The sequence below is a fragment of the Balaenoptera ricei genome, chromosome 7 (assembly GCF_028023285.1).
Source record: "Balaenoptera ricei isolate mBalRic1 chromosome 7, mBalRic1.hap2, whole genome shotgun sequence".
Lineage (NCBI taxonomy): Eukaryota > Metazoa > Chordata > Mammalia > Artiodactyla > Balaenopteridae > Balaenoptera > Balaenoptera ricei.
Genome location: NC_082645.1, coordinates 93630615 through 93774793, shown reverse-complemented (window position 1 = coordinate 93774793; position 144179 = coordinate 93630615). Strand labels below are relative to the sequence as shown.

At 38.3% G+C, this 144179-nt stretch overlaps 2 protein-coding genes and 1 long non-coding RNA gene across 15 annotated transcripts; 1 reads left to right on the top strand and 2 right to left on the bottom strand.

The window, feature by feature from the left end:
- Positions 1 to 29445: 29445 nt before the first annotated feature.
- PIKFYVE (phosphoinositide kinase, FYVE-type zinc finger containing) lies at positions 29446 to 103800 on the bottom strand. 9 transcript variants are annotated; one of them, XM_059928572.1, is made up of 43 exons: positions 103772 to 103800; positions 99929 to 100109; positions 98194 to 98343; positions 97908 to 97940; positions 95027 to 95145; positions 93989 to 94160; positions 88176 to 88383; positions 86282 to 86371; positions 79502 to 79640; positions 78202 to 78359; positions 76953 to 77064; positions 75840 to 75987; positions 75131 to 75298; positions 69655 to 69714; positions 67906 to 68035; positions 67297 to 67477; positions 66611 to 66685; positions 63376 to 63483; positions 60058 to 60198; positions 59264 to 59390; positions 57868 to 59027; positions 56009 to 56109; positions 54748 to 54819; positions 53906 to 54077; positions 51707 to 51885; positions 49637 to 49750; positions 49139 to 49247; positions 48880 to 49034; positions 47893 to 47983; positions 44629 to 44689; positions 43613 to 43750; positions 42673 to 42793; positions 41789 to 41884; positions 40164 to 40247; positions 38960 to 39057; positions 37151 to 37315; positions 35694 to 35753; positions 34835 to 35011; positions 33943 to 34046; positions 32897 to 33025; positions 31538 to 31799; positions 31041 to 31115; positions 29446 to 30488 (listed from the first exon to the last, which is right to left on the bottom strand). In XM_059928572.1, the coding sequence occupies exons 2-43, from the start codon at positions 100098 to 100100 to the stop codon at positions 30373 to 30375; spliced, it is 6330 nt and encodes a 2109-aa protein (XP_059784555.1). In that variant the 5' UTR covers positions 100101 to 100109; positions 103772 to 103800; the 3' UTR covers positions 29446 to 30372. The 9 variants fall into 9 exon arrangements, with proteins under 9 accessions (XP_059784555.1, XP_059784554.1, XP_059784556.1 ...); XM_059928571.1 differs by lacking the exon at positions 103772 to 103800 and adding an exon at positions 103629 to 103764; XM_059928573.1 differs by lacking the exon at positions 103772 to 103800 and adding an exon at positions 103201 to 103256.
- Positions 103801 to 105106: 1306 nt separating this feature from the next.
- On the bottom strand, positions 105107 to 108542 carry LOC132369183 (uncharacterized). Of its 3 annotated transcripts, XR_009504290.1 has the most exons (5): positions 108100 to 108542; positions 107199 to 107957; positions 106417 to 106524; positions 105411 to 105997; positions 105107 to 105325 (listed from the first exon to the last, which is right to left on the bottom strand). It is a non-coding gene; the product is annotated as an uncharacterized LOC132369183 (long non-coding RNA). The 3 variants fall into 3 exon arrangements; XR_009504288.1 differs by having other exon boundaries at positions 105107 to 105997; XR_009504289.1 differs by having other exon boundaries at positions 105107 to 105548; positions 108100 to 108541.
- Positions 107715 to 126772, top strand: IDH1 (isocitrate dehydrogenase (NADP(+)) 1). Of its 3 annotated transcripts, none has more exons than XM_059928567.1 (10): positions 107715 to 107894; positions 108913 to 108978; positions 111317 to 111454; positions 114856 to 115147; positions 117310 to 117415; positions 118696 to 118873; positions 119998 to 120149; positions 123189 to 123329; positions 124032 to 124194; positions 125838 to 126772. In XM_059928567.1, the coding sequence occupies exons 3-10, from the start codon at positions 111333 to 111335 to the stop codon at positions 125926 to 125928; spliced, it is 1245 nt and encodes a 414-aa protein (XP_059784550.1). In that variant the 5' UTR covers positions 107715 to 107894; positions 108913 to 108978; positions 111317 to 111332; the 3' UTR covers positions 125929 to 126772. The 3 variants fall into 3 exon arrangements, with proteins under 3 accessions (XP_059784550.1, XP_059784551.1, XP_059784553.1); XM_059928568.1 differs by lacking the exon at positions 107715 to 107894 and adding an exon at positions 107974 to 108051; XM_059928570.1 differs by lacking the exon at positions 107715 to 107894 and adding an exon at positions 108579 to 108747.
- Positions 126773 to 144179: the final 17407 nt, after the last annotated feature.

Sequence of the window (144179 nt, the reverse complement as noted above, 5' to 3'; positions counted from 1 at the left end):
TTATTGAAGTATGGTTGATTTACAATGTTGTGTTAATTTCTGCTGTACAGCAAAGTGACTCAGTTATATATATATATTCTTTTTCATATTCTTTTCCATTATGGTTTATCACAGGATATTGAATATAGTTCCCTGTGCTGTACAGTAAGACCTTGTTGTTTATCTGTCCTATATATAATAGTCTGCATCTGCTAATCCGAAGCTCCCAGTCCTTCCCTCCCCAACCCCCTCCCCCTTGGCAACCACCAGTCTGTTCTCTATACCTGTGAGTCTGTTTTTGCTTCGTAGATATGTTGATTTATGTCATATTTTAGATTCCACAGATAAGAGATCAGAATGGCCATCGTTAAAAAGTCTACAAATAACAAATGCTGGAGAGAGTGTGGAGAAAAGAGAACCCTCTTACACTGTTGGTGGGAATGTAAATTTGTGCAACCACTATGGAAAAATAGTATGGATTTTTCTCAAAAAACTAAGAATAGAGTTGCCATATGATCCAGCAATCCTACTGCTGTGTATATATCCAGACAAAACCCTAATTTGAAAAGATATATGCACCCCTATGTTCATAGCAGCACTATTTACAATAGCCAAGACATAGAAACAACCTAAATGTCCATTGACAGATGAGTGGATAAAGAAGATATGGTACATATATATAATGGAATATTACTCAGCCATCAAAAAGAATGAAATAATGCCCTTTGCAGCAACATGCGTGGACCTAGAGATGATCATACTAAGCAAAGTAAGTCAGAAAGAGACAGACAAATACCACTTCTTCTCTGTTAAATCTACATTTGCCCTGGCTTGTTAAATACCCAATATTTTTCTTTCATTTCTTGAATAATTAGATGAGAATGTCTTTCCCAATAGCTAACTAACGGCTCAACTCAACCTTCCCTCCAAGACTTCTGCCCTCTGTTCCCTCTTTGTATTCTCTATTTATAGAGGTTTTAAAACTTGTCCCCAAAATTCTTTGAAACTCTTCCCTTCTTGGGGGAAGTGGGGGATGGTCTCTGTCTCCTCCCCTTGATTCTGTGACTGCTCAACCTATAAAATACAGTGGAAGTAAACCCTAGCTTTAAGAAACTGGCAGCTTCCACTTCTAAGGACTCAATTTCACTCTTGGAATTTAGCCTCCATGCTCTGTGGAAATCCAAGAAGCCCACAGAGAAACTCACATGGAGACAACTAAGGATTTTAGCTCTCAACCCTAACTGATATTCCAGGCAACAGCCAATGCCAAGGCAGCCATATGAGTGAGTCATGTCAGAAATGGATCCTCTAGCCCAAGTTGAGCTTCCTCAGCTAATGCTGTGGGGAGTAGAGATGAGCCCTGCCCAAGTTACAGATTTCTGAGCTAATGAATGGTTATAGTTACTTTAAGTCATTACGTTTTGGGTTGGCAGGTTATGCCGTAGTCATAACCGAACACTACCATGCCATCTAACTGCTACTCCTGTGGCCTCATGAGCTCACCTACCAACGTTTATATGGAAGGCAAAAGACCCAGAATAGCCTACACAATATTGAAGGAGGAGAAAAGCTCGAGGACCGGTGCTATCTTACTTTAAAACTTACTAAAAAGCTATAATCAAGACAGTGTGGTAATGGTGAAAGAACAGACAAATATATCAACGGAACAGAATAGAGAGCCCAGAAACAGACCCACATAAATCCAGTCAACTGATCTTTGACAAAGGAGTAAAGGCAATACAATAGAGCAGAGACAGTGTCTTCAACAAATGATGCTGAAACAATGAGACATCCACACGCAGAAAAAAAATGAATCTAGACACAGGCTTTACACCCTTTACAAAAATTAACTCAAAATGGATTACAGGCCTAAATGTAAAATGCAAAACTATAGAACTCCTAGAAGATAACATAGGAGAAAACCTGATGACCTTGGGTATGGTGATATCTTTTTAGATACAACACCAAACATCCATCAAAGAAATAATTGATAAGCTGGCCTTTAATAAAATTTTAAAACTCTGCTCTGCAAAAGACAATATCAAGAGAATTAGAAGAGGGAAAAAATATTTCAAAAGACACATTTGATGAAGGACTGTTATCCAAAATATACAAAGAAGTCTTAAAACTCAGCAATAAAGGACAAACAACCCAATTTAAAAATGGGCCAAAGACCTTGACAGTTACCTCACAATGGCAAGTAAGCATATGAGAAGATGCCCCACAGCATCATTAAGGAAATGCAAATTAAAGCAACAGTGAGATGCCACTACATACCTCTAGAATGGCCAAAATCTGGAACACAGAATTGAAGCCATGCATGTGTGGGGGTAGGAGGTATAAGAGAAATCTCCATACCTTTTTCTCCAGTTTGTTGTATACCTAAAACTACTCTTTAAAAAATTAAATCTTGAAAAAAAATCTTATCTAGCTGATGGCATAGGATATGAGAATAATTTGGTTTCATTGTTAGTTCACTCGTGACCAGGATTCAATCCTGACCAGCTGTTGACTGGACAGGTGACCTCCTCTGTCCTTTTAACTCTATTTTTGTCTTTCCAAAATCTACTGGCTTTCTCAGAGTTGACTTATTCTTCTGTCCAGAATTTCTAAGAACTATGATTCTTCTCTAGAAATGACACAGAATACTGGAATTTGAAATTTTCAAACTTTCAACTTCTTCCCAATACTTAAATTGCCCCTACAAATCTAAAGCGATATTTCCTCAATAAAAATAATTCAAGTGATGAAAATCTTACTAATTCAGTAGGTAGTGAGATATACATGGAAAACAACTGATTGGACTAGCCAATACCATAGATTAAATGGCTACAGCTGGCTGACTATAACAATAACTCATATTTTATAGTGTATAAAATTTTTACAAACTTTACAAATTCCCTTCAAAAATTCATACCTTGCAAAATATTTGTGTCAGCAAAATATCCTGGTCCTTCAAACAAGCAAATAGTTAGGTAAGCTAAGGTGCCCATTTTAATGATGGTACCCATTTAGATGAGGAAACTGCAACTCGAAAGAAGCTAAGTGACTTGCAGAAGAATACACAGCAGGAAGTAGGAACTTAAGCTTTGGTCTTCTGTTTTCACATTTATCACTTTTCCTACTATCCTATCCTACCTTTATACGACGCACCATTTAGCATTCGTATAGAACTTCACAGATCTATTAAGTGCCTTCTCCTTCATTTTCTCATTTCTCCCACAAAGATAATTTCCTAGTAGAATCACATTTTTAAAGATATTCTTCTTAAACTACAGGATTAGTCACATCTCAGACAGTATGACATATCTCTGACTGATTTATTTTGAGTCTTTCAACACAGGGAGCCATATGCTCCCAAGAATGTACCAAATAACACTAAAAAGAGAAATTTAACCTAGATAAGCAAAGCAATGATCCTTTAACTTGGGGATGGATTAGGAAAGAACATTGAAATTTTTGAACTAGTTATTCCTCTATTTCTTAAAAAAAAAAAAAAAAGGTGCAAGAACCCTTGAAAAAGATAATTTGGCTAAGGCTTTTAAGACTTATGGAGCATAACAGTTTGTTAGTTTATACTCAGTACTTTCTAGACACAGAAGCTCACTGTAAGAAGTAAATGTTGATAAAAACAAAGAAGGAGAACATATTGTTTGTGTCCTAAAGAATTTATATGACAAAGCGAAGTATCAACACAGACAAAATAAGGTATTATAAAAGTAGCTACAGGCTGCGGAGTGAGGGAATGATCACTCTGGGGCTGAGGTTACTTTAAAGGTTCTAGGAGGTGGGAAGATATGCAAAGCTCCTCAGGTGATATGACGGAGGGAGAAGGTGTTTTATGTGTTTTGTGTGGCATGAGCTTACCAAGAAGATGGATGTTTTACAAATTATATATTATAATTTTCTAATCTGTATAAGAAACCACGAAGAAAACTGCCTTGTTGGTAAGAATGGGAAGGTGAGAAGCAGCAGGGGCTGGGAGTCCCTCCTTCCGGGCTAAGAAATGGACTGTGGAATGGCATGGCAGCGAGTCATACACCACTGGAAAGTTGAGATATGAAAATGTCTTTATAGGAAAAGCATTCTGTTCGCTCGTGTAGAGCAGTGAGGAGGAGCCAGGGTATTGTGTAAGAGGTCCACGTGCAATAATAACACACCAAGCATTGTGTTAGGTACTAGAGCTTCAGACAGGACAGTCTCGTCCTGTCTCTGATGTGATCCCAAGAGAGAGCAGCGGACGCAGTGGAAGCCCACTGCACCCTGTGTGGGTGAGAGAAGATTTCTAGGGGAAACGTGGGAACTGAGTGTGAAGAGCGGCTACGTGGGAGTCAACACAGGGGAGGGACGCTGAAGAGGACATTCAAGGTGGGGAGCAAAGTCTGCGCAAAGGGAAGGAGATCGGGGAGAGCGTGATGGAACATCAGTGTGAGAAGGAAGGGGGAAGTGCAGCTGCAAGTCCTGAGGATGACAATGACAAGCAGGAAAACACAGAAGAAAGGGCAGAGCTGAGAGAAAACTTGAAAGCAAATATTAACAGGACTTGGTCACCGACTGGCACGGGAAGATAAAAGGGATGATGAGGTTTTAGAAAGTCCCACGTTTTGCAGGTCTTGGGGACGAAAAGAATGGGAATAGTGTTGGCTGTAATGGAAAGGCAGGAAGGGTACTGTTTTGAGAGGGAAGAGAAGCTAATCTTGACTTTCCTCGTATTAAATTTCAGGGAATATTAGAACATAGAGGTGGCAGGTGGGGAAGAATTTGGGGATTGAAGAGAATGTGAAATTGGAGAGTGGGGCTAAGATGAGCGCTAGAGCCAGATTTAGGAATCGTCCAGATACAGGTGGAAGCCGAGACCACCTGTGCAGGAATTACTTGAAGAAACTCAAAGTAATGAGAATATAAATTATTTTCTCATAGAACTTGTACACACACATCTAATATATAGAGTATAGCATTATCCTGTTGTATGCCTCCTTCAGACGTTTGGAGTATAATTAACAAATGAGCAGGATGTTGGTAAACTAGCTCTACTGACCCTCACGTATCAATATCCAGTTGGTTTCTAATCTGGAACTATGAGGTCAACACTTGTCAAACATTTATTAAGATACACTATGAAATGTGCGTTTATTCTCTCCACAAAACTTTTTTGCTTGCACGGAAAAGTTCAAGAGATACAAATATCTGTGCAGACGTCAAATATCTTTTGATAAAAGACTATCTTGATTAGTTGAATTATAACACACATACACTGTATTTCCAATAAGACATAAATGGGCTTTAGAAATTAAAGAAACTTAATAGAGCCATTATGTATTGAACTCTAGCTGACCTGATTTGAAAAACGTTTAGATAAAGTTAAGTTATTGTCTAATTTTTTCAGATCTAATAATTTTCCCTAAATTAAAATAAATCATTGGGATCTGTATAAAAAGTTATAGATAATGTAATAAACCTAATACCAAAGTAACCACTAACATAATTTATTCTGAACCATCCATTAGTGACCTGGGTAATGCTATTTTTACTAGGTTACCAGGTTAAACTAGACATCTAAAAAAAAAGAGGCTTTAATGAGAAATTCAAATTGCTCTTGCCATTCCTGAAAATAAAAGAATATCCCTTCACAGAGTAAATAGCCATAGCCCTTCATTTCAGGTGGTCCCAAGGATAGGTGCTGATGACTAGCTCAATAACTGGGCAGATTTTTTTGGCAGGTACTTCTCAGGATATTACAATATTACAAAAGAGAGACGTCTACTAAAGTCAATTCTACCACTTACCTTTTAATGAATTTGGACCTCACTAGTTAGAATTCATATTTTGTTTTATTTGCAATAAACAAGTACTGTACTAGCCTCTGGACATATAACTACTATAATACAATATTTATTTTCATAAGCTATAAAAAGCAGCATTATCTGCAAAGACAAAATAGGTCAAATAACTCAAGGAAGTAGTCTGAGATTTAGAAAGAGAAGATTTAATTTTCCAGGTGATTTAACTGAAGACCTGTTGAAATAAAGTTTTATTTTCTATGAGGTAATTAATGAAGGTTTAAGGCTCCAGAAAAAATGAGTGTCATTATAAAGGGCTGGAGGAATACTAACATAGAAGTTTGCATCTCTACTTCAGATGCTGGAAAGGAAAAGGTAAGCAGCAAGCCTGCGAACTTTTCTCTATCAGAGGGAGAAAAAACCCTCAAATCTCTTTGTGAACATGCTGTATTGGTGGGGGAGGGCGGGGAATCCCACAATCTTCACTCTGGATGAATTGCTAGAAGGACTCCTAGGACACAGAAACTATTATATGCGTGGTTACAGTTCCTTACAAAGAAAGCATACAGATTAAATTCAACATAGGGAAAAGGCACATGGGGCAAAATTCAGGAGAAACCAAGCACAAGCTTCCAGGTGTCTTCTCCCAGTGGAGTTGCACAGACTTTAATTCTCTCAGCAATGATGCATGCAAAGCACTGCCAACCAGGGAAGCTCACCCAAGCGTTAGTGTCCAGGGTTTTTACTGACCTCACCTACTCCAGCCTCCCCCTACCTCAAGCCAAAACAGATGCTCAAACATAGATCCCTTTTTTAGCATAAACTATCTGGTCAAGTCAGCAAGGTCTCAGGCATACAAAAATACTTTCATCCAGCAGAATATTGCCGGGGCTCAGAGCTTATCTCTCAGGAGTCACCCAAGGGCCAATCCTGAAGACTTGGCCTTTTGCAGGAATGTGCAGGAGGAGATCCACCCAGGCCTGCTGAGCTAACCGCCTTCTGCACACACGTTAATGACCAGACTTCCCAGTAAAGATACAAATGGTTTTACTAGGAATGGAAAGATAATGGCGAGAGATCTATATGTGTAAAATGTTGTTAGGAGGATATATCTTGACTATGTATGCTGTTTATTATAAATAAACTTAGAATTTACAGACTTATGGGTGATATAGTTTGCTACAAAATGAGATGACCATGCAAAGTTAATCAACAGGGTGTGAAGAAGAGATGTTTCATAACCAGAATTACACCCTTTGTTTGAACAATGTCTCTGCCTACATTGCTTAGAAAGAAACCCGTCTGTTTAATCTAAAACCAAAGCTCATTCTACTGCAGGAGAATAGGGACATTTTCAGAGGGACATTTGCTGAGAGGTATCAGACTTCTCCACGAAAAGACTGTCTTATTTGTGCCTGGTGTTTGCTTGATCTTTTGAATCATTAGTCAAGTTTGGTGCTGGTTAAGAGCTAGAATTCAAGAGAGTCTAATTTGAAAATTCAAGCCTCTGCTGTGTTATCACAAGGACATAGGTCAATGAGACAACTATTCTCTGCTTTAAGACACATTGTTCTAGGTATGAATCAAATGGCACAAGATCAAAATAGCAAATAAATTGGTAATATAACAACTTTGGGAAAGACAGAAGTCCCTTTAAATATTGTTAGCGGAATGTTCTAATCGCATTCCCAAATCACATCCATACACCCAATGTATGGGCTCTAAAATGACTCTCTCTAAATAAATATATGTCCCTAAAGAAGCTTTTCCTTTGAACCCAAGAGTGTGATTGTCTTCCTTCTCCCTTTTTCTATGTCTAAGATTCTGTGCCTAAGATTCTATATCTAAGAACACACATTTAACTCCTCCACTAAATCACAATGGTAACTGGAAATGGGTGAAGCACTGATGGCAGCTGCTACAAAAAATAAACACTTCCAACCAACGATCACTATAAGTCCACGGTGAGTTTGCTGTTCCATTTCTTGCATAAAACATGTGTGTGCCTTTCACGGCCATTCTGGCATCAGATCCTTGAAGAGAATTCCAAGGAGTACTAAGTGTGACATGGACTCTGTATATTGAAAATTAAGAAACATCACTATTTCATTATAGATAATGAAGATATATCTGTTATGGGACTTAAAATATTTCATTCTGAGAGAAAAAGAAACTAATATTTTTGAACAAAATGCCTAGGGTAGTAGATTCATTTTTGTCCATGATTTCTGTGGCTTACAGAACATTAAAAATCCAAAAAACTAATTTTCTATTCTTTGACTTTATTTTTAGGCTGGATGATAAATTGCTTTCTAGTAATAAATCACATGTATTATTACTACTATTATTCATTGAATAATAAATACTTTCAATTAATATCTTCTGATATGTGGTATTTGGAAACCAAGAAAAATATGACTATGCTCTCAAAGGCAGAACTAAAAGCAACTTGTTTATCTTTCCAAAAAATATTTATTGAACACCTACTGTGTGCCAGATGCTTTTAGGTTGCGGTAATACCATAGTTTTTTGTTTTTTTTAACATCATTATTGGAGTATAATTGCTTTACAATGGTGTGTTAGTTTCTGCTGTATAACAAAGTGAATCAGCTATATGTATACATATATTCCCACGTCCCCTCCCTCTTGAGCCTCCCTCCCACCCTCCCTATCCCACTTCTCTAGGTGGTCACAAAGCACCAAGCTGATCTCCCTGTGCTATGCAGCTGCTTCCCACTAGCTATCTATTTTACATTTGGTAGTGCATATATGTCCATGCCACCCATAGTTTTTTAGAATCAGGAAAAAATCTTTCTTCAAGGATCTTAAAATTTTGCTCATCGATAGTCTGTAATAAAACATCAGTGTTTGGCACACTGTGTTAGAGGTAATAGCAGAGCCAGTTTAACCGTGATTCACGACTTCCCCTTCTGGGTCATGTACAGCCTAGACTTGGCAAGAAGGTGCTATTCCAGGTCTACATACCCACAGCAACCTGCAAACTAACAGGAGCTAAATCCTATTTGTTAGCTAGAAATTAAAAGATGCGTTTCATTATCAGTCCTCCAGTGCTTCTGTTATCTTTTGACATTTATGAGAGTTAATAAACTGCCATGGTTTCTGCAATTACAACTGGCAGTAATCCACAATTGATTGAGTTAATTAAGCAGAACAGTTGTCAAGAGCTAAAAATAATGTGAAGGAAGAATTTTAATGAAATGGTGCATAATTCTATAGAGCTGCACAAAAGAGTGTAGACAGTTTATTTGCAGATTTTCCCTAATAAACCGTGTGTGTGTGTGTGTGTGTGTGTGTGTGTGTGCTTGTTTTTAATGTATCATTCTATAAAGTATTAGCATATTCCTAACATTCAGAGTAATGGAAAATAAATTTTTAGAAATTCAGTCTTTTCCAATAGCTTGACTGTATAATACTTTCTGATGTTTAAATTCTGATATAATGAAAGCATCTTCTCATTATGAACGCCCATTTATTATTAATCATAATCTTGTTAAAATTTATTTATTTAGTTATTTATTTTTGGCTGCATTGGGTCTTCGTTGCTATGTGCAGGCTTTCTCTAGCTGCGGCGAGTGGGGGACTACTCTTCATTGCAGTGCACCTGCTTCTTGTTGCGGTGACTTCTCTTGTTGCGGAGCACAGGCTCTAAGCGTGTGGGCTTCAGTAGTTGTGGCACGCGGTCTCAGTAGTTGTGGCTCGCGGGCTCAATAGTTGTGGCTCGCAGGCTCTAGAGCGCAGGCTCAGTAGTTGTGGCACACAGGCTTAGTTGCTCCACGGCATGTGGGATCATCCTGGACCAGGGCTCGAACCCGTGTCCCCTGCATTGGCAGGTGGATTCTTAACCACTGCATCACCAGGGAAGTCCATAATCATAATCTTTTGATTCTGAGATGAAGAGGGCAAAGATGTTGATGCTAAGGTTACTTTATTCAATTCAACATATTCATTAAAAAGGTTCAAATATTCTTTCATTGCTTTCTTATTATGTGTGTGCTATGCTGCAAGGAACCTGGGCTACAGGATATTCACTGCTTACATCCATGAGTTCTTACCAGGTATCAGACCCTGGGTGAGTAGAATGATAACCAAACACGAGAAGAAGCAGAGTTTCAGGGATTTGGGCAGTGAATTGGTGTGTGTCATATCCTAATAGTTTGGCCATCATCTTTGACAGTTTTCTTTCTAAAGTCATGTTTATTTCACCACTTCTACTTTGTCTATTCCAGAGCAGTTACTCTTATTTGATATTTCAAATCACACAATCTGTAAACATGTATTTCATGCAAAGACAGAGGATTTCAGGAGTTACAGTAGCTAGATACCAACACAGAGTAGGTAGATAGATAAATATGACCTAACAGTTTATCCCAAGTCTTGATGGAATGGGACTCATGAGTGGACACAACAGAAGAAAGAGATCTCATGGCAGTGTTGAGGGGTGGCATGAAATGTTACCCAAGATGAGACCTTCCTGAAAGTATGTGTGAAATTCTAACTTTAGTGGTGTTAGGTCCAATGCAATTGGTCTTAAGCTGTTGCAAGTTCATCCTGACCTCGTCTACTACTATGTAGCCTAACTCCCCAAGGAGTTTGTGAACTGGCTTTGAGTGCGAGAGCCCTGCACCCAAATCCAGGTTCTGTCAGTGCCAGAATCATCTGTGATCCTAGAATAAGTTATTTAACCCTTAAGCACCAGTTTCCTGCTTTTTGTAAAGCAAAGCAGAGGAGAACGATACCTATATCAGAGATTTGTTGCAATGATGGAATCCGTGACTGAGACAGATGTGGTCACTCCCCTTCAGAGAATAGTCAAGTAAAAAGATTACAATACCTCTAAGTATACTAGTATGATGGTAGAATAACAAAGCAAAATCTCCCCAATGTCATTTTGACTCAGTCATTTTCATTATGGAAAATGATCTAATTGCAAAGAACAGAGCCACACTTTTAAGAGGGGATAAAATTCTCATATGATTAAGTGGCTCTTCATTTCTGAAGCCCCAGGAATTTGTCCTACAGGAATCAAAGCAGCGGAGTCAGGAGTTCCAGCGATTGGGAAGGCAGGGACAGAGAATGTACTGGAGGGAGACTTTTAGGAGGGTGCGTAGTGTTGTAAGTCAGGAACTGCCTGTTGGATTAACGTTTTAACTTAAAATTCTACCAATTATTAATTATGTTTTAAATATAGAATATAAATTCTTGAAATTTTTACCTTACCTGTTATGGGCTGAATGTTTGTGTACCCCCAAAATTCATATGTTGAAGCCCTAACCCCCAATGTGATGGTATTTGGAGGTGGAGTTTGGAGCTCTCTTTCTGCCATGTGAGGGTACTGCAAGAACCCTAACCTTGAACTTCCCAGCCTCCAGAACTGTGAGAAATAAATGTCTGTTATGTAAGCAACCCAGTCTATGGTATTTTGTTACAGCAGCCTGAACTAAAACATTATACAAATAAATTGTTATGCTTCTTAGCAGGTTCTCTTTTTCTGTGACTCTCTCTGCTTGTCTCTCCAACTCTCTCACTAATTATTGATTGATGGCAGTTTGCCAAGTGCTCAGAGCTTCACGAGTATCAATTTACTTAAGCCTCACAACTCATTATTGTATTGATGTAGATACAGTCCAGATGTATATGAAATATAGATGTAATTATACAGTTGTCTGTATCTATGTCAATACTGTATCTACAGCCATCTGTAGCATCTGGGTGTATCTACATTTAAATCCATGGATCACAACACAGACACAATGTGTTACACATACACAATGTATACACACATTCATGTGAGTTATATGAGCACAACTCCTCAGGGATTAACCTGTGATGTCCAGAAGATGAATACGATGAAGGATATAAGTCTAAATCTCACTTTCTCTGAAATAAGGTAACTGGGATACCTTCTTTGTCAGACATATGAAACAAATGAAAGATCTGATGATTCAGATCTTTTCAAGGATTCTGTATTTGAAGAGACATAGTAAAATCAAGAGTGGAGAACAGTAATCTAGCTACTTAAAATGATTACTAACAGAACATGGTAGAAATGAATGCCCAGATTTCTGGGTCTCTGAGTCAGTGTAGGCGTGGTGAGTTTTTTCATATGTGTGTTTCAGGAGGGAAGAGCTGCTTGGTTTAATATGAAAAAAACTTCTTTTTCTTATAAAAGAACTTTTTTCTCAGTTTAATTCTATTGTCCTGGTAGTTGGTAATTTTGGCAATAAGTTATCTGTCAAATTTGTTTCTTTATCTTCCGGGTCTAGGTCTTCATAGGTCTTTTACTATGAAGTTGGGAGAAGTCACATCAAGGCTGAAAGCCTGATTCCATTTCAAATCCAGAGCCCTACAAATAAATTTGACCCAGGAGATTGATTGGTGATATGTGGTTGAAAATTAGAGAATGAACCACTGCAAAAAAAGACTACAGCCCAGGAGAGGATTGCAGCATTTCCCAATCTTTACATTACTCTGACACCTCTAAACCTCACCAGGGTTTCTTCCATTGACCACAGAGCTTTACGTAGCAAAGCCTAGAAGTGGAAATGCTGGGTCAAAACATAAAAATATTTTTAAAGTTTCTATTATGTGCATCAATTTACTCTCCCAAAATGTGTGTTGATTTGCAACCCTATCCATAAAATTTATGCAACAATTTTAAAAGTATTAATTTGAGAGGCAAAATCGCATCCCATCATTTTAACTTGCATTTCTTTGAATATTAGTGAGGCAACATTTTTGACGTGTTTATTAACCACTTTTACTGCTTGCTTTTTAAATGACCTGTTCATGTCCTTTACCTAACAGGCCATCTGAAAATAATCATAGCACATGTCCAATTAAAGAACACGGTTTCTTGGAACAGACTGTTCCTCTGTATTTTTTAAAGAAAGGTACTAAATGAAAGTATTATTATCACTATCAGGTTAACAATTGTAACTTGGAGAATGACAAGTACACATAAAATTTCCCTATCCAATATTTTAAAGCAAAGGCTTTTATTTCTGTTCTAAGAAGGGAGTGCAGGATGGGATGATTCCCTGAGTCTCAGCACAAAATTGATAGTGAACTGTTTTCATTGTGGATCATTACCACCATCCCTCACACCCAGACTTTAAGTTCAGCTATTAGCAATTGACATGTTCCCCATTCATTACTTCAACCAAATGTTGTATTTCTAGATTGTTTTCCTGGGACCGTTTATAGTCTAGAAGAAATTTAGATAAAGAGGCTAAAAATAACCACATTTTTCTATGCTGCACAATATGGCCAGAATATATGAAATTTTAGAGAGTCGTTAGGGTTGTCACTGAATGTTGTCTGAATTTCACAAGGACATTTCAACATTTAAGCAATTCTACCTTTTGCAACAATTCTACCAGGAAATTTAAGGAATTCCTTACATCTTCTAAAGTGCCTTGGGGCCCGTGACAATGTTATTATTTCTCCTTGGCCGTGTATACCGCTCCCCTTGTAAACCTCTGCCTTGTAGCTACACGAGAGCAGTTAAGCAGAGATGCCCGATTGTTGGAGGAGGTCATCAAGAGGACGTGACCGACACCTGACACATAAGCTGTACCTGGACAATTGGAGGCTCCCCACCCTCTCCCCTGTCCTTGGAATGTACATTCTGCCCACCGTTCCCACAGCCGGAGCCATTTTCAAGGATGCAACCTTGAGAGAGCAATGTATTATTGAGACCATCTGGACACTGAACTCAGATAAAACCTCTATATCAACTTTTAAGATTCTGGCAGGCAGGTGCAGAGATCTACTTCTTGTGGCCGCCCAAGACAAGCTTCATATGTAAGTTCCTTTGCTAATTAAACTGGCCACCTACCAATCTTTGGTCTCTCGTTGCCATCCATGTCCAGGGGCCAGCTTCAGATTTCACCCAGGGAGCGCCTAAGGTTCTGAAGCAACACAGATACACCCTTACTTCATATCCATGATCTTTAAAAAATTTCTGCCCAAAGTTTAAGAATCAATTGGTATATGCTGTACAAATAATAAAAGGAAAATTGTCCTTGCTTTATATCCAAATTACACTTAAAAAGAAAGAAAAATATTTAGCACCTTACAATCTCTAACTACTTTCCTTGGAGTAGTTTTCTCACTGATGAATTCTAGAGAACATAACAGTGTGACTGTAAAACAGTCTTGGCACAAAAATTAAGGGTTTGGGCCAGCCCTAGATCTACCCATTAGCGTGAAATAGAAAGAGTAAACTGGTTAGTGCCCAGGTGCAGTTCTTAGGTAGACTAGACTAATAACAATGATAAGCCAGAGCCCCAGGTCTCCCAAGGGGACAGAAATGGGAAGGCAGAGCAAGGAGCTTAGAGTGGAATCAATGCTGAAGGCCCAGCTTTATGACCCAGGGCACACTAACAGCACAAAATGAACCTCAGAGAATAACAGAGCGTACTGGTCAATGCTGGGCTGATAAACCCCAGGTTGAGTTGGCAGCTGGGGGTGACCTGTATGGCCAACCAGGGATCCATAAGTACAGAGTAATATCAAAATTTCCTTGAAATAGCTTAAGTTCTTCCTGCCTCTGTCTGATGGTTCAGTAACTAGAGCAGAAAAGGGCCTAAAGCCTGAAGACTACCTCTAAAGGTGAGGGGTTCAGGAGATCAGACTCAGCAGTGAGATGCGATGGGCAGTTCTCCAAGCCAAGTTTCCCATGTACCTGCTCCATCCACATTCTCTGTGTATTACTTGGACAATTCCTACATTGATGGGGAAGCTTTTTGATTCTCTAAGCTGGTGTATATATAGCATCCAAAGAGCTAGCCTATTTCTTCTTTTAAAAATCAAGTATGATAAAACCATTTTGGAAAACAGTTTGGCAATTTCTTATCCTCTTAAACATATGCTTATCATAGGACCTAGCAATTCCACGACTATGTATTTAGTTAATAAGGTAGCTATTATCACCCCCATTTTATAAACAAGCCTCCATGAAGGGTAAGTGATTTGCCCAAGGCACAGAGTTAATGAGTGATGGGAGCTGAAATTGATATTTAGGGGCATGTCCCCTCTACCAAACCTGGCATTCCATTATACATGGCACCTCCTCAAAAAAAAAAAAGAAAGAAAGAAAGATTTTTATTCCAAGTTTGGTTTAGGAAAAAAGTAGTCAAAAAATGAAACACTTTTTAAAAAATAACTCATTATTAAGAAAACTGTATTTTTCTGAATATTTCCATCATAGTGATTTTAATAATATCATTCACATGTTTCTTGTTTTATTAAAATATATGAATATTTAATATGTCCAATCAATTGTTTATGGTGCTGATTTCATAAAAATGGGGCCTGTATGATTATTACTAAAAATAGTTTGCTAGAGTTTTTATGGAAATCAGTTTCTCATTTCAAGGCTGATTTGGGAAAGAATGAAACATGCCCACTTGGTTAAATGTCAGGAGTTAAACAACCTATTTTTTTCCTGGAAAACAATTTTACATTCATTTCCAATTTATTTACTAGCATAGAATATAGGTCTGTAAAACTTATCTTTAGTAACTTCTCTATTCTCTGGATATAAACATAAACCTGATTAGAGAATAAAGAAATTACTAAAGATAGGTTCTATGGATCTATAATATTATGCAGCAAACAAATTGGAAATGAATATAAAATTTGTTTTTCTGGGGGAAAAAACAAAACAATTATACACTTTGATTAATATAAATAGACCAGAATTTTACCTCTAATGTAAGACGGAACCACACAGGGCTTGTGAGGGCTGGCAGTGTATCAGAAAAAAAATCATGGGCTTCCCTGGTGGTGCAGCAGTTGAGAATCTGCCTGCCAATGCAGGGGACATGGGTTCGAGCCCTGGTCCGGGAAGATCCCACATGCCGCGGAGCAACTGGGCCCGTGAGCCACAACGACTGAGCCTGCGCGTCTGGAGCCTGTGCTCCGCAACAAGAGAGGCCGCGATAGTGAGAGGCCCGCGCACCGCGATGAAGAGTGGCCCCCGCTCGCCACAACTAGAGAAAGCCCTCGCACAGAAACGAAGACCCAACACAGCCAAAAATAAATTTAAAAAAAAGAAAGAAAGAATAAAAATCATGACTGCACCAAAGAAACTTTTTACATCCTTTGTAGTAACAACTAGTTAGACTCCAAAGAGCATAGCTGAGAACAGGTATCTCTGTAAGGTAATGCTGGCAATACTCCTGTTTGAGAGGAAGTAGCTATTATTGAATTTTATTGAAACAGAAATAACTTTTCACCAGAATAAAGGGTATTCTTTATATGTGAGTCATTGTTTTCAGTAAGTGAAGATCTGCCAGCAAAATGAGTCAAAAAAGAAAACTAACAAACAAACAAACAAAGAAAAACTACCAAAATTTATAGAATCATAGATCAGGCTCTGTTTAGAACTTCCATGATCTTAATTTAGCAATAAATGCTTGCCTGTGAATTCAGGCTTAAATTAAATTCATAGGAGCCTAATACAAATCCAGCAACAATCCTTAAATAATTTGGCTACTTTCTTGCCTTCCTGTATTTTTCCATGTCCTTATGAAATTCTTGAGCTTTCATGAAGAGGCCATTATATTTCCCACATGTATACTTATAGTTTTTTACTAGTTATAACATTTATTCATATGAAAGGTCTGGGTTAATCATTTTAAAATATTTGCTAAATGCTTTTAAATACACAGAGCGGTAGGAACTGGGAGAAACCCCATACTGTCAGGTGCCCTGTAAAGTCAGTGCCACCTGGAAACTCCTGAATGGCCCACTGAGTTGGCTTGATAACTTAATTAAATTAAACCAAAACAGATCTGAATTCTGTTAAGAGCTCAAGTCAGTCTTAGGCACTAAGGAAGGATACCAGCTATGCCTATGAGACCAAACATGTCTGAATAACAGTTTTTCCCCCATTTGAATCTGAATTCCTGATTTTATGTGTACAGACAGCCCATTTTAGAAAAAAGAAAAGAAAAGCACATGTTCTCAAGCCCCTGAGGAAAGGAAACGGGAGGCATTAGGTGCTGAAGACAATCATCTGTCAAATGTACCTTAGATACCTGAAAGAGAAAATTTCCATTACAGGGGTGGGAGTGGGAGCACATAATAAGGAAAGATGGAAGGGAGACTGGGTACCGCAGAGAATAGAGCTCATATATGTGAATATGACCAAGGCATGTGCTAAATATTATGAATGAAGAAATAAAATGCTACTTCATTGGGTGGAACCTAGATTTTAATTGATGATTCAGATTTCTTTTTTCTTATTCTTACTTAATTGCCTGTGTGGGCTGGGGAGCAAGTCCAAAAATAATAGCAAAACCCTGTGGGTCCTCTTACGAATCAATTTACAGATTGTAAATGAGCTTCTGCTGATCAATTCTTGTGGTAACATGAAATTTCGACTTCAAACAAGGACAAGTTTTACAACCATATTTAGTCTTCAATCAAACAAAACCTATCTGATGAAAATCACATATTTGGAGTCCTAATTTTATTTGTATGTACAAAATACGTTAAAATATAACAGCAGGTATTTGGATTTAAATAAGAACTAGTCTAAAATAATATGGATAATAAAATTTCTTCTCAAGCTTGCCTGGTTGGTTTTCTTTGTACTACTTTTTAAAGTGCTCATTTACATTAAAAAGCATAGTATTTCAAGTTATGCCATTTAACACTATATTATTTTGGCAAAAATGCAAGCATTACTGACTGAAAAACATAAAACAACATGGTGAATTTGGCATGCTGCTACAACGTGTGATATGGCAATGGAAGTATTAATAATTCCTTCTAGAATTATTAGCGCCTAATAATTAGGCGCTAGACTCTCACAAGCTGTAAGAAGCAGGCTACTCCCAGGCCACCCAATAGGCACTTGTTACATATGCACAGGAAAAAAGTAGCAAACCCTCGGACCTATTTGGGTTTCACGGAGAGCTAGAAAAGTCATTCTTATCCACGAGGAAGTGTCAACTCTCGCAACTCCAAGGTGTGCCGGAGACATGAACGTCTAGTCATCCCATCAGAAGCCAGCTCTCTCTAACTCCTTCTACTGAGCCCACAACACTCACTACTCACCTTCCCTCTCAGTTTCTCCCTCTGACGTCCCATCCCGGCTGACACACACAGTCCCAGCTTCTACTGCCTTCCCCGGGACATCAAAACGACCAAGGGAGAGAATTTGACTGGATCTATTAGGCACTATCCAACATGGAGCATCTCTATTGGACTGAGTCCTCAAACCAGATCACCTCATTGGCTGGTGGGCTCTATGCTTCTAACCTATGTGGAGAGTTGCTTTGGGCATAGAGGAGGGTTCATCCATCAGTAAGGGTCATGATAACCAAGTCACATGACAAAAAAACTGAAGAAACTACAGCTAAAAGTAGTAGCACTCTGTCGCTAGAGTGCCATGGCCTTGTTTCTAGTTCAACTATGCAAAGAACTGTTACCGAGGACACAAAAGTGAGTAAGGAGAGGTCCCTGCCTTCCTAGAGCAGTTTCAAACTATTAATATGTTTTTAGGTGGGATTTCATGTAATTGTCTCACAAGGGTTTTGAGTTATCCTTCTGCCTTAACTTAGAGAAGCCCCCTCCCTGAGGCATTCAGCATGCTCCATGAGAGATGCTTTAAAATTAGGTGCTTAACTTAAACTTTCCTGATGTTCACAGCGGGGATGTATCACTTTACAAAGAAGACTACATAAGGTTTGCACCTTAAAAATGAATAAATAAAAGATTTTTGCAACTAACATGATTCTCTAAAATTAAAAAAGTAAAAAACAAATCTCTTTTCTTAATTCACTTAAACAGCATTCTTCCAATCAGCAAAATTGTCATGATGCTAATTGAATAAACATTCTCAACAGAGAATGTTTGCCTCCGTCAACAAAATAGATGTTTATCAGTCTCTACTCACATCTTATGGTTATTTGTTTTAAATCCATTGCCATCACTGAATTGTAAGCTCCTTGAGGCTGGGAGTAGTGTCTTTCATCTGAGCAGCACCAGGACCTAGCCAACAGTCCATGTTCCAGACATGTTTGTTGATAGAATGAGTGAAGTAGTGCCTGGATTTAGTTGTTTTTAAAAATAAATGTCTTTTCAATTCTAAATGGTAATCAACATGTAGTTAGGCCCTTAGATTTCACAAGTATGCTAACTAAACCAATGACCTTCAAAGGAGAGATCAGTGGAGTAGAAAGCAGACCGCAGAGGGTGAGGTGAAATTAGTATTAGGTAGCAGTGAATGTGGCATGTGCTTTCTCAAATTCTGTAATAGGAAGAAGAGGAAGGAGAGGATTACAGCATTAGGGAAGGTTGAGAGAGAAGCCTGTGACTGATTGGAGCTTCAACAGACCAGCATATGGAAAGGAAAGAGTAAATACAACAGAAGAAGCTAAAGGCATAGGAGAAATAAGGGCTAATTTTTGAGAAAGATCCAGCAGGAGACAGGCGAGTAAAGGATTAAGAATAAGAGGAGAGAGGAGGTCATCTTTGAGAGGAGAAGACACTCTTCCTCCTTCAGGATGAGGTTGAGAGGAATACAGGAGAATTGAGAAATGAATTCATCTAATTCACACAAGAGACTTAAAATACTGTATAAATGTAAATAGATGATACGTAATACTGAGTAATCTGAGGAGCCATGAAATTTCACATGAACTGTAAAACTAACATTTGCATGGATTTCGGGTTCATCTTATTCTAAAAATGATATGTTGTTGCTGCCCTGAGAACAATAAAATTCTTCATTTATCCATATGTACGTATTGTTCTGGAACGATAGCTTTTAGTTGGCAATTTTTTAAATCAGCAAGTGTTGTAGCAGATATAATTGCCAAAATTAAAAGTTGTAAGTCTCATTTATATGATTATTTAAGCATAAAAATTTCAAAATCATCAGTTTATTCTTCCATTGCTGCATCAGTTAATATATTAAAAAATACCTTCTACTATACACAACTTAGGTTTTCTCTGGTTAATTAAACTTGGCTGAAAGCAAAGCAAGGACAAAAGAAAAAGTGCCTTAGAAACACCCAGCTGTTGATCATTTCCCCTGTGAATTGGAGTATACATACACACAGCAATTTGGGAAAATGTTGCAAAATCAAACAAGAATTGAGAAACAAAATAACATGAATCAAAATAGCCATGGGCTGATTTATTCCAGGGAAACCCTCTATTCACTCAGTGGTTTATTACCACCAGGATAGAGCATAAAGTGTTGCTGATATAGTATGAATAACAGCACATGCCATGTTGCTGAGAAGTAGCAGACAAAAATCCCACTCCTGTGGCAGCCAGACTGAATGTGCCAGATAGCATCTTCCCAACTTGGATTAAGGCAGTGAGTATCCACCTTCCAACATAACCAAAGAGCTTGGATTTCTCAGTCATCTCATCCAGTTTCTTCAGTGTCACCGATAATTATATTTACTTCTAATGGACAGAAGGAAAGCACAATCCTCTTAAAGTAAGAATAATCCTTGTAATTTCCACCTCTGGGCATTTATAGATGAACACAGAAAAGAAACAACAGGAGCCCTGTACAGTAGAGATGAGACCAGTCAAAATATAGAATTTACTAAAGGAATCATTTCCAGGATGCTGAGGTGTACGCTTCTGGAAGCAGCTTGAACTGCATTCCCCTAAGGAGTAGCTCTTTAGTGATATCATGTTGTCGTTTGGCCCTTTAAGTGATATTACTGGAGGGGATGATGACCTCAGTCTGGGGGACTGGAGCTGCCAGATGGGTTTTTCCTGGATGAAGTGGCAAGTTAGCAGCAGAAATGACAATCAAATTCTATGTGGAAAAATCTAGAAGAAGCTACCAAGTTCTGCTGCCAATAAACTAAAGGGCAATTAATTATACCCAGACATTCTTGAGCAATCTCGATGTTCAGCAGCACTTTCAAGATGAGAAGCTAAAAGGCAAAGATGGTGGCAACATCAGGAGTCTGGCTCAGGTGTTGTATCTCCCTGGAGTGTGCTCTGTCCAGGAGATGACATGTATCTGTGGATAGGGGCGCAAGTATGCTCAAGGCATATTTTCCCATGTTGAGCTAATTAAAAATTTCTCTTCCTGTTATGCTATTGTCTATTCTAATTTGTTGCAGATAACAGGACTTCAGTTAGAAGAAGAGACTGGATTTTTTGAAAACATTTTTAAAACAGTAATGAATAGAGAACTACCTTTTACTTTGGACAGAGAAAACATTGTATCAATGATCCAACACAGCATTTAAATATAATCGTTATAAAATTTCGTCTGACTTGGCCTTCTGCTTCTGGGCAAGGTGAGATAATAGGGACCAGATTTACCCTCCTGCTTGAAACAATCAAGAAAACCAGGCAAAATACACAAAACGGCAGTTTTCGAGACAGCAGCAGATATTAGCCAATAAAGGACAGTAATCCTGGAGAGAGAGGAAACAAGTCAGGTGAGCCCTGTTTGTCCCCAGTTATGCCTGGAAGGATCCTGTTCTACTCCCTGGGGTCAGGAGACAGAGCTGAGAATCCAGGGAGACCAAGACCCTGAGTTTGAAGAGCAGAGTACTAGAGAGGAGAGAGCTGCACAGAGAGAGAGCCCCAGAGATCTGCAGAGGATGGGTATCCAGCAGGGCACTGATCCGACATACGTGAAGAAACTACCCAAGGCCAGGGAGCAAGCCATCAGAAATGGCTCTACAGTCATCCCTCATTAACTGTGAGGAGTTGGTTGCAGGCCCCCAACAGATACCAAAATCCACAGTTGCTCAAGTCCCTTGCAGTTGGCCATCCATATCCACAGGTGCAGAACCCAACTGTGTATCTTCATTTCACTTGCTTAGCTTCAAAATGTAGAGCAATTGGTTCTTTGGATTGGGGAAAGAAAAAATATTTTAATAGGACAGTAAGAACAAAAAAGACCTTCTAACAATCTCACTAAAATCAACGTCTCTAAGGTAGGGCTCTTCCTATCCACTGTAGAATCACTCATTTTGTTGTTTTTGTTTGTTGGTTTCAGAATAGCAGAGATAGTATAGACAGTTTCCATCTACTACAATTGCTGTACCCTGTTTCTCCTGTACCCTGTTTCTCCTACTATTGATGTCTTACATTTAGTAAAGTACAATTGTCACAATTAATGAATCAATGTTGAAACATTATTATTAATTCAAGTCCACACTTTATTGAGATTTCTCTAGTTTTTCCTAATGTCCTTTTTCTGATAGTCATTCATTTGTACAGCCTTGACTCTACTATTTCAGGGATGTATGGACAACAAATGTATCAAGCATGTGCTCTGTCAAATGAAAAGCTTTTAGTGTTACCTTCATCTGAAAAAAGAATTACACTCAGTAAAAAATATTAAGCTATTTCCAACTTAAACCTCCATATGAAAACTACATATTCTAAGATTTAACGCACTCTTATAAAAGAATAACTTAGGACTCTGGCAAAGATTTGGGGGACTTGGGTTCCCCCAGTCCCACTGGTCCCTCTAACGGCTTCATACTGCTCTGCCAAGCAGATGTGTAAATCTTAAGATCAAGTAGTGATACTTCAGAGCCCTCCACTGGCCACTGCTCACTACTGCAACCTCATTTTTGACCATTCTTGACCCTAGCAATCTCCCTGAAAATATCTTCCTGCACCAACATGAGCGAGGTCAGCTTTTATGGCACCTTGCTAAAAGCCACATAAGTGCAAACAATGTCTTAAAGGTGAAAATTTATACAGTTAAAAGTTTACACCCCGCCACACATATTGTGGCAAATTTGAAAATTTTTAAAGTAATAGTCAGCAAACAACAACCAATCAGGGCCAAATTCAAGACACCTAACTCCAAAGATGCATTAAAGGACATTTACTACAGTAAAATTATCTTTTCATAAATTTTATTTTCAATTTAACAAATCAGGAGAAGATATAAACTTAAAAAAATTTTCTTAATTAAAAAAAAATTTTAACTTCTTTCAGTAAGGTGAAGACATCAGAAAAAATTCCTAGGGCAGCAACTGGTGACTTGCTCATATATCTCACTCATGACTATCAGTTTCAAAACACTTTTCTTTGATCTCTGCCTCATCTTTCTTCTCTTTTGTTTTGGCCTAAGACATCAGTATACATGTTCTGGAACAAAAATTTTCTTCGGGGGCATAAATTGTTCACAAGAATGAAATCATACCAAGTATCTTTACCAACCACAATGGAATGAAATGACAAATCAATAACAGTAGGAAAACTAGAAATTTCACAAATATGTGAAAATTAAACAACACATTCTTGACCAACCAAAAGATCAAGGAAGAAATCACAAGAGATTAGAAAAAAATCTCAAGATAAGTGAAAATGTAAACACAACATACCAAAACTTAAGGGATGCAGTGAAAGAAGAACTAAGAGGGAAGTTCATAGGTGTAAATATGTACATTAAAAAAGAAAGAGCTCAAATCAATAACCTAACTTTATACCTCAAGGAACTAGAAAAAGAACAAACTAAACCCAAAGTTAGCAGATGGAATAAAATAATAAAGATTAGAGCAGAGATAAACAAAATAGATAATAGAAACACAATAGGAAAAAAAATCCAAGAAACTAACAGTTGGTTTTTTGGAAAGATCAACAAAATTAACAATCCCTTAGCTAGATTAACTAAGAAAAAGAAAAGAGAAGACTCAAATAAGTAAAATCACAAATGAAAGAGGGGACATTACAACTGATGCCACAGAAATAAAAAAGATCATAAGAGAATACTACGAACAACTATAGGCCAACAAATTGGATAACCTGGAAGAAATGGATAAATTCCTAGAAACATACAACCTACCAAGACTGAATCATGAAGTAATAGAAAGTCTGAACAGATCTATAACTAGTAAGGAGATTGAGTCAGTAATTGAAAACCTCCCAACAAAGAAAAATCAGGACCAGATGGCTTAACTGGTGAATTCTACCAAACGTTTAAGGAAGAATTAATGCCAATCCCGCCAAAAAATTGAAGAGATGGAAATACTCCCAAACTCATTTTATGAAGGCAGTATTACCCTGATCTCAAAGCCAGAGAAAGACACTACAAGAAAAGAAAATTATAGGCCAATATTCCTAACGTATATAGATGAAAAAATCCACAGCAAAATACTAGCAAACTGAATTTAACAGCATGTTAAAAGGATCAGACAACCATGATGAAGTGGGATTTATCCCTGGGATGCAAGGATGGTTCAACATATGAAAATCAATCAATGTAATATACTACATTAACTGAAGTACAAAAAACACTTGATCATCTCAATCAATGCAGAAAAAGCACCTGACAATAGTGAATACAGCTTCATGATAAAAATACTCAATAAACTGGGAATACATGAAAACTACTTCAACGTAATAAAGGTCATATATGAAAAGTCCACAGCTAACATCAGTCTCAATGGTGAAAACAGAGCTTTTCCTCTAAAGTCAGGAACAAGGCAAGAATGCCCACACTTGTCACTTCCATTCAAAATAGTATTAAAAGTCCTAGCCAGAACAATTAGGCAAGAAAATAAAAGGCACAAAAATTGAAAAGGAAGAAGTAAAATGATCTCTGTTTGCAAATGAAATGTATACAAAAAGCCCTAAAGAGTACACACAAAAAAGTTAGAAGTAATAAATTCAGCAAAGTTGCAGATACAGAATCAACACAGAAAAATCAGTTGTGTTTCTACACACTAACAATGAACAATCCAAAAAGAAAATTAACAAAACAATTCAATTTATAATAGCATCAAAAAAAATAAAATACTTAGGAATAAACCTAACCAAAAGGTGAAAGACTTATACTCTGAAAACTACAAAACATTGCTGAAAGAAATTACAGAAGGAGCAAAAATGGAAAAGCATCTTGTGTTCATGAATGGGAAAATTTAATACTGTTAACATGTCCGTATTACTCAACACAATCTACCGATTAAACACAATCCCTATCAAAATGCCAAAGGCATTTTTTGCAGAGATAGAAAAATTCACCCTATAACACCTCTAGAATCTCAAAGGACCCAAAATAGCCAAAACAATTTTGGAAAAGAAAAATGAAGTTGGAGAGAGATCTCACACTTCCTTATTTTAAAACATACTACAAAGCTATAATAATCAAAATAGCATGGTACTGGCATAAAGACAGACACACAGACCAATGGGATAGAATAGAGAGCTCAGAAATAAACCCTTGTTTGTACAGTCAAATGATCTTTGATAAGGACCACTCAATTGGGAAAGGACAGTATCTTTACCAAATGGTGTTAGGAAAACTGGATATCCATGTGCCAAAGAATGAAGTTGGACCCTTATTTTACACCACATACAAAAATTAGCTCAAAATGGGATAAAGACCTAAATGTAAGACCTAAAACTATAAAATTCCTAGAAGAAAACAGGGGGAAAGTTTCAAGACATGAGATTTGGCAATGATTTCTGGATATGACACCAAAAGCACAGGCAACAAAAATAAAAGTAGACCAATGGCACTACATCAAACTTAAAAACGTTTGTGCATCAGAGGATACAATCAATAGAATCAAAAGGCAACCAATGGAATGAGAGAAAAATATCAGCAAATCATATACCTGATAAGGTATTAATATCAAGAATATATAAAGAACTCCTACAATTCAACCACAAAAAAATCAAGTAACCCGATTAAAAAATGGCCAAAACATTTGGACATTTCTCCAAAGATAATATTTAAATGACCAACAAGCATATGAAAATACACTCAACATCACTAGTCATCAGAGAAATGCAAATCAATACCACAATATTATGTCACGCTCATCAGGATGCCTACCATCAAAATAAATAAATAAATAAGCATTGGAGAGGATGTGGAGAAATTGGAACACTTGTGCACTGTTGATGGGATTGTAAAATAGTGCAACTACTGTGGAAAACAGTATGAAGTTTCCTCAAAACATTAAAAAATAGAACCACCATATTATCCAGCAATCCCACTTCTATTTACCCAAAAGAATTTTTAAAGGAATTTGAAGACATATTTGCACTACCATGTTCATAGAAGCATTATTCATAATAGCCAGGAGGTGGAAGTAATCTAAATGTCCATTGATGAATAAATAAATGTAGCAACATACACACAATGGAATACCTTTCAACCTTAAAAAAAAGTAAGGAAATGCTACAACATGGATGAACGTTGAGGACATTATGCTAAGTGACAAAAGTCAGTTACAAAAAGACAAATACTGCATGATTTCACTTATAAGGACGAATCTAAAGTAGTCAAATTCATGGTAATGGAAAGTAGACTGTGGTGGTTACCACGAGCTAGGGTGAGGGGGAAAAAAGTTAATGGGTATAGTTTCAGTGTTTGCCAGAAGAAAAAGTTCTGGAGATGTATTGTGCAATGTAACACTTCTGAACTTTATGCTTAAAAACAATTAAGATGATAATTTTTAACTTCTTTTCCGTAATTTAAAAAAATAGGTTTAGGGACTTCCCTGGTGGCACAGTGGTTAAGAATCCACCTGCCAATGCAGGGGACGTTCAAGCCCTGGTTCGGGAAGATCCCACATGCCGCGGAGCAACTAAGCCCGTGAGCCACAACTACTGAGCCCGCATGCCACAACTACTGAGCCCGCGCACCTAGAGCCCATGCTCCGCAACGAGAAGCCACTGCAATGAGAAGCCTGAGCAACGCAACGAAGAGTAGCCCCCACTTGCCGCAACTAGAGAAAGCCCGCGTGCAGCAATGAAGACCCAACGCAGCCAAAAATAAATAAATTAAAAAAAAAATAGGTTTAAAAAGTCTCTTTCAGCGTTAACCCAGGAATTTTATAAGTAATTAAATTTCTGACACAAGAGATGTCAAGATAGTGGGGACAGAAAACTGGTACTATGCATACGCCTTTTCCACCACTGTTGGGGGTTGAGAGGGAGCAGAGACAGGCCGCCTGGGCATCCCTGGGCACAGGGGCCATCCCCTCTGTCCAGCAGTTCTCACTTTCGCCCTGTGAGTCTGGGCATGGTGAGTGGGAGTCGCTGTGCTTACAGCTGCGGGTTGCAGCACAATGGATCCACTTCAGGGATCCTGTAAAGGGTGGGAACAACTAATAGTGGAGGCTGCCCTCCAGGTGGTCTCAGCCATTCCCCAATGGGCAAGGCCAAGCTTTCTAGAGCGCCCCATAAGGAAAGCAGAAACACAGAATTGAAGAGAGGCGGGAGGACAGAAAAAGCCAGGCCCATACTGGGCAAAGTGAACCCAAGGATTTTAGCACCCTCTTTCTGAGACCTAAAGAGGAGGGTTATTTACTGGAGAAAGACTTCAATTCTCCCATCGGAAAGGGGAGAGAATGAACAGAAGACAACACTGCTGGGCCACGGGCACCAACTCCATCTCCTCTTAACTTCCTCAAACAGATTCAAAACAAAGTGAAGTTGATTCTCAGTTTATTGTAAGTCCTCTTTTTACAGTATAAGTCTCCAAAAGGTCAATGCAGTTTTATCTCATAAATAACATGTCAATCATATAAAACAGCTGGAACCAAAGTAGAGAAATATATACAATATAATACATTAAGTATTTTCAATATTGTTAATTGAATTTTTCATATTAAATTAAAAGAGGCTATTCTGATTTACATTTGTCATTTCTCTAGTTAAAATTAAACCTGTCAAAGACGTAATATACATTTTTTACAAAACAAGCACAGCAGCATTAATAAAACTGCTCATGATTTTAATTTTTATTTTTCTATAATACAACTGCACCCGTGTTACAAAAACAAACAAAAAAGGCATTGCACTAGATGGTTTGAATACTGCTTAAGTCAGTATGTTAACACTTGAGGAATAATGAACGGCCTGATCTGTTTCACCACCAGGCTCATTCGCAAGGGTTTTCACTCTGCCAGCTAAGCAAACTTTCTATACAGGTAGATTACTTTCCTCAGCAGTTTTATACAAGCCCACCACACTAATGGGTAAAAAGCCAAGGAGAAGCTAATGCCACAAAAAACAATACAACCCTACTATTTACAATACCCAATAAAGGCCAAAGCTAGAAAACTGCTCACTGCTGGATCAAGGAAAAAATTATAAGTAGGACATTCTGTAGGAAAATTTGAGTTATCTATAAATTTAAAATATTCAATAGACTACAAAAGGGCTTGCAACAGCTTATTCCCCTTATTTTTCTTAGGCTTGGGTAAGAAAAAAGTGAATCCTTTTCATTTTTAAATAAAGTTTTGATGGCATCAAAACACTTCACATTTATAAATAAGATTTTTATACAATGCAACATGTTCACATAGCTTTCTTGTGCTACTATCAATTATTCTCAGAATTCATTTTTTTATTCTAAAGAAGAAAGTATTAAGATTTCTTCCTCGTTCTTAACTTATCATCATCAAGGTTCTCCAGGCCTCAAAGGGGAATTCAAGAGAGGTAAACAGCCATTCAGTGCCTGACACTGAGTACACAGTATTTGAAAAGCCTTATGTATCTGGTAGTGGCCTAAACAAGAGCAGCAAGAGGCCGGGTATATAGTTCTACCACTCAAAACAAATTAAATTTTATATTTCCCCTTCATTAAGACAGTTTTAAAAGGACAGATCACCCTTGCAAGGCAACAAGTACTGTTTCAGATTATATCATATTGGAATTTTTTTTAGCCACAAAATTACCTAAGCAGCAGCAGTACTTTAAAAAAAAATTGGTTCTTCAAGTCATGGGCAAGGAAAACAAAATCAACATGACACATTATTGTCAAGAGCTATTCCAATGGCGCATTCAAGCTATACACTGAGACTAAAACAAAGAAACAACCTGATTACAGCTGGGGGAAGACACCTGCTCCTGGAAGTGCTCCTGACTGGGGTGAGGGAAATGGACACGATAAATAACCCTAAGTCTCCTGACAGAAAAAATAAACAGATGCAAAATATGTTTGCATTCAAAATGAGATGCAAAATCCATGTTCCTGACACATGAGAAGTGAATAATGTTCCACATCTTTCAGCCCTGTACAACTCCTTTACTGGCCTTTGAAATCAAAACTAAAATCGCCATTGTTTTGTACGTTTTCAAAAGGCACATCACATGTTAAAAAAAAAAAAAAAGAAGAAAGTGCTTATCATCAGATCAGTCATAAGTCCTTGGTCAGTTTGTTTCTAGTACAGAACAAACCATGTTTCTAATAAGCACCAAACACCAAACTAATGCTTTCATTTTCTCGAGCAAACTTTCCAAAATGTTCCTATTTTACATACTTAGTCTCTGTAATTGGAATGTAACCAGATTTTTTTCTTATTATGTGAAAGTTGCAATAGAAACGTGCTACTATAGGAAGCCTGAAAAGAGTGGAACCCTTAAAACTTTACAAACCCCAAATTATCCTTATTATGGAAAAGAAACCAAGAAAATATTCAGGGTTGTGTTATTTCCTCAAAGACAGTTTAGTATACTTCTGATCACTTTTTAAATAAACAAAAACTCTATTAAACAATAAGTTTCTCACTAAGAATATCTTACCTGTTAACATTTCTCAATAGTCAGAACTGGCCTAGAAACTGGTACAGAAAGTTAGAAAACAGGGATGTCCATACTGGAAACTTCTTAATTTTTATAGATGTCACATAAATTGCTAGTTATATTGAAAAGGATACTTTACGTTTATAAAAAATAAAGCAAGTGCTTCCTTCACCCAATTTATTGGATCAGGCCTAATTTATTTTTTATATTAAAAAAAACCCTTCATTAATAATTATCCCTTTGGGGATTTAGTCATTGTAGACTAATTTACTAATGTTTCCCTGAAAGTGGGAGAAAACCTAGAGTATGAGCATGGGTAGACAAGTGCAGTTCAGCATACTACTTGCACAAAAGCTGTAAACAAGCTTAAAAAACAGGTCCAGAAAAAGGCTTAAAGTTAATGGCTGTAGCCTCCTGTCACCCACAGACAAGTAGAGACAGAACTTGAAAAATATCAAACACACCTGAAAACAGGGCAAGATGCAGAACATGACTGGATTCTCAATTTAAGTCAAATTCCTCAGTAAAACAAGAATAGATTGTACCAATCTGTTTGTTTAACTGGCCATTAATAAAACAATTCAGAATTTTTTTAAGGTTTCAGAAATTCTGCTAAGAGGTAACATTAAATTGTTACATAAGAAACACAAAACAAATTCACCAGCTCTACAAATGCTTTCTAGGTAAAGAATCTGTCCAATATGATGCCGGGAGAGTCATAATCTATGAGACACTGTTTTCTTAACAGGATTGTTAGCAAATATGACAACCCATTTTTTCACCCTGTCTCATCTCTAACCATACATTTGTCCTCAGCCCTTCAAAATGTGCCTAGATTTCAGCTTAAGTGAACAAAATGTTCATGCAACGTCCCAGCCTATGGATAGCTCATTTGTAGGTATCAAAAACCAAAGTGCAAATCCATGGAGTTTTAACCCTTCAGGCTACAGATGGCCTCCACAGCCGCAGAACTAAAAGGGCTTTGCATACAGTGGTGAATGTGATGAAGGAATAAAACATGTAGCTTATTTTTGGTCCTTGGTTCCAGGTCCCTTTTCTCCCTGGTCCATTTCAAAATATGTGCTTCGTTTCAGCAGTTCAGACCCAAGCCTGTCCAGTGGTCTGGTACCATCAGGAAATACTTGTCCATTGCTTCACAAAATCTGGTCCTATACAACTCTGGAGAGACAACAGTCGGCATTTTACCTAGGATTATGAAAGAGAAGAGGGAAAAGGAAGCTGTTACATAATTGATAAGACAACTGACTTCAACGGCTATGTTCTTTCATGTAAACAGACATAAAATGCCATGGTCTGTAAACAAACACACCACGGCGGGCTCAGAAAGGAGGGAGGGTGTTCACTGTGCCACATGACAAGGGACAGGTCCTTCTCGGTAGGAGCTGACGCTCTTGCTTACAGATGAGAGATGTCTAAAAGCACAAATGGCGCTGGCAGCTCTCAGAGAACTTAGAGGATTTCAAGTGTTAATTCAGGACAACCTCCTGTTCAGAACTTCTGGCCTTTTTAACTTATCATTTTGAGAACCTCTGGCATCTTAACACAAATTTAAAACCCCATATTTCCCCACCTAAACAATTCCCCTTATTATTTGATCACCTTGGAAATGATGATAAAATCAAAGATAACCACTTACGTTTTAGAATTTTTTTTAAAGTATCCATTTAGTATATGTTAACTGATGAGGAAGATAATGAGAACAGTTTAAAGAGTAAACAGAACAAAAATTCTGCTCACCTTGTCCTCCTAAAATTCCTGTTGATTTCACAACCATCTCAAGCTTTTTGTCCCATGTAAATGTTCGGATATAATCTGTTGCAGGGGGCGAGATTAGCAGTAAAGGTTCTCTTAATAAATATAAGCAGATGACAACCGCAATTACCATTACTATTACTTCTACAACAGTTATTAAGTGCTGGCAATACTGCAGGTGCGGACAATATGCCAGGGACTCTCCTAAGGGTTTTTACCATATTAATTCATTTAATGCTCATAACAACCTCATAGGGCTTCATCTTCAAGTGACTTTTGAATACAGATATTTTTGGTAAAAATAATGAAAATGGAAATGAGGAACCTGAATAAAAGGTACCAGAATAGAAAAACTATTATTTTTAAAATTTCAAATGAAAGTTTGTGAAATTATTCAATACGCTATTACTAGACCAGATAGTCTTCAAATTTTACTCTGGCTTCAGTCATGAACTATACATAAGGCATGCGCATCAACTTACCTATAATTCCAACTACCAGCTCACTGCTGGTATCATCTCGCCCAACCAGCAAAGAATAATCTATAATGAGGTGGCTAGAAAGGAACTGGGAGTCGCTACGGATTGAGGCTCTCAGCACAGCTTTGGAATGAGAACGGATATACAGAGGGTTGTCTCGAACCATCTTTAAGAGATTTTCATCCAGCAGGACTACATCACAACTCTCTTTCCCGGTATCGGTTTTTACGTTTCGATTCCGAAGTGAACCCTTCAAATCAAAAACCTAGCAGAAAGAAAACTCTGTCATTTATGTGTGAGTTGTTACAAATGGTTAATTAAATTAAAAAGGCAGAAAGCTTCCTTGTAGCCACTACTGTTATAAACACTTTAAAATTTAATTTTAAAACCTAATAACTTACATAAGTCATTAAATGCATACATTGTAATTGTACAATAGATAAAACACATGGTCATGTAATTGTATCATATGAAATTAATAGCTAGGTACTCATTTATTGAAATATTTCAGAAATATACTGACCCATTTAATCAACTCTAAGAAACATTAACAAGTAACTCCAAAAATATATTGTTGAATCATAACGCAGTTTAAAAAACAGATGCAAACATTCAGAGGAAACTTTAAGTATCGATACCAAAACTGTGCAATTACTTAGGACAATGTAGAAGCAACAGCATATCTCTAGGAATTTCTGGGCATTAGGAAAAGCAATGCACTCAAAGGTCAGAGACTTGGGTACTAGACCAGTGCGACCTGAAGTGTTATTCGACAGACCACTGCTAGACAGGCTTTCCTGGCTCATGATGACAGAGAGGTTAGTGCCAGAATGTAAATCAATTACATCATTAAACCCACAATTTAGTTCAGCAGATGCTTTTTCCATAGCAAGACATTCTTGATGAAGAAAGCAGTGTATTAAATTACATTCTATTGATTAGTACAAGCTCTCATCGCACCACGGACTGGAAACAGTTCAAGGACCAGCACAGTGAAGAGTACTGTTCTAGAATCTAGACCAACCTGAGTTCTAGGCATAGCTGTGTGACTTTGATAAAGTACTCAATGTCTCTGAGCCTCAGTTTCTTCATCTTTAAAACGGTTATGTTGCATCTGCCTTCTTTTTCTATAATTCTGTGTTTCTAGGATATTGGATATGTTAAATTTTAGGACCAGTCCACAATATTCCTCTTTATTCTTTCCTACAGGGTTCAATAACTCAAAAGTTAAATTTTGCCTAGTAACCAAAGTTTAGTATTTACTATCAAATATCATGTTACTCTCTGATTCATTATGTTCAGGAACCAGAAATACAAAGGGTAAATGCTAGCTAAACGCTTTGCATAGTCCAGTATCCTTACCTGTGCCATCTTTCTCCCATAGAAAAGATTTTCCATGACAAGGAGATCTAGCTTCTTCTCAGTGTTGTTCTGGGAATTCTTATAACCAATTCTGTAAACTCCAAGAATCTTGGCCAATGCAGTGGGCCTCTAATCAAGAAAAAAGTAAACTCTTATCAAAAAGGGTTATTTATGAATATTATGCTTAGTGAAATAAGTCAGTGAAAGATAAATACTGTATGATATCACTTATATGTGGAATCTAAAAGTAATACAAATGAATGTACACGCAAAACAGAAACAGACTTAGATACAGAAAACAAGCTTGTGGTTATTACCAAAAGGGAAAGGGAATGGGGGAGGGACAAATTTTTTGTATGAGATTAATAAACTACTCTGTATCAAACAGATAAGCAATAAGAATATATTATATACACAGGGAATTATAGCCATTATCTTGTAGCAACTTACAATGAAGTATAATCTGCAAAAATACCAAATCACTGTGCTGTACACTTGAAACTAATACAATACTATAAATCAACTATACTTCAATTTTTCAAAAGGATTTTAATTTAATACCAATATCTGGACTATTCATGTATTACCCAAACATGATTTTCTATTAATATGATCAGTCACAGGACCTTAAAACAAACTCAAACTTTTGAATCTATGAAGCAAGTAAAGCAGCAATGCCAATAAAATTATTAGATCTTTAACATTCTCCCAAGGGGTAATCGTTCTCAATTTCTCAAACTCACTAATTTTATTATGACATAATTGCTCCAATAATAGGCAATAAACCCATAAATGGAAAAAAAATCTATGTGACTCTTTCATATTCACGGAAGGGTCACTGCTTCATGACAAGTGGGTAATCTATATCTCTCTATATATATATGTAGGAAAAAGAGTTTGAAATCCATGCATTCTACCACACCTCAATAGCATAGCAGAGATCTAGCCAGGTTCTGTTCACATATTACCATGGAGAAAACTGCCATTAGGACTCTCAGGATGTGAAAAAGCCCAGTAAACTTACAGATCAAGGTTTGGGTTTCTACCTTTTGTTGAACAGCATTTGTAATATAATTGAAGTAGTGTGGTGCAAAGTCAAGGAAAGACTGGACTTCCAGACGAGGCATTTGCTTCAAAATGAATCTATCATCTAAAAGGCAAAAATTTCATGTTTATTCAATTGCAATATTTACTGAGGTAATCTAAAATAAATCATTCTAAAAATCCCAAATGATTTGTTTGCTTCACATTTTTAAGGGATATTTTCTGACACCACTGAGAAGATTTTGATCAGAACACAGCTCTCAAGTAATTGAAGGTTTGGAAGGGCTTCTGAGGATTTACATAGTCAAGAAACCTCTACTTTCGACAGTACCACACCTAAAGTCATCGCTAAATGATCTATTTTTTTTTAACTACCAAGTAAAATGTTATAAATTCCTTTGTTTACAATCCAATAAGTGACAGTTATGAAAGTTCTTATCTAGCACATCTTTCCTGATCCATTTTCTCAAATAATTTCGCTTTCAGTGAGTATGGAAAATGGAATGTGAAATAAAAATGGTCACGATCTTCTGCAAAACTTTGTAGGTTAAGAACTTGGCCTTCTGGTTTTCAGGTCAAATGTTTCTATTTTTATCTTTCTCTCATGAGCTCTGAGGTACCTTTTGAGTCTTCTAGAAGTTCTCTGTTATTATTTACATTTGGAAAACTCAGGACTAGAAAGAATTTAGTAAGGATTTGATCAATATTTGTCTCTCATTACACACCATACATCATATATTCTTTTAAATATGCTTCTTTCATCCTCTCAAGCATAAAAAGAAAAACATGTTTGCAAAAAGGCAGTATCGTATTACCTCAGTTCAAGGGATTCATAAATTATCCGAGGGAAAAAGATGGATACCGCTTAATTAGTAAATGATTAAAAAGACTTACCTTCAGTTGCGTAAAAGGCAGCTCCTGATTTGCCTCCTCGGGCCTGCCACGGAGAAGAGTGAGAAAGGGAACGAATGAAATCTTCTTCACTGCTGCCCAGAATCACTTCTCGCATCTTATGAAACTCTCCCGCATAGTAGAGCCGACAGTAAAACTTGGCGTTGGCATCGGAAAATTCTATAAACAGAAGTGTTTTTTTAAAAAAAAGCTCTTCTGGATCAGAAATACCTTGTCCTTTTCCTTCTTGCTCACTCCCCACCCCCACCAAATGCAATCATTTAAGTTTCTCCATGATAGCATTTTTCACATTAAGTCTACTACATCCCCGTTTATCACAATTCAGTTAAAGTTATCTTCAGGAAGGATTAAAGAGCATCTTATGACCACCCTTCATATTTCTAGAAAAATCAAACAGAAAATAAGACCCATTTCTAATTTTATGCTGGTTACTGTATTTTCATCATTGCACTTTTACATCTTAAATTTTTCTATAGTGTTATAATTCTGGATAATAAATTTTTGGCACTCACATGTACACACACAATTCTAGATGCCTTATTAAGGCTCTGTGGCTCTAGATTATACAAATAGTAATTATTTAAAGATCAGACATTGCATTAAATTATAATTTATAAATTAAATTTTAATTTTAATTAAATTTATAAATAAATTTCCTTCTAAAATAATGTATATTTTATAATCTAAATTTAGACTAAACAAATGTTCATCAGTACACAGACTTAATATTCATTTCAAGGAGTAGAATATTTATCTAGTGAGAAGCTGGAAGCTTCAAATAATGGAGTTTGCTCAATTATAGTCCTGGTCCCCAAACCAAAGGTATTTATCTCATACTTACGGAGCTCCACATGAGGATTTGTGAGTTGCTTCTTCTGTGTATCTCCTCCATCTACTTCATCTGAAAGATTTAACATCATTAGTAAAGCCAAAGTTTTAGATAGTTATCAGGTCATTTTGTCTCTTCTTTTTCCCCTGATATAACACTAAAAACAAGTCAATTCATGTTATCCTAGTCAAGTCACTCTCAAGCAAGCATCATGTATACAATTAACTGTGTAAATTACAATAAAAATCTATGTACCTTTTAAAAGATCAATTTTTAGATTAAAAATCAGAGAATTCAGATTGAAGAATAATTTTTCTTATAGTTAAGTAATCTCTATGATAGCAATAATATAACTCAGCTCTAACATCACGACTTTCTGTGTGGCTTCTTTACCAGAGTTTATGACCAGTTTTCCCTGTGTATGGAATAATGCTTCCCCAATAGTCTGAGATGCTTTCTTTATCATATACTAAGATATATGTACAATATAGAAAATATACTAGTGTCTACTTCAGAGCTATTTTTTTTATTTGACTGATTTGTCTGGCAAACCTACTGCCAGATCCACTCTAATTATTGTAGAGTTGTAATACATTTTAATATCTAGAAGAACAAGTCATCCACTAAGTTTCACATTTCAAAATTTTTTTTTTCAAAGCACCAATGCCTTCCAAGGATCAGAGCCCAATAGCAGCCTATAGAATACTTAACGCATATCTTAATTACTGATGAAAGCTTATCATGCAGTTCCTATTTTTTAAACAAATAATTCATGATCTAACCCAGGGGTTGCCAAACTATTCCTGTAAAGGACCAGATGGTAAGTATTCTACTCAGTTGCAACTACTCAACTTGCCGATATAATGCGAAAACAGCCAGACAGTAAGTACACGAAAGGGTGTGCCTGTGTTCCAACACAACTTTATTTACAAAGACAGGTCAGCATAGTTTGCCAACTCCTGGTCTAACAACCCTGTATTCAAACACAATCAGGTAGATATATTTTTTAAATATCCAAATGAAGGTGGGTATCAACAACTTCCACCTTACAGAGACTGGAAAAGAAAGGAAACGTCCAAGGGGGTAGTGGGATGAAAACATTTGAATATATACTGTGAGCTACGTAGTGAGACAGATATTTTACATGTATAATGTCACTTAGTCCTCAGTAAACCTTAGTCCTCAGTAAACCCAGTAAACCTTGGAAGACACTGCTTTTCCAGTTCATGAGTACAGAAAGTAAGGATTTCTGATTCCACCACACAGTAAGTGATAGCAATGACATCTGAAACCAGTTGGATTCTCCAAGCGCCATGGTTTTCCCACTCTACCCCCACCAAGGCGTGAGAAGAGAGGAAACGCCCTGGTCTCAGCAATAGAAGCATCTACTTCAAGCTACAAGGAACATAAGCAACTAAAATAAGTAAATCGAAACCTAGAATAAGCATATTTGGTCTCCTTTAACACACCTTGAGGCTCAATGCCTTGATTCTCCGTTCCCTCCTTGCCCGTCTGCCCAACCTGGTAGTAAGCACTATCTGCTCCACGTAAGGTCTCTCTCTTCTGGGAAGAGAGATCAGGGCTTTTCCCTGCTGTCCCTCGGAAGAAGGACAACATTCCAGAAGCCTTTTTGGCTAAAAATAAGAGGTAACATATTAAGTACAGGTCACTGCAGGTAGAAAAATAAAAATTTTCAACTCATTCCTTTGTTAGCAGTAACCATTATATGAGAGTAATAAATATGAGTAACACTGATAGTTTTACTTGCACAGATTATTATTCCACATGTTTTATGGGATCTTTAGGGGGCAGTCAAGTACTCTTATCATCAGAAACATAAAAGAAGAGCAATGTTCAGATAGTTATATATCAAAATGTGAGAAATTATATAGAAGGCCTTTTAAAAATATCTTTCCAAGGCTGTCAGAATATCTTCAGCAACAAGATTAAGTTATGGCTGGGTTCTTACAGTATCGCAGTATAGTTAAATAAACTAATACAAAACAGTATTCCAAGCTACAATGCGTCAAAGTTAAAGGTTTTTATATCATCTGTCTTCCTACATTTCAACAGAGCAAAATATACAGTTTTAGTTTTAGCATTTTTCAAAAATAAGTAGTACAGGATGACCAAAAATATCACTAAAGCTTGCTCTATACTTTTATTCTTAGTTTTGAGCTTCATCATATCACTAATACATATGATCCTAATCTTGTACATTTACCATTAACAAAACCCACATCAAATGTCGATCATGAAGTGCTTACGTAGGGCAGCAGACACCATTATGGCCTCCTTAATATCCAATCCCACCTTGTTCCTTGCTAACAGAACTCCAATTTTGTTTGAGGCAGCAATGTGTAGAGTCCCAGGAAATGAATCATGATTTATTTAAGCCAACCAGGACAATGCTGCTTACCACTTTCTCAGTCTGCTTTGCAGGAAAGGGTGGCCATGAGACTCACTTCTAACCAATGAGATTGAAGGGGGAAGGGAATTTCCCAATAAAAGAGAACAGTTGCAGCTTGTACGTCCCTTCCTTCTGCCTCAAGTGCAGAGGTTAAGTGGGACATTTTTGACCATGAGTAAAACTTAAGAGAATCAAAGAGAAACTACCCCTATGTTGTCATGACAATGCTGAGTAGCTGAACCAATGCTAGCAACTGTCTACCTGCAGTTGCTATCTTAGAAAAATAAACTGTCATTCAAGACCCAATAGTCACTTGAGTTTTCTGCTACTTGTACTGAATATTCCTAACTGACAAAGTCAAAGAGATCCAAGTTCAAATCCCAGCTCCCCATTACTTGTGTAACCTTCAGCAAATTGCATTATCTAAGTCTTAACTTACTTTCTGAAAAATGGAGATATGTCAAATAACTCTTATGGGGTTATTATGGGAATTAAAGGAGACAATACATGAAAAGTTCTTTTCACAATGCCAACAATGCTGCAAAAACAAACAAGCAAAAACTGCTGTTATATTTCTTCAGTTATATGCTTTAAACTGAAAGCTCTAGCCAGGAAGGCAGATTCTCCTTCTTTTTGCATAGACCTATGAGTTTCTAGGAGTTTCAAATTCAATAAACTTAAGGTAAGAATCAAAGAAAAGTGAAATATGTACAAAACAAGATATACAAAAAATTTTACATCCATATTGCATTTCAAAGACCAGAAGTAATATATCCTTGCCAGATGGCATTTCTTATTTAATGTGTTTTCTTCTTCAAACCACAATTACAAACAAAACTATGAATTACTTCTCTATTTGTAATCTTACTTGGTTGTGGTTCTACTTCTGCTGTACGGTTTGTCTGTCCTCCACTGATCTCAGGTAATCTAATAGGGCTGCTACTCTTTGGTCTGCTGTCTAAAGTGCTAAAATGAAAAACAAAAGAAAAGTTGGTTTTATATGATTCAGACACAAAATAGCAAGTACTCTAATTCCTGTATTAATCTACCCCCCACCTAACCCCACCTACAATATCAGAAATCTGCTTCATAATTTATATAAACACAGGTTAGCATGGAAGAAAAAGGCTTGAAAAGTCTACTGGGCTTAAGAAAAAGCAAAATGTAAAGCTATAAAAGCGTATGGAAAAATATATGAAAGTATAGGCTCTTATAATATTTTTCACAAGTCTATCAGAGCTATATTAGCATCCATAAGTCCAACAATTATGACAATTTCTGTCTCAAATGTCTAAAATACTGAACACACTTAAAAGAACTGGTTTGGTGGGGGGCTGTTTTATTTTTTAACTGTTAAGATCTTTAATTATTATGGAAAATTCATAAATACTTTAAATTACAAAATCAAGCAGTAGTTTACTAATTTCAAAGTTACTATTTTTTAAATGAAAACGATAAAGAGAACTTAAAATGTTAAAAGTTTAGGGCTTCCCTGGTGGCGCAGTGGTTGAGAATCTGCCTGCCAATGCAGGGGACACGGGTTCGAGCCCTGGTCTGGGAAGATCCCACATGCCACGGAGCAACTGGGCCCGTGAGCCACAATTACTGAGCCTGCGCATCTGGAGCCTGTGCTCCGCAACAAGAGAGGCCACGATAGTGAGAGGCCTGCGCAACGCGATGAAGAGTGGTCCCCGCTTGCCACAACTAGAGAAAGCCCTCGCACAGAAACGAAGACCCAACACAGCAATCAATCAATCAATCAATCAATCAATAAGAACGTGAATTTCTTAAAAAAAAAAAAATGTTCTAAAAAAAAAAAAAAAAGTTTAAATCTGCAATACACAATGAACTTCTATGACAAATTATCAGAAAACTGTATCCTAAGAGACTTCTTAAGGTCTTTTGCTATACCTGAATTTTGTTCTATCAACTATTGGCTAAAGGATGAGTGCCACTGACTATATTCTAGAAACTTTTATATTGACAATAAGCTAAAATAAAATTGGAGTTGGAGCACCTAGAAAATGATGACGTAGCTCAATGAAAATAGATTTTACTCAATAGCAAATCACCTGTTTGTTGGAAGCCCTTCTTCAGCACTGTTCCGCAGAGTCACTTTGGACAATTCCTCTAAGGCATTCCGGTATTCTTTACAACTTAGGGTAGAAATAGGTTGAAAAATGTTAAACATTATGGTCTTCTTTTAAAGTAAATCATATGCTTTAGAATAAGCTTTGCATTGTAGAAACACAATCATTGTAAGCATCCATAATTAAACAAACACGAGTTAACTAACAAAAGTTATCAAGTACAAGCTTCATGAAGAAGGTCAATGTCTTCACAAAAAATAATACAAAATACGACCCGACACACCAACCAGGCTCAATATCCTAAACTATGATTGTCAAGGCCTCCACACTAACATTTAGATCAAATGCCTTCAGGGGTTGAACAACTAACTGAAAAGCATGAAACTTCACCATTTAGTATAATAGAGAGGAAAGGAACTTAGAGTACTTTTCAACTTAAAGGTACTGAACTTTAAGAAAAAGCATATTTTTTTAGTTTGCACTGGCCAAAAAAATCCAACTCTTGGACTAGCAGTCTGGAAGCCCTCATTTAGATAAATCAGATGTTAGGGAACAAGGGAAGCATCTTAGGATTATTTTTCCAAAACATTAGAAAAAGGTGACCTCAACTAGAAAACTTGCTTCCTCATAGTACAAAATATATGTTTTTCTTGGTTGACTTTCTTGCCTTTCTTATCTATTAATGTAGTATGTCTAACCAATAAAAGGAGAAGCAAATACTGTCTTCATAAACGTCAAAAGGCAAAGATAAAAAATTTATCATATGGAATCTTCTAAAGGAAAAAAATTCCTCATTATCCAAATAGTAACTCTAAACTACATAAATGCTGAAGCCTATAAATCTATCTTGTTTACCCCTGTATACCCAGTACCTAGTATACCACACATTGCAGACATTCAAATATTTATTGATAAATGGACAACTTGTAACCAATATTAAAAATAAAATTTTAATTTCAATGTCTTCCAAGAGGAAAAAAAATGTTTTTTATTAAACATCTTAGATTCTACTTAAACTAGGTTCTACCACTGCCAAGATACCATTAAGATTAAAAAGCTTTGTTCTTTTAGACATGATATATAAATATTTTTAACGAGGGGTCCTTCTTTAAGACACATGATAACTGTGGGCATGTAAATGGGTTAAGGCATAGGAACAGCATTACTCTAAGTAAGGAAACTTTACCTGCTATGTGTGGGAAGCAGGAAGGAAATGAATGAAGAATACAAAAACAACATTCAGATGATATAAGGCAGATATGTGCCAAGTATTATGCCAATAAATAAAGCAAAGGAAAGGATACAATGGATACATAATACAGAGAATGGTTAAAGGATATAAGGATTAGTAAATAACTTGCCTAGTTAATTTAATTATTAGAAGCTTAAGAATCATCCTGTTATTATTTGGGTAAAGAGTACATTATCAGATACAAAAAGAATAAGCTGTCACACCCAAAGAATATATTCTTTTACTTATATTTAATATTTTACATTTACTTATATTTTGCTCTACTCTATGTAACAGAATTCAAAATACAGCAATTAATAAATACACATAAAATATAAAGATATAACCATAGGTGAAAAAGCCCCATGAATAATACCTGAGAGCAAAAGCAATGATGGAGCTGGGCTCCTTCTCACAGACTGCAATGGGCACTCGTTCATGTTCATACATTAAGTAGTGTTTATCTGGATCACTGTTCAAAATTTTTAAATACATAAATCAGAACAAAATTAGCAGAAAATCACACATACAAACCATTAGCACTATTACAAGTAAATCTCAGGACAATTTTAAGTTAACTAAATAATGTACAATTACAAGAATATAATTAAGCCAAAATGTATGCAGAACTTGAACAAACAGCCAAGGAAAATACATCAACAGAAAGATTTTGAAGACAACTGAAAATTATCAGAATTGTTTTTCAAATCAGAGGGTTCTGGAATCATCACTCCAAACAAAGCTTTCCACACTGGCAGTGTAGAAAGCCAGCCTATGTTTTTCCCCACTCTTGAGTGAGTCCAGTACAAACAAGATAACACGAAAACTTGTATAGCCATTGCAATTCATCATCACTATTAAAAAAGCATCACGTCCCAGTAAACTACTGGGTCAGTAATAGCCTCATATACAATCAGCAATATGTTTTTATGATTATGAGATCAATAGATGTAGCAGTATATCTTAATAATATATATATATAAGCAATTCTTTTCAGAATCAGTACTCTTAAGCATTAAGTAATATTAGTTAATGCTTTTTTATCCACTCATTTACTATATAATGATTACATGTTCTACAAATCATATTATACCAAAAGACATCTCTTTTACTATGATGAAGTATAATTTTGGATTGAGAAATACATATATACAGTTAAATAAACATATTTAAATATGTAGAGAGTATATCTATAGAGAGATTTTTTAAATGAAGTAAAAATAAAACCACCCAACAGCCACTGGCTTTTATAATACTTACAAAGGAAACGGAATAGGGTTATAGCTGTTTCCTGGAAGCAAATTTGCAAAGATGGCTTTCATGGTTGATTTTTCCTTCACCTGGCTGTCTGCGGATCCCAGCAAATGTCCATCAAATACATCTAGAATGAAAAATACTCTATTTATACGTTAATATTCAGAAAGAGTACAAGAAAGTATAAAGCGTCAACTATATTTCATTTCCTTTTTGGAACACAGACATGTGCACACCATAATTACCAATTATGGTGTAAGATTTTTGATCTAGGAATAATGACTATCAAACAGGAAGCAACAGTGAAGCATACATAGCACTGACCCCAAGTGGCTCGTTTTTTTTTTTTTACATTTCAACATGTTTGAAGTTGAGATCATCCTGCAACCGATGGCCTCTTACCGTCACAGGGCCAGGCGGCAGCCATGGCGTAATTACTGGCCGAGCATGCGTGAACTCAGTCACAGCTGTTCCTGTTGCCACTTCAACTCAGTTATGCACACTGTGGCTATTACATCTGAGCTTAACTGCAATTTAAAAGTTATTTTTAAAGTTTACGCTACAATTAAGTAGTTGGTGCTTAAACAGAAAGCAAGGAAAGCAAGAAAAAAGGTATAAATTTGTTATTAGTGAAACAAATATTTGTTGTTAGACAAATGGCTGCAATTTCTCTTTCTTTCTTACAAGGCAAAAATCATGTGCTTTAATGAGACTTAAGAAAGTAATAGCCCCAGAAAGTAGATGAAGCTGAATAACATTTTGTTACTGAGATATTTACATGTCAAGCAGTGCAACTGAAGAAGGGATATGGTAAAAAGCTACATCTAAAAGAGCCCTTTCAATAGTAAAAACTTTAAATCATAAGGGCTAAGAAAGCACTGTGTCACAGCACTTAGCGTGTTTGTCTCTACTGGATGAAGTGCAGTAAAAGTGACTTGACCTGTACCTTCGGAACTGCTGGCGGTATCAAGTTCTGGAGGCCCTCCCACGGCCTGCTCAGGCACGCCTTCGGGAGGAGTGGGCAGCTGGAGGTGGGGGGAATTGGTGGAGCTCTGACTGGACAGGGTAGCTAAGAAGCGGTCCTCTAAAGAAAAACAGAGTGCAAATGAGTCACTTTAAAACATTATGTCCATTTCTATCTAACAGCAATGTTTTTAAAATGCCAACTCCTATTTCTACTTCATAAACCAAAGAATTTTAGCTTCTTAAAAGTTACGTAGGCCATTTCAGTGCATATTTTAGAAATGGATACAAAAATCCAGACAGGTTATATGATTTGACCCCAATCAGATCTTAGTGACAGCACTGTGACTGGCAACCAATTCCGGCTCCTATGCCATATTCTTTGCACTAGACCATAATGCCTACCTAAATATTAGTTCATTCAATTTAATAGAGAATGCAATTATGACACTACTGGGGGGAAAAAATCACATGCTTATTCTCAGGGGGGAAATTCACTTACTTATGATAGAAAAATGCCAAGAATTCTGAGTTGAGCTCTTGTTCTACAAAGATAGTCTAAGTAAATTTCCCTACCAATTTTCTAGGAAAGCACCTAGAAAAGTTACTCTATGAAATACTAAGGAAAAATTAAGTCTGGAAAAGATTTTAGTAATATAAAAATATAAATTAAACTTTATAAGATTTTTTTCCATGAAACCTGGCAGTTGACTTCGTAACAGTCAAGACAGAAATTCAGTTTCCTTTTGTCTTTTGTTCTTTCCCTAAAAGCAGTCTACTCTATTTATCATGTACTTCTATAGCCTAACTTATCTTATGCAATGTACTTTATGATAATCTTAAACTTATAGTGCTATAAACGTTTTACAGGAAGGAAAAAAAAGTCTATGTCCAATTGCAACAGAAAAAAATTCTCAATATTTAGTAGTTAAAAACAACTTATAGACTAAGAAATGTCTTAAATTCAATGGCAGGTGATCACCAGACTCAAGGACCAACCTTTTTCCCCATTCTGAAGTCCTGGAGAAGCATTCCGTGGAGATGCATCCATTGCGCTTATCTGTAGAGAACAAAATACTCTGTTCTTAAGGAAACATTAAATTTAAAATTTTTAATTTAAAAAAAAATTTTTTTAACCCAGTGAATCTTAACCATTTTGGCCTCAAGACCCTTTCAACCTCTTAAGAATTATTAAGACACTCAGATAGCTTTTGTTTATGTGGGTTATATCGTCCAATTTTTCCTTATTAGAAAATTGAAACTGAAAAAGTTATAGAACGTGCATTTATTAATTCATTTAAAAATAACAATAATAAGCCCATTACATATTAACATAAAAAACATATTTTAATTAAAAATAGATTTTTAAGAAAAAATTGTTAAGAGTGGCAGTGTTTTATACTTCTACAAATACTTTAATGCCTAGCTTAATAGAAGACAGTTAAATTCCTCTCTGACTTCTGCATTTAACCTGTTGAGCTATATTATTATGATTGAAGTATATAAAGAAAATCTAGCCTCAGACAGATATACAGTTGAAAAAGGGAAGGTTTCCCTGGTGGCGCAGTGGTTAAGAATCCTCCTGCCAATGCAGGGGACACGGGTTCGATCCCTGGTCCAGGAAGATCCCACAAGCTGCGGAGCAACTAAGCCCATGAGCCACAACTACTGAGCCCGTGTGCCACAACTACTGAAGCCCACGCGCCCAAAGCCCATGCTCTGCAACAGGAGAGGCCACAGCAATGAGAAGCCCGTGCACCGCAGCAAAGAGTAGCCCCTGCTCGCCACAACTAGAGAAAGCCCGTGCGCAGCAATGAAGACCCAACACAGCCGTAAATTAATTAATTAATTAAAAAAGAAAAAGAGAAACCTTGTGGAGCCCTTGAAAAGGGTCTTGGACCCCCAGGATCCTTGAACCATACACTTTGAGAATACTGTTCTAAACAGTGGCTCACAAACCCATTAAAGCATCTAGGAACTACTTATGATTATCCATTAAGCCTAGTAATCTTTGATTACCCACTGGACTTTCACAAGTCCCATTATCCATAGATAAGATACATTTTAAATGACTATGAGCCCTGTGTACAATTTCATTACAAAGTCATTTCTTAGATTGCTACTTAAAATGTTCTTTGATTTGTTCACCATACCAGAGAGACCTCCCTGGGCACCCTATATAAAATAACTCAGCATCACCTACTCCCCTAGCAATACTCTCCATTTCTCTTAATTTTTTCTTCATAGCCTTGTTTCCATTTGTTTTTTAAATGTTTATTGGTTCATCTGTTTATTGTCAGTCTCATTAGATAAACGCTCCATAGGGACAATAACTATGGCCTTCATTCACAAACGTGAATTCCTTGCACTCAGAACAGTGCCTAAAAGCACTCAAGAACTATTTATCAAATGAATGAATACAAAGGCAGTGCTACAGATTGTCAAATCAACTTTCCATCTTTCAGAAAGATAAATGATTATCTACTGACTGATTTTGTATTTTCAATTCTATGTCTCAATATTATAATGAGAGGTCTTACACCACTAGCTTCACTGTTTCATCAGTAAGCAAACAGAAAGGCCACTAGCAGTTTGTGATAGCCGTTAATTGTCCTAAACTACTTGGCAAATACTAATAAATCATCTTCAGTAATTCTTATTCTTACTCTCACCTAAACTTTAAGGAAAAGTGATTCCTACACAGTTATTTATGAGACAAAAAGGAAGAATTCAGTTACACAGTGTTACTAAATAACACAAAGATCCAAGGCACTGGAACCCATCATTCCATGAAAATACTCTGCTACAGATACTACACACTTGTACAAAAAGATATTCTCTCAAAAGCCCTCATAACAGAATATTAAGCCCTTATAATATACTGACATTAACTCATCTGTTCATGGTTAGCATGGTAAGCAGAATTCTGTGATGGCCCCCAGGAACTCCGCCCCCTGGCATACACACACACACACAGTTATTCAACCAAACATTAATCCAGATACTGTTGTGAAGGGATTTTACCATATATGTAAGGTCCCAAATCAGTTAACCTTAAACTACGGAGCTTAACCAGGTAGGCCTGATCTAATCACATGTGCCCTTTAAATCTGTGTCCAGAGGTCAGACACAGCAGAAGAATTCAGAGATTTGAAACATGAAAAGGATTCAATCCACTGCTGTAGGCTTTGAAGATGAACAGAGCCACATGTAAGGAATCAGGCAGCCTCTAGGAGTTGAGAATCATCTCTAGTCAACTGCCAGCAACAAATGGGGGACCTCAGTCCTATAACCACTAGGAATTGAACTCTGCCAACAACCTAGATGAGCTTGGAAGAAGATCCTGAGCCTCAGGTAACGGCCCTGGCCAAAACCTTCATCTCAGTTCTGTGAGCAGAGAACCCAGCCACACTGTGCCAGAGTCCTGACATACTGTGAGATAATAAATTTATGTTTTGGGTCACTAAGTTTGGGGTAATGTGCTGTGCAGCAAGAGAAAATACAGTTAGGAAAGGTTAATTAAATCAACACGTAGAACTAACCTGGTGCAGACCCCTTAAGAAAAGCTTCTCACTTAAGCACAGAGATAAGAACACCCAAAACTCATAGTAAATTAGGACTCTATTATACACTCAGCACATCCACACCTTCTCCTTTATAGCACTTACTGCCTCTGTGATACTATCCTCAGTGATGCCAGTAGACAGTAGCTTTTGATAAATGTTTCCAATAAATGAATTATAATGTATTTTATTTCAGGCTAAGACAAAAAAAATTAATCCAGGTCACACCACCAAGAAACCTCATAACTTCAAAATTAAAAACTCCTACTATTATTAATAAAGTATATATTAAGCTACCACTTTATTTTTTTTTGGCTGCGTTGGGTCTTCACTGCTGCACGTGGGCTTTTCTAGTTGCGACGAGCGGGGGCTACTCTTCGTTGTGGTGCACGGGCTTCTCATTGCATTGGCTTCTCTTGTTGTGGAGCATGGGCTCTAGGTGCACAGGCTTCAGTAGTTGTGGTTCGCGGGCTCTAGGGCACAGGCTCAGTAATTGTGGCACACGGGCTTAGTTGCTCCGTGGCATGTGGGATCTTCCCAGACCAGGGATCGAACCCATGTCCCCTGCGTTGGCAGGTGGATTCTTAACCACTGCACCACCAGGGAAGTCCTTAAACTACCACTTCTAAGTGTCATAAGAGAAATTAATTATATCTATACCAATATATATAGGCCCAAAGACAAAACTACATTTCATTACCTTGCTTTCTTCCCCTTGCCTCAGTCTTCCAGGACTTGGAGGAACTGAAGGCCGCTTTCTACCCTTCTCTTGCTGGAAAAGGTCCTGCAACCTATAGTTAATGAAAAAAAGGAAAAGAGAAAAGAATATGATTTTCCTTCTAATATCCTGAATAATGTTTACACATATTCTCCTTATAACTTTGAAACCACAAGAATTAGATTTTCCTATTTCAAATGCAATAGATTTTAAAACTGTACATAACTAAGACTAAATTTTTGTTTTCTTTCTAATCAATTAATCACTTGTTACTGATACAACTATAGTTATAAAAGAATAGCAAGTTATAATGAGACAATAAAACATAACGTAAAAAATACGGGTGTTAAAGACCAACAGACCTGGGCTCAAAGCCGAGCTCTGACAATTAACAGCTATATAACTTGGGCAAATCCCTTAGTCTCGTAAAGCCACAGTTTCCTGTGTAAAATGGAATCAGTATATATACATTGTAGGACTCAAAATCAAATAAAAGAGTGCATGTCCATCTACTGCCTTACTTAGTGCCTAGCATGATCCAAGTGCTCAATAAATAAATGCTATAATAATCTAACTGAACTTTTCAATAAGCATTAAAGGGAAATATTTCCCCAAATAAATATTTAAATAAAGGTACAAGATACACAAAATAATAGAGTTGAAAGTCATGGCCTAAAACCCAATAATCACTCCATGACGTACTAATACAGATAAATTAGATTCAGTAAGCACACACACTGTACTTGAAACAGCAATGAAGGCTATTCTCATCTTTGTTTTTTTTATCTTCACAACCTACACTTTAAAGGATGAAAGAGGTGGAGGGTGGTAGTGGCAATAAAAATAAAGCTCCTACAACTTGAGAGTAAAAGGAAACATCCGAATTAATAAGGACATTTACATCAAAAACATGATAGCAGAGCAAATTTTGCAATAATATAAAGGAAACACCAAACTGCAAAGTCACACCTGTTATTCCAAGCCTGCAGCACTTCGCAGAGGCTTTGTTTCTTGGCGATGAGTGACTCGAAGACCGACTGCAGTTGCTGAGGGGTCTCCACAGAGGAAGACAGGAGCCGTGCTTGCATCTTCTCAGTCCAGTTCTTGAACTCGCTTTCTTCCATCTACGAGGAACAGAAAGCACTCCAGCAATCTGAGACACACCCCAAAAGGAACCTCTAACAAGTTCACAGCTAACATTTGGGTTTCTGTCAGAAAAATGAATTACCTCTTTTTGTGCAAAGATATCTTCCATTTTCTCCTCTCTTGTTTTGCTAAATGTATCAGTTTTCAAAGATGCGAGTCTTTCATCCACAGCAAGATATACCTGTGAAACTCTAACAATATAAATATAAACAATATTAAACACTTTAGAAAAGTCAGAATCAAATTGTCTAATCTCACACAAGTAGAAAAAAGATGTACACACAAAACTTTACCTAGGTCTTACCTAATTAAGAATCACATACAATTTTGCAGAACAAAAAAGGACGTATATCAAAATTTTAATAGTTGTTATGCCTGAGAGCGTTTGACTTCTTTGTTAATACTTTTATGAACTGTCTACACTTTTCCTTTTTTACATCAGGCATATATAACATACAATTAGAAAAATAGGTTATTTTTGTTTTCAAAGAAAGCTAAATGAACAAACATGATATTTAAAATAGTTTAGATTTCAGGCAGTACTAAACAAAAACAGATGATCAAAGAAAATAAAACTTACTTTTGAAAGAAGTCCTTCAGATCCTGAAGAAGGGACACTTTTAGTGGCACCTGACGTTTAATGAATATTTTGGGAAGTGGAACACACACTTCAAGAAGCCGAATGGGAGAATAACTGAGAGGAAAAAATACAAGTAATAGTAGAAAAGTGAAAAATATTTTAATAGTTTGAGTAGAGGTGTATCATGACAGCCAACTAAGTCCTATGAGGTGCAAGAGATCATAAAGTTTCTATGAAATGGCATTTTTAAAACAATCAAAAATACTGAAGGCAACTTTCAGACATTACAAATATCCTCCCCAGTTTTAAAAAGATTTTGTTTTATTTTTCCCTTGCATTGTGAGGTCATCATTTATCCCCCGAGGCCATTCTCATGTGCTTTAAAAACAAATGACTGGGATATAAACCTCCATGAATGAGGAGAGGGACTCCTTCCTACAATTAGCTTAGACACAGGTATTCACTACCTTCTCAGTTCCCAAGGATTCTTTGTGAGTTTCCTTTCCACCTGAAGTTCATGATGTCTAGTAAATGCTATATCCCACCTAGGCCCTGGGTTCATGGTTAATAGCTCTTGCTTAAAAAAGGAAATAGGGTTCAATTACAAGTATTTCCTATTTGTGTGCCTATTTGTGCCTATTATGTGTCAGATGCTGTTTTAGGTGCTGAGATACAGCATGGAGTAAGGGCCAAAATTCTTGCTCTCGTTGGATTCAGGAATAATAAGACTTCGGCGATAAACAAAAACAAATACTTAAAACATATCTTACGCCAGATAGTAGGTGCTACAGGGCAAAATAAAGCAGGAAAGGGAAGCAAGGAGTGCCAGGGGTGAGAGGGAGTCAGGGCAGGTGAAATCTGAACAGAGACCTGCAGGAAATAAGGAAAAGTAGGCAGATATCTGGGAGCAGGCAGCTCAGAGACGGAAGATCAAGTGCAGGGCTCCCAGGTAGGAGCCTACCTGACATAGCTGAGGTCCAGCCAGGAGGCCAGTGAGGCTGAAGTACGGTGAGCGAGGCGGGAGTAGTAGAGGGTGAGAAGCCAGAGCATGTAGGGGCTCACAGGCCCGTAAATGGACTCTGGCCTTCACTCAGGGTGAAACAGACACCCACTGGAGGCTCTAGAGCACATGAGTGGCCTGAGTTGATTTTCATATAACAGGACCACTCTGACTGCTGTGTTGAGAACAGGCTGCAGCGGGTTAAGGCCAAAAGGAAACTGACTGAGGTTAGTGCCATAATCTAGTAAAAGACAACAGAGGTTCAGTCCAGAGTGGTAGTGGTGAAGGTGGTGAGACATGTTCTGGGTATATTCTGAAGGCAGAGCCCGAAGGCTTTCTCAAATCATTTAAAAACAAGTGTAGGGCTTCCCTGGTGGCGCAGTGGTTGAGAGTCTGCCTGCCAATGCAGGGGACATGGGTTCGGGCCCTGGTCTGGGAAGATCCCACATGCCACGGAGCAACTGGGCCCGTGAGCCACAGTTGCTGGGCCTGCGCGTCTGGAGCCTGTGCTCCGCAGCGAGAGAGGCCGCGGTGGTGAGAGGCCCGCGCACCGCGATGAAGAGTGGCCCCCACTTGCCGCAACTGGAGAAGGCCCTCGCACAGAAACGAAGACCCAACACAGCCATAAATAAATAAATTAATTAAAAAAAAAAAAAAAAAAAAACAAGTGTAAATACCCATTCTTTGAACTAGTGATTTTAGCTCTATCCGGAATATCCGATTACCCTTATGCTAAGTAATGTCTTAGCAAAAATTCTGATAAGCTCTCAGATGGAAAAACAATGGTTAAGAGTAATACCTGCAGTAGCAAGAATCATGGATCATGACTTGCTAGCTCTATTTGTCAGCTGTAAGCTCTCTAAGTTAGGGTGATAATAATACATATTTCTTAAAGGATTAAATAAAATAATAACACTGAAAGCTCTTCACAGAGTATGGCCCTCTGCCTTTGCAAGAGTGGGAATGGGGAACAACACACACCAAAAATTAATTCAATCTAGTAATACTGGAAACGTTACAAAGCCTTCCAGGGAGTATGTGATTGTGACAAGGTCGCTCAGACTTCTTACCTGAAAGATGCCACCATCTGGTTATAGGAGAAATACTGGTGATAATCATGGTGGATGGAGTGACCACACGGCTCAGCATTGGCTCTACGGGTGTACTGGTGCCCATAAAACCTAAGTTCAAGGTATTTTGCAAATGACATGGACCAGGACTCATTGGAAAGAGCAACAACTGGTGTTACCTGAAATTCAGCATAAATTGTTATCTAATCACATATTGAGAATCTCTTTTTTAAAAAACAATGTATTTTCTTCTCTAGTACAAATCTAGTGTATTCTGACTGCAGAAAACTAGAAGAAGAAAAAAATGCTTCGAGGTGAGTGGAGTTACGGATGGCTGGGGAAAACTGTCTTGCCAGTAATCCCACTACCACCATCAATATGCTAGTATGTTTGCTTTCTTTCTATACATGAATACATATATGCTTAGCTGGGATGTTTATAAATAAAAACTGTTCCCTATAATTAGCTTCATAACCTTTTTTTATTAGCAATATATCATATTTTCCCACATAGAATATTCTTGTACAATTTAATTTTTAATGGCTGCAAAGTATCCCATAATATGGAATTATTTAACCAATCTCTATTGATGTGCATTTAAGACATTACAAGTTTTTCATTATTTTGATGAACGTCCCTGTGTCTGTGTGTGTGTGTGTGTGTGTGTGTGTGTGTATATACACTTATAAATATCCATAATTATTATTTCCTTGGAATAAATTAATGAAAGTGGAAATTGGTAGGTCAAAGGGCATGAACATTTATATGGTCTTTGATACTTTCTGCCACATTGTGTAAACCAGTACACCTGTTTCAGGAGACAATCTCCAACAGTATCTGAGAATATCAATCTCCCTACTTTCTTACCAATCTCAGGAATTATAAATCTTTGAAATGTAACTTCTTTAAAAAATAAATAAATAAAAACACATTCCACTTATTTTATTTATATTTATTTATACTTCTTTGATTATTACTAATGAGTAAAATGTATTTGCACATGTCTACTGGCCATTTGTATTAAATTGCTTTGTCACACCCTTTGCCCATTTTTCTATTATCATGGCTTACAGAAATTTAATAGTAAGTATACTAATATTTGGTCATATATATTATAACTTTTTTGGACACCTAAAAGTTTTCATTTCTGTGTAACAAAAACTGTTTACCTTTTCCTTTCTAACATAACCCCAAAGGCAGAAGTTTTTGTTTTAAAATAAAGTGCATACACCAAACATGCAAGATATAAAGATCGAACTTAAGTTATTCATTTAGTTCACTGGTCAATCTACAGAATTTCACATATTCTACAACAAAATATTGCCAGCTGTCTAACAGCAACTAAAGGCCTAGAAGAACAAGTATAAAAAGACCAGTCATTGCAAGAAATGATCTCATGGCTCTATGTTCCTACCGAAGAAGGCACTACCTTTGACTTTGCCCTCCTCAACCTCTGATACTGAAATAGGTTGCACTATTATTTTATCTATAATTCCCATATGTGCTTCCAAACATACACTCCAAAATAAGCCAATTAAGATAACAATGAAGTTAAATTTGGCATATGCTCACTGTAAACAATTTGAATAAAAAGTATATATTAAAAACATAATATTGGCACCAAATATTCCCTCCAGAGTTAGAAAAACACACAGAAGAAATAAAACACATGGTTCTTTCCTCAAGAATGTATATGAAAACCAGCAGAGATCAATTAAACATGGTCTCTCATCTGTATGTCTTAAGATAGAAATGTTGACATAGACTTAAACTTACACAAACATTCTAGCATACTGTAATCACTGTAAGTCTGTCTTCCCCGCTAGAGGACAGGAGCCTTACCTTGTTCTTCCTTCATTCCTAGGGCCTAGCACAGTATCTGGCACCTAGGTGGTGCTCAATAAGCATATACTGAATGAATAAACAAACATAATGGAGAACTGTCAAGATAAAATCTCCATCTATTTTACTGGACGTGGTACCTATGTTTTATATAATGACTGATAAATCCTAAAATGGAATCTTTAGGAAACAAACATTAAAGGGAACATACAGCACTAGAAGGTAAAATAAATAAGGGCCCAAAGACAAATACTAAATCCAAAAAAATAGAGGCCACCCTCCCCCCCAAAAAAGAACTATATAAATATAGAAATTAAAGATACTATGTGATGTATTACAGCAACAGGGTACACTTACCTGTTTGCAGATTCTGCACCAGGAATAGGTGAGAATTGTATGCTGATATCCAGGTACTGGAGAATCCAACTCCTTCAGGATTATCTGCACACAGCCTTGGCCATGGACAAAGCGTCGAATGTGATGCACCATGGGGGTATCACAGAACATGCTAGGACACTGATAGGAAGGCCTTTGACCAAAAGAAAGTCCTCACATTAACCACGAAACCGAGGAGCAGTGTATAGTGAATCCTGGCTAATCAGGACCACTGTAGAGAAAGTGCAGCATCCTCTCAAGAGTAAGGATGACTGGGGGATGATCTGCTCGGGGTACGACTCATCCTTCTCAGAGCCTGCAGCTGAACATCCTGCCTTCAACCACATCACAGTGACAGGTTCCACTTGTTAAGCACCTTCTATTTGCCAAGTATTTCTAAAACATCATCTCATTTTACCTATTAAAACTCCTGACATTTGTGGAGTTTGTTAATACCTATAAAGGGGGCTGGTAAAGATTAAACTACTTGCTCTTTGTCATATTAAGTGGCAGGTGATAGCTCTAAGACTTAAACTGAGGTCCTTAGCTTCTCTTGCCTCTCATTTAAATCACTGTGAAAACAGACATTCTAAAAAAAAGTCTGTGGGATTGAGGGCAATTAGATGGGCAAAGATCTGAGGAATGAACTGGAGAAGACATGCCGGGTTGAATATGAAAGGATTACTTCTCTGTATAGTAAACCCTGGCACGTGGCAGGAACAGGAAGGTCACACAACAGTGCTCCAACTCATGTTTATATTTAGGTTGAAATTCTAGGCATCAAAAAAGCATAAATGGAACATAAGGAGAAAATTGGTTCTTACCGGAAACAGTATCTCTCTAAAAATATTCCTAATGTAAGATCATTTTTTCCATAAAATTCCATTGTTACAATCCTAAAAGAAAAGATTTCTTAGAAACATATCATATGAATTACCACCCAGCAAAAGATATTTCATGAGACTCCAAACTGTTAGATCTGCTTATAATACAGTATTAAAACAGGTGCTACTCTTTTGTTGTTACGGAACAGGTTTTACCTCATCTGATAGACCAGGTTTGTACTAGCCACACTACAGCATCGTATCCATTCCCAGTCCATTAGTATCCTATGAAACTATTTAATCAGGATGCACAAACTGTAATATTAAATGAGTAAAACTGATCTGAGTTAGGAAGAAGTAAAAGTTTCCCTCACAAAGCCTTAAGCCTGGTCAGTATAAAATGGGACTCCTGCCTCTGCTCTCTAGTCCACACCATTGCTGAGCACGAAGAGCAGCAGCTCATATTCCTCCAGGAAAGGCACTTCTTAACTTTATACCCAACTTATAAATGCCCACAAATAAGAGAGTTCAGCTATACATACCTGTCGAAACCCACATCTTATATCAAGCCTTGACCTAAACTCCCAGAGAAAATTCCCATGGGCTCACCCAGCCCCAAGTCAGACTGCTAGAGCTCTACTGATGCTGGAAGAATCCCTGATCTCACTGGTAGAAATAAGGGTTTCTGGTGTCCAAAATTAAAATACGGAACACATTTTGTCATGGAAAGTACTCCAAAAACAAGCAGTTATGTTCTTTAGTACTTTTAAAACTAAACTATGTAATAACTAGGCTTTTGTGACTATTACTGGAAATAAATTATAACATTATAAAATGTGTTTCTATCAATCTACTTAGAATTAAGTTTTAGAATAAAACTTAAGACAGAAGACTGACTGCTCTTATGAAAACGATGCCTAAAAAAAACCTGCCTGATTTGTACATGTTATCAAAATGCTTAAAACTAGCTTTTATGTATCAACTTTCTCACTTTTATAACTACAAATTTCTCTTCCATCCCTCACATCCGTTTTCACTCTCACTAAAGGTACTTTCATTTACTTCTACCCATGAACAAATACAAATTTCATATGTAATTCACAAGTTCTAAAGTTCCATCAATTCACATATGACCAGCAGCATGCCATTCACCTAAAAACAGAGCCTAAAGGCTGAACTTTGTTCAGACTTGCTGGAATTCTATCCTCAAGTACAATAGTGGGGGGGGGGTGGTGCAAGGGGGGTGGGCAAGGAACCCTACCACGGACTGACGCAGGCACTGGGAGCGTTGCTGGACTGGGCAGAAGAGCTGCTGAAGAGCACGCACAGTCTCTGGTGGTTGGCAGGATTCAGACAGTCCACCTGCAAGAGAAGGAACATCCAGATGAGCACCCGCAGGCCATCACGCACTCCAACCCCAAGGCCCATCTCCAACATCCGACACACTCCACTCGATTTGTAAAGCCTCTGCCATCACTACAGGGGTTTCAGTGAAGATTCAAAACTACAAGACACTAAATATAAGGAAGAAGAGCAGTTAGTTTTTGAGGTAAAGCAATCCAAAAGGTTTAGGTGAAATGTAAACATACAAATAGATGTCTAAACAGCTTGTTTTCTTAAATACTCTTATTTTTACAAAACTACATTAAATTATCTTGGAAGTAGTTAATTAAATATGAAACAGTCTGAATTGATAGCTGGATATAACATCCACCTGAGATACCCAGAAATCTAAATCCTAAGGTATTTATTTATTTGTACTTTATACCTGTTTTTGATCATTACAAAGGTAACACCTGTCTCTGCTGAAATTCAAACAGTACAGAGGTATATGAAGAAGTTCATGAAGTACTTAAAGCCTCTCCTCCTTTGATGCTGCCCCACCTCCCAAACTGACAAATTTGACTGTATGGTTAAAAACCATGTACTTTTGCTAGCTCATACACATAAACACACAAAAACACCCACATAAGTATACACAGGTGATTTTGGTTTTTTACAAAAATGGTTTGATGCTACATATATTAAAACACAATTTGCTTTTTAACACTAGAAAATATATCATGGGTTCTCTCTGGGTCATGAAACGAGATCCAACTCATCCTTTTAACAGCAAACAATTAGAAATAATGCTTCAGTAAACACCCTTGTACATATATTATAATAAAATGTAAGTATCCTTATACCAAATTCTTACTTATCTGCAGGAATAAGTTATAAAAGATAGGAATCCTAAGTCAAAAACATATATGTGCTCATGTAAATTTAAAAGACCTCCCTATCACTTTTAATAAGTTTACATAAATGTATATAAACATAAATTTATTTAAAGTTTATTATAAGTATTTTTCCATACCTCACTAACCATGGCTCTTATCACATTCTTTTTTGCCAATTTCATGTATTAAAAACGGTGTACCATTATTTTTTAATCATTCCCAGACTTGTGAAAGTGAACATCTTTTTGTTTTATTAAAAAACTATTTCCTCATCTAGAGATAAATTTGTTCATTAGTTTTATTACCACCATTATCAATAATGTATCCATGAATAAATCTTACTTTTTTTAAAACACATCCATTTCCTACAATAAACTTCCAACCCTTACTGTCCTGCTCATTGCCATTAAAAGGATCAAGGACGCATCACACTAAACCCAAGTCATCATGCCAGAAATTTTAAGCAGCTCCACGCTGCCCCCCTACCTCAGAGCTCCTCCTAGTTTACTGTGAGCTTAGCCTGAAACCCTCAAAATCCAGTTTCATTACATTACACTCCTATTTCATACATTTTAAAGCAACACATAAGCCGAAAGACCTAGACCAAAAAAAAAAGCATAGAGGAAATATTTAATAAATCTGCATGCAATTTGCCACATTTGATTATATTTACCCTGCTATAGCAGAGATTTTCAACACATTTTTTTTAAAGACCTGTATGTTAAGTAGATTTATTTATTTATTTGGCCTCACCTCAAGGCACGTGAGATCTTAAGTTACCCGACCAGGGATCGAACCTGCGCCCCCAGCAGTGGGAGCGCGGAGTCTTAACCACTGGACGGCCAGGAAAGTCCCCAACACATTTTAAATTTACACAAGCACACAAAGTGGTCTTGCTCACCTTTGTTGACCACACTGCATCACTTGTAATCAACCCTTTCTCTTCGTCACCTTCACTTTTGCTTCCGGATTTGCCACTTGAAGTACCCGATGCATCCTTAGAATAAGCGAAAGGGTCTGAATTTCTCTGCTGAATTCTTCCTCCTCTGGCCCGATAATCGGCCAGCATTCTCCCCAGGCTCTGGCTATCACCCAGGTGCTCGGCAATTCTGGTGCTCACTAGCTCGTGTGAGGGCAGGACTTGAATAGACTTGGCCTGAACACTTCCATTCATGCCCTGAAGGCCAGAGAGATCCCTGAGCATCTGTTTCTTACGCCTGCTCTCCATTTCTTTGAACTCTTTATTGAGGAGAGGAGACCAGTAAACCTGCTCCGCAAAATAATCTCGGGTAGAGCATCTCATCCCCTTTTCAGTTAAAAGGAAGGGCTCCCGGAATGTGATTACTGGGGAGATACAGAGGATCACATCTTTCAATTCCTGTTTAAAGGTCAAAGAATAAGTCTTTCGTTTATCTTCAGAGGAGGTAACTTCCTCAGTAATATACAGGCCAGTGTCATCCTGTAGAGGGTCCCTGAAGGCTCTCATCTGGCTTTTGGGATCCTGCAGCTCCTCTGTTTGCTGCAAAGCCTCTGGCTGCTCGCTGCCTACGGCATCCTGTTGGTCGTCTATATGGAGCGGCAGCAACGATTCCGGTACCGATGGAAAGAGAGCACAGGGGGCGCCTGCTGGGCAAGCTGCTGTGGCATGCTCTTGATGCTTCGAAGAGGCAACATCCTGTGGCACACTTTTAGTTTCCTGATCACCCTTCTCAAACAGAATCCTTGATTCTAGCAAACTGCTATCATCAGAGGGCAGAAAGTCCGGAGGGAAGTCAGGCTCCCGGGGGAGGGGACTTCCGCTGAATGGCTCTTGTGCGGCCCCTTCATCCTCCTGTCCCTCAATCAGAGAATGGAAGGAGGGGTTTGGTGTTAATGTAGGAGGCATAGCAAATTCATCCATGAGGAAGGAGATTTCTAGTTGAGAATGATAAGCTACACAGATCATAAATATTAGGATCTCCTTAACTCGAGCCAGCTCATAATCAGAGCCTCCTCTAAGCTTGATTGTACAGCCCAAGTGCTGTGGACAGCCTTCAAAAAACATCAGTGTTTTGGTTTGTTCTACAAATAAACAAACACAAGGTTAAGAAGGCTTAGGTGGCAATCCAGAAGTCCAGACAGAACTCACCATCTTAACATCTACCAGAGAAAAACCCTTAAGTAAAACCACAGTTGCCTGTCCTCATTTAACCACTGCTAATAGCTATTTCCTACTAAGTCAACCTTGTAGTACTGATGAATTTACTCATGTCCTCAGGTCCCCAATTCCAGGTAAATCTATACTAGAGATCACTCACCATTAGGCAACTGAAACATCTGCATGTAAAATTTGTGACAGGTGCCCAGGTGAGGTTTTGTAAGCAGCTGGTCCATCGACATCACCAAATCACCTTGGGTCATCCGACTGATTCGTTCTAAAACTTGCTAGAACACAGAACAACATTATATTACAAAATTAGACAGAGAAGAATAAAATTCTTAGAAAATTTAATATGAAAAAATAATAGGAACATATGAAAATGCCCTCGCAATGAATTTCCTTGATTTTAATAATTAAATGACTTTTACTGACTCTAGATTAGTCTACACTTAGAAATCAATATGTGCCTACTAAAATAAACCATATTCATATTAATGACATTATCAAAAGACATTTAAGCATCATGCACTGGCAAAAGGTACTGATTCAGGGGCGGAGGGTGGGAAGCTTCCAGGAGGGTGGGAAACTTCCAGAACTGACCTCTGTTCTGAAGAGGGTAACTTTTCAAGGGAGAGAACATTTTCTGCTACAAAATGAAGTCTCCACAAATACTACTTATTAACTAATGTCTATTACACCTTTGGTCTTGTAGAACCTATGATGAGCATTATATAACTCGTATGAGTGCTATATGAATCATACTTTCTTCCAGCCTAAGATCCTCCAGTCTTATAAATAATGAAATCACTGCCATGCCTGTCCTACTTTCAATATAGATGGCGCAGCAAAGAAATAAATAAAGATCCCTGCATATCTACCATACATGCATATAAATTTACAAGCCGTGATTTTTTTTAAATGATATAAAAATAGAAAAATAAGAACACTCACTGATTTTACATTAATGACCAAAGTAATGCCATGTTCCAGTAACATATCCTGAGCAATTCGAGATACCGTTTTCTCAACTAAAACCAATGTGGGCCGAACATCAACTATTCGCTGAACGTAGTTCTTCAAGAATTCCCTTTCCTAAGTAAGATAAATCAAAATTATTATGTGTGGTACAATTCAAGATCTAGACATGTAAAAATACCAGGATAGTTTGACTATTAATATCAAATTCCGTCTAAGTTTTCTTTGCCCACAAACCACTAATAAATATTTCCTACTAAGTAAACACTGTAGTACTGATGTGTTAACTCATTTCTCAGGTCCCCCAATCTCAGGTGAAACTATGCTAAAGATCACTTACCATTGCTATAAGCAAATTAACTCAAACACAACCAAGAATATTTTTCATCATTCTAATCTGCTGATTATGCTGAAAAGAGTTTCAGGAGAAATTTCATCCTCCAACTCACTAACTTTACTTTGAAGGATTTTGAATTCTTAATAACCTATGACATAAAAGCCAAGAATCCAATTAGCTAGCTCTCAAAGGTTATAAATAAATAAATAAAAAACCCTAACCCTAAATGAAAGCAATTTCTAAACGTTTTTAATATAGTTATGAATTCCCCCTTTTACAATCTGAAAGTAACCAGAATATCTCTTCTTTTGGGTATCTGAATAAATAACTCTCTAACAGATGCTATTTCAGCTACTTACTAATTTCAATCTCCGAACAGGTAATATTCTACCTAGAACGGCTATAGTTAAAAATTAAAACATTTTTAATACAATTTCATCACAAAGGCTTACTTTCAAAGCAAATGAATATTGTAAATAACAACCAGAGTTAAAACAATATAATTCATTAATTGTTTTATAAAATTTCTGGGCTCAGAGAGGTGACAATGGAATGTGGGAGCACATCTGTCACTTCTGCTCCCTATGCCCAGTGCTTTCTGAGTAAGACTGTATTCATGGTCAGTGCCACCAGTAATGGAAGAGCCTATTCCCTGCAATGAACCTGCCCTGTTATGGAGTATATTTCTTCTCACCCTTCTCTGTTTTACTGATAGAAGTTGCACATTTTCAAATTCTCCCATTATTAACAAAATGGAATTTTTTTTCCTTGAAACATGTTAATTTCCTTCTCTGCTTACTAAATTGTTATTTAATGACATTTTAAATGATTTTATTTGTGCAGCTCCAATAAAGAATAACTAAAATAAGTTGATTTTTTTTTTTTTAAGTTTCTGGCCTCTGATACAGGGATAGCAAATACATTTCCTCTCAGTTCCAGCTCCAGTCAACTATTATGATTATACATGAAGCACCATGCTAAAAAGGGGTCCTGGGAGAGGCTCAGCAAGTAAAGAGTATCAGAAGGTAGGCCAGGAACACAACGGAGCAGCGGCAGACCAACAGATCTTGAGGGCCGACCTTGTGAAGACAGTATGGCACCACAGGCTAATTATCTCTTTGCCCACTGTTTCTCATCCTCCTTTTTCTAACTGTCTACCTTTCAGCTTCTTCTTTGATTGGTTATTCCACAATGAGTGGACCAAAAAAAGGATTAAAAAAAAGTCATATCAATTGATACTTTCTATCAATTCAAACTAAAAATTTTAATAGGTCAGAACTTAAAGATATAATAAACTATGTTTTATAGCACTGATGAACCAGATGCTTTAAATTATATGAATTAAATCATGTTTACTAATATACATTGCCCAGAGCACAGAGCATACTTCTCTAACATAAAGATTTTAGTCTGTTAACCTGGTCGTAAGGGTGGAGTTAAAATAAAGCAGATAAATTTAAGTATAACTTTTTTGTAACTAAATATCTATGGATTCTGATTATTAGTTCATCAACTCCAAGACATAAAATTTTACACATTTTAACATCTCTGCAATTAGGATGCATCTTGCAATCCATGTGGTTGTGACCTAAACCTAGAAAAGTCTTTCACTGACACCTTCAGTGAGATCAAGAAAAGTCCCAGCATCACAGTACCTTAGATTCCATGAACGATAATTGTGTTTCCCCTTTTTCCTTATTTCAGTTGTCAGTGAAAAGTCATAGTAAATAAGAGCTAGAAGGAATGGTATAAATCTAGCTGAAACCCCTCACTTTTACTGATACACAGCTGAATTCCAAAAAGGAAACAGTCCCAGTTAACAGAGTTCATTAAGCAATAGAGCAGAGTTTCATAACCCATGGTGCCTTTCACCACAATTAAGTTTTTTCTGTTGCTGTCTACGAATTCAGAACAAAAGTGATTAACCACTCTTAACCACTCTTGAGAAAATGTACCTATCACCTATGAATTTTCAAGCAATGCTTTTCCTAAATGTTTCTGGAACTGAATGTAAGTGTTTCTGCTATAATAGGAATACACATTCCTGAAAACTTCCCATTTTGAACAACTACAAATTAATTAATAGCATTTATGGGAGAAAAGAGGTTGAGGCAGACAACTTTTAAAACCTATGTAACTTCATATTCAGAGCACTAACAAGAATAAAAATTGGTACCTTGACAGAGAACTTGGACAGCCCAGACAGGCAGCTCAGTGTAGCTGGAGGTGGCCTCAAGGGAAATTTAAAATGTACAAAAGCAAGTGCAACAGTACAATTGGAAATGGAACTCTGAACAGTGAACGCCTAAGAGCCATCCAGGACCAGGGGTTGCATCTCTCTAGGGAGAGAACTCTTCGAACAGGAGCTCACTTCTAATTTCTTAAAATAGAGCTAAAAGGGTTCCTGCCTTTATAGGAGCTGAGCTGTGGCTGATTTTCTCTCCAGCTGAGGGTTATAATCCTACAGCAGTTTTTCTGGGCCTCCTCACTTAAGCAAAACCAGACAGAAACTGACACAACTTCCATCTGATGTTATTCCCTTTTACCAACTGTGTGTAAGCTACTTAGTGTTCTAGAAACACGTGTTTTAGTAGAACAGACTGTATTAAAAATCAGGTATTATCATTGGGAACCTGATTAAGCTAGAGAAATCCTTAAAGTAAATCCATGACCCAGGTGGGAAGGAAAAACAGGATTTGGATTGTCACTTTTTCTTCATATATTCCCAAAAAGTCATGTGTTGCCTTTAACACTTTGAAACTAAAAATAGTGACAGAGGTTTTGGTAAGCTTCTAAAGTGTGATACATAAAAACATCTTTTATAATAAATTTTTCAAATGAAACAACAGCAATTAAGTTTGTCTGTCCAATTTAACCAGCTGGAATGCGTTATAAGAGCTGGCAAGCATCATAGTACGCAAACATCCCTCCAGATTACTGTTTCAGTAAGTTCTTACCTGAAGCACAATAGGATCAATGCAAGTAAATTTAGTTTCTTCTCTGTAGAGATACTCAATGGAACACTTCAACAGAAGAATTTTGGGGTTTTTAATAGAAGAATTCATCTAAAAAATAAATGAACAGTTTGTTAAAACTTCGAAGTTTGCACCTTATAGTCCTCCTTTAATCACAACTTTAAATTCACACTGTTCATAATTCCTCTTAAATAGATGATCTCATTATATTCATATTAAAATACTCTCATTTAGTTCTTTTGTGGTATTCTCTTACTTTTTTTCAAAGCAAATTATTAGTTTAGGGCTATGCAAAATTCTTCAAAAATTGGCTTCTTTTCTAATAATGCTATTTTACCTAATCTTCTATACTCTTAACTATTTGTTTTTTTTTTAATTTCTAATGTTGCAAGAAAAGCTATCCAGCCCTGGGTAGGGCAGAGAGGGGCTTAAAGACAGACTACTCCACAAACTCCCACGAATCAGCAACTCTGAAGGCAGAATTTAACTTTTCTGAAATTCAAGAAGGGTAGATGAGGGAGAAAAGAATTAAAACACCTGCTGAATATATTTTTGATGGAATAAGTTTCCAAGCAGTCGTAAATTTGCAAGCCAAATTGGGTAATAAGAAGTTAAAACAGAAAACCTTAAAGCATATCCCGAAGCAGTGACTCAAACAATATATCCTAACAGTGCAACTAAAGCCACAAGCAGAACAGCCAGGGCCTGCAATCCAAGTTTCCGACTGACCAAGCTTATCAGGGCCAAACCGGTAAATGGTCCTGAAAACAGTGACTCATCAGCTGGGAAACTACATTCAGGGCTCTTTTAGCAACTACAAATTAAAGACTAACTCTAAACATGGTCAGTGGAGCAAGACAGTCATTCATGCATATGTGTCTACCACACCCACATAACAGTTTTTAATTCCGGAGATGAGCACAACATACCTACCTCTGAATTCAACAAAGATCATTTAATTTGATTTAAAGTACTACTTTGGGGACTTCCCTGGTGGTCCAGTGGTAAAGAATCCACCTTGCAATACAGGGGACTTGATCCCTGGTCAGGGAACTAAGATCCCACACGCTGCGGAGCAACTAAGCCCGCGTGCCACAACTACTGAGTTTGCGCGCCTCAACTAGAGCCCGTGTGCCGCAAACTACAGAGCCCGTGTGCCGCAAACTACAGAGCCCGTGTGCCGCAAACTACAGAGCCCATGTGCTCTGGAGCCCACGCACCACAACTAGAGAAGAGAAAACCCGCGTGACACAACAAAGATCCCGCGTGCTGCAACTGAGACCCAACACAGCCAAAAATTTTAAAAAATCTTTTTAAAAAAAAATAAATAAATCTTTAAAACAATAAAGTACTACTTTGATGGGTAAAATGTTTTAATAAGACTCTATGTAGAAATATGAACTCTGGATCATTGCTATAATATCAAATCCAAACATACTTTTATTTCTCTTTGGTCACTAACAACTTTCAGGAGGCTTAATGACTTACAAAAAATAAATTATTAGACTCTGCTTAGAAAAGAGTGAAAACAGGACTGCAGTTTCTCCATCTAGTTGTTCAGGCTTGAGATCTGCCTGAGCTCTCACTGTAACCGAATCAGTATCCTCAGAGGTGGGGCCAGGGTGTCTCTATGTTTGATAAGTTCCCTTAGTGATTCTGAAGCACAGCAAGGTTTGAGAACACTGTTACAGATCAACGGTTTCTCAAAATGTGAGAACCAATAAACGACACTGGAAACACCCAGAGTGCCTCCATTAAAAGCAGTCCCAGCCGAATGTGAATTGGTGCAGCCACTATGGAAAGCAGTATGGAGGTTCCTTAAAAAACTAAAAACAGCGTTACCACATGATCCGCAATCCCACTCCTGAGGATACATCCAGAGAAAACTCTAATTTGAAAAGATACATGCACTCCAATGTTCATAGCAGCACTATTTACAATAGCCAAGACACGGAAGCAACCTAAATGTCTATCGACAGATTAATGGATAAAGAAAATGTGGTACATATATACACAATGGAATACTATTCAGCCATAAAAAGGAATGAAATAATGCCATTTGCCAACAATGAGGATGGATCTAGAGATTACCATACTAAGTGAAGTAAGTCAGACAGAGAAAGACAAATATTACATAATATCGCTTGTATGTGGAATCTAAAATATGACACAAATGAACTTATATACAAAACAGAAACAGACTCACAGGCATAGAAAACAAACTTATGGTTACCAAAGGGGAAAGCAGTGCAGGGAGGGATAAATCGGGAGTTTGGGAATGGTAGATGTAAGCCACTGTGTATAAAATAAATAAAACAACAAGGTCCTACTGTACAGCACAGGGAACTATATTCAATATCCTGTAATAAACTATAATGGAAAAGAATATAAAAATATATATATATGTGTATAAAAAACTGAATCACTTTGCTGTACACTGGAAACTAACATAACATTGTAAATTATACTTCCTTAAAAAAAAAATTTTAAAGTAGTCCCACCCTTCCCCTACCCACCCCCCAATTCCCACCCCCGTAAACCTACTGAATGAGAATTTCCAGGGTTTGGACTTAGGGATCTACATTTTTAACAAGGTCCACAGGTGATCCTGATGCACACTACACTTTGCTAATCAGTAGCCTTCAGAATAAAGTGAGATACAAAGCCCCTGCCTGCTTCCTCCACAGCCCCATCTCCTGCCATTTCCCATCTTGCACCTTAGGATCTCAGAGTTTCCTTAGTCCACCAGGTTATTTCACCCTACTCTCTGTGCTAGTGCTAGAAAGAGCCTCAGGGTTGAAGGTAGAGATAAAAGGGAAGAAGGATAACAGAATTCCAGTGATTAATTCTGAGCTCAGCCCTATGAGGGAGAACAAAGTTGTCAAATGGTAGGCCTCTGGAAGGACTCCAGTCTGTTAGAAAATCCTGTCTCCTTGAGATGCGGTGGGGTGAAGGGAGACATGATACCAGTGTCCTGTCAGCCTGCTGGTTGGGAAGCCTTCTTCTGTCTGATGAGTTCCCACTGTACAAGTCCCAATCATCATCGGCTCTGGGAGACTCTCCCTCAACCCCCAAAATTTCACCCCTATGGGAGACATTGCTAGTCACCCCTCAATGTCCAATCTCCTTTTCTTCCATGATTAAGGTACCCCCAGCTTGTGAGCTTGGCATATAGTCACAGTCTGCTGAACGTCACTGTTGAACTGAATCACATTACCTTTTTATGGGCAATATTCTTGGTACAAACAAACCCACTGACAACCACAGAATCAAACTTCTTTCCACCTGGGATCTAATGAAACAATTAAGAAAACAATAAAATTCAATGACACATCCTTAGAATCCAGTCAAATAAATTCTATTATTTATTATTTATTTTCAAATAAGTACAAAAAGTTCCAGGATGCATTTCTTCCTTTCAACCAATAATTAATGGCCTCTTAGCATGATCATCAACACTCTAACATACTACCTGGTACTTGATGCCAGATGTCAATTAAGACCACTATTAAGTTACATATCATAGGCAAAAACTACAGGCAAAACTCCACTACTCTCTAAATAAAGCAATTACCCACTGCTTTTACTCAGAACAGTGACAGTAATCTGTGGAAAGAGGCCCTTTCATAGATGACACATCAAGAAGAGGAAGCAAGAAAGTCTGGGTTCCCAACTCATTGCAAGCCCAACTTACCCCCCACCCCCATTCACCTCTCACTTCCTAACAGTGGCTTCTATGACCCTTAAGTGCACTGCTAACAAATAGAGCAGGCAGAGAAACTTCCCCCTCCTCACCTAGCACCCCTCCTGGTAATGAGCCTTTCAGATGACCATTAAGAGACAAATTACTATCAGGCCCATCTCATCAATTCCTAGCATTAGGAAAGCATTAGCAGAGCTCACTTTTTTGATGTGGACAAACTGACGGACATCCATGTCATCATCCCGGTTCTTGACATCAGGTCGGACTGTCTGAACAACCTGGCAGACTAGTGATACAATGATGTCCCTCCAAGATGGTGACAATGACTCACTATGGAGCAACTGCTGGAGTAGTGCCATCATGTGGTTGTGATTAGCTGAGCTACAAAAATGTTACAGGAAAGAAGTCTGCATAGTTAATACTGCCAGAGACAACAGTTTTGAAGATACAACAGTCTACCAAAGAAATAAGCACACAAATTATGGTTCACAGATGAGATCTTCTTGGTCAATTTTATTCTTTCTGCATATCTGCACCTTAATGATTTTTCACATAAAGAAAATCTGTGAATATCTTCAACTAAGATGACCCATTTAATTTGATTAAACTTTAACACATAAATGACAATGGGGACAGATAAGCACAATTTAGGACACTTTTTGTTTTATAAGAAATTTCACCAGAACAGGCTTTATTTCCTAAGTAATGTTAGTATTTTTGACTTTCTAAGGAAGAACTATGCACATGCCTATCAAGTCACTGAAGATTATAAAAATGGAGAATTAAAATTAAAAAGCTCACTGCCTTACAGCAACCTCTCCATGGCTTGTTTCTCTCCATTCTCCTCCCTCAGCAGCTCCAGGTTGTTATGATGCCAGCCCAAAGGTGTGAAAGGCAGCTCTTTGGATTTTTCCTCAACTCGACGGTTAAATAAGGATTCTAAGTGTAAAATAAGAAATTATACTTCATTGTCACGTTTTATACCATCTACTCATAGATTTAGAAATTGCCAACTTACGTTTTTACGTTTTTTAAGTTAGCCAATTCAATTGTTGGTGTAAAAAAAGCAAGGACATGTTTAAATTCATAAATAAAAAAATGAACTCTGAGTTAGATCATCAATATTCTCAACAGACAAAATCAGAGACAGAAGTGTGAAAAGTAAATTTACATAAGCAACCAGGACTCTCAAGAAAATAATTATAAATACAGCTTCTGAAAAGCAAATAAAATGAGATTTTTTTTACAGTCTTTTTATTTATTTGGGGACATAAACAAAACAAGGTGGTTAATTTTTCCTATAAAATCACAAACTGAAAACTGCATTCAATAGAAATCAGAATGCAAGCAGAACATGTGATAGTGTGGGTGCTGAACTTTAAAAAGTTCAGCCCTGATACGTCTGAACCAGTACATGACAGTATAGAAAGTCTACTCAGACAATCCTTTTAGTGTTTCTTTTTCAATACAGGAACAAAAGGCTTTCTTTTTAATTGGCAAAACTTTTACAAGTCAGACCTAAAAATTAACTGTAAAGAAATTAAAACATGGTAAATAACAATTTATGTAAAATTCTGTTAATGGATCAAGACCAAAAAAATAATAGATAATACTACATGCTTTGCAAAAAAAGATGCTCACTAAATGCTGAAAAATGTGATTGAATAAATGGAAAGAAAAGAGGTGAGAAATGCTTACAAAAATTCTCAAATCTTTCCCCGTTTAAAGCAAACTAAACAAACAAAAAAACTTTCAACTAAACATTCCAGCAGCTTACACAGTAAAGCAAGTGTCCATGACAAGTGAAGTACAAAAATGGCACATTTCAATTATTTAAACCCCTGGTCTATAAACATCTAGTTGGACCAGATGCTTGGAGGTGAATTCAGAAACACTGCTAAGTTATGACACCAGCTGCAGGTGGCTGCCCTTGTACCAGCTTGCCCTACCTTCTCTCTTTTATGTGAAACCCTCCCATTATCTGAGGCCTAAGCTGTAGAGTGTTATGGACCAATTAAGTAAGTGTGTCTTCACTCCACAGCAAGCTAAGTAGGGTCACGGCTGGAAAAGGCTTGTACTTCCTCTTGTCCCCAGGGAAATGGTCAGCAGAACTAGTTCTTTATCCCCTTCTGTCCACTTGTCTCCCCAACTCCACAGGGCAAGCGGCATCCTCAATCGGATGAGATCTGCCTGTAGGCTTTTTGACAAGCTTGACAATCACTGATGATATGTATATCAATACTTAATACTATACTCATGATATAGGAAAGCATAAACTATTCAGGCCTTTAAATGAATAAAATTCAAAATCTATTTAAAAGCTTTTAAACAATTACTTTTCAGATCAGAGACCTTCTTTCAAACCAAGTCCAAGTTTATATTTTTGGTTCTCAACAGTCTCAAAGTTACTACACATATTAAAATCCGTGTTCCCATGATACTAAAATAATCATATACATTGTCAGTACCTACTCTGCACCTATCAATGTGCTAGGCCCCAAGTATATCCCCATGAAAAAAAGAGACACCATCCCATGTATAGCTTTTGATAAAATTACCTTTGATGAAGGCATCACTTATTGAGAGCTGTTGTCCTCCATTGTCAGAAATCAAATACTCTGCATAGCAGGGAGAGAGGAGAGAGAGGAGGAAGGAAAGGAGAAGCTTATGACTATTAACATGCCAGCATAATTATACAGAAAACACACCCACACACAAAGTATTACCCATACTAAACCCATCAGTACACAGCCAAGTCACAAAACTTTAGGCTAAAATGATGCTTTATAACTTGTTCTGCACACTTCATACTAAACTTGATAGACTTAAATTAATAACTCAACAAAACCTTGAAACAGTAATGACAGATAATCTTTAACAGATCATTCTTCCCTTATCAAAACTGAACTGGTTTACGAAAACTGAGATCGTCAGTAATTTTCATGACAAGCCTAAAAAGTTACTCTTTTTCTCATGCACAACTGTATTATTTAACAAACAATGAGTTCAGATAGAGAAGCCACCTCATAATACAATATAAGGTGGGGTTTTTAAAATTTCAGAATATAAGCTATAAAATAAATTAATACAAAAGTGACAATGGCAGGGAATAAAGATGTAACTCGTAAGGATTTATATTAGTTTTTAGAGTTTTAATTTTCAAAAATTCTAACCAAATACTTCCAAATAGTTGATGAAAGATAACTTCTGAACACACAGTGAATGTGTTCTTTTAGAACTTTTAGAATAGTAATTATTTTTCTTATAAGTGAAACTTACTCTTTACTTCCCCATGACCTTTTCTCTAGGTCTGTGCCCAAGCACAGCTCAAATGAGGTTCTTTCTACCGTGCAAATTTAACCACAATGCATTTTAAGCCCTTTAAGGCAAAGGTGCTCCACAAAATTCTTTGTAGGCAGAGTTTATTTATAAACAAATGGGCTTCAAAAGTCAATGTGTCTATAAGCCAATATGCTCATCCTTCAAACAAGAAAGTGGAGAAAAAAATTTAGAAAGTTCAAGTGTGCCATGTCAAATACAATAAAATCAAGTATTATATGGACCAGTGAAAACAGATGTTATACTTTATTCCTATACCTCCCGCACAGAAATTAATAATGCCTACCCCTATTTGTTCAACTAATGTAGAGGCTTTACAAGCTTTACTCTTCATACTAAAGGATATATATATATAAAATTCCAGAAGCGATGGATTTTCCCCATTATGAAAAAATTTCAAACATACAGAAAATCCTGTATACCCTCCACCTAGACTGAACAATTGTTCAGTGATTTCTGATTTCTCTCTATATGTGTGCTTTTTTCCCAGACCATTTGAAATTACACATATCATGACATTTTACCACTAATACTTCAGCATGCATCTCTTAAAAATAAGGGCATTCTCCTCTATAGCCGTAATATTTACACACTTAAGAAAACTGACAATTTCTTAATATCATTGAGTTAGTCCATATTCAAATTTATCTAACTGTTCCCAAAATGCTTTAATAAATGTTTTTTTCCCCCTCAAACCTGGATCCATTAAGGTTCATACATTACATTCTCTTTATTCTCTTTTAGTCTAAAGTAGACTTCCTTTTTTTTTTCATGATATTGAATTTTGAAAGAACCCAGGCCAAATGTCCTGGTGAACATCCCACATTCTGGATTTGGTGGATTGTTTCCTCATGGTGCTGTTTAAATTGCTCTTATACCCCCTGTTTCCCTATAAATGGGAAGTTAGGTCTAGAGGTTTGCGGAAGCCATGATTTTCACTTTCTTCTCTAGGTTCTACTTGCTAACTTTCCAACAATGGTTCAGAATCCTGCGACCAACACAGAATAAAATATTTTTTAATTGCATAACTCTCCAAGACCAATAATGAAAAATTAATCAAACCAGAAGATCGCGCTGTCTCAGTTTTACAAGTTTCTGAAAATGAGGGGTTTGCTTATGTAGCATAAAAAACATGACCAGTTTTTTTTTAAGTATAGCTATTTCAATCAATTTTATAAATTCAAATTTCCTCAGCCTTAAAAGCTAGCAGATGATCCCAAAGAAAAGACTTAATAAGTATTACCTTTGCCTTTAATGGAAAGATAAAAAGCACCCATTCTCATTTTTATTTAAGAGAAATGAAAACCAGAAGCAGAGGAAGTCTTTCACTTCCCTAACTAGGTCACCCTGATGACCTTTATTTTCTGGTAACCAGTGTTCCTCCTAACTACAGTGAAGAAAAAAATAATTTATTGTATCTCAACTTCACAAGAAAAATAGAAAAAAGAATAATTCCTGTTAGTATGCTAAAAATTAACAAGAGAGAACTGTGAAAGCCAGAAATGTGTATTAAGGGATTTATAAAGTCCTCAAATTACAGGCTCTCAAGGTTGCAAATGACCTAAGAGGTCAATCTAATAATTACCTTCTTTCTGGGGTGTGTGGGTGTGTGTGTGTGTGTGTGTGTACACATATACAATGTAATATTACTCAGCCACAAGAAAGAATAAAATCTTGCTATTTGTGAAAACATGGGTGGAACTAGAGAGTATTATGTTAGGTGAAATGAGTCAGAGAAAGACAAATTCTGTATGATTTCACTTATTTGTGGAATCTAAAAAACAAAACAAATGAACAAACAGAACAGAAAAGAAACAGAGTTATAGATACAGAGAACAAACAGGGGTTGCCAGAGGGGAGGGGGGTGGAAGGAGAAAAGAAATAGGTAAGGAAGATTAGGGGTACAAACTTTCAGTTGCAAAATAACTAAGTCATGGGTGTAAAATACACAGGGTGGGGCATATAGTCAATAACTATGTAATATCTTTGTATGGTGACATACTGTAACTAGACTTAACTGGTGATCATTTCAAAATGTATAGAAATATGGAATCACTATGATGCGTAACAGTTGGAGATCAATTATACTTCAAAAACAAACTCAGAAAAAGAGATCAGATTGGTAGTTACTAGAGGAAGGGAGTGGGGGAGGGGAAATTAGACGCAGGCAGTCAAAAGGCAGAAACTTCCAGTACTAGGGACGGATGTACAACACAATCAATACAATTAACACTGCTGTATGTCATATATGAAAGTTGTTTAGAGAGTAAATTCTAAGAGTTCTCATCACAAAGAAAAGAATTTTTTCTATTTCTTTAATTTTCTATCTATGGGAGATGATGGATGTTCACATAAGTAAACTTATGCTGCACACGTTAAACTTATACAGTGTTTTATGTCAATTATATCTCAGTAAAACTAGAAGGGAAAACAAACAACAACGAGGCATCCTCTAACTCTTCATTATTTTGGACTTCACTTCCTCTTAACAGACAGTGTTCTTTCCTGGGTAAGGTTATCTTAACAGAGGTTAAAAAAAAAAAAAAAAAGTTCAATTAATATTGTATCAACTTCCCCAAATAACTGGCCTAATTTTTCTCTTTGCATCACAATTTTAAAAATCTTTCCCAAGATATCCTTGGCATTTCCTCCAATCTTCCGTGCAGTCTGGACTTCAGCTATCCTGCCACTTTTCTAAAAGCACTGGCCCCTCTTTCAGACTGCTCCTCATATGAAGGTTTCCTCTCACAATTTTTCTAGAAAAAAAATTTTTAAAGGTTGAGATCAGAAAGTTGCCAGAGGAGTCATGATGGTTTTTTTCAACTGCAGGTGCTGCCCCTTTAATTTTCCTTATAAATGCAGTTTGAGGTTGTACTGTAAAAACGTCATTATCGCAGCCTTCTATTCCCATTCTTCCCCCAACATTATGAAGTTAGGTTTCCTAAAGCAAATGCCTGACTGTGCTCAGCAGTCCACCTTTTGCTATTATTAGTTGCATGATGACAGGTCACTTTCTTCATGATTTTCAAAAGTTCCTTAACTTTCCAAGAGATGAAATCACCAGCAAGTCAAAAATGTATTTCACACTCTTCTTTCAGCACAATGAAATTGCCAACAGAAGTGTCCAGAGAACAGATACCCTCCGTCATGACAGATCATCCCACCTATGAACCACATCTGTCATTTATATTACAAAAATCCAATATCCTCCATGTGACCAGAGTCTACAGTTAATTCTCACACAAGTGCCACGTCTGCTTCACTGTCCTTTCATACTCACCCAAATGTCTGCCATCATTTTTCCAATTTCTGCTTTGAGGATTCCCATAACGATGTGTATCTTACTTGTGCTCAATGCGAGTCAGGTGTCCTCTTTTCTCACACCCTCTCTAAGTTTCTATTCTTAAATAAGATATACCTTTTTATTACTATAACCCTTAAATGCCATTTTACCACATCTTGATGAGAGTGGCTAATATCGACAATTATGAGAAATCTGTTGTAGAAATGTGAATTTGTTTCCAATTATTTTAGCATAGATGTTTACATTCAAAAGCTTCTCTCTTCTGATAATATTTTGAGGCTCAAAGTAGGCAGCAGCAAAGAATTAGGCAGGAATTTCAGATCTAAGTAAGGAGACAATTCAAATTTAGAGCGCTAAATATTAAAAATTCAAACTACAGGTGAAATCATGGAATAAATTGCTTCATCTGTAGAATAATGATTTTTCAGTTACTGTAACATAATGAAATGCCACAGTTACTTATTACTTATGTTTTTTTCTTTTTTTTTGGCCGCATAGCATGCGGGATCTTAGTTCCCTGACCAGGGATCGAACCCGTGCCGCCTGCAGTGAAGTGCGGAGTCCTAACCACTGGACCGCCAAGGAATTCCCAATTATGTATTTTTTACTTATTTACCTTTACTAATGCCACTTTAGAGCTAAAATTTAAATTGCCTTTTAATTATATCCAACAAAGTAAACCTCATCATCCATTTTTAAAGAAAGCATTTCATTTCTATGTACCACTATGTTAGATTTTAGTAATGGTTTACCTTACTTTTCCTTTTATACCGAATGTCTTTTGAATTATTATTTTTCAGTAGACTAAAGCCTCAAATAAGACAGCTAAAAGAAGGAATTTGTTTTGTATTAAAGAAGAAACCTTGTTTATAAATATAGCATATGCACAATAAGCATTTTAAATTAGAAGAGAAAGATGTTTTGGAATGTGTGAACGTTTTTCACCAATCGAGTTCAAGCATCTGGAAAGGTTTAGTGGAATACTATGCTACTGGGCAATAGCATAAGCAAATAAGCTTTAAAATATTAAATGAAGAAAGAGAAATGAATAGAGCAGAACATCCATGTTATAAATGCAAAGAAATGCCACCTTGGAAGTTGCACATTATGCTAAGGGAAAAGCAGTCAGATGTAGTTCCTTTTAAAGACTACAAGCTTTAAACTGTGTGTGGTGGTACTGAGGTAGAAAACAAGAAATAAAAGGAACCAGAACCAACCAAAAAACAAACAAAAAAAACATGTGGGGAAGAGGTGTGGGGAAAATGAGAAGGGGTGGACCAAAACCCACACCAAATCCCCTCAGCCATAGGGGTCAGAGGAAGCCAGAAGGACAAGCTGGCTTGAGATCTCTCCAGCCTGTGTTTGGACTGCAGATGGTGACTACCTCCTACCTTTTTGGTCAGCAGGGTGAGGGGGCACATGTGGGTACTTGGAGGGCTTCTTGATATGGAAGTTCACGTTGTCCAGCTCCACGTTCAGGCTGATGGACGCGGCTGAGTCACTGTCCACTGTGGACTGGAAACTGCTGACTGATGTGCGCTTGCTAGGACTGGCAGAGTCTTTTAGTGTTGGGGAGGGGAAAGAAATACAGGGAGAGGAGGGGAGTAAAGATGGGTTTCATCAGGGTATCGGAGGAAAGGAGAAAAATGGTTTTTTTAATATACAAGCCCAATGTGCAATACCAAAATGGATACAGTATTTTCATGTACTTCTGTGTAGACTTAATAAAATTTGAGCAAGTTAAATGTAAAATGAATTTTTAAAATGAAGAAACATGTTGGAGGTTCTGCAGAGAGAAGGTCTGATATCATAGTGAAGAGGTGAGAAAGTTGTCTACTGCAATATTAGCTTGGAGTTATTTTTAAGCTGCTGCAAACTAAAGACTACGGCAAAATCTGAAAACACCAGTAGCCTAACAAGTTGGTTTCTTAAGAAAATACTGTATCTAAGACAAGGATTGCTATCAGATGTTGTTACATTTAGTTGGAGCCATAAATCTTAAAAGTAGGACTGTTTCAACTAAATAAACAAAACACTCATTTTATCATACATACACAGTAATGATTCATAAAAACTAAAATGTCAGAAAGTGAAACTCACTGGTCAAATTGTCGTCACCTTCTTCAGCTATCTGCTCTGTGTCGCTGTCATCAAACTTGATGTCTTTAAACCAGGATGGCTCAGAGTGTCCTTCCACAGAGTTCACTGAGTCACTGTCCGGAGAAGGGGTCTCGGAAAATTCTGTACTCTGAAAGGGTCAAGACAGGATCCAAGCGATTGACCCTCAATGGCAACAATGTTGAGGCTGTCACACTACAAATAAATTCAAGCCCAATATTTGTACAAGGCTAACCACTAAATAAATTTATGTAAAAATAAGCAAATTAATAGAAGCTAAGTTGTAAACCAGCATCATGCTGGCAACTCCACTCTTCCAATTATAATATTTATGAATCAGTAAGCTTAAAGGCAGCATATTACGAACAAAACATACAGATTTTATAGTGTCTCATCTTTTATTCCTGAGAGTAAAGACAGCTCAGAATTTATCCTAACCCTGTGCCAACATACTGGAAAACAACTGTTAGATTTTAACACATAACACCACACTAGTGTTTTGGGTCTTTGTCTTTTCTAACCATTGATTTTTCAATTTTAGTTCACAAAGGTATTACTGAATATTATTTATATCAAATTAACATAAACCAAAAGTGAAAGTATATCTTTTTTTAAAAGTTCTATCTTTAAGTAATTTCCAATTTCCTAATTAAAGTAAAAAAAAAAAAAACAAACAGAAAAGAGAATATTCACCGTTTTACCATTACTGTACAGTTGAATACTGCTATAGAGTCAAAATCTATTGCAATGGTACCATGAAGTTTTTTCAATTGTTTTATTATGTATAGTCCCTCTTAGTCCTAAAAATGCAGACACAGTAAAACTGAAAACCACTGAAGATAAATGACAAGCAACTACAATATCACAAAGCCAAGCTTAAGAGAAGCCACACCAACTGAACAGTGTTTGATTCCAATAGGTTTTTTAATCACCACTACCTATCAAGTAAAAATGTTTAACTTTCCTCAAACGGCAGGGAAAACATGTTAGAAGAGTGTATCTTTGGGTTATTCAGCTAGTTTTTATTCCCACTGATGGAGAAGACTTGGCAGCAAAGCTCACTATACTCCCCTTAGCAGTGCCGCTGAACACTACCTGCAGTGGTCTGTACAGCGCGTACTCATCCCGGAAGAGCTGGTCGTGATGGCTGACGCAATCCAGCCAACGTCCATCCACCATTGCCTGTCCAATTGCTATAGCTTGTGCCCTGAATCAAGACCAAGAGAAGTGAAAACTTTTAAAAGTCAGTCAGAATAATTTTACAAGTACAAGATCAGACACAAACTGAATTTTTTTTCCATTCTAATCAGAGTTGGAATTTCAAATGGTCCTTGGATAGGTGAGGGATAAAACAAGAGAGACTTGAAGCTAAATTAAAAGATCTTCCCATGTACCATAGTAAAGGAGAACCAGTCCCAAGAAAACCTAATTTCAATTACACAAACATTTACAAGTACTCAGTGCATGCACACCCCTGTACTTACTAGGAGTAAAAAGTGTTGAGAATAGCATGGCTCCTGTCCTCAAGGAGCTTACAGTCTTTGATGAGAAGACAATACCAAATATTATAAATATAGATATAAAATGTATATCTATATATATACATGAAATAATTATTAACACATTACATTTATATGGCAGTTCACAATGTACCAAACACATTTGCCCATATTATTTCATTCTCACAGCTTCTTCATAGGATCACATATTATCCTCATATTAGAGCTGAGAGGTCAAGTCTCTAAGAGATTGAATAACTTGACAAAGGGCACAAAACTAAAAAGAGATACAACCCAAACTGGAACCCAGGGCTTCACTGCTTACAGCTGTTTCTTCTCTTCCTACATACTTGTTTCTTCTAAGCAAGCAGAAAAGCCAGGTGACGCATTACCCTGAAAGGCAACAAGACCTGTCTGTCTCTTTCTCACAAATGATTTGTGAGGCAGGCTAGGACACTCCTGGTGTGGTTAATGGACCCAATTCTCAAGACAGGTTGAAAGTTCAGATTAGGGAGCAGTAGCAGGAGAATCTACTGTGGCCTTAGGATCTAGCTGCATTCCCCAATCCGGCTTAACTAGAGAGCTCTGGGCTTTGGGAATTAACTGTACATTTCTGCTTTTAATAAATAAGGTGAACTGTGATCCCATTTGGCTCCTTGCATCTACTCTCTACTGATTACAACTCAGAAGGGAGGAGGGTTGAGTAATTAGCAGCCCAAACACCAAATGCAGAAAACAAGCAGCACCCCACTCACAAAGAAATTTGCTCCCTTTATATCTACATGATATGTCATTAAAAATAAATTCATAAATAATATCAAAAAGTCTTTCTTAAGCTCCATTACCTTGTAGCAATGTGTCCATTTCGAATTAACCAGTTGACTAACTCCTTTCCTACAATGCAGTTGGGATGAGTTCTCAGCCAGTAGCGGTGATCCTGAAACTCCATTCCGCTACTGTGATGGCAAATTTTTTTCCACAGGTCTTTTAACTGAACACTGTCCTGAAATCACATTATGAGGAAGTAATTACTCCTGAGAAGGATGCTATATACCGTTTCAGACTGCTTCTTGTGATTTTTAGATTCATAAAAGGAAACTCAATTCAGATTTGTCATAGCTAACTTACATGATTTAATAGAAATGACACATGCATGGGGAACAGCTTGAACTCAGCTCATCTAATTGCAAACGTAACTTTTTCTCTTGAGAAAAAAAAAACAAAAAACTATCCCAAATAATTTTTTTTTCAGTCAATGGCACATACTATCGGTCTCCTGATTATCTAAACACAGAATGTCACACCCCTCTTTGGAGACAGAACAAAAGAGAAGGAGGGAACAGTGAATCACATTAATCTAAAGTAACTTTCTGTAGCTTTTACCCCACCAGATTCTTACCATTCTCACATATACCCAACTGCCAGGTGAATTTCCTAGAGAAAGGCCATCAGGGAATTACTCCCTGCTCAAAAAAACCTCAACACTGCTCAGCACCTACAGGTTCAAATCTAAAACTTACAGAGACTGAATTCACCACCTTCCACCAAGTAGCCCCGAATAACTTTCCATTCTCATTGCCCACAGAACTGAACTTAATATCCCTCCCAACATCTCCCAATTAATAAACGTCACTTCAGTCCACAAAAAATGCCATGCTTATTCTCACCTCTATACCTTCTGAATTGTAAACCTGAGGACAGAAGCCATATCTTCCATTTCTTTGAGTCACTCTTATGATTGAACACAGTATTTTACAAAGATAAATTCAATCAACAACTGATTACTACCTACTTAAACATATAATATTAAATGTCTGAAAAGTATTCCATGTGTATAAGAAACATGTTCCAAAGTTTAAACAGCAATCTGGGACCTAACTCAAAGTTAAGCTCTAGTATTATGTAGGCATCTGAATTCTGATTTTGCCAGATGAAAGCAGTCAAGAAAATATTAATGTAGCATATGAGCATGGAATGCTTGACCAATTTCAGGTCATCCTAATAAAAACTTAGCAAATTATTTCCTCTATTTAATTTATATGATAACAGGCTATTTCATTTGTATTTGTCTTAAAAAAAAAATTAGTGAGATAAACATTCTTTATGCTCTAAAGTTGCAATGGGTCAAAGATACTGGACCGGTACCAGAAGAATTTTGCGTTCATCCTCAGTGGTCTCTGTCCTAACATATGTTCGGTTAGCCTGGGGACTGACAGATGTCTCATATGATGGTACCATGGGAGACCCAGATCGATCCAATGACAGGTTAGTAATGCTGGCTGATCTGGAAATAAAAACAGAAAGTGAAAACACAGTTGTAAATTCTTCATCAATAAACAGGATTATAATGAAAGTTCATTTTTAAATAAATGGTTACTTGCCAATGCTAAGGGCACTTTTAAAAGTAGTTATGATGGTTATATATGATACTATCATCGGGGAAGCTGGGACAGAAGTATCCAGAAATTCTCTGCACTATTATTTCCAACTTATATGTTAGTCTGTAATTATTTCAAATTAAGTTTAAAAGAAAGTCATTATGGACCTAAGTGTCCATCGACAGATGAATGGATAAAGAAGATGTGGCACATATATACAATGTAATATTACTCAGCCATAAAAAGAAATGAAATTGAGTTACTTGTAGTGAGGTGGATGGACCTAGAGTATGTCATACAGAGTGAAGTAAGTCAGAAGGAGAAAAACAAATACGGTATGCTAACACATATATATGGAATCTAAAAAAAAAAAAAGAAAAAAAATGGTTCTGAAGAACCTAGGGGCAGGACAGGAATAAAGACGCAGAAGTAGAGAATGGACTTGAGGACACGGGGAGGGGGAAGGGTAAGCTGGGACGAAGTGAGAGAGTGGCATGGACATATATACACTACCAAATGTAAAATAGATAGCTAGTGGGAAGCAGCTGCATAGCACAGAGAGATCAGGTTGGTGCTTTGTGACCACCTAGAGGGGTGGGATAGGGAGGATGGGAGGGAGACGCAAGAGGGAGGAGATATGGGGATATATGTATATGTACAGCTGATTCAGTTTGTTATAAAGCAGAAACTAACACACCACTGTAAAGCAATTATACCCCAATAAAGATGTTAAAAAAAAAAAGTCATTATGAAAAGACTACAGGAAAAAAATTATAGATGTAGTTCATACACCAGTAATATCTCAAAGGAAATAAATACTAACTCTTCTTAAAATGCTGAAGATTAGGGTGTTTTCTTTTTTTTAATTGGCGAATACAAAGCATCACAGTCTAAATGCAGAAATAATCTTGCAGATCAGGCATGGGAAATTATGGCCCACAATCCAAAAAGTTTTTGCATAACCACTGAACTAACAAGTTTTTTTTTAATTGAACATCTATAACATTCTGATGACAAGAAACACACTAATTTTGAACCCCAACTCAGCAAAATCATCCCCCAAAAAAGAATTCCTTTCTTCTCATTAGTAGACCTATGTTAAAAATATTGTCCTCAATTATTATTATATTTTGAATTTGATCGATAGAAAAAGTAGTGAAAATTTATTTCCTCTCTTGGTATATAAGTACTTACAAAATATCTTTTTTTTTTTAACATAGGAAAAAAATTGTATTTCTAAAGTTTACAGTCAATCATTAGGTAAGTGTAATATCAATAAGTTACCAGATAAGTGACTTGTAAATGGAATATCAATAGCAGCAAGCAAGCTTTTATTTATAAATAAATTTTAACTAGAAATTTAGTTAGCTTCTACATAGAAAAAATGAAACCCAATTTTAGCTTCTATATAAAGGATAAAAGGCAGAAGCATCTACAATGTGTTCAAGTCCCTCTCAGGATGTATTTTCCCTCATTTGGTCTCACAGAATCCTATTGAATAGGTACAACTAGATCCATTCTACAGATAAAGAAATCAAGAGTCAGAGATTAAGGAATCTGTCTAACTCAGCTAATAAATAACAGGACTGCCATTCAAACCAGGTCTCAATTGAAAACCTATGTTCTCCTAGCATAAAGATACTTTTAAAATAATTTAAGAAATTATTCACAGGTCTGTAACAGGTTTAGGCAAAAAAATCATTCTTAATAAGAAACCCTGGTATCAAAGAAATATAGTCTATAGACAAGACTTTTTAAGTAACCAGTTCTTCATGGGTTTTTTTTCCTTTTTTTTTTTTTTTCTTCTTCATGACTTGGCATATTCTTTTAGTGAAAAGTTGCCACTATGTCTTATTCAACCAGTTAAAGTCTCTTGTCCAATATGTGCTTTATCCATGCATTCTTCTTCTCTAAAAGTCCATCATCCCTACACATATTCTGATATAGTGGCAATAAGAGTAAAAGAAAATTAGTCAATTTTGTTGTCAAATATTCAAATAAGTAGCCTAGTGGTAAGAATGTTAGCTAACATTTTATTTAGAGAAAGTACTCACTGACTAAATTACATCTTTCCTAAAGACATATATCAATATTAGCATTAATTCAAAACACACAGAGATATACTGTACATTAGCACAGCTATCTCTACATTTGTATATGTGCCAACAGGAATCTTGGAATTTGTCCCATCTTTTAAAAAATTGTCTTGACTTCACATTCTTCTAGTGCGTTCCCCTGCTTCAGTATAACAAAACTCGTCTCCAATTCTTCTTCCACTCTCGCCAGAACCCCGAACAACCCACTGAAATTGCCTATACCAATGTTATTGTTAAATCCCATAGTCAGTTTTTACTCTTCATCTCATTTGATGTATCAGCAGGATAACTCCCTCTTCCCTGAAATACAATACTTTCTTCACTTGGCTACTAAGACAACACACTCTCCTGACTCCCTTTCACCTTATCACTAGTCTCTCCTTCTCAGTCTCCTTTTCTGGTTCCTCTTCATTTCCCCAGTCTCAGTCCCTGGTCCTTACTTCCTCACTTTCCACACTCACTCTTTTGATGATCTTCACACAGGTTCATAGTTTTAAATACCATCCACATGATAACAACACCCAAGTTTATATCTCTGACTTGTACCCCTCTCCTGAACTCTAGATGTATATATCCAACTATTTGATATCTCAGTTGGATGTCTAGAAGGTATCTCAAATTCAACATGTCTAAATGTTCCTCCCCCTCTTCCCCATATCAATAAATGGCAACTCTGTCCTTTCAACTGCTCAGGCAGGAACAAGGCAAGGACGTCCTCTCAAGACTTATTTTCAAAATCATACTAGAAGCACTAGCTAATGTAATAAGAAAAGGAAATAAAAGGAATACAGAATGGGAAGGAAGAATTAAAACTGTTTTTCTTCACAGATGGCATGATCTTCTATGTAAAAATCTGAAAGAATCAACCAAAAAAACTCCCAGAACTATAGCAAGGTTGCATGATGCAAGGTTAATATACAAAAGTCAGTCACTTTCCTATATAACAGCAATGAATAAGTGAAGTTAAAAATCAAAACACATTACCATTTACATCAGCACCCAAAAAAATGAAATACTTAGGTATAAATCTAACAAAATATATACAAGATCTGAATGAGGAAAACCACAAAACTCTGATGAAAGATATCAAAGAACTAAATTAATGGAGAAATAGTCATTGTTCATGGCTAGGAAGACTCAATATTGTCAAGGTGTCAGTTCTTCTCAACCTGATCTATAGATTCAATACAATCTCAATCAAAATCCCAGCAAGTTATTCTGTGGATACTGACAAACTGATTCTAAGGTTTATATGTTGAGGCAAAAGACCCAGAATAGCCAGCATAATACTGAAGGAGAAGAACAAAGTCAGAGGACTGACACAATCCAACTTTAAGACTTACCATAACGCTACAGTAACCAAGACAATGTGGTACTGGTGAAAGAACAAATAGATCAACGGAACAAAACAGAGAGCCCAGAAACAGATCCACATAAATATAGTCACTAATCTTTGATGAAGGAGCAAAGGCAATACAATGGAGCAAAGACAGTCTTTTCAACAAATGGTGCTGGAACAACTGGACATCCACATGCAAAAAAATTAACCTAGACACATACCTTCTACCTTTCTAAAAAATTAACTCAAAATGAATCACAGACCTAAATGTAAAACGTAAACTAACTCCCAGAAAATTACATAGGAGAAAATCTAGATGACCTAGGGTATGGAGATGACTTTTTAGATACAACACTAAAGCATCATCCATGAAAAAATTGATAAGCTGTACTTCATTAAAATTAAAAAATTATGCTCTGCAAAAGACAACAGCAAGAGAGTTAGCAGACAAGCCAGCGACTGGGAGAAAATATCTGCAAAAGACCCATTTGACGAAGGACGGTTACCCAAAATATACAAAGATCTCTTAAAACTCAACAATAAGAAAACTCAGTTAAAAAATGGGCCAAAGCCTAGACAGACACGTCACCAAAGAAGGTATACAGATGGAAAGGATGGAACCATATGAAAAGATGTTCAACATCACATCATTAGGGAAACGCAAATTATGAGATAACATTATACACCTATTAGAATGGCCAAAATCCAGAATACAGATGACACCAAATACTGCCAAGGATATGTAACAACAGAACTCCCATTCACTGTTGGTGGGAATGCAAAATAGTACAGCCATTTTAGAAGAGAGTTTGGCAGTTTCTCACAAAACTAAACATACTCTTAACCATAGGATCCAGTGATCACAATCCTTGGTATTTACCCAAATGAATGAAAAACATATCCATACGAAAACCTGCACATGGATGTTTGTGAAGCCTTATTCATAGTTGCCAAAACTTGGGAGCAACCAAGATGTCCTTCAGTAGGTGAGTGGATAAATATAACTGTGGTACTTCCAGACAATGGAATATTCCTCAGCACTAAAAAGAAATGAGTTATCGAGCCATAAAAACACATGAAAGAAACTAAAATGCATATTACTAAGTGAAAGGAATCAACCTGAAAAGATTATATACTGTATGACTCCAACTATATAACATTCTGGAAAAGGCAAAACTATGAAGACAGTAAAAAGATCAGTGGTTGCCATGGGTTGAGGCAGGGAGGGAGGGATCAATAAGCAGAGCACAGAGGATTTTTAAAACACTGAAACTATTCTGTACTTTACTATAATGGTGACTATATGTCATTACATATTTGTTTAAACCCACAAAACGTACAACACCAAGAGTGAACCCTAATGTAAGCTACAGACTTGGGTGATAATGCTGTGTCATTGTAGGTTCATCAGTTTTAACAACATACCTCTCTAGTGTGAGATGGTTATAGTGAGGGAGGTTGTGGGGAGCAGGGGTATATGGGAACTCTCTGTACTTTCCGGTCAATCCTGCTGTGAGCCTAAAACTGCTCTACAAAGTGGAGTTTATAAATTTTTTTTTAAGTAAAAGATGATGATGTCTGCAACTTACTCTCAAATAGTCTAGAAAAAAAAGTAACAAAGCAAATGGGCAATATGTAAATTAGTGAACCTTAATGAAGAATATATGAAAATTTATTTTATTCTATTACTTGCAACTTTTTTGCAAGTATAAAATATTTTCAAAATAAATAAAAAATGAAACTCTACAACGGCTTCCCATCTCACTCATTAAATGACAAAGTCCTTACAATGAATTGTAAGAAGGTTCTACTCCTGGCACACAGGACTCTTTGTTATTCCCTGCCAGACATGTTCCCTCTCAGGAACCAGCAATTCCCTGTTTGTTTGGTAAACTCTTCTACAAAATTTCCACACGGCTTACTCCCTCACTTCCTCAAGTCTTTGCTTAAACGTCACCATCTCTGTGAGGTCTTCACTGACCACACTACTCAAAATTCCAACCTTGGGACTTCCTTGGTGGTCTAATGGTTAAGACGTCGCCTCCAATGCTGGGGGGAGGTGGGGAGGGGGAGAAGGGGGGGTTCGACCCCTGGTCAAGGAGCTAAGATTCCACACACCTCACCACCAAAAATCCGAAACATAAAACAGAAGCAATATTGTAACAAATTCAATCAAAGACTTTAAAAATGGTCCACATCAAAAAAAATCTAAAAAAAAAAAAACCAAAATTCCAACCTCCTCCCCTATTCCTTATGTTTTCGTATGCTTTAAATTTTTGTTTATTTGATTCACTGTTATACAAGTACGTAGTTCGTAGGTACTTATTAATTACTTGTTGAAAGAATAAATTGAAAGTATGTTAAACCATGGTGAGTCAGATATCTTGTTCTTCAGGTTTATAACCACTTACCAATTGATTTTGTAATGACAGTATTTTTGGTGGGGAGGTGTGGATGTTAGTAACACCCTAGTAAGTTGAAAAGGAGAAGGAAGTGTGCAGGTATAGAACAGTTATGGGCTATTATTTCAAGGAATTTGGCTAAGAAAATAAATTGAGACTACAGATAACTAGAGGTAAAACACAAAGGAGGGGTTTTGTTTGTTTGTTTGTTTTTAATAGGTAAGGCTTGAGCTTGTTTAAATGCAGACAGTAAGGAGTCAGCAGAGAGAAGTGAAAGATAAGGAACACTAATATGATAACTAATAAAAACTGGTAAGGGATGAGAACCAGAACACAAGTGGAGAATCAGAAGTGAAGAGAAAAAGAATGAGCTGCAACTGTAATCAAGTTGGTAAGTGATGTTAAGAGTTGAGGACACCCTCGTCTGTTATCTCCCCTCTGCTGTGTAACTGAAGGAGAGGTCACCTGTTAAGCGTGAAGAAAGAAGGAATGAAGGTTCCGAGATCTGAAGCCAATAGAGAATAGTAGAAAATGGCCACTGAGAGAATGCAAGTGACAGCTAACTAGCAAAAAGGAAACGACAGTTTAGTTCAGCTTTTAGAGCTAAGAAAGTGTATAACAATCAATCCCATCCATTTTATGTCTGTTCTTCTCATTACTATAAAAAAGAAAAACCAGACACAGAACAGTGCTTTCATTTGGCAGTTTACCTATTTCGAGCAGGAGATTTCCCAGCGTCCTCTTGAACAGACACAAGTCTTGTTGAAAGAGCAGTATTTGAGGAGTCTGGATGAATCAAACTATAAAGAAAATAAGAAAATACTGAGATGATTTAAGAGAGCTACAGGCAAATCCAATTTCAATAAAATGCTTTAACATTTAAAAGCAGGTTGTTTTTCTGCAATAATGAGCTTATGGGTCATTTTTGTTTTCTTCTTTTAGTTGAAGTGGAAATAGGATGGTTTTTGTCTTAAGGATATCAAATACCAAAAGAGTGATAAAGAGAGTTTATTAAGTATAATGGGTGTCAATGAAATAATAAAATTGGCTGTTTGAGTGACTTGTAGAACTCCTTCTCACATCACATATACAAGATTGAAGTGCTCTGAGGGGGGCCGGAATCCTGAGTTCAAATATTTTATTCTCAGTCCCCATAACTAGGTGGAATAGCACTGCAGAGTCACACAAACCTAGGTCCAAGTGCAGGCTCTACCTCTTACTAGCTGTGTGACCTTGGGCACGTTACTTAATCTCTCTGAACGTCAGCACCCACATCTGTCAAAAGGAGAAAGTAGTGCCTACCACAGAGATATGATGGCTAAAAGAGAATGAACATTAAACTATTAGCACAGAACCTAAAGTTATTCTGCCTTTGACACCTATCCGGCATCTCCCAGGAAGCTTTCAAACCTGGTTTGTTTTATTAAATCACACTTGCCAATTCTGGGCTCACACAACAGGGCCAGGCATCCACATGGCATTGCTTACTGAAGTAAGAAATGAAGAATCCCTCTCCTTTCTTTCTTGCTCATTAAATGCAGAGTCAGTCTTCAAAACTTATAAAATATATGTAAGGTATAAAGAATCATGATGCCACAAACACCAATGCACCCATGGAGCAATTTAAGAAAAAGAACATTACCACCGACTTTGAAGTGCTTGTTCCCCTGACCCAATCCCATTCCCTTCCCTGCCCTCAATGAAACTACTGTTGTAAATTTTATATATATCATTCTCCTCCTTTTCTTTAAGTTTACCATGTTTGTATCCCTAGATAGTGTATCCATTTGTATATTTTTGAACTTTCTATAAATAATCACTGGCTATATCATATGTGACTTTCTTTTCTCCTCCACATTATATCCCCGAGATTCATACATGTTGAATGTAGGTATAATTCATTCATTTTTTACTTTTGCCTAAATTCATTGGTTACCTATTAATTCCTCACTCCATTAAGAGGTAACTGAGAAAATAACAGAAAGATGCTAGTGAAAACTTCAAGCACTTTGACATGGTCATATGTGGTATGACGCATGAGAAAATTACCTAGCTAACGAAAAACAACCAGAAACTGATGAACCTAGGATTCTAATTCAAACGGTTCCAGGTAAACAAAGAGTAACATCCTCCACAACCAGACAGTGCAGCATATTTAGACATACGAAAAAAGATGAAATGTTCCTCAGGAAGGGAAAAAACCTAATTTCATTTGCAAATATTATGAACACAAATCTTAGGAGGATCCTCCTTCTCAAAGAAGGCTACATTAGAAATTATTAATGGAAATAACTTCTGTTGTTTATTCAACAAATATTATCAGGATCATATATACGCCATACACTGTTCTTGGTGCCAGGTGTAGAAGAGCAAACAAGAAAAAGTCTCTCCTCTGGTGGAGCTAACATTCTAATTAGTCAACATTATCACTATCCATAAACATCTTCTTGTGATCCTTCCTAAGGCAAGCTGAGAAAAAAGGAGAAAACGGTGTATTTTCAGGAGACAATTCAGAGAAGTTAGATGTTAACTTAAAGCACCCTTAGGTCACAAGACTATCAGTATTTATCAAATATAAATAAAATTACATGTAAGTGACAGTACCTTTGCCAGGCAAAATCATCCTCTAAAAATATGTTGCGGCTGGCTTTTCTACTCCCTACAGGTGTTCGGGGTTCACTCGGATCAAGTACAGACACAGAGGAAGCAGAATCTGAAAGAGCATTCAAGTCTTCACCAATGGAATTACTGTCTGTGGAATGAGCATAACTTAAGGCTATTTTTCTACAGTATGTACAGGCTCGGAGGTCCCCTAGGAGGAAAAAAAAAAAAGAAAATTAAGTAAAAGATAACTAATATATTACTTACCAGAACATATTAAACCCTTGGGTTAATAGTTAATCTAATAACAGAAACCATCCTCAAGTAAAGACTACCAAAAAAGACATCTTTTAAAAGTGAAGTAACTTTGTTAGCTCTGTTATATATTTTAAAAACCATCATTATGCAAAATCCATCCAGGTATCCAAATTATCTCAAATATTTATAACAAGAAAATATGACTCAAGGTACTAGAAAACTGCTAAAAGAATATTCCTCAAGGTTCCAAAAGTGAAGTAAGGGATCTATCAGAGACAGGAGGTTCAAGAAAAAAAAATTTTTTAATTGAGTACATAAATCAACACAAATAGAAGTAACACTTTTTCCCTAAATAACAAGTAAGGAAGAAAATGTTATTTAGTTATCTATATGAAGCCATGAAGAGTGGCCTCCACAAGGGGGCACAGTTTTAAAAACAAACTAACAAAATTGGCTTACAAGCAATATGAAATATGGGGGGGAAGTATAAAGGAAATTCTTATAGTGAAAGTAAGGGTGGAAATGAAATATTCTCGGGAAGACAAAAAATAAGGCTATTTAATAATTTTAAATGTATTTTTTTTCAGGATGCAGTCCTGCCCAAATGTAAGTTTTCATTTCTACCCTCTTTTTCTGTAACAATTTTTTGTGTGATTCTATAACAATTTAGTGTACTAAAAAAGGAGGTAAGATAATTAAACTTTACTAATAACATGTTATGTAACAATTCTACCTTAATTCTTTTTACCATTAACACTAGAGAACTGAAGTGACATGAACAAAAGACTTCTGAAAGTCAACTGTACTGCGTTTTTACCATAATTACTACCAAGTACAATAAAGGGTCTTTTATTTTTCATTTTAAGACAACTATTACATAGTACTCAGCTTTATTAAATTATGCATGTATTTTAAGCAAAATTAAATATCACTTGTTGTGTTACTCATTTCTAACACCATGATTCAACAGATGAATCTAAAGAACGATATCTCCAATCAAGAGCCCCCCCAAAAAGTTGAATTCCAGTCCAGGATAAATGAGAGTGCTAGGACATACCACCACCGGCTGACCAAAGTAGAACTGTAGTAAGGAGATGAAATTACTTCCTGCAGAAAGGTCTTTAAGTTGCCATAACAAAGGCTTGGTTCTTACACTGTAAAGGAAATCTCCCTTCATCGTTCAGCTATTAGAATGAAAATGATCAGATCAATAAAGGGAGCCAACCCTGACCAGAAAAGTTTTCATTTCCTGAAGAATCCTCACCAGCAAGGGCCTACTGAGCGCATGCCTAAATTAAAGGACGTGGTATAAAGGTCGATGAGACACAGCCCTGCCATCAAAGAACTCAGTCCACTGGAGACAAGAGACACATACAATCAGAAAGTTTTATGGCAGATACAGAGATAGCACTGCTACACCACTATAACTTCACATTCATTAATCTGTTTCTATGTGCCTAGGTATTCTAGGTATTTATTCGGGGCCTGGATATACAATTGTGTCCAGAATTCATTGTCCCATCTGCAATGGTTAACTTTATGTGACAACTTGGCAAGACTGATTATTTGGTCCAACAATAGTCTAGCTGTTACTGTGAAGGTTTTTTTTTTTTTAAGATATGATTAACATTTACCATCTGTTGACTTTAACCAGATTACCCTCCATAATATGGATGGATCTCATCCAATCATTTGAAGGCCTTATGATCAAAGACTGAGGATTCTTAAAAAAAAAAAAATTCTGTCTCAAGTCTTATTTATTTATTTATTTTTGGCTGTGTTGGGTCTTCGTTGCTGCGCGCGGGCTTTCTCTAGTTGTGGCGAGCGGGGGCTACTCTTTGTTGTGGTGCACAGGCTTCTCATTGCGGTGGCTTCTCTTGCTGCAGAGCACGGGCTCTAGGCACGCGGGCTTCAGTAGTTGTGGCTCACAGGCTCTAGAGCTCAGGCTCAGTAGTTGTGGCGCACGGGCTTAGTTGCTCTGCGGCATGTGGGATCTTCCACACCAGGGATCGAATCCGTGTGCCCTGAATTGGCAGGCGGACTCTTAACCACTGCGCCACCAGGGAAGCCCTGTCTCAAGTCTTTAAGACAGAAATTCTGCCTGAGTTTCCAGCCCACTGGCCTATCCTAAGAATTTCAGACTTGCCAGCTCCCTTAATCACTTGAGCCAATTCCTTAAAATAAATCTTTCTTTCTATATAAATGTGTGTGTGCTGGGGGGGTGTGGGGGGGGGCGTAAATACCCTATTAGTTCTGTTTCTCTGGAGAACCCTAATACAAATTTTGGTACCAAGAGAAGTTCTAGAGCAACAAAATCTTAAGGTTGAATTTTCTGAATTGGTTTTTGGGTTTCTGGAATTGGTTCTCTAATTAGATTTAAAGGCAATAAGTACTCTATTCCCAGTAGTAAAGAGAATGCTGATAGTCCACGGTGTGATGGGGCAACAGAGTCACGTAAAGTATCACCTATGGATACTCCTAATCAAATACTTAGAAGAGGCAAAGACCTGATTGACCATGTACTGCACATCTTAGGACATTTTTGTCAAACTAATGAGTATGAGATTAGCTGCTCCTAATTGCACTGGACAAAAAGGGAAAAGAATGACATCAGGAATTCAGATTCCCAGCTCAAGAACTGTACAATGTACCTGAAAGTGTCTATGTCTTCCCTGAAAGAAACCATATACAGCTGCAGAGCTGAGATTGCTGCAAATCAAACCAAGAGTCTCATCATGCAAGTGACTGAACCACAACACACACTGAATCACTTAACCTTACAGTGCATCTATTAAAGTTAGGGCATCGATTAGAAAGGAATGAGATCCTGAAAACTGGAAGGGGATATTTGGGGAAGCTGGGAACACTGAACTGCCAACTTCTACTTAGTCTTCTTTGCGAGTAGAAGTAGCCTTTCCACCCTGTCTGAGATTAACCCTGCTTTGCCTGAGAAATTCACAACGGCCTCCCATGAGTTAGCTGCCTTGCAAGACCTTGCTTATTCTCCTCAGGACCCACTCCCACTACCCTCTTTGCTTCTAGGCCTATAAGACTCAGGTCCCCTGAAAGGAGAGTTATAAAGTGTGACCCATGAGGAAGTACACTACATTCCAAAAGAACTACATGATTTTTCCAATTTAGACAAACAGAAACCCAGGGAATACGTGTGGGAATGGCTACCAAGGGTATAGAATAATACTGGAAAGAACATAAAGTCAGATCAAACTGGATCTATTGATATGGACCCACTAAGCAGAGATTCTGGATTTAATGTTATAGCTCAAGGTGTTCAAAGGGGCTCTAACAGTCTGGTTAATTGGTTGGTTGGCTAAAACATGGACCAAAAGTGTCCTATACTAAATGAAGTTGAAATGCCAGAATTACCCTGGAATGCTATAAAGGAAGGGATCCAAAAGCTTAGGGAGACTGTTAAGAGCAGATTTACCAAGTAAGATCTGCTCACTTGCCCCAGGAGGATCCAGGGGACATACCTTTCACCATGACTATGAGAAAAAAAATTTGTGAGGGGAGCCCCAGCATCCCTGTAGAGCTTTGCAGTCACCCATTATAGTGGGAACTGCTGGTGCTGAACTGGGTAATCTAAACACACTGGGGACCACTGGATCCCAGGCTGGCAGGGGCAGAGTGGTGGCATTTAATTGCCAAAGACAAGGTAGGCATGTTACCAGAACAGACATCAGAGTCAAAGCTGTAAGCAGAATAGTGTAACATATACAGAGATCTATGACACATCTCATCATGGTGTTCCTAAAAGTAAATGGGCAGTCTTCTAAACTCTTACTGAATTTGTATAAGAAAAAGAGTTCTAGATCAAGTGAACAAAACTCAAACTTGAATCAAAAAGAGTCATGACCCCTCAACCAATTCTCAGACTTAAGCCATTTACAGACCCAGAATTCCTTGAATGAAGGGAGGCTGGGTCACCTTGAGGAAGGACCCCACTACACTGCCAAAAAATGTATACTGTTTATCTTCCTAAAAGGCTTCCCCAAAGGACCTATAGCCTTTCACCAGAGTGACAGTTTACTGAGAAAAACGTAACAGTCAAACTTTTAGGAGATGACTGGACTTTGGCACTGAATTAACACTAATTCCAAGAGGCTCAAAATGTTACTATAGTTTCAAGTCACAGCAGGGGCTTACAGAGGTCAGGTGATCAACAGAGTTCCAGCTTAGGTCCATCTTACAGTGGGTTCAGTGAGTCCCCGAACCCATTTGTGGTTATCCCTCAGTTCTAGAATATATAATTGGAATAGACATACTCAGCAAATGACAAAATCCCTACATTTGTTCCTGACCTGTGGAATGAGGGCTATTATGGTAGTTCTGGCCTCCAGAACTGTGAGACAACAAATTTCTGTCTGTCCTAAGCCACTCAGTTTGTGGTATTTTGTTAAGAAAGCCCTAGTGAATCCATACACCAACCATATTAACAAGACAGGATTTTATCCTAAAGGTAATGAGAACTCTGAAAGGGTTTTACGCAAGGGAATTTGACATGACCAAATTAGCATTTAACAAGATACTGACTAGAGTATGAAAAATGAATTCGAGATAGGGAAAAACTAAAGGTAAAAAAATCTTTTAAAGGCTGCAGCCATAATCTGGATGAAAGATAACTGGGGTCTGAACTCTGAAGCAGTTTAGGTTAAAAAAAAAAAATCTTTTTTTTTAAAGTGAGTAAGGCCAAAAGGAAGATCTACATGATAATAAAAATAACATGAGAGAGATACTAAGTGTTCTCGGACTTCCCTGGTGGTTCAGTGGCTAAGACTCTGCGCTCCCAATGCAGGGGGCCTGGGTTCAATCCCTGGTCAGGGAACTAGATCCCACATGCCGCAACTAAGAGTTCACATGCTGCAGCTAAAGATCCCGCATGCCGCAACTAAAGACCTGGCACAGCCAAAATAAATAAATAAATATTTTTTTTAAATTATATATATATATATATATATACACACACATATATACACACACACACATATATATATACACACACATATATATACTTTAAAAAAAAGAGAAGTGTTCTCTTTTTGGTAACTTCTGCCCACCTTCTACTTCCATTCCCTAATCACTACACACACCGTTTAGTTTTTTTCAGCTTCAAGAAATAATTTTAAATCTCTATATTACTAAAATTTAGGGAAGAATATGAGTAAATGCAATTTGTTAAAGCACACTGTCATATAACTCAAGGAATATCTGTATTTTGTAAAATAAAAACTCTCATAATAATATAAATTAGTGATCACTCCAACCAACTTGTCTAATAAACATTAACGGTCCCATGGTTTTTTGGTAGCATCTATGATACACTGTCTTTTACTCATGTTATTTATGAATATCCCCATCTACTTTATTATTTGACTATAAGGTCCTTAAAAGCAAAGCCATGTCTCCCTCATGTTTGTACCCCCCATAACTCACAAATGATGTCCAAAATTTAAAAAATGACTTAACATGGGTACTGTATTATAACTATCTTATTGTTATGACCTTTAAAAATTGTAAACTTGTCAATACAGCTCATTTACCTGTATAACCCATAAATTTTCCAGGGATTTCTTGATTGCAGCAACGACTGCAGAAAATCTGCCCACACAGTCGGCAGTGGTGTCTGCGCCTAAAAGTGGTAAATTTCTCATTACAGTCATAGCACTCTTTACACTGGCTATCTGGCATCCAGTATTGCTTCAGGTCACTATCCTGTAACAATAAAAATGTGTGAAGGCTTCTTGAAACTACTGATTATTAAAATGCAATGGCAAATGCAATGCTAATCAAAATCCTAGATTTCTTTTGCAGAAATTAACAAGCTATTTCTAAAATTCATATGGGAATGCAACAGGTCAAAATGACCAAAACAATCTTGAAGCAGAATAAACTGAAGGACGTATAATGTCAGCCATTAAGATTTATTCCAAAGCTACAGTAATTTTAGACAGAGTATTAGTGGAAGGAAAAAATGGAGCTGTGGAAGAAAAAGGAGAGCCCTGGACATATATGGACTCACCCTCACACATATAAGTGGATTTCTGACAAGATCTGTAATGCAGTCAGTGAAGGGTGGTCTTTAAAAAAAAAATGGTGCTGGGACTTCCCCAGTGGTTAAGACTCTGAGCTTCCGCTGCAGGAGACACGGGTTCGATCCGTGGTCCAGGAACTAAGATCCCGCATGCCGTGTGGCACAGCCAATAAATAAATAAATAAATAAATTTTAAAAATTTTAAAAATGGTGCTGTGTCCAACTGGACATCCATGGGGGAAAAAATGAATCTTGATCCATATACTTCACACAAATAATAAAGCTTCTTAAAGAAACTATGGGAGAATATTTACTACCCTGGGCTAGAAAAACATTTCTTAAACAGAACACAAAAAGCACAATCCATAAAATGAAAAAAATTGATAAATTAAAATTAGGAACTTATGAGTAAAATATATGGTGTCCACAGGTGAAGTTAGTATTAACTGAACTTTCTTTCAAGTGGCATTGTACCATTTTTAGTGAGTACCGCATGGTCCCCATGTAAGTGCTTAAAAAGTAATCTTCTAAAGCCTCTAGACAGTACCTGGCTCTTCCCCTCCATGATTTCCTTGAGGCGTTTTAATACTGTGCTGAGGCTTCGGAGCTGAACAGCTGTACGAGGGTCATGACCTCCAAAGGCAGGTTCTGCCTTCCTTCTGGTATCTGAGTCAGATTTACAAAACAAAACAAAACAAAAAACTACCTTAATAGTCTCTAGTACCAATGCAAAGTACCTCTTATTTTTAGCATATATCAATACTTACGTTCTCCCAGCCAGTGACACAGACTGAAAGTTAAAACTAGTCTCTATAAGGGTAAGAGGCTGTTGAAAGTGTTTCTTATTACCATGTGAAACACTGCTTCACAAGCAAATGAGGGCTACCTGAGACAAACACTGTCTGAGACCACTGATGATTTTAAGGCCTGGATGGGAGCATCACTTAACATGGCCCAAAATTCATTAATGATTTCTTGGGCCCTTCGGTCCTGCTAGAAATACCTGCGAGAAATTTAACAGAAGGAAAAGCAATTCCCGTGTGTTATCCTAGCCCAGTCTCTACAGTCAAACAGGTCAGCGACAGGGTTGAACAGTTCAGTTCAGTCTGCAGACCACAAACCCAAAGGCTCGTGGAGTAGATCATCAGAAAGGAGTTTAATAGCCAACCCCATAGTCTGACAGACTTCAGAACATCCAGGATGGTAATTTATCCACAAACTTCCCTTCACCAATGTCCAAGCAGACTTCTCTTCCCCAGAGAATTGCTAGAACCCCAATGCTACCCTTCCCTGCCACCTCCCTACTCCTACAGTTCCAAACTAGACGGGATCACTTGCTCTTGAAACAGCAATACTGAAGCCAGTCCTGTCAATAATAAAACACGCCCATGTTCCAGCTTTGTGTCCACCAAAGCTGTCATGTATCATTTCCTTATTTTAGAGCAAGATTACAACTGAAGTTTCTACCTATTCCTGGCTCCAGCAGTTATTAAACCTAAGGATGAAGTAGAGGTGGCTTGACAAAAAGGATGAACATCCTTATTAGCTTAAACTCATTACCCTAATAACCTATGGTAAAGCAAGATGGAAAATAGCCCTCTCTAAATCCTTCCCAAACTCACTTGTTTGCTAGATTAGATTTAGGCGTTCTTTGTTTTGGTTGAGTGGGAAAGAAAAGATTACAAAAAATGTGAAATTGGTATCTAAATCTAAATTGACGAAGAACTTTCCAAGATATTAATTACGGAAATAATTATCTAAACAGCACCTATGTTAGAAAACTTTGAAAACTCTATCTTTCTATAAATAATATCTTAATTTCAGCAGATACCTCAGATGTGTTATTACTAGAATAAAAATGTATGTGTATTAGAATGACCAAATTGTTCTTGAGTCTCTATGATAAACCAACTCTCCATGATTTACAAATTGAAAAAGGAGACAGACGAAGCTGTTAGAACAGTAAGGCTGTGCTCCCATGCACAGGCAACAATTAATTGTGAAGCCCCTTGCATTTAGCCACTTAGGAGTATGAGAAAGTAAAAACAGCATCATCCACAGAAAAAGCAGGAGCAAGACTGTTCCTGGAACCAACAGATGATGGTTTCATCATGGATGAAGATGAAAGAAACATGAGAGAAAATCTGGTCTAGCACTCTGCCCTCAAGCAAATCATCTTAGTTGCTTCCCTTGTAAAATGAATATTAGAAAATTAAATAACTTCCCAAGGTCACAGAGCTAGTAGATTGTGGAATCACAGCCTTTTAGTAGGAAAAGATTGGTAAAACAGTCCCAGGCTTGTGAAACTCAAATGCCTCTAGCAGCTAAGGCAGAATCAAAGAATCAAGTGGACTTGATAAAAGACAGTAAGGAATGGTGGGGATTGCAGCAAACTAGACATTACAAGCTCCACCTAGTGATATTTAAATTCAAGTTTATCAAAACACCAAGGCAAGGTTTGGTAGGCTGTCAGTTTGTAACCCCTAAATGATTAGATTCTAGTCCAACTCCTCAATTTTATAAACAAAGAAATCCTATGCTTGACTCAGTATAGGATTTAGTCAAAAGAGCTCCCTTAACAAAAATAGGAGTGTTGCCACAGGCCAGGTTCAAGAGCTAAGGAGAGTTTAAGGTTAAAAGTGGGGATGGTCTCTTCCCTCCATCCGTTTGGAGTAAAGAGCTCACTTCTCTCTCTCCCCCTTCCTACCTTCTGATTCTTCCTTCCAAACAGCTGACATGACCCAGGCTGAGTCCCTTTGCCCTGGGAAACCTACAGAGGTGATACAGCCAGCTCCGCTCCAGTCCTTAGCGTGAAACTCTTCTTCTGCTTGGTTTCTCCTTCTCCTCTGAAGAAGGTTCTGAGCCAAGAAGAAGGTTCTGAGCCAAGTCTCAACTAGCAATAAAGTATCCTTCTGCCAACAACCATCACCTGTGCCTGCCTACTTTTCACTCGAAGACCTCATGGGGAAGACTGGCCAGACAAGGCAGGATCTGACATTCACGGACACCTGATTTCCAATGCTACATTCCTTTCCCTCTCTTACGCTACCTCTCATTGCCTTTCTCCTGTCACCTTGAGTTGGGCAAACCACTGCACTGAGTTTAATAATCTAACAGAAATAAAACATAAAAGAACTCACTTTATCTAGTCTGTGGATTCAGGCTGATCCCAGTCTGTACTCAACAGAACAGCATGAAAATGAAGGACATGACCACATAGCAGACCAGGATGGAGAACAAACAGGCAAGAGGAGCTCAGCTTATCCAGCCACACTGACAGTTTGCACCCCGACAAGGACAGAAGGCCAAGAGCAAGTGGCAGCCCACTAATGGAATTGAGAGACTTCTGCAGCCAGAGGCATGCACATCACATTACACTGGCCACCCCAAGAATAGATGCAGCAGTCAGTCACAAAGTTGAAACTAACCTGTGTTCTCCTGGGGGTGTCGCAAACTGTCCTCTGCTGAAACCCAAGCAAGTAATTAATCAAAAAACAGTCAAAGAAAGCTCTGCCTTGCCTAAAGTTTAATGAAATGTTTAAGAACTCTTGTTTAGGTATCAACAGTTATCCAGGTAACAGTTTCATTAATTCTTAAGAGCACCTGACTATTCCAAATAGCAAAAAAGTTAAGTCAATAAACAACCTGCAAAACACAATGACTGTGGGAAAAGTCTAATACACAGAGAGGAATGAAATGAGAACAGTGTCATACCTAACACTGAAGATCGCCGCTGGAGCTCCTCATTAAGCTGTTTTTTATAAGGTGTAGGTGATCTCACAGATTGTGTCCTTGAAGGGAGCTGAGGGCTGGTCCAACTTCCACTCAGAGACTGTTGCTCTCCCTGAGCCCCTTCTCCTCTCTCTGCAGCAAACAAAAGCTTGGAATTATTGGAAAAACTAAGACTCAGAGTTCAGCAAAGAGAAGGAAATAGATGAGAATTTTTTAGGAAAGAATGTGTACTTGTATTACATGCCTAAGTAAAAATTAGGTTTTTCTTAAAGAAAAAAGAGAGAGAAATTCAAAGAAGGTGGCAAAGTTACATCCTTGGTATATGTGACCTTCAGTTTGTTTCACTTTTTTTTTTTTTTTTTTTTTTAATATTTATTTGGCTGAGCCGGGTCTTGGTTGCAGCATGTGGGATCTAGTTCCCTGACCAGGAATCGAACCCAGGCCCCCTGCACTGGGATCACGGAGTCTTAACCACTGGACCACCAGGGAAGTCCCTGTTTTACTTTTCATTAGAAATTTCTTGAGCATATTTAAGGAAACAGAATGCAAGCTCCACAAGAAGGCAGTGATTTTTTTTGTTGTTCCGCTTTATTTATGGGATAGATCCCTTGTACTATTAAAATAGTGCCCAGTGGATAGTAGGTGCTCAATAAATATATGCTAAATAAAAAGACTACTGTCATTTAATGGCTAAATGTAACGTATCCTAGACAGGATCCTGGAACAGAAAAAGGACATTCAGTAGAAACTGAAGAAATATGAATAAAATACTTACTTCAGTTACTAATAATGTATCAATAATAGTTCATTAATTGTAATAAACGTACTCTACCAATGTAAGATGTTAATAACACAGGAAACTGGGTGTAGGGGTATATGAAAACTTCCTGTATTATTTTCCTAATTTTTCCATAAATCTAAAACTATTCTAAAAAATAAGATTGTTGCAGTTTCCTTAAAAAAAAAAAAAAAAAGATTATTGTCTTCAAAATGGACTAACAGGTTTTACAGAGCTTTAAACATGACTGCTAATAAAAGTCAGTTAATACTATTAAAATTTCTACTGAGTTAATTAAACTATTAACCCCCAAATCCGTTACAACTAGAGGGATTACTTTCTAACACATTTCAAACAATACAGGCAAATATAAAGCAAAAGATGTAGGCCATGTTTTTTTTTTTTTAATTCTTCTAACAAGTAAAAAATATATTACTTAAAAAGAGCTCATTTTAAAATTATCTTTTCATTTGGTGTCATTAAACGTATACCTTAACAGATCAACAACAAGCCTGCTGACAGCTTTCAATTTTTGAAAAATATGAACCCTTCCTCCCATGTGCTGGTCCTTTAGTTTCATTGCTTTAATTAAAATCTTTTGGCTATTAACCCCTAAAAGAGAAGAGTCCATTCTATGAACTTAAGAAAACTGAGATATATAAAGAAAGGAAAAAAAAGGAATGCTAACTTCTCTTTAAAAAGAGACCCCCTTTTAACATTTAGTTTTCAATTCTGATCTTCAGTTGCCAATAATTAATAAGATTAAAGTGAAAATTCTAGCTTTCTCTTCTTATGCAGTTAACCCCAGTGACTTATGATTATAAAGCTACCTCCTTGTTAATATTTCACTTTCTTGCAAAGACACAGCATGAAAGCTGAACAAGAGAATTTCAGAGAATCAAGATGGTAGGGGCTCTGATCTTTAAGAATAAGTCTTACCTTTGTTAAATCGAAAGAGATTTACAAAAGAACTATACGCTGATTTAAAAGGAGGTTCGTCCTGATCAGGAGTCAAAGGTTTGAAGTGTGTGAGATGAGAAGGACTAGTAGGAGATCGAGGCAAATCATTAGCAGAGTCCAATGTAGGGGAAGTCTTATCATCTGTGGCCATTTCATGAGTCTAGTAAACAAAAGAAATAAGCAAAAGTAAGTTCCTCAGGAAGCCCAAAGGTTGATTCCAAACAGCATCCAAATATCTAGAAATCTGACTTCAAAAATTCAGACCTAAAAAAACCAATGAGTAAATAAATCTAGTTCAGCATACACTCCAAATTAAGACTTGAAAACACTGAAGTCTAGATCATAAGGAAGAGTCTCAATTACCTAAAACTAGGAACATATAGTCAATCTCATTTTCAAAATTACTATTCAAATACAGAAAAATACAAAAATTATTAAAACTTTGAAGGCATAAATGTGAGCAGGCAAAAAGGAAAAAAAGAGGATTTTCACATGATTTATATAGTTTTCATTTTAAGATTTTTTTTGAAAAAATAGCTTTTTAAAGGGGAAAACTGGTTTTACACAAGCATACAAATTCCTCAAAGTTTTATTTTACTTATTTCAATGTTTTCTTTCAAAAAAATATAAAAAATGAATATTTCCAAGAACAGGAAATGAAACAGTCATCCCTTAACGACATTTCTATATAACCTCAAAAGTTACCTCAAACCATGCCTCATCACCTATAAGAACTATCCAAATCAACAAGCTGATTGATCCCCATCATATGTCCTCCTAGGCACAGGAGCCTGGTTTTTCTCCTTTTAAGCCTAAATTCATAGGCATTAAAATGAATATCTTAAAGGGCTTTTTTTTTAAATAACCAAAAATTATAATTCAACCAAAGCTGTAAAGCTAACCACATCACCAGATGCAGGTAACAGAAAAGCACTGATGTCTATTTTCTGCCATATTGATTAATACTTCAAAGAGAAGACCATGAATTATGCATAACTCATTAAAATGCTATAGCTTGTAATCTAATTTATATTTACAAGGAGGACACTACACTCTTACAAAATGCTTTTCACTTTCAAAATCCTATCTACCATCTCATTTCATTTTTATAAAAGCCTGAAAGATACAGAGCTGGGCTTATTACCACATTTTACCTCTGAAGCAACCAACGTACACTGAACCTAAAACAACTTTCTCGAGGGTCACATAGCTAGTCAGTGGTAGAGCTGTAACTAGATGCCAAGTTTTACCCCAGAATTACTCTTTATTTTTTCCTGAGGGCAGCATTTTATTTAATTACGTCTTCTTTCAATTAAAGAGATATCTCGAGTTTGCATTGGTTTTGGAGGCAGACACTCTTGGTTTCAAATTCTGACTCTGAAATATCTTAGCTGAGTAAATTTGGGTAAGAGCCCTGTGAGATATGTATTACCATCTTCATTTTACATAGTGGAAACTGAGGCTTAGGGTGATTAAGTGGGACAGTATATGTGAAGCACGTTTAGCAGAGTGCTTGCCCATAAAAGGCACAGAATTAGTCTTTAGAGCAAAATTATCTTGTAGCTCTTCCCAGACTTTCAATTCTGGCCTACCTGAATTCTAACTACTCAGGACACTGCCAAATTAAAACTTTAATTGATTATTAATTAAACAAAGCAAAAATAAAAGCACTGATGAGGAGAATGTTGGCAACAAATGTTTATTGGAATGGAGGGAGGGGGAAGAAAAAGAGGAAGGAGAAGAGGAAGGGGCAGAGGACGAAGAGGAGGAAGGGGGGAGGAGGAGGGGGAGAACAGGAAGAAGGAAAGAGGGAAAGGACATGTCCTTCTAAAGTGTCTTGACAACCCATATTCCAGCATAAAGGATTGGGAAATCAGCTGGTGATTGATCAAGTGTAAACTCAAAAAGGTAAAAAGAGGAAAAAAAAAAAAAAGAGGGTCCTGGAGAGAAAGAATAATGTGACAGCAGTAACAACCTAAAGGCCTCAGAGAACATCCTACATTCTACTTTGACGCAAGTTAACATGAGAAGGAGAGTTAGCAACCTTCCTAAAGTCTTAGCATCACACCTAAGGGTCACCCATGCAGAAACTTTTATTAGGTTCTGAAGATGTGAGGATAAAAATTACCATGCAAACACTCACCAGTGTAGTTTCTAAAACAATACAATCACACAGGGTGAATATTAATAACTACATAATAATACCAGGACCCTGAAAAAACTTACCTTACAACTCTTATTCTGTGGTAGCTTAATAACTAACTGTCTGTGATACAAACTAGGATGCTTTCCTATCTGAGAGGTAATTAGAAGCATTCACTTACTCATTCAAAGACCTCTCATGTATCACCAGCACTTTGCCTCTTCTCACTTGAATGCGACTAGTATATGCAGACCCACTCAGCACTATCAAAAGGCTTGTCAGGAATTGAAATTTAGAAAATAAGCCTGCTCTACCAGCCAAACCAAAATTTTAGCGAACAGAAAAATGCAAGTATCAGTTCAGTCATTTCTAAGTACAGTGTTTTGTTTTTTTTTTTAATACTCAAAATATATCTAACAATGCAGGACAACTGAATACTAGAAATGTTAGTTTCCATCTACAAAGATTTTTTTGTTCAATTTTTGATCGACATACCAACAGATGGAGGTTTTCTAAAGGAAAACCATATGATCCATATTATTCTTCCCAGAAAGAAGAAAAAGAGAGGACACAGGAAAGCAGTCTTGCTCTGCAAAGGAAACTTAACCTGCCCTTCTTTGTCACAAACTCGAATCTAATCGAAAGGAACTAAGAAACTTTTATGTAAGAATCCTGATAGTGGGAGTGCCAAAAATCAAGACTCAAATAAATCAGAAATAAGACACTACAATATACCAAGAGACCACCTCTATTGTCAATATCGGAGTAGTTTTACAAAAGGATGCATTGAATCAGTACGGGATAATATAATAAATACACTCACCAGATAAACAAGAATAACTGGACTAATACAGAATTCCAGCATTTCTCGTATTTCTTGAATGCCTTAACAGTGACTTCTACATAGAACAGAAGGCCCCTAATTCCTAAAAATATTCCATTCTCATCCTTTTGTTGAGAACGTTCTAAACAAGGGGAAAATACTAACTGGGAAATCAAGTCTTCTCCTCAAGAGACTTTGAAACATAAGTACACATGGAATAGCCTCAAAGAGCAGAGGCAAGCATTTAAGGAGGTATATACATATTTGAAACCCCACTACCGGTACCGTTTCTGCAGACGAGGAACTTTCTTGTCCAGCCTACGCATACACCTCCGAAACACAGGCTCAGAGCTTATCCATCAGAGGGAGGAGGAGCTGGACTATGCATCTCCGAAATAAGTTCAAGTACACGGGACAAGAGAGGAGCAAGAGAACTTCAAATGCTTCCAAGGAAACCTCTTCCAGAACAGCCCCACCCGGCTCCCTTCCCCACTCGCCAGACAAGCGGCAGCCGGGGAATCAAGGGAGCCGCCTGAATGCGGGCACAGGTTCTCTGCCCTTCCTTGCCCAGCCTCGGCCGCAGCCGCGGCTGCAAAGCCCCAGCTCTCGCCTTCACTTCAGACTTCCCCTCCGCTCCGGCCCCAAAGCTTCCTAAACCCGCCTTCTTCACCACTCTCAGGCCCAGCCGGCCGCGCGCCATCCCCCTCCCTTACCTGCGCCTCCCGCCGCGGCCCCGCCGGCCACCCTCCACCCCAGACCCCGCTTCACCGGGTCCAAGCTCAGGAAGGCAGCTTCAGAGCCCAGTGCCGCGGTTCTCAGGCAGCCGGCGGTTACGGCAGAAGGCAAAGCTGCTTACATGGTTGCTGCAGCTTCTCTCGTCCGCCACCCCCCCCAGGCTCCGCCCTCTGTTCCTCCTCCCCTCCAATCCGCAACTCTCCCGGGCGCCGGCTCCGCCCTCCCTGCTCCGCCCGCACGACGTTCGGATCAGACGCTCAGGCAGAAGGAGTCGAGCCCAGATAGAGTCGTGCTCGACACCTTGACCAAGATTAGGCCGCCTCAGCCTTCCTAGAGGAAGCCACGGCGACTGCGCGCGTGAGCGTCAAGTGTCCGGGTCACGGGATGGGTGCTGGCTGGACTGCGGTTACCGTATGTGCCCGACGATATGGGCACTCATAATATGTTACAGCGCTCAGCGTTCTTACGGACTGACATTCACTTGCGTAACACTTGCGCCTAAAGCGAATACTGTTATCAGACTTGGGTGACTCCGCCAACAACTAGCCAAGTAACCTTAAATTACCAATTTCTTTAGGCTCCAAGCCTCTTATCTGTAAAACGGAGCTAATGATAGTACCCTTCACAGATAGTTTTTTGAAGATTAAGTAAAACATTGTACGTAAATGTTTGTAGACATTTGGCGCAATGTCTAATCCGGAATAAGTGATGTTAGCTCTATAGCTATTTTTTTCACTCAAGTTTTGTGTTGCAAAGACTGGCGCAGATAAAGTTACCAAGCCCCGTATTGCTCGGCCGGGCTAGCGTTATCCATCATTTTGTCCTGCTAGAGTGTTTTGCCATTAGGTGAAGAGAACATACCAAAACCTGCTGACAGGATTGTGGGACTTGGCAGGGGCAGTCAGAAAGGAAGTGAAACCCAAAGTGAGGTGCTGTTTTAATTAAACTCTGCAGACCCATTTTCCCCAAGAGTTTTGGCAAGTTCCCACCCATTTCTCCTTGAGCTGGGTCTTTTCAGCCACTGGAGAGTAGCATGGAAGCCTGAAGGCTGATAGCGGTATAAATGCCAGTCACCACCCTCAGCTGAGCCCCTCAGCAATCTTCCTAGGAGTCAGCAGTCAACTTCCTCTTCCATTCCTCACTACTGCTATTCCGCACCAACACCACCTTGACTATCATTCTCAGCAAGAGAATCTCATCTACCTGAGTGAAATAGCCGAGGTATTGGGTGCGATCCCTAACTACCTAACCACCCCAATCGCATTTACCTGCATTCACATCCACCCTGGCCTGACTCCTGCCCTCATTTCTGGGAGAAAAGAGCCTCTTCTCCTGCTCAGTCCTCCCAGCTCTCAAGCCAGTCTCTCCTCTCTCCCCTGGGAGTGTCACCAAGTCCAAGCTCCAACTGCTGGCAGCGCGACAGGCCAATAAATCGAGAGACGAGGCGTTGGGGCAAGCGACTTTATTCAGAAAGCCAGCAAACCAAGAAGATGGTGAACTCGTGCCCCCAAAGAACCATCTTGCCTGAGTTAGAATTCAGGCTTCTTTTATACTAAAAGGGGAGGGAGTGAAGTCAAACATTTCCTGGTTCCACTCAGCGTCCACACGAGATGTGTTAATTTCATCCTCCCTGAAGCCATCCACAGGTCCGCCTGTTCAGGATGTTTCCTATGAGCTAAGCAAAGGTATTTTAGCTTAATGCTCATTACCTGGGAGGCAGGATTCCCAGAGATGGGCCATTATGTATAAGTTAAGCTTACAGGCAACATTTCTTTAGTGATTAACTCATAATAGAGTACAAAGTGTCTTCCCTATTGCAGAAGTTTGTGCCGTCTCTTCAACCTCTCTTTTTCCAATGACTCTTCCTCCTTAACCTGTGAACGTGCTCAAGTCTATGCCTTCCAGAAACAAAAACAAAGACAAGCAAAAAAATTCCCCCCTCTTGTAGTTAGCCTGGTGATGTTAATATTTCATAAACATACAATAAAGTATAAATTAGACCAAGAGATCATATGAACAGAATAGATAGCCCAGTAAAGATAGTAAAGATAGTCCACTGTACAGCAAAGTGATTCAGTTATACAGGTGTATACATTCTTTTTTATATTCTTTTCTAATCTGTTTTATCACAGGATATTGAATATAGTTCCCTGAGACATACAGTAGGACCTGGTTGTTTATCCACTCTATACATGATAGTTGGCATGTGCTAACCCGAAATTCCCAATCCATTCCAACCCCACCTGCGCTCCCCCTCGGCAACCACAGGTCTGTTCCCTATGTCTGTGAGTCTGGAAGACTGGTGTTCTAAATGAATCCTCACATGGCATCCAGTGGAAAAGCCAAGCTAAATTCAAAAGAACCAGAATGTAAGCAGTGAGTTTCATATTCAAATTGCAAGCAGTAATTTAATTTCAGCCAAACATCGTTTGTTACATTTAATTAATGTTGACAATGGTAATATATTTTTTATAATATTGCTTCTAGTCATTTTGTCTATAAGTTTGTTATTTTATAGTTGTATGAGAGCTACCAGCATAAGGAGCATATATCTGTATATATTAATATAAGTCACTGCTCGGGATCTACAAGAAAACTTTTCAGTTGAAAAGTACTTCCTGCATTACTGACTTAGGAAACGCTGTTTTAGATGCTGAGACCCCGTTAAGTGTTACCTTTCCTCCCACATTGGCTTAGAGCCAAATTTGTAGCCCCCTTTTGGCACTGTTTAGGATTTGATGGAATACATTTTGTGATTAAACTCACCTTGGTTCTGTACAATTTCCTGTATTTATTCTGTCTTTTCCTCACCTATATTCAATGTCCTTTGTCGTGCTATACTGTATGTATCTTGAAGGTTGCCCTAAATCCTTTCTGGAACAAGAATGAATATAAATAATTTTAGTAGTGGACAAGGGATAATAACGTGAGCCTGATATAATATAGAGTAAATTTACAATCTCAGGTGATTTGGAGTCTCAAATTAGAGATGAAAATACAAGACCATATACCTCTATAATCAGTTCTATAGGAATAAATGGAAGTGACCGCTATTTTCAGTTAATCCATCTCAATAATCAACAAGCGCGAGGCTGTGTATGCTTTCCTTCTTCCTTTTCTCTTGGGAAAAATACCAGTGCCCTCTAGTGACCAAAATGCACCTCGCATAGTACCCTTCATAAGAGTGATAATAATAACCCGATATTAGAGATAATTTTAAAAAATAAATTTGGGGGCATTGAATCCTGGACCAAGCATGCGATTATCCTACAAATCACGATCGAAAATATTCCTCCCCCGCCTTCCATGTTTTCAAGAGTAAGGAATACACAAAAAATAATTCCTTGCAGAGGACAGAATTTTTTTTTAATCCACTGTTCTCTAAGACTTCCGATCTTTATTTGAACTTCTCTGGAACCCAGATAGTAATCTCATTATACTTATCTTCTAACGCAAATGACTGCGTTTATTTATAGTACGCAGTAGTAATTGAAATTATAGATACAGAAGCTCTAAAGACTTAGTCATCGGCGGTGGCGGAAATTTACTGTAGCATGCTTGCTTGTGCAACTGTTCAATCCTTTGCATTCCAGCTGCGCGAAGCCCCCAAAGCGACGTCACGCTTGCCCAGGGCACTTTTCCTTCTGTCCAAGCGCGTTCCAGTCTACCCCACAGCCGGGGCGCGCAGGGAAGGGGATCGGTCCGAGCCGCGCCGTCGCCGGTTTGCCTTTATTGCAGACGTGGAAACTCACTCCGCCGGGCTCTAGGTTGTTAGCCCGGGGGGCCCCTTCGCGGCGGAGGATTCAGAAGACCAGCCCAGGCGTGCCCTGCTCCCCAGCCTGCAGGTGGCAATCTCGTCTTTCCGCCGTAGAGGAGTGGAGGCCGACTCCAAAGGCCGCTGCAAGGCCTTCCCCACCGCGAGCGCTTGGAATTCGCCGCGGAATTCGACCTAGCCTTCCGGGACCCGCCCCTGGCCCCTGGCCCCGCCCATGTCAGCGGGTCAGCGCGCGGCGATTGGCGGCGGGGCAGGGGCGGAGCTCCGGGAGGTGGACTGAGTGGGCCGGGCCTGGGTCGGGACAAAAGCCTGGAAGCGCCGCCGTTTCAGCTCTCGGTTTCTGCGGAGGCCGTGTGAGAAGCCGAAACAGCTGGATTGCATCTGGGATTGCCAGAGTGTGCGCTTGTGGGGTTAAGCGTGTGAGGGCTGTGGCGTTCCCGGGTCATCGCCAGCGTACCTTCTCCTGCAGGTAACCGCAGGCTTCGAGGGGCGTCTCCGGCCCTTGGCTTTTGTGGGGAGGCTCTGTCAATAGCTGGAGTGGGAAAAAGGAAGGAAGCTCAGATCTTGGGTATGGTAGGGGCAACTTAGCGGCGAGTCGTGGAAGCAAGGCAGGGAAAAAAATCCAGGTATTGGGCGTGGGAAAAGGAAATGGGGAGGAAGAAGGTGCTGGATACCTGGATGTGTAGAAGGTCCGCTCTTAGGCAAGGGAGGACGAAAACTGGGCGGCGGAAGGTTGCATGCCATGACAGACGGAAGGCCAGGTCTGCAACAGAAAGGACAATCGGGGCGGGAGGATGCAGGGACGCGTGGAAGACGAAGTCTTGGGTTTACGGGGAAGAAAACGTGCGGCCTCAGGAGCTGGAGGACTTGGGCGTGTGCATCGAACTTGGGCGGCTGGGACTGGCGGTGCGGCGAGCTGAATGCGTCTGCCTGGGGATCCTGAAGCGGGGCGGCGAGGGGCGTTCGCTAGGCCACCTGGTGGCGGTCGGGGGCGGAGTGAGGGTGGAGGAAACCACGCCGCCGCCGGCATCTCGAGTTCTGGGGGAGGCGTCCTTCGGGCTGCTCCTGGAGCCCGGGTTTTAAAGGTCCCGGCACCTGGGAGGGAAGGGGCGGGCGTGGAGACCTGGAAGGAGAAACCGAGCCAGCTTCGGTTGCAGCCCTCTTGCACAGTGGCCCCAAGGACGCATGCAGGCCAAGAGTCCGCTGGTCACAGCGTCCCCTAGGGACGTGCAAACCCCAAGACTAGCTAACGGACGACGAACCCGGGACTCCCCACGGGCGCACCCTCCAGTGTGTGCAGAGATATTTACTTTATTTGAAAGGTGCCTGCGGACCTAAAACTGCCCTTTGCCCCCCCTGTGTACACTGAGCACTGTACTTTAAACCAAACAAACCGGGCTGCCTGGCCCGTATTGAAATCAGCTAAATTCTCCTGACAGGAGTGCCTTGTACCTTACCTTTCTCTTCCCTTTTTTGATTTGTTTTAGGAGATAAACTGCACTCAGCTGAGTCTGCAAGATTGAGAGGCGTTGGGGTGATTAGAAGTTGTAAAGGTGAGAATTAGCAATTCCTTCCATTCTTTGATATGGCATTACTGCGTTTAATTGGTCTTGGAGGTCTTGGAAGTAGTCGAAGCCACTGCAAGGGAGTGAGTCAGGAATATTTCCAGCAATAAATTGCACTTGCTTCCTTGTTTCTTTTAGTCTAGTCTTCTCTGCAAGAGACTGGTTTTTTGGGGGGTTTTGCCCAGAAATTAGTGTAGTTTATGAACTCAGCCCCCAAAAAAATGTGGCTAAAAATTTGGGAATAATGAAAATAAAATTAAACAGGGTGAGCAGCTCTTTTTTCTTAAACTACTTTGTATTAGTCCAGGTTTATTTTCTAGCATTGCACATGTGTGTCAGGAGATTGGAATTCAACTGCTTTCAGAATAAATGAACTGGTTTGTTGGAAAAGGCCTTCCTTCTGAAGTCAGGGTTTGGGTGGAGACAGAAAATCTGAGGGACTAGGGGAGAAAGTGAATTCAGTGGTGTCTAATGCTCACCGCATGGAATTCAAATCTAGGAGAAATAAAATAGTGTCCTACATTGTAGAAAGCCAGGGTCTACAATAAAGCTTCACTTTTTTAGTGAAAGGATAGTAAAAATGTAATGGATAAGTAATGTGAAGAAAACATGAAATGTTTCAGTTATGCATTATGAAATATAGAAAGATTACTGCAGAAAGTGTTTGTTTCAATTGAGAAGAAAATAATTAACTAAAAAACATTATCGCTCATTGAAATTTCAAGTATGATGTATAACCTTTTATTAACTGTATTTGCCGTCAAAGAAAAATAGCCATCATAACCCTTGCATAATACTATGTAGGAATATGGCCTCGGAAATGTATCAAAACTAAGATAAGTTTGCTGCCTCTTTTTTTGTTTTAAATACAAGGATAGATGTGACAGTGGGATCAGCATGACTAAATCATACACTTTAAGCTGTACTTTAAATTGTACTTGAAATTACAAATGGGAAGTAGCTGACTCATTCACACCAGTTTGTTCACTTTTTTATTCTAGTTGAGTTCCAGATGGTTCCCCAGTAATGGTCTAGAGAACCTCCTAAATACTAACAAGCAGGATCCCAGAGTTAGAAATCAGGAAGTGAAAACGGGCCTAGGGGTTAGGAATATATCCTGGCTTGTGGTGAGGAACTGAAGCTCACAGTCTACTAATCATTACGTTTTAAAATTTAAAGACCAAATTACTTTAGCTTAACTTTTTAAGAAATACTGTTTACAGGCCTCTTACTTCTTAATTTTTTTAGTCAGTTCTCCTGACTTCCAGTCCTCAGCCATAACTTAAAAGAATAAAAGCAATCTGCAGTTATGTTGCTAGGGGGAAAAAAGTTTCCATTAGAGCACCATGAAAGGGAACCTTTAGCAGGCTCAAGGCCTCCTCTGCCTCTCAGGAAACTCGCCTTTCTTTAAGCCTCATCCAAAGGGTGTACCCCTGCCCTCTCTGGGAATCAGATTGATTTGTATCTGGCATCCCCCCACATCCCAGGAAGACACCTCTTCCTGGAACAATTCCAACCCCCTGTCCCACCCACTGGCAGCTTGCCTTTGCCCACTAACAGCCAGAAGAACAGTCCAGGAGTTGGGATACCGAGGACAGGACAGGGGCACGTCCTGGACAGTAGTCCTTCTCTATACGTACAGATTTCTCTAACTGAGAAATCACTTTGTATTCAGTGTGACATCCCCAATATCCATTATTGTCTCTAGGAAAATATAGTTCCACCCGGAATTCTTCATCTTTCACTTTTAAAGGACTTAATTAAAGTTTCTTTAAAGTGGGTCTCTAGAACTTGTTGAATCTCCTCAAGGATAGTTGTTTTAACCAAAACAGCCTCTTAAAAGATGGGAAATAGTAGCACACGTCATTCTGCTCCTCTTGAGGGCCCAGTAAAATGAGGAGTTGGATAGAGGTTTTCAAATAAACATGATATTGTGGAAATAATCTCATTTTATAGGACAAACCAACAGTCAAGAATAATGATTACATTATTAAGGGCATGTGACAGGCTCAGGCTCCCCGACCCTCCAGCCGGATGGCCTTGCGAAAGCTTTTTTTTCTTTTAGCAAAGTAGAATGGAAAAATAATTTCCATCTTACAGGGTTGTTGTGAGTGTTGATTCAGAAACCACACAAGAAGCATGTAACACAATGCTTTATACAGGGAACGTATTCGATTCTAATGGTTAATGTAATTGTTATTATTAGCTTTTTATGCAATCATGCTGTTATGAATTGTTCTTTTAGTAGTTACCAAATTGTATTTTGTTTTTACATGGTAATGAGGCAAATGATGAGATATGTGTCTTATCATTTTTCCTCTTGAAGGTTTATTGAAGTCAAAATGTCTCAAAAAATCCAAGGCGGTTCTGTAGTAGAGATGCAAGGAGATGAAATGACACGAATCATTTGGGAGTTGATTAAAGAGAAACTTATTTTTCCCTATGTGGAATTGGACCTGCACAGGTAAATGAATCACTCTGCCAAGCAGCAAAGTCAGAAAGCATATGTGATTTCAGGGTATAAGTCGCTTTTTTACATAGATACCACTGTATCTTGTGTATAAAGATTTTGGTGAGCTTATATGCAAGTGAATGTGTAACTGGTGTGCCCCTGGTGCAGAAAGCCAAGCTCTGACAGTAGGTGTTTGCAGCAAAGTAAGGGTTTATTTGCAGGGCGCCAAGAAGGGAGTGGGAGACAAGTCTCAGATCCATTCCAAATTCGTCTTTGAGTTGGGGTTGTTTTTAAAGGGGAAGAACTGAGAAGCTTGTGAAATTTCTGTGACATTTCTTAAAATGTTAGTTTCAGTGGGTCAGATTGTGTCCTGTTTACCTTCTCTGGCCAGGTGGTTCATGGCTTGGGGGTCTGTTAGCTCATCTTGACCTGGAGAAACAACCTGAGTTTGTAGTAACTGATGATATCTACAACAGCAATTTTAGTCATTAACAATGTTGTCTATAATAGCAATTTCAGTCATCTGATTCTGGTTGATTAGTGTTAAATTAGCACAGGATTGAGGTCAGAGGGGACTAGCAAGGGGATAAAGTTTCAGATAGAGAGATTAATCATAAACTCAGTAAGGGAATTCGATTTTAGGGGCACTGGGTTTCAAATATATATGCAAATGAATCTTCTATTTTAATTTTAACAGAATACTAGAAACACTGAAATTGTCATTTTTCAGAAGAGAAGAATTATGATGGCAACAAAGTAATTCTCAGGTCTTTCCAAGCCTCTATTTCCTGTGAGGGTTTTATTTGTAATAAATCAGTGGCCAAGAGCAGCAGGAGGTATTATTTACGGAGGAGAAAATAATAGAGCTACATCCTCTGCTAATCGGTAAAGAATGTAGTTAACACAATTTTGTCCTTTCAGAAGGTTAGTGTATTTTCTGTCACTCTACTTAACTAGTCAGTGGGCCCTGCTACCTTTTCATTCCTTGTCTTTTACCGTTTTCATACAATTGTAGCACACAAAGAATTCTTGACTTATCTAATACAACCCTGACCTTTCAGAAGTTCCCTAAACCATTTGTGTCCTGGAGATTGGAGCCTTTGCCCTGTTTTAAAAGTATTTGGAGACAGATATGAAAATCTCTATGGAATTCTTTCATTTTTTTTCCCCCTATGTTTTTCATACATTTGCTCATGCTCCTTGTACATTTGGACTAGGTAGAGACAGAATTTTCACAGGGGTGGAGTGGCTGAAGACTGGCAGGGTAATATGTTGAACAACACATTTCAGCCAAACTATTGGCAACTGTAAGTGTGTTTGCCTTGACCCAGAATTATTCCTCAGACTGTCCTGAGGACCTGTTATTTGCTTGGGTGTAGACATTTAATTCACATGTTGTCATTAAATGCCCTTTTTAATTATTCTAAGCCTAAGGTGTTGATAATATCTATATTGCAGCCTTGAGAGGGAGGGAGCAAATATCTGCAGAGGTCCACCAAACACACAGGAAATGACGTTTTAAAAACATCATCCAAGTGGTTAAAGAAGCATTTTACAAACACTTTACATAACAATAGGTGAACTTGCAGAGCTCTTCCCAGTATAGTAGCTGCAAAGATGCTTTTGAGCTGCTTTAGTATAGAGGCATAAGGAGTTTTAAAGGACAGTCATTATGCCTAGAAGGCAAAAAGTCACTGGCTAAAGACTAAAGAATTTTTGGAGACTTAAACAAGTGTAAGTTGTTCCAAAATTGCTATTATTATTACATGATTGGTTCTTTTTGAGGGGAGTGGAGCGATTCATTTGTTTTATTTTCTGTTGGCTAGGCAGTAATCGAGGCCATTTATTCATTCTTTTCGCTTAGAAATGTTAAGAAGAGAAGCAAAAAATCCACTAATTTGCTGGCAGGTTCTTCTGATGAAAAATGTTTCCTATGAACATAAATACTGCTGACCACACTGCTTGTTTGAGTTAGGAGTAGACATTTATAGATATTGAGCACTCCCTAAATCATAAGATAAGAAAGTCAGTGGCTTTGTAAGTGTCGATGAAAAAAAAATTAACCAATAATCGATCTAAGAAAGAAAGGGAAAATTTTATTCATGCCAACTTGAGGATTATAACCCAGGAGACAGTCTTTCAGAAAGCTCTGAGGACTGTTCTGCCCGCTAGAGGTCAAAGAGCAGTTAAGTAAGTTTTTGAATAAAGGGTTGTACGTCAAATGATGTATTGACAGTTTACACACAATCCGCATCTGTGCGTACAAAGCAAGTAGTGGGTCATCATGACCCCTTACAAGACTAAGAAGGAAGGATATCTCCTAAGGAGGTCTGCTTAATGCAAATGCACGATACACCCTCAAGGGGAGGGAGGAAGCCAAAACAGTCAAAGCAGTTTGGAATTATTTTTATTTGGAAATACACTGTAAGATTGGATTCCCTTTTCCATTTCCATCACAAGTTGGGATATCTAAGGAAAGGAAAATACAGGAACTGAAGGGAGAAATCTGGAGGCTTAATGGTTCAGCAAGTTTTGAAAGCTGAAAAAATTTGGAAAATTTTTAAAGCCTTGGAGAACAAAATAAACTGTTCATTACTGTTTTGTTTTTCCTGCTTTTGACAAACTATTACATGCTTTAAATAAAGCTTTACAGTCTTTTTCTATACTTCATGGACAACCAGCATTCTTTCCTGCTCTGAATAACCTGCAGTCTGGGTGTTGGTGTGTATTAAGCTATAATTCACTGGGGTATATAAAACCACTGCGGGATTCCATTACTTATTCTATAAACTGCAGGCTTGTTTCCAGAAATAAAGAGATTTGCCCAAGATTTAAGGAAAGGTTCTTCATATGACTAATTGTCATTAATGAAGGGATCATTAGCTTTTTCTGGCAGTGTCCGTCTCATCTGTAACTCCCAACACTTGAATGCCAAAATACTAGAAACCCTTTAAACCCTCTGACCCCTTTATTTTTAGAGCACAATATTTACTAAGGGAAAATTAATGTTTGGGCTTGCGTTCTTACGTTAATCGTGCGGAAGGGAGTCTGCAGAAAGGTGGCTGGTGTGATATTATTGCCTCTATGGTGAAGAGCAGGCATCAGGGCAGAGCGCAGTGGTTTCCATTTAGTTTCCTTCTAGACAGCTTCCCACAACACGGGGAGGCATGCGTGGCCTAGCAGTCCAGCCTTTCTTGGTGCTTTTTTTTTAGGTGGCAGCCCTCTTCTGCGTCTAGGATAGACTCATGCTAAAACTTGGCAGATTTGGGTACATATGGAGTCTTCACTTTCTTCAGGGCAGGCCCTGCATGCCATCACCATGCACAGAGTGGTACATGGGGATAGAATAGGAGTACCCTCAATCTCCTGTCGGTTTGCCTGGAAAGTTACGCTTACAGTTTTTCCCCTCCCAGCTATGATTTAGGCATAGAGAATCGCGATGCCACCGATGACCAGGTCACCAAGGATGCTGCAGAAGCTATAAAGAAGTACAACGTTGGTGTCAAGTGTGCCACCATCACCCCCGATGAGAAGAGGGTGGAGGAGTTCAAGTTGAAACAAATGTGGAAATCACCAAATGGCACCATCCGAAATATTCTGGGGGGCACTGTGTTCAGAGAAGCTATTATCTGCAAAAATATCCCCCGGCTTGTGAGTGGATGGGTAAAACCCATCATCATAGGTCGTCATGCTTATGGCGATCAAGTAAGTGGTGTTGGCATAACTTGATCTTCCATATTCTTTTTTCACGGGCTTTGACTGCCCAGCAGTTCTGATTTATATGTGCTTTATTCTTATCTTTATTTTATCTTATCTACTCCCATTAATTGAGGTACGGAATTGAGAAATGAATGTATGTATACATTTAGGTAAAAGTAAATACAGATAAACTTACAGATAGGTACCTGTCTCAACACAGATGATTTTTTTCAGGCATGTTTTTTTCTTCCTTATCTTTTTATTAGACTAAACCATATGATGTAGACATTTTTATTTAGATAATTTCCTGTGGTTCGGCCAAATCAGTGATTCAGCCAAACCCTGTGGCTGTACAGTAAGGTCCCTTTACAGGTTTTTTGGTGTTTGTTTTATTTTGCTTCGCGTTTTAAAAAAATTCTGTTGGTTTTAATTCCAGTGCCTGAGTCCCACCCTACACCAGCTAAATCTGAATTCCATGGCATTTTAAAGCTCCCCAGGTGATTCTAATGTGCAGACAGAGTTGAGAACTACCAAAGATTATATTAAACATGATTGTTTCATGCATAAAAGGAAAAACTGACTCAGTAGTTGAAAACAGTCTCTTTAAAACATTCCCTTCCTGCTTGGGGAAAAAAAAGTATAGTTTCTGTACTTCTATACAAGTTGGCTTGTTGCCAAATTAAACAAAAATTGCCAACTAAACAAAATAAAAGTTCTGTGTTGAAACTGAAGTTTTAGACTTTCATAGAAAGCAGCTTATGTCTTAAAAGAACCTTGAAAACAAGACTCCTGATGCTGACACCCAGAGGCTTTGATGTAGCCGTCCTTAAAAATAGTATGGATAGAGCAGACCACTCTCCGTTCCTGGGGGCAGGGTCACCAGGTCAGTCCCTGAGGGGTAGTTCACTTTGTTCTACCGTATGGCTCAGACTATCCCGTCCTCCTGGCCAGTCCCTTCACAGATACCTCTCAGAGGCCCAGGAGAGGGGATGTAGATGGGAGTGCTACAAGCTCACTAATCCTGGCAACACCACTCTTAAGTTCTTACGAGTTCAATGATGTCCTTTTCCTTTCTTTCTTTTTTTTTTTTTTTAATTATTATTTTGGCATCAATCACCTGGAATAATGGTCATTCTATTTATTAAAGTCTAGATTGAAAATTCCAAACCTCTAGAAAGCATTTATTGTACTTTGGTGCCTCGGTTTCTGCCTTTTGAGAAATGGGAATCAATTACCACCCATAGTGAAGGACTTTATATGTCAGAAATATTCTGCATAGAGTAGATATTTAATCTGTATCGTTATCTGACAGCTTTTCTACCAGCTGTCATTAGTATTATTCTACACAAACGTAGACAAATAGGTTTGGCTGGCATCGGCTGGTACCTGACTCTGAAAGTATTCTAATCTAAGCCATTGAAAAAGATACAAAGCAGCAAAGATTGACATAAGCCTAGTGTGGGCTGGGCACATTTTCCATACCCATGACAAAGGTAACTGTCCTCCAAAGGCCCTTTCCTAAGGGTCATCAGCCTGTTGCAGCTACTTTCAGAATGATGGCTTCATGTGGACAGGTCCTGGACTGGGCATTAGTAACAGTGATTACCATGAAGAGACCGAGTCCTGAAGGTTCAAGGACCAGATCCCGAGTCTTTTGAGCCTAGATGCATTATTTCCACTACATCGCAGTTCCTCCCTTGTAAGATTGATGGAAGAATCAAATGAGGTAATAAGGGATACAAGTTAATCACTTACAGTATGTCACATAGTGAGAACCAGGCATTGGCATTGGCATCATCGTCTTCAGTGCTACAGCTAGTATATTATCTCCCTATAGGAAGACTTCCTTGACCTCCAGGTTATAGTCATTCCTCTTCCTCTGTCTTCCAATAGCATTTTTTATCTGTGCCCCCTTTTGACATTTGAAAGCTCTAATGTTACTTCTTTTGTATGTCTTTGCTAGGTCGTAAGCTTCATAAGGGGAAATACTTTGTTATTCTCTCTCATACCCATATCTGAACTCAGAAAACTGCCCCATGCATGGTAGGCGCCTGATAAATATTGATTTCTAATGTGTACTACCACTAACTAGCTAGGACAGTTTTGGGTTTTTGTGGGGGGGTTTTTTGTTTGTTTTTTTTTTAATATACCTTTTTTCCCCCATACAGTACAGAGCAACTGATTTTGTTGTCCCGGGGCCTGGAAAAGTAGAGATATCCTACATGCCAAGCGATGGATCCCCCAAAACGACATACCTGGTACATAATTTCACAGGTATGTTTAAGTCCACCATGAGCTACATCTTTCATTTTTTTAGCAGATCATTTAGACAGCGTTATTACTGGTTTTTTAAAGTTCTGTGAAAATTGTGTGGCTGCCTAAAAATACAACCTGAATCTACAACATTTCCAGAGGACTCAAAATCAATGCCATGGCTTCCTGTGGCATTGCTAAAGGCATAAAAAGAACTAGCCACTTAATTGGAAATGCATATAGATAATTGGAAATGCAAGTAGATAATTATGCGTCTCTCTTAAAACATGGAGGGAAGGTCGACAGGAGTCTGTTGTGCACAAATTATACAAATTAAACATTAATAGCCCCAAATCGCCTGTCATGTAATCCTGCCCTTTGGCTCTGTTAGGGTTTAGTATTTGAAAATGGCTGCATTATTTATTTGCTGAAGTTTTCTTCTTGTCCTTCTGAGTATTTGTTCTGTGAAAGTGGAATGTTTGTTTTTTTTACCTCTTCTTTCCCCCCATCCTGCTGCTTCTAAGGTCCATTATGGCAAATCCCTCCCAAAAGCTGTTGAAAGAACAGAGGACCCTCTTTCTCCACTGTTAAGGTTGCTAAAAGCACTCACACAAACAAAACCTCAAAACTTACCTAGCTGTTGTTTTCCTTGCCTCCTCTAAATCAAATCGTTTTAATGGAATCTAGTTCTGCCAGTTTCAGCAGCTCTAACATCCTCAGCCCAAGCTGGCCCTGGGCAGTGGCACAGATTCAAGTTCTAGCTTTCAGTAATAACAAAGTTCAAACAATAAGAGCTGTGAAACACCAGTGATTACATGGAGCGTAATTATTTCTACCAATGACAGAATGAACTTTCAGTATCCGCCAGGAAATTACAAGAATTTTCATCCAGTATTTGAAATGCAGTTTTCTCAGTAGCTAAGGATTGAGTTCACACCAAGAGTTTAAAAAACATGCTTGAAATTTTTAAAGTATGAAAAGAGAGTTTAAAAATTATTCACCTCTTGAGTGTATTTCTGGTTCATATCAGTAGCTTTTGGTACTTCAAGAACTTTAGGATCCTATAGACCATGTTTTTCTCATTTATGTTGCCCTTTCAGAACAAGTTAGAATGTCCTTACCTAGAACTGACTTTCCTCCGATTATGTGTCTCAGGAACTCATGGAATATTGAAGTTTGAAGCCTGGACTCAGACATGAGAGCTGGGAATTGGGTGTTTTGGGGGTGGTGGGTGTATATAGACTTGTTACAACTATACCCTGTTTACCTTTCTTTTTTCCCTCATTGTTGTCCCCCCACAGAGGGTGGTGGTGTTGCCATGGGGATGTACAATCAAGATAAGGCAATCGAAGATTTTGCACACAGTTCTTTCCTGATGGCTCTGTCTAAGAATTGGCCTTTGTATCTGAGCACCAAAAATACTATTCTAAAGAAATATGATGGACGTTTTAAAGACATCTTTCAGGAGATATATGACAAGTAACTACAGTTCTTTTTCTTCTTTTTTGTCACATAAGCTGGCATTTATAATATAGAATTTGTATGCTTATCCCTTTGATTGTGGGACAAATTGAGTGAAAATCATCACTATCCCATTAAGATAAGGACAAAACTGAGATTTAACAGGAGTGAAACGAAACTCTTGAATTGCTTTTAGAAGGGAAATGTGTTCTCAGATAAAGGCCCCACATTTATTTTCTTCAGGGCCAGAGTTATTTAATGTGTGAGTAAAGGTACCCTGTTAGTGATAGAAAGTTCTGATTTTTCATGGGTGTGAGTTTGAGTTTGGGCCCATTTCCATTCTTTCTGAAGCCCACTGCTATGATTTAAAACTCTGCTTTTGGGAATTCCCTGGTGGTCCAGTGGTTAGGACTCCACGCTTTTACTGCCGAGGGCAGGGGTTCAATCCCTGGTCCGGGGAACTAAGATCCCATAAGCCGTGGGCCAAAAAGCTTAAATTAATTAATTAATTGATTGATTGATTTTATTGAAAATAAATAAATAAAGTAAAACTCTGCTTTAGTGGAGTCATTGGAACTTAAGTCTACATTTATAACAACTTTGAGTTCAACACTACCTGAGCACTTGTTGACTTTTAAGATGGCATCCCTCCCTTTTAGATACAAGCATTCAGGCCAGGGCTAGGATTTTAGGTATCTTTCCTGAGACATTTTAATTCCTCCTTCTACTACCTATCTATATCAAACCTAGAAGCTGTCCTAGTTTCCTGAATGATATTGAGCAGTAAAGTAGTCTTTTTCTCCCCGATTACATTCTTAAAGTAAGCTGAATCTCATGAATCTCATTAGTGGTGTATTGAAAACTGTAAAAGTAGTACTTGGAACACTCCACCCTCTTGCTTAATTCTCACATCTCTGCAGAGTGGATGAAATCACCCTTACAGAAGGGGAAGTCGGGGTTTCACAACTAGAAAATGAGTGGGCAGAGATTTGAGCCCATGTCTATCTGGTTCCCAAATTTGTGTTGCTTCAACTAAAATGTGCTGCTTCCAACCCCACCCCGACTCCTTTGGAGAGGCACATGGTATCCCAGCAAAACCAGTTTTCTTTGTCCGTTGTTCTCTTTTCTTTCTTGTTTCTCAGGCAGTACAAATCTCAGTTTGAAGCTCAGAATATCTGGTACGAGCACAGGCTCATAGATGACATGGTGGCCCAAGCTATGAAATCAGAGGGAGGCTTCATCTGGGCCTGTAAAAACTATGATGGGGATGTGCAGTCGGACTCCGTGGCCCAAGGTAAGGAGCTGGAGAACCAAGTGGAGGTGGGCTTGGCCTGCAGCAGACAGGTCGTGCCCTGCTAGCTCTCTGGCGCAGGAAGGGGGATTCTGTAGCCCTTTGCTGCTAAAAGTCATGAAATGTTAACACCGCAAGGCGTCCAGGTCCATCTTCTCAGCTGACAGATGAGGGCATTAAGCTCAGACTGGGTAGGCGACTTCTGGCAGGGACGAGACTCCCGGCTCCAGCCTCAGAGGCTGACACAGCTCATGTCTCAGCCCTTTCCCCGCTTGAAGCTTCCCTGCCTCCAACGGTAGCCCAGCGGCCCGATCTGAAAACCACTCCCCACCCTTATCTGCCTTCTGATGAGAACGTAGAAAGCTAGGGGACTCAGGCAAGGAGGGCCCAGGGTTGTGTCCTAAGCGAGGGGCCTCCCTCCGAGAGCCCATTCATCTGGAGACAGTTACAAATCATGCCCCTTTTGCCAGCCTTGACGGCTCTTCTGTCACCATGTAAGACACATGTGTTTACTGCTTAGCTCGAAACACACAGAATTGAGCAAAGAAGCCCCGGGCTCTTCACAGAAATTCCAGGAACCAGGAGCTTCATGCCAGAGATAAGGACCAAATGAGCAAAAATGCTCCCTTCCCTGATTTCCTCGGCACCAAGTTGCCCTCCAACTTCAGTTACTCAGGGTAGCTGTATAAACTGAATTTCCCCCATGAATGTTTGTGGTAGCTTTAATTATTATGTTTGCTTTTCCCCAGGAAGTACTACTTTTTCTTTCTCTTATGAAAAGTTAATCATCTCCTATCAGTTTGAAAATCAGTAAATACGCCTGGTTAAAGATAACTTTTATGTCAGATAAATGAGTTACCCAGTTCTCCTTCTTTACCCTCCTTCTGTTTCTCTTAAGTCCTCACAATCGTTTGTATTGAATGCAGCAGAGGAAGGAGTGTTGCTTTGTGGTGCGTAAAAAAGCTTCCTGGTAATCAGAGTTCTTAGAAAGGGACCCAAATCATTCCATCATTTCTAAATGTCCTCATGGCAATAAGAAGAGGGTATCTGGAGGGATATCTCCAATGTAATTGTCAAGTTATGGAGGTTCAAAGGACTTCAAAATAGGAATGTGGAATTGCAGTGTCCAGCAGTGCACCGATAAGATACCTGGAACCAAGGCTCTGTGTCTGAGCAGCGCCTTTAGATAAAGGTGAACTCAACGTAGCTAAACAGATTAAAAGGCAGCCGAGCTGTTCTTACGTTCATTCTTTTTTTTTTTTTTTTCTCATAAATTTATTTATTTATTTATTTATTTTTGACTGTGTTGGGTCTTCGTTTCTGTGCGAGGGCTTTCTCTAGTTGCGGCGAGCGGGGGCCACTCTTCATCGCGGTGCGTGGGCCTCTCACTATCACGGCCTCTCTTGTTGCGCAGCACAGGCTCCAGACGCGCAGGCTCAGTAGTTGTGGCTCACGGGCCCAGTTGCTCCGCGGCATGTGGGATCTTCCCAGACCAGGGCTCGAACCCATGTCCCCTGCATTGGCAGGCGGATTCTCAACCACTGCGCCACCAGGGAAGCCCACGTTCATTCTTTTCTAGAGGCATGAACTACTTTGGACTCACACCAAACATTTTATTTCTGTCCTCAGTTTTGACAGTGGTACCAACTAGTGTCTCCTAATATAAACAGATAGACACATTCACCGTGGATATGGCCCTAAACGTCTCCAATCAATGAATATTTGAGACTCTACTAAAGCCTCATACCAACACAGTGATAGGAAAGGAGCTGCTAATTCAGCACAGAAATTGCCATTGTACTCGATGAGTTTAAAAAGGGTTTTACTTACTCTCAAACAAAGTAGCAGCCTATTATAAATTCGCATTATTAACTCCACAGGTGTTATTGGGAGGTAGCAAAACTGGAGAAAAGTGTTCTTTGAATTCAAGTGTAAAAAAAGAAAAAAGAAGAAAAGAAAAATCAATTGTATGGACTTAAAAGTTGTAATGTGGTTCTCTGAATAGGAAACCACAGAATAGAGTCGTTCTGGGGAGGCTGTGAAAGAGCAGGGGCGAGTGGGAGGTGCTTGGATCCATCCCATTCTGTGTGTGTGTGTGTGTGTGTGTGTGTTTATTTATTTTATTTATTTATTTTTGGCTGCATTGGGTCTTTGTTGCTGTGCGTGGGCTTTCTCTAGCTGTGGCGAGCAGGGGCTGCTCTTCGTTGCAGTGCGCGGGCTTCTCATTGCGGTGGCTTCTCTTGTTGCGGAGCACGGGCTCTAGGCGCACGGGCTTCAGGAGTTGTGGCTCACGGGCTCTGGAACGCAGGCTCAGTAGTTGTGGCGCATGGGCTTAGTTGCTCCGCAGCATGTGGGATCTTCCCGGACCAGGGCTTGAGCCCGTGTCCCCTGCATTGGCAGGCAGATTCTTAACCACTGCACCACCAGGGAAGCCCCATCCCATTCTGTTTTTAATCAGCTTTCTTTTCCCAGTCCCACATGAGCCTGTGAGCAGCTTGATGGCAGGAGACAACTCATTAATCTTTATTTTCCTGGAACAGCAGAGTATCTGCACGTAAGCATGACAGTAATATATTGAGTTCTTACTCTGTGGCGGGTACTAGTCTAAGGAATAGGAATATGTATTCTCTTCATATATATTCACGAACATATGCATATTCATCTAATTCTCTTCATATATATTCACGAACATATGCATATTCATCTAATTCTCACAACAACCCTATGAAGTAGGTGTTTCTACTATTCCCATTTTACAGGTAAGAAAACTGAGCCACAGTAGTTAGGGAGTCACGGAACTAGGGTGGACTGCAGGCAGTCAGACCATGAGTTCTTCGTCATGGAGCAGGTGCCTCTGAGGTAGATAAGTGAGGAAAAAGCACAGCCTTTTCTGAAAGGCAGAAGAATTATTGGTGACTCCATGTGCTCATGTTTATTTTGCTCACTGAGACCTGTCAAGACGAAGTCATTTTCTCTCATCTCTGGGAGACCCAGTGCTCTTCATGCAGTTGAATCCCATACTTCATGTTCTGCCACTCATAGGTTATGGCTCTCTTGGCATGATGACCAGTGTGCTGGTTTGTCCAGATGGCAAGACAGTAGAAGCAGAGGCTGCCCACGGGACTGTAACACGTCACTACCGAATGTACCAGAAAGGACAGGAGACATCCACCAATCCCATTGGTAAGATAGTGTTTGCTACTACATTGATTGCCAACCAGAATAGAAATCTCCAAAGGAGCTCAGACGTGTTCCTTTGGCTGCCCAATGCCTTGTGTATAAAATCATCACCAAACAGCTGATTTGCTCTACTCATAAGAACTGTTTTAATATGTTTCTTAAAATATACACAATATATGCTTTTCCAGTTTGTGGGAGAATATTCATTACAGAGAAGAATGTTATCAACAAGCATTTTCCTTTTCCTCTGCTGCAGTGAAATGTCACATGTAGCTAAGAATCTAAAGCCACATTGTTAGATCCTTTTAACTAGGTTTTAGGGATAGCACTTTAAAAACAGGTTATAGCCTGGAAAGAGGAGAAGAGACCAATATAGACAAGAGGTAGAAGAGATTGTGACCTTTTCCAAATTCGTAAATGCCTTAAGCGTCATGTATTCCTACCCTGAATATGTGCTTTCTTAAAGGTCTAACAAAATCCAAAACGCTTCCTCTACAAAAATGCAGGTTTTTTTAAAAGTTTCAATTTGGTAAAATGTTTCCAACTTTCCTAAAACTTACAGCTCATGCAGATAGCATCCAATGAAGTCAGTTACCTAAACAAACAAACAAACAAAATGTTCAGTTTTGGGGAACTGAGGCACTTGGGAATATTTCTAACCAGTGTGATTGAAGTGTGCTTTTTTTTTTTCTCCCTCTCTTTTAGCTTCCATTTTTGCCTGGACCAGAGGCTTAGCCCACAGAGCTAAACTTGATAACAATAAAGACCTCAGCTTCTTTGCAAAGGTTTTGGAAGAAGTCTGTATTGAGACCATTGAGGCTGGCTTCATGACCAAGGACTTGGCTGCTTGTATTAAAGGTTTACCCAAGTAAGTATAAGATGCCCTAAGCTCTGTGGTCAAATTACCATTTATCCTCACTGGACTCAAAATATCAAGTGCTTTTTGGAGTTGCATGAATTAGTATTTGTCATCTGGTTCAGGAGTCAGCAGACATCTGTAAATTGTCAGATAGTAAACATTTCAGGCTTTGTGGAACATACGGCAATTATTGAACTTTGCCTCCATGGCAGGAAAGCAGTTAGTGGTGACACAAAAGCTAATGGGTGTGGCAGTGTTCCAATCAAACCCTGTGTACAGAACTGGGCTGCAGCCCAGACTGGGTTCATGGGCCAAGCTGTAGTTTGCTCACCCCTGATCTAGTTATAATCAAGTGGGTGGCCAGGTTCTGCTTAATTTAACAAGAAAATTATAAGCATTTAGAAACAAAGGGACCCCCGAGACTATTTTATTCCACCTCTTTATTTTCTTCAATTTACAGTAAGAAAAGTAAGCAGTGCAGGTATAAGATGTCCGGTTTATCATAGTCCCTTCCTTAAGTATCTGTAACCAGCAGTCAGATACTTGAGGGCCCATGTATCGCCCAGGACTTTTTTGAGAACATGGTAGCCTGTATCCCAGCTGGATCAGCTGCTGATCAGGGATTCCTCCCTCAATCAAAGTTGGCTACTATGACTCACATCAAGAAACAATACTAAAATTTAACACCAATCCCGTGTCCCATCCATGTGTCCTCAGAGATCTCTGTTAGGGTCAGTGTACCTCAGTAATGGGGATACACTCCATCACTACATCTTTCTCATCTTAAATTTCCAGCAAGAATACAGTGTTTGAAATGTTCCTATGGGTGCCAAGCCGATTTGAGTAGGCACCTATTAGCAGGATTAGATAGCCAGTCCATTGTCTTTTGCTTTTTAAGTAAGACAAAGGTAGAAATAGAGCACTAAAGCTTTTCTTTTTTTTTTTAATGTGAAAAGACGTGATGAAATTGTCTTTATTTTCAGCTTATAAATTATATATCTATAAAATTCAAACAATTCAACAAAAAAAGGCTAAGGTAGCTGGATACTAGATAAATAAGCAACAACAAAGTAGCTTTTCCTTACACCACCAATAAACAAAAATGGAAATGGAAGAACCATCACATTCACGTAGCAAAACTATTTTTTTTAAATATTTGAAAAACATATTTGAAATATTCTATTTATGATAGCATCAAAAAGAATAAAATACTTAGGAATAAATTTTTTACAAAAGGTTTTTTTTGAGGACATGTGACATTTTGTGGGGATATGAGTAAAAGCATGACTGTACCTGGATATGTTCTATTATTTTTAAGAATGAGGAATAAGAAGTGGGATGATTTCAGTGTCCCAGGCATTAGTATGAATGAAGCTCTGGGGCAGTTTCACCCTCAGAGCTACATGGCCAGGAACCTCCTGTGAGTGTGTGTGTGGCCCAGCCTCTGCTCAGACTGCCTGTAACCTGGGTTAGCCCCTTGAACCTTGAACGCAGTCATTGGCCATAAACTTACAGCTTGTTCACATTAATCAGTTTCCTTCTAGAAATAAATAGAATGTTACTTTAAGTAGCACGTCTCGGACTTTTCCTCTGCCTGCCACCAGATCAAAGACAAACTAAATTTCTTTCTTTTCTTTTTCCTCTGCTATTAGTGTGCAGCGTTCTGACTACCTGAATACCTTTGAGTTCATGGATAAACTCGGAGAAAACTTGAAGACAAAACTAGCTCAGGCCAAACTTTAAGGTCATCCCTCGTCTTTGGAGGATGTGTGTTTTTGGTAACTAGGTCCACTGGTTTACATTTTTCTCTATAACACTCGAGAGTAAAGGCAAAATCAATTCTGTAATTTGTTTAGAAGCCAGAGTTTATCTTTTCTATAAGTTTACAGCCTTTTTCTTATCCATACAGTTATGCCACCTCTGTGAACGTGGCAGGGGACTTTTTTTAAATCTTATTTTATTTTCTACTAGTAGCCTAGGAATTACTTTTAGTGTCCATTTGTACTCACTGTCACTTTTCTTCATGTTCTGATATAAATGACCAAAATGAAGAGTGCTTGAAAGGGTAAACTATAGCCACGGTACTATTCCCTAAAATTGTATAAAGTAGAAATTCATTCCCTTTCCCACTTTCCATGGCCTGTGGCACTGGGTGGATTTGATTTAACAGATGTCCCATTATGTGAGGTAGAAGCTGTACGTTAAACTTGCGCATGATTTGGAATGAAAAGCATGGCTGTAACTAAAAGGTGTTGAAGACACAGTCATCCTTGTAAAGAGCTCTAGCTGAATGTTTCAAAAATACTACATATTTTTGAGCTCACTGGAGAATCCAGAATAAATACTAACTGGGGGTTTGTCCTCTGTGTTTGTCTCCTCCTCCTCGCCTTGTGTGGCCTAAGTATTATGCTACCCTGAACGGCGTATTTCATCCACATGCAATACTACAAGCTGCACCTTTCTTGGACTTCTGCTGACCTGTTTTATTTCCTTTATATAAATGTGATTTTTCAGAATTTGATTGTAAACACTATTCTAGTCCTGTTCTTAATCTAAACTATCAATTTTAATTAAAATTAAGTGCTAATGAGTAGTCTTCTGAGTTTTTATTTATCAAGTATACTTCAGTTGCCAGGCTAGGTCCTAGCCATAGGAATTTGATTTTAAAAAGTCTCTGTCCTCAAGGAGTTTACTGAGGGGAAAATGGATAAGTAAACAGACAGTAAGATGTAGATTCTACAGTGAAAGGGAAAGAAGACCAAAGAGAACAAAAGGGTAATAATGGAATATTAGGGAATTGAGTCTATGCATATGCTAAGGGGTTTAGGTATTATTAGCACGTAAGTTAATAGGGAGCCAGTTAAGACTTAGGAAGGGAGGGACGTGATCATATTTTCATTTAAAAAAATAGCACTCTGGGCAGCTTTTATGAAGAATGGATAGTAGTGGAGTGAGGCAGGGAGTAGTGGGCACAACTGAGGAAGGAAGACCAGTTACAAGGTGGGAAAAGGTGAAGATCTCAACTGGGACAATGGCGCTGAAAGTAGAGAGAATGGGGTGGATCCTGAGAAATGAAAGTGGAATGGATGGGGATTGGGGGATCCCAGGATATGTGAGGGTTGAGGGAAAGAAACAAGTCAGAGATTTCCCAAATTTCTGACTCCATACCTGGAGAAAGGTTGGTCCACATCCCAACATTATCTGTATTTGGGGGAAGAAAATTGAGGCTTGAGAGGAGTTTTGATCAAGCTGACACAATACATCTGTGGCCATTTTGGCCTGGAACCCAGGAATCCTATAGGTGAGCTAGGGCTCTTTCTACTATACCAGCATACGTTCAGGTTTGGATGGAAGGGGAAAGCATCTCGTGAAACAAAATGGTGGCATTGGATTGGTTGAACTTAAATAGTCCTTCCAGCACTCATCCTGGGAGTCAAATCAATCAGATGAGTGTTCGTGGCACCAAACCCCACTCTGAACGATGTCTATCAGGATCAGCATTTGACCAAGAACCAGTTAATGTTCTAAAATAATCAGCAAATGAACAGATGCTGACCAATACATCCAGAAGCTAGTGGTTTATTTTGTAACTAGAGGATCAGAATTGTTGGCCTGGAAAATGACTGGTGCTTAGCATAACACTGAAGGCAGCAGGATCCAGGGACAGAGAAGATGAGAGTTTGAAATTCTCTGTATTGCAAGTATCGTTTCTTAGGTAGAATTTCTAACTGAAAATATTTAAGATCTAATCTTAATTAGAATCACAGCTGCCTGTGTTCTTGCCTGATACAATCTTTCTGAGACACTTCTGACAAGTCATTTCCCATCTTCCATTTGAATATTTACCTAATAAAAATTTCCCCCAAATTCAGGGTTTTATCTCTTCCTGTGAAGAAGGAAATAAGATTAGAAACCAACATAAAAAATATTAAGGAAGACTTTGAATATTTATATAAATACTAATAAAAATGTACTTTTATCACTTAATATTTTGTTTCATAGTCCCTGTTTTTAATACTAGGGAGAATATAAAATCCAAACTGCTAATTCCTCTGCAACAAGAAATTTGAACAACTCTGAATTTGGATGGTTTCTCAAACTCTGAAAGAGGTGAATTTTGCAGACATTGTAGCATTGTTTATAACTTGTAATTTTGATAGTGCAAATTTACAGAAAAAATTGTGAGAACGGCATGAGGAAATCCCATAATCCTTTACCAAATTCTTACTCAAACACACACTTTTTTTTTTTCTGAACCATTTCAAAGTTGAAAACTTGTAACCCTCTATCCCTAAGTAATCCAGTGTGTACTTCTTAAGAAGAACAAGGACGTTCTCTTATATAACCACAATACAATGATAAAAATCAGGAAATTTAATATCAATACAGTATAGTCCCTATTTAAATTTCAACAATTGGTCCAATTATCTTTACAGCTTCCCCTCTAGAATCCAATCCAGGATCATGCGTTATAGTTAGTTATCTTATCTCTTAAGTCTCCTTTTGTCTGAAACAGTTCCTAAACGTTTCTTTTTCTTCCTAGAACTTGACATTTTGAAGAGTATAGGCTAGTTATTGTGTAGAAAGTCCCTCCATTTGAGTTTGTCTGATATCTCCTTGCAATTAGATCCAAGTTACACATTTTTGGTAGAAATACCTGAAATACAATTGAAGTGATGTAGTATCCTTCTCAGGGTACAGTAGTGGGGAAAGGGGGAAAGGACATATGATGTTGGTTTGTCCCAATATTGGTGAAGTTAGCTTTCCTTTTTTTTTTTTTTTTTTGGGCTGCACCTTGTGGCATGTGGGATCTTCGTTCCCCAACCAGGGATCGAACCTGAGCCCCCTGCAGTGGAAACGCAGAGTCTTAACCACTGGACTGCCAGGGAATTCCCCCTATAAGATTTTGACACTGCAAATTTCCCACGTAAATTCCAAAGTGTTTTACTATTTGATAGAAACTGAAAACTTTGATTCTGAATTTTGATTCTAACGTTCTAGAGCTACTCTCACCTGTTTAAAAATTCCCATATTTTCTGGTTGCAATTATTCCACTTGCTAGAAATACTCAATGAGTTTATTTTTCATGTTTCTATTTTTATTGTTTGAGAGAGCCTGCATGTTGGTGACTTGTTTGTTGCTGCAAATTAATTAACACAGTGGGGTACTAGTCCATGAAACCTGCAACTTGGATCTCAGTGTTTTAATTCTGTTTTTTCCATCTGTATCAACTTATTTATATGAGGGTTTTTTTTCTTTTCTTATATCTTTGAACACAATTCACCCAACAAACAGATGAAGTATATCCTCTAATTCTGACACTTTCTTGGGATATCAGTGTCCCATAAGGCCCACAACCTCTAGGTTGGGGTACTTCTCTTACAGTTAAGGTTATACCAGATGCTCAAATTGTACCGGGCAGCTTGGGTTTTGAGTCATTGGGTTCATTACAGTGTTTCTTTACTGTTGTAATGGGAATGACTTTCAGAATTTATTTAGAGTTAACTTGGAGTTAACTAGAGTTAATTAACTTTTAGAGTTAATTCTGTTTCCATGAATACATTCTTCAAATGTCCTAAAGCTATGGCAAGATACACAACATCTTTATCTGTACAATAAAAGTGCTTTAATCCTCGCCCTTTTGCACAGTTATGTCTAACTCACCTGGTTCAGTGATACTGGTTCTATTTCCTCAGACAATTACTGGAAAAGTATCAGTAATCGTGATACTGCTTCACAGACTCCCAGCTGAGCACAGGAGGAGATTTAAGACATCAGAGGATGGAATTTTCCTACCGACACATTTATTTCTAGTCTAATTCTCTTTTAGGAAGTGGTTTGAGGTTATTCCTTTCTCAGAGTCTCCGGTGATAGACTCATTAGTGATTTTGTATATAGAAGTGGTATTCAGATCTTATCATTTGCCTGTACACGAGGCATTAACCCATTTTTGGATTCTCAGCTACATTTGGAATGCTTTCAATGCTTCCCGTAAGAAACAAGGTGGCATGTGATACCTTCTCAGAGTCAAGAAGACATAAGCCTTTCCACTTGAAATAGATTGCAGATGGTTATTTTAATTATATAGTGTCAGTCACCCTTGAGAAATAGCAGGCCACTAACTATTTTGCCTATAAATAGCAAAATAGGAATCAAGTCCATAGGTTTATTTTTTATGTAACTAATACCATGTGTTTCTTTGCTATAAACTTCGTTGGGTTCGAAGCCACAGATTAAAAATATAAAACCTGCTATAACTGTGAGGTAATCTGATTTTGCAGTAGAGGTTACCATACACCATTAAGAAGAATCTGTCAAAAGCCAATGGCAAGGAGAACATCTTGAAAGCAGTGAGAGAGAAGCTACTTATCATGTACAAGGGATCTTCAATAAAATTAACAGCTGATTTCTCATCAGTAACCATGGAGTCCAAAAGGCAGTGGAATAATCTATTCAAAGTGTTGGGGGTGAAAAAATAGTCCAGACACACTTGAGAATTGTTGAGTCTATATGTAAGAATAGCCTAGGAATTGGAATGACTTCTGAGGGTAGTTAGATCACTTTTTTTTTAATATATAAATTTATTTATTTGTTTATTTTTGGCTGCGTTGGGTTTTCATTGCTGCGAGCGGGCTTTCTCTAGTTGCAGTGAGCAGGGGCTACTCTTCCTTGTGGTGCATGGGCTTCTCATTGCGGTGGCTTCTCTGTTGCGGAGCACAGGCTCTAGGCACGCGGGCTTTGGCAGTTGTGGCACGTGAGCTCAGGAGTTGTGGCTCACGGGCTCTAAGAGCGCAGGCTCAGTAGTTGTGCTGCATGGGCTTAGTTGCTCCGCAGCATGTGGGATCTTCACGGACCAGGGCTCAAACCCGTGTCCCCTGCACTGGCAGGTGGATTCTTAACCGCTGCGCCACCAGGGAAGTCCCAGTTAGATCAGTTTTGAACTTCCTTTCTTACTACCAGGATCTGTTCAACCTAAAAATATGTCAATGAATATGTCTCAAAGTAACATCCAGCATCTTATTGGTATCACACAAACATTTTTTCCTAATCTGCTGTATAAAGAGTATGGATTTCTAACAACCACTAAAAGGCCTTGTTAACAACTATTAACTCTGCATATGTTTATATCTATCACACATACTTCATGTCTATGGTAAAAATATTAGGAAAAAATACAAGTAAGCATTGTATAGTCTGGAGCTCTGTACTATCTATTTTGTTTAATCTCTTTATCAACTTGGTTTTTAGGGTTAACTGATACACTATTCAGTAAATCTTCTATATTGGTAGAAGCCATTTCACATGTCTTTGGAATGACAGTGTCTTAGTTTCCACATTATCCACTCAGCAGTCAGAGATTTCACTTTCAAAATAAAGAGGAGAAAATGCATTTTAAAGATTCTTCTTTTTGAGTCTGGAGGAGTGAATCACTAAGGGACCACCGTCAAAAATAGAGAAGTCCCAAGAAGATTGCTGGTTCCAAGCTAAAGATGAGTTCGGTTATAGACACAGTGAATTTGAGATAGGCAGAACACCCAATTGGAGAATTCCTAGCAGCATTTGAAGATGAAGGATTGAAGTCAGGGCTAGAGATGTAGTCAGTAGCTGAAGTCTTGAAAATAGATATACTCTAAGAAAGAATAGCAAAATAAGAACAATAGATGGTCAATGATTGCCACATTTAGGAATCAGGAAGAAGGACAAAGGAGGAACAGTCTGACAGACAGGGGAGGTCAGTGTCAAAGAAAGTCAGAAGAAAAGCTAATTCATGTAGAGAGGGGTAGGCATTCAGGTAGTTGTTAGAGAAAAATGTTAGAGGAATCAAGGTGAATGAAAACTGAAAAACTATCACTGGCAACTCCTGACAATTATACTCTAAAAGGCCTCCTAAGATTTTAAAATAAACGTTTAAATAAATGTTTTACTCATTTGTATGAGGCTTATCACATTCCCATCTTCTAAACTGATAACACCTTGCCATCTATGATTAAGAATCACCTTGAACAAAGGCAGTAAAATCATTATCAGTACGGGAACAAAATAAAGGGCATCACATAAGCAACTGAATAAAGTTCTTTTTTTAATTGAAGTATAGTTGGTTTACAATATTATATTAGTTTCAGGTGTACAACATAGTGATTCAATATTTTTATAGATAATACTCCATTTAAAGTTATTACAAAATAGTGGTTATATTTTCCTATGCTGTACAATATATCCTTGTTGCTTATTCACTTTATACATAGTAGTTTGTATCTTTTAATCTTCTACCCCTAATTTGCCCCTCCCCCTTCCCTCTCCCCACTGGTAACCGCTAGTTTGTTCTCTATATCTGAACAACTGAATAAAGTTCTAGGAGAAATTTAACTCTACTGAAACTCCATACCTGTGCATTAATCCAACAGATATTTTTTGAGGATCCGCTGTGGGCCAGTTACTGAACTAAACAATGGGCACACTGTGGTGACTTACACTTGACCTCTGCCCTCTTGAAGCTTAATATTACACCATTTACATTCTACCCAGAGAGAGGGGGGCTGGTAAGAATATATATTATGTATATTACATATCACTTTTAGATCGGCATTTAGGGCCTACGTTTATAAATTATACAGGCAATTTTCATCAAACAAATGTAAATCCATTTGTCATTTCAATAATTATATCAATTCCTCATGGAGGATTTGGTCTTGTTTTTATTCAGATACAAAGTGAGTAAGCACTTTTGAAGTTTTAGTCTCAAGTGGCATAATTATATCTTAAATATAGTTTTCTCATTCTGATCTGCTTATGGAAAAAAATTAGTTAACATTTTGCAGGAGTAGGGTAGACTAGGAAAAGAAATACAAAGAAAAGAGAAAAATGAACACCTGCAGAGTCCTAGACAGTGAAAGGGTGACCAATTCTAGACATAAGTTAGAGTGGGGTATATGAGTAGAATTACCCACGTAAACTGGAGTTATGGAAAAGCAGATTATAGACAGAGTTCTATGCAAAATTAATGACCTTAGCATTTATGCTGACAAGGCATATAATCAGAAAGTAAATTGTTTTCTGGACACCTGGTTTTCTGTAAATAAGGTTAACCTTATACCAGGCTGAAGTTGCAAGCCTGCAAATAGACCATGTTTCCAAAGTTTGTATAATTCAGTTGTTTGCCACTAGAACACAATTTCTTGCGGAAGTAACGTAGTAAGTGTTTAATTTCTAACTAGGTTGAGAGAACTCACATTTGTGCATGTGGTCCTTAACATGCATTTGCATTTAATTCCCACCACAATATATCACTGCATTTTATAGGGGGAAACTGAGGCCCAGAGAATAAAAGTGATTGCCCAGGGACGGCTAATAAGTAGCAGAATAGAGGTCAAACTTCTCAGTCAGCTACAAAGAATGTTTCTCAAAACATGAACCACGGGCCTCATGAACCTGAGGCTCACTAGGGATGGGCAGAACACCCAAACAGAAAATTAAATGGAAAACCCCCAACTGGATATTCACATGCAGATTCCTGGGCTCCATCTACCGAATCACACTCTGAAGGCAGCATTCCAGGAACCTTCAGGTTAAACAAGCTTCCCAGGTGATTCTTATGAATGCTAAAGTTTGAGAACCACAGAAGAGGGTTAGGAAAAAGCCCCCAGATGTACGCAAAGTTTTACGCAAAGTTTTGATTGGCTAATAACAGCCATTTAATAAAGAGGAGGAGGATGATGAATTGCGAGTAATCCCTAACAGGTGCAATTTAAGGTGTATTACTTACTTTATGCCCCTTGTATTATTTACTTGAATTACTTGTATTATTTATGCCCCTTGTGTTATTTACTTTATGCCCCATCGGCAATTTTCATTTATAGAAACTTTCTCTGAGGTTCACTATCTAACCTGTTGTTTTCAACTTCCTTCCTTTCTTCCACTTCAGAACCCATAGGCTTTATCAAATACTTAAGCTAGGGTTGGTGTCACTGTCATTCTTTTAAGAACTCCCAGTGGTGAGGTCAGGAGAGTGTCAGGGCCAGCTGTGGTACTTTGTACAACAGGTCATTTGTAAAGCAGGAGTTCTTGATTCTCTAGCTCTTGAGATATTTGTCCTGGTTTTCAGGCAATTCTATGATATTTTCCCCAACATCTCCTGGATAAAATGCACATTTGCATTCAAAGCCACCTTGGATGTGAAAACCTTAATGATAAAGGCCATTAATCACAGATAACATCAGGAGATATGCTATCACAACATTGTTACAACTGCAGCAGGGAAATATAGCTCAGGTTATATTTTAATGGTGTTTTGTGATAACTCAGATAAAGAGTTCAAACTGATGATGCAGAAACTGTTCCATCATCTGTGTGGGTGTGGGTGTGGGTGTGCCCCCAGCATCCCTATCCTCCTTCCCCTGTCCCACACATCAAGTTTTTTTCCTCTCTCATTTTTTTCTTTCTGTGTAGGGATTAAGTATTACAGAAAAGGTTGACTGGGCTGAGTTAGTCATAGTGAATCCAGATTCCGGGGCAACCTCCAAAAACACCCATACAGATCACAGGCAAGGACTAAAACCTAAGGGTTAATGATGCGGCATTTTCCAAAGTCTGAAGTTCTAAGTATTTATCCAGATGCTGCCCAAGGGCTTCTATTGCTGCAGCACATCCCTGCCCTGCCAGGCAGCTGTAGTCAGCACTTTCGGGTGAAATGACCCCTCCTTGGTTTCCGACCAGGCACTCTCTCTTGAGAGAAATTCAGACTCCTTGGGGGTGGCCTCAGGACACCATGCTCCTCTGAATCAGTTCTGCCTCCCCTTCTGTCAATTTTTCCTTCCAAAGGTTGTCTGCTCTCCTGACCTGTAGGTGCAATAACTATGTGGTCAGGAGGTAGGAGTAGGGTGGGAATTATAGGATAATTTTTTTTTTTAATGGTGCAGTGAAAAGAGGACTTTGATTTAGCACATTCTGTGCTCAAATTGGGGAAAGGGAGAAGGCCTTTCTTAATGCTGTGTATTACAAAGTGGGCTTCCAACTAGCTGAAATGTTGCTCAAGCAACAGACATTTTCCATAAAAGAATGTTCTTCGTCCCAAGGAGCAGATTAGCACCCACAAATACTTTTAACCCATATAGAAGAAAAAAGTTACTCCCTCTGGGGTTGAGGGAGAGGGGGGTAACTTAATAGAGCCATCATTTATTTTTAGAATGTACACTTACCCCACAGGCAAACCACAGGGTAGAGGTCATACAAGGATGTGCTCAAGATAGAAGCCACTCCATTGCCAAGTTCTTGTGTCTTGCTCTCAATCTCTGGGGATAAGAGGAAACAAGTAATTTAGTGTCATTTTGGAATTGACCCAGAGCTAAATGGGCTATTTAATATCTTGCTTGTCCTGTTATTATAGTTTGGATACACAGTAATAATAACTGGAGCTAACATTTATGAACCTCATTAAGCACTGCCCCAGATTCTTTACTCGATTACTTGTTTCATGCTTGCAATAAACTGTGGTGCAGGCACTATTACTTTTTCATAAGTAAATAAAAAACCTGGGGCACAGAGGTGCCCAGGTCACATTGATGGTATTCTGGTCATCTTTTGTTGCCTAATGAATTATCTCAAACCATAGTGGCTTAAAGGGATAATATTACTTTACTGTTACCTCACTAGAGGTTGACTGGGCTCAGCTGGGCAGTTCTTACTTAGAGATTCTCACCTGGGGTCTCACATGCGGTTGCAGTCAGATGGCAGCTGTGGCTGTTTCCCCACTCATGTGTCTGTTGACTGGGACCCCAGATGGGGCTGTCATGCAGAATGCCACAATAACCTCTCGATGTGGCCTGGACATGCCTATAGCATCACAGCTGGGCTCCAAAAACAAGCATCCTGAAAGGACCGATGAAACCTGTAAGGCCTTTAAAAAAACAAACAAACAAACAAAAAACTGTTTATATCGAGTTAATTATAGACTAACAGGAAGTTGCAAATATAGTAATAGAGTCCCATGAACCTGTCACTCAGCTTCCCCCAATAGTGATCTTCTGTAACTGTAGGCCAATATCATAACCAGGAAATTAACATACAATTAACTAGACTGTGAACTTACTCCATTTTACCAGTTATTACATGCCCTCATTTGTGTATGTGCGTGCCTGCGCGTGTGCTCTGTGCAATTCGATTTCACGTTAAGATGCATGTAATTGCCACCACAATCAACATACAAAACTGTTCCATCCAGGGACTCCCTTGTGCTATTTCTTTATAGTCACGCCCACTCCTCCCCACCCTGATACCTGTCCCTTGGCAACAGTGCACCTGTTCTTCAACTCTATAGCTTTATCATTTCAAGAATGTTACATAAATGGAATCGCACAGTACATCGTACCCTTTTAAGATTGGCTTTTTTTCACTACACATAATGTCCTTCAGATCCATCCACTTGTGCATGTATCAATTGTTAGTTCCTTGTGTTGCTGTGTAATGGTCCACATATGCCTTTTAAGACCTAGTCTTGAAAGTCACATAGTTTTACTTCTATGATAATTAGAGACCTGTCCAGATTCAAGGGGAGAAATCTGCCCCCTACCTTGATAAAAGTGGAGTCAATATCCCCTTATAAGAAAAGCATGAGGGGGCTTCCCTGGTGGTGCAGTGGTTAAGAATCCACCTGCCAAAGCAGGGGACACGGGTTCAAGCCCTGGTCTGGGAAGATCCCACATGCCACGGAGCAACTAAGCCTGTGCGCTACAACTACTGAGCCTGCACTCTAGAGCCCATGAGTCACAACTACTGAGCCCGTGTGCCACAACTACTGAAGCCTGTGCACCTAGAGTCAGTGCTCCACAACAAGAGAAGCCACCGCAATGAGAAGCCTGTGCACCGCAATGAAGAGTTGCCCCTGCTCTCCGCAACTAGAGAAAGCCCGCGCACAGCAATGAAGACCCAATGCAGCCAAAAATAAATAAATAAATAAATTTATAAGGGAAAAAAAAAAAAAAGAAGAGCATGAGAAACAGGAGGACTGCTGTGGCCATCTGGGAAAATGTAACCTGCCACAGAGGGTAAGTGGCAAAGATGGGATTCAAATCTGGGTAGTTTGACTCCAGGTCCCATATTTTTAGGGTGACAACATGGCCATTCTTGCCACAACAAAGGGAATGAAATCATTACAAACTTAATTGAAGAACAGGCTGATAAGCATAGTTTAAATATGCAACATTCGTTATATTTAATTTAAAGAATTTGGAGACAATTAGGAAAGGCTTGGCAACATTAGAATCCTATATGTTCGCTGAAAAAAAACTGATGATAAGAAACTTTTAGGGGGTTTCCCTGGTGGCTCAGTGCTTGAGAATCTGCCTGCTAATGCAGGGCACACGGGTTCGAGCCCTGGTCTGGGAAGATCCCACATGCCGCGGAACAACTAGGCCTGTGAGCCACAACTACTGAGCCTGTGCGTCTGGAGCCTGTGCTCCGCAACAAGAGAGGCCGCGATAGTAAGAGGCCCGCGCACCGCAATGAAGAGTGACCCCCGCTTGCCACAACTAGAGAAAGCCCTCGCACAGAAACGAAGACCCAACGCAGCCAAAAATAAATAAATAAATAAATAAAGCTTTCCTTCTGCCCCATTTAAAAAAAAGAAAGAAAGAAACGTTTAGGTAAGCATCCTGGAAGTAAAAAGACAGATATTATCATTCCTTTTTCATTTTACAGAACTTCTGATCTCCTAGCTTTCTGTTGACTGGAAATACTCCATGAATGTTTACTACTTAGGAAGATCTCTAACTGAAGCTGGAACCTAAAAAGCCCTGCCTTAGAGGTAGATTGTCCAGAATACTTTTCTGAGAGGAAAGAATTCTGGAACCACAGCACAGTTACTGCCCCAAATAAGTTAATCTTCTGTCCTCTCTAGGACCATCACTAGCCCATAGGCACCTTTAAGTGAATTAGAAGAAGACACCCTTTCCTCTGGGCAGATGCAGCCTGGCACCAACTCTCATAGCTTAGCCTTTGTTGCTGTGAGATAATAGAAAATGTATATATTCATCTCTGCTCCCAGTTCCTGGCACAGAGCTCCTAAAACCCTTGTAATTTCCTAAATAGATACACCAGGAGCATTTTTTATTCTAATATTGGTCTTTGACCCTGCATCCTGACACGGAGCTCCTAAATCCCTTGGAATTTCCTGGATGATAGGAATGTATTTTGCTCTAATGAGGTGACTCTTGGTGGGCTTCTGGATGGGACTGGTCATCAGAAAGACCAAACCATGATTAGAAGCTTGAAACTTTCACCTCCACCCACCCACCCAGTTCTCTGAAGAGGGGCTGGAAATTCAGTTAATGTTCGATCATGCCTATGTGATGAAACTTCCATAAAAATCCCCAGCTGGCACTTTTATGCTCTGAATAAACATAGCAATCAGTTGAGCTCTACCTCCTGCCCTGCAGTGGTAAAGGGTAAACCTAGGATGATAATTCAAATCTCTGTTATTCCAGGGTTTGGGTTCATCACTAAGCTGCATCCATTTCTCTCTCCAAAAGACAAATAAAAGTACTCTATTTTTATGGCTAAGTAATATTCCATTGTATATATGTACCGCATGTTCTTCATCCATTCCTCTGTTGATGGACATTCAGGTTGCTTCCATGTCTTGGCAATTGTAAACAGTGCTGTAGTGAACATTGGGTTGCATGTATCAATATCTTTTCCAATTATGGTTTTCTCTGGATATATCCCATTTGCAGCAACATGGATTGACCTAGAGATTATCATACTAAGTGAAGTAAGTCAGACAGAGAAAGACAAATATCATATGATATCGTTTATATGTGGAATCTAAAAAAATGATATAAATGAACTTATTTACAAAACAGAAAGACTCAGAGACTTCCGAAACAAATTTATGGTTACCAAAGGGGAAAGGTGGCAGGAGAGGGATAAATTAGGAGTTTGGGGATTAACATATACACACTACTATATATAAAATAGATAATCAACAAGGACCTACTGTATAGCACAGGAAACTCTACTCAATAATCTTTAATAACCTATATGGGAAAATAATCTGAAAAGAATGGATATATGTATATGTATAACTGAATCACTTTGCTGTACACCTGAAACAAACACAACATTGTAAATCAACTATACTTTAACATAAAAAAAAATTAAATTTAAGAAAGTACTCTTAAAAACAATCTACAGAACCTACCAACTTTTCACTTTAAGTTAGAACCTTGGAAGGAATGAGACTAAGCTCTGTTCAAATATGGTAACAAAAAAGTTGGATTTAATCAAGCAAATAAATCAGAGAAAATAAGGAATTAGAAGTGAAAAGGAAAGTTAGAGAAAAAAGCCTTTCACTGATTTTTTGGATTTCCCCTCAGATTGACACTTGTATACTACTATGTTACACTGATTACAATAGTGGGTTCCTTTATTCCAAATTCCGAGATGAAGAGTTTATAGTACAATATTTGTCATCTTTGTCATCTTTCTGAATGACGTTCTTCATAGAACCCCCTTTCAGAGCATTTCTCAGCATAGTACATGCCTTTAGAATGTAGCATAAATTCTAAAAGAAATTGAGGAGGCAGGAATAGACTGGGATAGGACTCCTTATTATATAGAAAGACTTGTTTAAGCAACTATCGTCACTCAAAACCTAGAGCCCATGTCCAGTCATTTACTCTAACAAATCCCATGCTGAAGAACATTCTCAGCACTGGCAGGGTGTCTGGGCACCCAGTCCCCCACTCCACCAAGCTAGACAAGGCTACAGCAACACTCCCAATCACCCCTGAGTTACGGTGAGTAGATGCAGAGTCCCTGGGCCCTCCTGGACCTTGCGTGCTACCAGGGTAAGAGCAGCCAGAAGTAAACCTGGCCAGGCAATCACAAAGGTTTCTTTTATGCTGAGGTGAATGCTAAAGAGGAACAGCTTCAATAACAGCTCTGTTTGACACCCATATGACATTCCTGGCCTGACCCCATGAGTCTATGGCATCACCACTTCTATACATCCAGAGCCGCCATTTTAAAATGTCCCAGTCTTGATGGTGTGTCAGTGGCATACAGCTGGGTGTCCGTAGATGTCCTCAAACTTTGGGGTTTTTTTTTTTTTCTTTTCTTAATTAATTTTTATTGGAGTATAGTTGCTTTACAGATGTCCTCAAACTTCGTAAAAGCACCATTTCCAAATATATTTCTCTATTAGTGCCTTTATCTTATCCTCAAGAATAGGAGGTTATCTTTGAATTCTGCAGAGAACCAAACAGTGCTTGTTATGAGGTAGCAAGTTTTGGCTGATTTACAACCCCGGTAGAACAAATTCTATATCTAATCACGGTTGGGCATGATTGCCTCCCCACCACCTTGCATACCCTTCCTTTAGAATAAGTTTTGTATCTTCCAAGCTAACATCTGACAACTTTAAAACTAAGGAACATCTTCTTTGCATTATCTAAAACAAGACTGGCAATCTTTAACCTTGGTGTCCAAATTGGCCCATTGATTTAGGACACAGGTCATCAAAAACAGTCACATTCTCTCTAGAAACTACTATCAAAATCTAGGGCATATGTGAGAATATCACCGGGTGTGGGTCGTGCTACCTTGAGAGAAGCAGGGAAAGAGCTATAAAGAGAACCCAGAAACAAGGAAATGAACAATGGATAGGAGGAAGAGAGATTTTTCACCCTTTCCTCTCCTCCACCCCTGCTCTTGGCTCTAGTAGGTTAGGGAGTCTTCTGTTGCCAGATTTAATAAATAAAAATACAGTCTGTCTAGTTAAATTTCAGATAAATGATGAATAATTTTATAGTATAAGTATACCCCTGTGGAATATTTGGGACATACTTATGCTAAAAAAAATTATTTACTCTAACTGAAATTCACATTTGACTGGAGCAAACTGTACTATGGTGAGAACAGCAAAGATTTTGAAACAAGGCGAACATAGATTTGAATCCTGCAAAATTGCTTATTATTCATGAGGCTCTGGCCATGTCGTATAGCTACTTTGAGCCTCAATCTCCACATCTTCAGATGAAGAAATGACATTACTTCATAGAGCTGTCAAGGGAGTTAGAAATAAGCAAATGCTGCAACTAGCAAGTGCTCAACAAGATGATGTCCTCTGGCTAATCCTCTTAAATTGTTGTTATATTTTCTGCTTCATCCTTCCTCCTACTTCTGATCTAAAATACGTCTAAAATCCAAATATTTTTACAGCCTTCTTCTCCCCCCACCCATTACCACTCCACTTCATGTAATATGGAGAACACATATTAATTTTCCACAGCTTTTTTCCCCCACTACAGATAATTTATTGTCATAGGAGCCATAAAGTGTCATAAAACTATGGCATTTTCATTTGCAGCAACATGGATGGGCCCAGAGATTATCATACTAAGTGAAGTAAGTCAGACAGAGGAAGACAAATACCATATGATATCACTTATATGTGGAATCTAAAATATGACAAAAATGAACTTATCTATGAAACACACTCACAGACATAGAGAACGACTTGTGGTTGCCAAGGGGGAGGGAGGTGGGGGAGGGAGGCAGTGGGATTTCGGGGTTAGCAGATGCAAACTCTTATATACAGAATGGATAAGCAACAAGGTCCTATAGGGAACTATATTCAATATCCATAATATTCCATTATGGATAAACCATAATGGAAAAGAATATGAAAAAGAATGTATATTTATGTGTAACAGAATCACTTTGCTGTACAGCAGAAATGAACACAACATTGTAAATCGACTGTACTTCAATAAAATAAACTAAAAAAAAAGAGACGACTATGGCATTTTAATTCCCCAGCTCAAGATAGGCCTGGAGAGTCCTGCAAAGAGGAGAGCTGGGACTATTGCAGGGACAAGAGAGCACAGTGTGATTAGACGGGGGTTACAGCACAGAATACCAGCTATCAGTGTTATTCCTTAACCACTGAACAATAATGAAGCTATTCACTGGAGAGAAGCTAAGAGTTTAGTAGGTCTCTCTTCCTACGTAAGCTCTGGAGAAGCCAAAGGGAATGATTTTTAGGGTTAAAAAATGGTTTTGGCTTCTCCCGCCTGAGTCGTTAAGGAGGAGAGAGAGGGTTGTCTCAGTACAATCCAGATCAGATAATTACAACTGACCTACTGACAGCTGTAGCCACACTTAGAACACAAACTGCTGCTGAGGGGAGGAAATGTGCTTGGAAAGTTTTATTAATAAAGCATAGCATTATGAAAGAAACCTCACAGACACGAAAAGAAATGCTTACCTCAGAAACCACAAGCGTACAAATCCTGTCCTCCATCACCTACTGGAGCAGACTCTACAACCCAGGAGTTGAAGAACTGCTTTCAATAGCTGAGGGGTCCAACGTACTCTGGAAAATTTTCCAAAATCTCTCTTTGTCTGCTCACACAAAATCCTGGTGATCCCCCATCATACAGGGAGACTCAGTTGACAGTGAGACTGACGACTCCACTCAATGTTAGGGGGAAAGTAAATGGAGAGAGCCATTCTATCAGCTTCTGTCAATATTTAAATGCACCCGTCCCTTAATTCAACAATTCCACTATGAAAGATCTCTCTTAAGGACATGCTTATTCACAAAGTTAAATATGTATTTTTAGAAAAATGTCACTGTGGAATTGCTTATTGTAGCAAACAATTAGAAATATCCTAAATGTCTCTCAATAGAGGAACACTTGAACGTATGACAGTGTAGTTTTACTGTGAAATATACACCACAGTTAAAAAGAATGAGATATGTTTATATATCCTAACAAAAAGAGCTTTCTAAGACATTTTTTTTTTTAAAGACTCTGCCCTGCTCCTTTTTTTTTTTTTTTAATAAATTTATTTATTTATTTTGGGCTGTGTTGGGTCTTCGTTTCTGTGCGAGGGCTTTCTCTAGTTGTGGCAAGCGGGGGTCACTCTTCATCGCGGTGCGCGGGCCTCTCACTATCGCGGCCTCTCGTTGTGGAGCACAGGCTCCAGACGCGCAGGCTCAGTAGTTGTGGCTCACGGGCCCAGTTGCTCCGCGGCATGTGAGATCCTCCCAGACCAGGGCTCGAACCCATGTCCCCTGCATCGGCAGGCAGACTCTCAACCACTGAGCCACCAGGGAAGCCCTAAGACATATTTTAAGAAGGTGGGGGAACTGCAAAAAATATCAGTATAATCCAATTATATTAAAATAAACAAGTGTTTCTGTATTTACCTGTGTATGTAAATGCTTAGTGTAGTGTCTTGAGTGATGTGATAGCGATTACAACTAAAGAAAAAAGATTACTGGGGGAAATGGAGGGACGTCCCCACACATTGAGTCAGTATACCTCTACCATTTGAGTTTTTAACAAGGTGTATTTGAGAATTAGTTGTATCATTTTAACTACTCACTCTTAAAAAGAACTGTAAAAAAATTAAATTAACTACTTTGAATATTCTCCCCAAATCTTATTTACTTACCTAAAAGCCCTACTTTTCTTTTTTTTTTTTTTTAATTAATTAATTAATTTATTTTTGTGTGAGTTGGGTCTTCGTTGCTTCGCGCAGGCTTTCTCTAGTTGCAGCAAACAGGGGCTACTCTTCGTTGCAGTGTGCGGGCTTCTCATTGCGGTGGCTTCTCTTGTTGTGCAGCACCAGCTCTAGGCGTCGGGCTCAGTAGTTGTGGCACGTGGGCTCATTAGTTGTGGGTCTCGGGCTCTAGAGTGCAGACTCAGTAGTTGTGGTGCACGGGTTTAGTTGCTCCACGGCATGTGGGATCTTCCCGGACCAGGGCTCGAACCTGTGTCCCCTGCATTGGCAGGCGGATTCTTAACCACTGCACTACCAGGGAAGCCCAAAGCCCTACTTTTTGAAACAAATCTCAGAGAACATCTAAATTGTGTACCTGTGCCAAATTCACACGTATCTAGGATTTCCTGAGCATATTCGCCCAGGATTCTGGCATCTAATTGCTCCAGAGGTGGAGGAGACTCAGAGAAAGAATTCACACCCTGGAT

Bases quoted from the DNA above. Each gene is read 5' to 3' on its own strand.
- PIKFYVE (XM_059928572.1), bottom strand. From the start codon at position 100,100: ATGGCCACAGATGATAAGACTTCCCCTACATTGGACTCTGCTAATGAT. The intron at 95,146-97,907 runs GTTAGTTTCAAC...AATCTGACTCAG, and splicing joins ACACCCCCAGGAGAACACAG to ATACCAGAAGGAAGGCAGAA. The intron at 44,690-47,892 runs GTAATGAAATGT...TGTTCTCTACAG, and splicing joins GGCAAGGGGAAGAAAGCAAG to ATAAGCGCAATGGATGCATC.
- IDH1 (XM_059928567.1), top strand. From the start codon at position 111,333: ATGTCTCAAAAAATCCAAGGCGGTTCTGTAGTAGAGATGCAAGGAGAT. The intron at 117,416-118,695 runs GTATGTTTAAGT...GTCCCCCCACAG, and splicing joins CCTGGTACATAATTTCACAG to AGGGTGGTGGTGTTGCCATG. The intron at 120,150-123,188 runs GTAAGGAGCTGG...TGCCACTCATAG, and splicing joins GTCGGACTCCGTGGCCCAAG to GTTATGGCTCTCTTGGCATG.